Genomic DNA, 144179 nt, shown 5'->3' with positions numbered 1-144179 from the left:
CTTCGGCCCCACAAGTTGTGCCGAACATATCCCTACCTTCTAGGCCTACCTATAACCTTCCATCCTATTAAGTCCCATGTACTCATCCAGGAGTCTCTTAAAAGTCCCTATTGAGTTTGCCTCCACCACCACTGATGGCAGCCGATTCCACTCGCCCACCACCCTCTGTGTGAAAAATTTCCCCTGTACCTACCCCCCAGCACCTTAAACCTGTGTCCTCTCATAGCAGCCATTTCCACCCTGGGAAAAAGCCTCTGAGAGTCCACCCGATCTATGCGCCTCAACATCTTATATGCCTCTATTAGGTCTCCTCTCATCCTACGTCTCTCCAAGGAGAAAAGACTGAGCTCCCTCAGCCTATCCTCATAAATCATGCCACTCAATCCAGGCAACATCCTTGTAAATCTCCTCTGCACCCTTTCAATCATTTCCACATCCTTCCTGTAATGAGGCGACCATGTGTTGACCATTTGAGGCATGTGTTTGGATTTCTATGGATGACATGACTTAAATGACTGAACAAACCTGCCCAGTCGCTATTGACTAGAATACCCACTACACGCTTGTTCATGATATTAATTTGCTATTTTAAATGGAAACATTGATCAATTTAGAAAAAAAACTGACTGAACATTAAATAACAAAATAGAATCTATTAAAGTAGCAAAGCAGTTTCATTCGCACATGTTAAACAGCCGTATATTCGGATCACACTGCTTAATTTCTAGCCCTGTTCCCTGTAAATTACTAGAAATAACATTATTCTGATAGATATCAGCCGGCAAAGCTCCAAGCAATTAACTGCAAATTGTTTGAGCTTGCAGTAATAGAGCAGCTACAAGCTTTTAGTCAGAAACCTGGAAGGTGCTGGCAAATCACCATCCGCACTGATAGTAAAATTCAAACAAAATCCCACTAAATTTAATATGTGTTGTAAAATAGAACAGATACTCTGGAGAAGGTCAGAATGATCTAATAAGGATGTAGCTGACACTTTAAAAAAAAAACAAATTAAATGTTGTTCTTTTTGATCTATGCCACTCGGAAATTAACTCTGTATCCATTTTTCTTTTTGCGACAAAGTTCACTTTGTTAAAGTTGAACTTGATGCCAGGGACATTTTCTATGGATTATTTGAATCCAGTTTAGACAATTGAAGTTATAAAAAAGGGTTGAAAATACTCGGTTTGGATGAAAGATCATTGAGCTGAAAAGTTAACTGTTTCTCTCACCATGCATATCAGAGTGCTATTTTTAAAAATTCATTCATGGGACATGGGTGTTGCTGGCTGGCCAGCATTTATTGATGTGGAGATGCCGCCGTTGGACTGGGGTAAGCACAGTAAGAAGTCTCACAACACCAGGTTAAAGTCCAACAGGTTTATTTGGTAGCAAATACCATAAGCTTTCGGAGCACAGCTCCTTCGTCAGATGGAGTGGATATCTGTTCTCCAACAGTGCACAGCATTTATTGCCCATTCCTAGTTGCCTTGGAGAAGGTGGTGGTGAGCTGCCTCCTTGAGTGACTGATACAAGTGAATGGCTTTCTAGGCCATTTCAGAGGGCAATTGAGAGTCAACCACATTGCTGTGGCTCTGGAGCCAATGTAGGCCAGACTGGGTAAGAACGGCAGATTTCCTTCCCTAAAGGACATTAGTGAACCAGTTGGGTTTTTTCTGACAATCGACAATGGTTTCATGATTATCAGTAGATTCTTAATTCCAGATTATTTTTATTGAATTCTAATTCCACTACCTGTCGTGGTGGGATTCAAACCTGGGTCTCCAGAACATTAGCTATATGTTGTAAAGTAATACATCGCGATTTAATTAGCCACATGATGTGCTGTGACATCACCAGAGGCATTCACGGATTTATCTCCTTTTCCATCTTAGATTGTGATGGAGCAACACCTATCTCAATAAACCCTGACTGGCTGGTTAAGTAACCCATGATGTGGTAACCAATTCCCTTGCCCTTGGTGCCTACAAATTAGGGCACCGAAAAACATAACAGTAAGAGATAAGACAGGCGATGAGGATGGGATGCAATTCACCTCTCAGGAATTTGTGGATTACTTTATGAACAAAGTATACAACACATAAGGACTGCCCCATACCATCCGTCCACTAATGGATTGGTGGAGAGGCTAGTACAGGCACTGAAACATGCTATCAAAGCGTCAAAAGATGAAGGTTTGCTATCCAGGAGAGTAGACAGCTTTCTTACCAGGACACACTGTTTCCAGCATTTCAGATTTCCAGTATCTGCAGTAATTTCTTTCTTTTTTTGCTGATTAGATTATTGATTTGACATTTGAACATGTGGCTTAACAATGCTCGACTCTACAGTCACCAGATTAAATCTGCCCTTAAATAAAAATAAAACAAACAAGCCAATTGACTCCTTTTCTGGCAGCAGAAACTCGAGAGGGTCCAGAAAACCATCAGGTCGTAATGTTTCTGATGATGTGAGATTACCTCTTCCAGTTGATCTAGCATTGATTCAAAATGCCAGTTTGCCCCAGTGAAGTTGTAATGTTCGCCTTGTATTGCTTCAAGTGTGTTTAAGTGATACCAAATGTGCAATGTAATGCATCACTAATTTTAATATCTAATCAAGTCAAACTATCCTGTTCCTGCTGATTGTTTCTTCTAGGATTTAATTATGTGCATCCTTATCTGTAGACAGGCCATCGTGCTTGGAAAACAGAAATCCCTTCATATGCAAAGGTGTTATAAAAGCTTGGATTTAAGAATACTCTTCATCGCAAGTGACATTGTTTTACCTTATGCGTTTTAACTATAAATAGACTCTTGGCAGATGTTTGATATTAGTTTGTATCTCTAGCTTGTTCGGTGTAAAGAGAAGCCAATAATAAAACTTCAAATAAAAAATATTTAAATGTCCTCTTTAATTAAATCCAACCTCCGCTGAATCAAATAAATCACTCCCCACTTTTCCTCTTCTCTCAGGTGGAATTTTAAAACCAGGCCCCATCTACAAGTTCCTGTGGTTGAGGTGGATGTCCAGGAAGTTTTCCCAGTGATCCTGGACAAAATTCCGACCTCTGAACCATTTGCCTCATTTGCTGTGGATGTGATGAGTTACCATATCAATGTCACTTCACCATTTCTACTTTCCTTTTCACCTCGCTACACCCCTGGCCTCACTGAGGAGGAGACACCCTCAGGCCAATGAACATATCCTCCTGCTGCAGGACAAATCCAATTGGACTGATAGGAAGGGCATGATTTAACTTTTTTTAAGGAGAGTTGAAAGCCTTGAGATAAGCAGGATGGTGGTGGGGGGGTGGGGGGGTGGGGGGGGGGGGGGAGTGTTATTTTGATTAAAGGGTGGAAACTGGCTTAATTGGTGTCATGCTACTAAGACTGTTTTGGTTTGAATCTAGTTGCTGATTAGCATAATTTGAACTTGCCAAAGTGAACCTCTGAAAGTTAAGCACTCGAATGTTGATTTTTAATGGAGCAGTATTTCTGCATATCCACCCACCCATTTCCATCGAAGATGTGAAGTGTGCTGGTTGACACACAGCAGTAGGTTTCAGGATGGTTGAGGGACCAAGGGAAAGGACGCACAAGTTCTTAGATATGTCTCTGGAGATCCTGCTGGAGGAGGTCCAGAGAAGGAGGAACATCCTGTAGCTGAGTGTGGACAAGCTCTGTTCTCCTGACCCTCTTGCCTACAACAACTTGTGCTGCTCTTCCCAGCCTCAGAACCACCTCCCATTCCTCCTGCAACCCAAGAAGGACCAATAGCAAGACGAATGACCGTAGAAACATAAAATCTAGAAGCAGGAGGAGGCCATTCGGCCCTTCAAGCCTGCTCCACCATTCATTTTGATCATGGGTGATCATCAAATTCAATATCCTGATTCCCCCAAGCAGTCCCTTTCTCCTGGTGAGGCGGAGTGGTACATCATTTACACTTTTTAGGTGAAAACTTTCAGAATAAGTAATGACTGTGTTGGTGGTATCTTGGCAAAGTCTCCCAGAAAGACCTCTGACTTTCGTAAGTCCTGATCAAACCTCCAGCAGCAAGTAAAAAGTGATACAAGTTAAAATAGCGATCAAAATCTTCAGCAACAATTTGTTGCTCCTGTTCAGCTGATTGTTGTTAGGAGATGGTATTGGATCAAGTGCTGTCCTCTGAAATGCAATGCAGCCTCTTTTGAGAAAACTTAAGTGATGAGCAATCCCTCTTACTAATCCACTGGATGGCTTCTTCTAACACAGGCTTGAGCTCCTTTACAAAGCTTTGCACTAAATATGGGCTAAAGAAGTGTTTCAGCTTAAGACCCTCACCGTAACCATATGAAGATCCTTTAGCGCAATGTAACCAAGGAACATTGTCCATTAATCTTTCGATTTTTGGTTGTCATGACATTACAGTAAAACATTTATTTTTGACACAAACAATAAGGATAAGTGATTAATTCAGTTGTAAAAGACTTGTGTGCAAAATAAAACATTTGGCCTCTTTCAAAGTAATAAAACACAAGTTAAAAAAGAGCAGAGATGACAGGAATCGATGAAAAGCAGTTCAGACTCTGTTATTTTCACTTCAGCCACGAGATGGCCTCACAGACACAAAAGCAACCTGTCTTCTGTGTAATGTGCGTTTGACAGATATTTTTGGCTTGTAAATATTAATGCTATTAATAGATGAACAGAAAATGCAGCAAGACTAATGAAGTCTGTGACATGAACATATTCACTCGGTCAACCAACTGTAAAGTCCCATCACTGTTTGCTAATATCCTGTGAATATCATAGTGCCGTGTTCCATTTACTCAAGGCATATTCCAAAAGAAGGATCTGTACTGACAGCTTATTCTTGTCAGCTAAATGGATAGTCACCAAATCACCCAAAGGAGCTTGCATCAATTTGACTTAAAACTTTTGATATTTTTCAATAGTGGAATTATCCTGTTATAGATCTACTGATAGTTTTCAATAGCCCTTCTAGATGATTTCTCTAGATCTGTAAATCTTCCCTTTCATGTGTCATCTTAGAGGCTTTAATAACTATTGGATAATATATTACTGACAGTCAACTGTAAGATTATAATTGAACTGAGTGGCTGCAATAATATCATAATACCACGAGAGCAAAGGTGGATGAACTAAATCTAAACATCATTTTGAGATGAAATTACAGCCTCAACCCCACATATTGTCCTTCATTTGGACCAATATAAGTCTCCCGTATTTTTAAAATCTTTCTACAGTATTTGCCAATGGGTTAGGAATGGCTTTGCCGACATTCATTCACAGCAATCAGAATTCCCTTTGTGAATGATGTTGAACAGTTTGCATTCATGTCACTGTGTATTTGGTTGACTTTGCTGTAAGGTTTCCTCTCAATGCAGCAAAGAACTTCCACTTGATGGAGTGAGGCATCCCTTCAGCTTTTGTCTTTGTTAATCTGACAGGTTTAATCCAGCTGATAGGGTGCAATGTGCTCCAAGTCAAGGATAGGTCCTTTCTTCACTTTGATTCAACTTCATACTTCAACCTTTATGATTTTCCCATGCTGCACTGTGTGTATACCTATATAAGCTGCACCTCTCCTGGCTTTTTACTGTTGGCAGCTTCTACACACCTCTACAGTTTCTTCAAAAAGTTACATTACTGACCTTATTATTGAGTTCTTGATGTTTGATTTAAATTACTCAATGGGTGGCACGGTAGCACAGTGGTTAGCACTGCTGCTTCACAGCTCCAGGGACCTGGATTCGATTCCCGGCTTGGGTCACTGTCTGTGTGGAGTTTGCACATTCTCCTCATGTCTGCGTGGGTTTCCTCCGGGTGCTCCGGTTTCCTCCCACAGTCCAAAGATATGCGGGTTAGGTTGATTGGCCATGCTAAAATTGCCCCTTAGTGTCCTGGGATGAGTAGATTAGAGGGATTAGCGGGTAAAATATGTAGGGATATGGGGGTAGGGCCTGGGTGGGATTGTGGTCGTTGCAGACTCGATGGGCCGAATGGCCTCTTTCTGTACTGTAGGGTTTCTATGATTACTCCTCAAGGTGGTAATGGTGCCTTCCAACTGTTTTATTCAAAAATGAATGAAAGGTGAGTGAAATAGATTAATTCTTACTACTTTCAATGCATTTCAGCATCAAGGAATGCTGGGATCCTTTCAGGACTTTGGAGAAAACTTCAAAACCTTGCATTCAAACATGTTTCTCAAAACAATCATTTTCCCAAACATTGCATGACAGAAAAATACTGGAAACACTCAGCAGGACAGGTAGCATCTGTGGGAGAGAGAGAGAGCGTTAACATTTCAGCTCAATGGCTTGTGTCGCCCCAGGGAGGGGGACATGCAGGAAAGAAGCCCACCCTCCAGTTTGATTTGCTGGCAGCTCTAAAGTCTCAGCAGCATCAAAGCTCAGTAGTGGATGTTGTTGGAACTGCAGGAAGGAGAGTGATGACTGTTGCAGAAAGGTAAGTCCCGGGTCTTTAGGGTGGGGTAGGAACCAAGAGCCCAGGGAGAGAGGAGGAGGGGGAGAGAAGGGGAGGGGGGGAAGGAAGGGGAGGGCTGGATTTTGGAGGGCAGGCAACCATGAAGGTGAGTGACATCTTGGGGAAGGGGGTGCCACCAATACACATAGGGCACTCTCCAATTGAGTCCACCCCACCCCGTCTTCCTTCTCCTTCCCTCCTTCCTTCCAGTCCTTTCATCTAGGCCTCAAAACCGGCCTGCCAACTCCTGCCTATATGAACTTTTCACAATAACTACTTGTGACTAATAAATTAACTTTAACTTTTATTCTGGCATTGGCAATGTATTATCCCAGGCTCGCTGAAGCCATTAAGCCATGTTGACCCTTAATTATTCATTTCTATATGGGGGGAAAGGGGAGGGAATGGGGTGACAATTTTGGGCTGAGTGTTATGGGGGTCAGCTTGAGAGTTGCTGCTTTTATACCAGTCTTATATTTCTCCTCATAACATGACATAAACTGGGGAGGCATCAATTATCCATGGTACAGGAGTGAAGGTCACACAAGGAACATGTGAACAACATGGAATTCCTAACTTCAGAAATATATTAAGGCTGTTGATCATTCTTTCTCCTGGGCTGGCCACGCATACTGGTTACAGATGGTTATGTGCAGTGTAATGGTTAGTCAGAAGACCTAAATATCACTGCTGATTGGCCCCATGCTGTTTATAGTAAGGACAATGGCAGCACAGTGGTTAGTACTGCTGCCTCACAGCGTCAAGAACCCGGGTCCAATTCAGGCCTCGGGTGACTGTGTGGATTTTGCATGTTCTCCCTGTGTCTGCATGGGTTTCCTCTGGGTGCTTCTGTTTCCTCCCACAGTCACAAAGATGTGCAGGTTAGGTGAATGGGCCATACTAAATTGCTCCTCAGTGTCAGGGGGATTAGCAGGCTAAATACGTGGGGTTACGGGGATAGGGCTTGTTATTGGTGCAGGCTCGATGGGCTGACAATCTCTCCATTGCAATGATTTTCACTGTTTAGCGAACAGGCATTGGGAGTGCTATGATTCAACTCAATTCTCAATAAACACTGTTTATCGAGACACAGAAGTACTTATGTTTGATTACAGTGATCTGACTGGATGAATGTTGCAGTTCCAAGCTTGACTGATGATTGAAGATTGGGACATTTCATATTGGAAGATATGAGTGACTCCAGCAACATCTAAATAGTGAAATGTTAATGTTAAAATTTGGGGGCAACAAATTTGAGAACTGCAACAGACCCAGAAATTATGATCAATAAATCTAAAGTCATTATATTCAAATTAAAAAGCAAATTTAAAGCGTTACACAGAATACATAAGAATTTGCTGAACAAATTAAAACTCTCATTAATAATGAGTACCTTTGCAATCTGGTTTTGGTCAATTCGTTTACTTTGGGATTTCTTGGGTTCAGTATAATATTGATGTCGGTGATATAAAATATATAACAGAACTGCTCTAAACACAAATGTTCATCTCCCAACAGAGGCATGGGCATGTAAACCAGACTGACACTAGAATGCAATAATGAGAGAAGGCAATGTCAGATGAGATCCTTTACCAACCTGCTACCACTGTCCTCTGAAGTGTCAGTAAATAATCTTATGCCATTGCCCAGAAGCAAATGTAGGGGAGCTGCTATTTACCCCTTAACCAAAATCACTAAAACAAATTATCTAGTCATTATCTTATTGCTGTAACTGGGACCTTTTGCGTGTAAATTGACTGTGCATTTTCCACAGCACAACAGTACAAAACCACTTAATAGGCTGTAAAATATTTTGTGACGACCTGAGATTGTGAATGGTATAGGATTCGCCTTTCTTACATGTTGAATATAGTGGTTGAAGCTGTGATTACAGTTGTGAATGCTCTTTGTATTGAAATGGGGAATAAGAGACAGCGAACACATTGAGAGAATTGATCTCATTTTTCAATTAGCCTGGCTACCCTTGTCCCTCAAAGTCGTACATCTGGTCATCTATTATTACTTAACTAAAAGACTGAAGAAGGACTTAAAAAAACCTCCCTTTGTTTGCTTCAAATTTCATTCAGAAGATAGCTTAATGATATTATCATGTTGTAGAGGGTTCAAACGCAGCCTGTTGGGGTTTGAATGCACAGTTGGAAACACCAAGAAATCAATCTTGCAGCATTACCTGCTCTTTGACTTCATGTGAAGTGACATTTTACTTTCCGCTTGCGAGTGCAGTTGTGAATAACTTTTCTACTACAGCTGATCCCAGGTGGGATGCATAATTCAAAATATATTACTGCAACAGCACTTTGCATCATGATGCTCTCCATTATGTCCCTCACTGCTGGGACTGTTTTTAAGGTGAAGTCTGACCATAATGAAGTCAGTAGGCACGCCAAGATGTTACTCCTCATGTACTGAAATGTTATGAGTTCAAAGGAGGATATCTCCTCAGCACAGCTTCCCAGAGGACAGAATATTGAGCAGATGTTATTTTAAATATGATCGCAGACCTCCCATGGCATTGCTTAATGTGAAGCACGATATATAGTGGATGTTTAGCAGGGGTTGTGGTGAAGGGCAATGAAATAAATGCATGGATAGTGAATAGAACTTTGACTCCATTTGAGCCAATCAACAATCAAAAAAAAATGGACAGATATTTTGCCTCAGACATACCTAAACTGTGACACCTGATATACACAAGTTGCCATATATTTTCAGAAGGATAAAACAGTTTGGACCAGAATTCTTATTGCCCTGTTTTACTGGTGTTCTATTTTAAATCGTACAACGCCAGTTCAGAGCGGTATTCTAATTTCCTTGTTTTACTGTTTTATCCCTTCTGGGATTGCTGGTGGATCTCCCATCATATTTTTCTTGGAAAGGAGCACTTTGTAATACACAATTAATCATTCCACTGCTAAGTTGGATCTGTGTCCCTTATTGTTAGGTTAAACAAAACCTCAATCAATATTTATTGACAGATTGGAAATACCTGTTGGCTTCCAACTTCAAGCCAATTAGTGCTGTCCCATTCCTTTTTGTTCGGCACCAATCTCAAAATATGGTATTTGCTGAGTGATGTCTGCATTGTGACTTCTGGAGTGCAGTGTCACATATCAAGCACAAGATGTTATAACGGCATATACCAGCAGATCTCAAATGATAATTTACATAGGTTCTACTTTATATCTTCACAATTTTCCCTTGGTGAATAGCATGAATGAGTGCAAGGATTCATGGACTGATTAACAGTTTGCAAGGTGAATATCCGTTCCATGGTCAAAATCATCTTTGTACCAGCTAACGGGGCAGTTTGTTCTGTATGGCAGGGGTGTTTCATGAGTTCCTACAACTCATTTGGTGAGGACAACCATCCAAGCACACACTGGACACCTGTATCCTGCTGTCCATCAATCCAGAATTCAGAAACAGAGCTCTGATCCTGTTGGGTGGGACTATCTCTGCAGCAAGGTTCAAACCGAATGCTACCACTAAGCCAAAGACTCACCGTTAAGCGGGTGATGAGGGAGTGATTGTAATCTTCACAAATAATTTAGATCACAGTTTAAAGGGGAGCACCCAGAGACTATGGAATAAGTTTTCTTTCCATTGTATTGTTTTCATTGCCACTTACCACTAACAATTCTCTGTCTGTAACATGGGAGAATCTTTTATATTAACTCAGGAAATTGATTTTCACAGAAAATGCCAGATAATATATTAAACCTGAGAAAATATTGAAATTTACATTTTTTTCTTTGCTGGATGGGTGGCATGGTGGCATAGTGGTTAGCTCTGCTGCTTTAGAGCGCCAGGGACCCGGGTTTGATTCCCAGATTGGGTCACTGTCTGTGGAGTTTCCACATTCTCCCCGTGCCTCCATGGGTTTCCTTCGGGTGCTTCAGTTTCCTCCCACAATCCGAAAGATGTGCTGGTTAGGCCATGCTAAATTCTCCCTCAGAGTAACAGAACAGGCGCCGGAGTGTGGCGACTAGGAGATTTTCACAGTAACTTCATCACAGTGTTAATGTAAGCCTACTTGTGACACTAATAAATAAACTTTAAAAAAACTAAAAATATGTCTGCAATAATTCTTTCAAATGATTCTACTTTATTTGTTATTGCTAAGTTTTATAAAGTGCAGTAAGATTGGAGTTTTAGGAGAAAGCCATATTCTATCAAATGTAATCAAAATTGGCAAAACACACTTTATTGTATGGTTCACTAAAGACGCAACATACTTATTGGGGAAATATTTGTCGAGCCTACTTTTGTTTCATAGGGAAGATTGCTTCATCATACAACAGGGGTGCAAGATATGACTATTTATAATTTCAAAATGATTGGCATGGGGCAGCACAGTGGCATGGTGGTTCGCGTTGCTGCCTCACAGCGCCAGGGACCCGGGTTCAATTCTGGCCTCGGGTGACTGTCTATGTGGAGATTGCATGTTCTCCCCGTGTCTGTGTGGGTTTCCTCCGGGTGCTCTGGTTTCCTGCCACGGTCCAATGATGTGTGAGTTAGGTTGTTTGGGCATGCTAAATTGCCCCTTAGTGTCAGGGGGATTAGCAAAGTAAATATGAGGGATTACGGGAATAGGGCCTGGATGGGATTGTGGTTAGTGCAGACTCGATGGGCCAAATGGCGGCCTCCTGTACTGCAGGGATTCTATGATGGCATACTGTTTGTTTATGAAGGGAAATAATTTTGCAAATTCTTTCACACGATGGCCTTGTCCTTTTATATTCTTTGAAAGTAAATGCGTGTATTTACTTTTGCATAGTTAGAAGTAACAGACTTTTTGTGCCAATGATCAACACCTAGAAATGTTGCTGTATGTTCTGTGTGCTCATATTGTCAATGCAAGAAGCACTTAGCCCTGAATGACGATGTGTACGGCACAGTGCGTATCTGAACAATGATCCCATGACATTTACTGGCATTTTATCAAAAGCTTGACTGGAGTCTCAAGGTTTTTGCTACCTGAAAATAATTTCCTCAAAGTTTTTTGGTGCATGATGAATTGACAATTTAATGGCCAAAGAAACCATTTGCAGCAGCATATTCATACTCTGTGAATCTGGGAATTTAGCAATTCGCTTCACAATGGCTATTAGTCAGGTCTGAAAGGGAGTATGCTAAAATAGCCTTGTCCGTCTGTCCTTGCATGTCCTACCGTGATGACAAAAAGCATACAGTAACACAGAGAATGACTAACATCTGTTAAAATGTCTCTCGATAATAAGTTACCATTCACTATGCAGAGACTCTGATATAGGAAGAGCAAATTTATGGATAATTCCACATGTCCTATTTTAACACCTAGCACTGAATTTGGCCACTGACTTGCTGAACCTGCCATAAGATGAACTCTGAGTCAGGAATCCGTAGAACCCTTTGCTGAGTCCATCAGGAAGGATTTGAGCATCAGAGGAGTGACATTCCCAGGTAGTGGAGACAAGCAGGTCAAAGCCTCCCTTGTACATGTTCAACATCACTGTCCTCTGCTTGGATCCGCTGTTGGTACACAGGCTGATCGACATCCGTGACAAGTTTGCACTGACCTTAGGTGCCAAAGATAAATAGTGACAGCAGTAAAGCCATGTTCTTTGGGAACTGGGTTGACTGATTCTTTGCTCCCTTCACCATCAGGTCAGATTGGCTGACGTTTCTAGGGATATGGTTCGGAGGGAACAGGGCATGTGTTAGAAACCGGAAGGAGTGAGTAGTGAAGCAAAAACTGGACATGTGGGCATGACACTTCTACTCTGTTGTGGGTAAGAACCTGGGCAACAGGTATGAGACACTGTGTTACTCTACATGTCAAAAGTCTGGCCCTGACTCCTGCGATGTGGTCATTATTTGAGCCATCTTCTGCTTTATCAGGAGGTCCAAAATAGACTGAGTTTGCAAGGACATGATGTATAAACCTCTAGAAAGGGGGAAAAATGTGCCCAACATTTCCCTAACCCTGATGGTCACCTGTATGCGTGGCTGCAGCACAAGATGTGCTTAGATCCTCGATATGCAAACACCAAGTGTCACTACATACTGAGGTCCTAGCTGTCCCAGGTGTAATGAAGGATGGGTCTGGCCATGCTGCTGTGGAATGCTCCAAGTACTTGAACTGTGCCGTATCACCTGTACCCCGTGGAAAATGCTACACCGAGAAACATCTTTGACCATAAGGCGATCAGGCAGTGTTCTGCAGGTAACATCCTAGAGACCATGCTGGAAAAGGAGATGGTGGATCATGTTGGATGAGTCCCTGAGCAGACTTAAAGCTAATTTGCAGAATGCCTCATTGCCAAACTTTCAAACAAGCAGCAAGACGTAGCTTGGCTGGTGATGAGAAAAGCCCTCCCCGTCAGATCCTTCCTGTCTACCCGGAGGCTCGCCCCATCATGTTGCCCTTGAGGTGGCTGTGGTGGGGGGAGAGACCATGGTCCACTTCCTTGTGAATGTGCCTTTGGGAAGAAGGCCTGGAGAGAGATAAGGTGGTTTTTGTTGAGGTTCATCCGAGCAGCTCTGTGAAGCAGGACTCTGTGCTCTATGGGCTGTTTCCAGGGACGCACTCCGAGACAAACATCAGCTATTGCTGGAGGATCATCAACTCAGCAAAAGACGCCCTTTGGTCAGTTCGGCGCTTGTTGGTCTTCCCATGCAAAGAGTTGTCCCCGACAAGTGAGTGCTGCAGATTAGCACATTCCAAAGCCCAGGACTAGGTGCTGAGGGATGCACTAAAGCTTGGGACAGCTGCTGCAGAGATGCAATAGGAAATAGTCATTAGGTAAGACCTTTTAGCCATAGTGCACTGAAGGGATGGGAATTGTATAGAACCCCCTTGGGCTGAAAGACTCACATTGAATGTATATGGTAAATATTATATTTTTTACAATTGTATTCAAACACCATAAGAGTGCAGCATGATCTATGTGGAAAACTTAAATAGCATTGCATCTTTTGTAATGACTATTTTGAAATGAGTGTAGTGTTCTTTTGATTGTATTGGAGCGGCTCAAAATGCAACATGATCTATGTAGAAAACTGGAATATTTTTGCATTTTCTGTGATGGCCACTTTGAAATGTTTGTAATGTTCTTTCAGATATTTCATAAATAAAGTATATTTTTGGAAAGAAAAGAGAAACACACAAGGCGATCAGGCAGTGGAACCCAGAAGAGTGAGGGCTGGGACATCATTGCCACCTTCCTGGAGACAGCCAATCAAAAAGCTTTAGCTGGGAGTGCCATCGATGGTGGGTGGGAACCGGCAGGATCAGCTGGAGCACAATTCTCAGGTGGAAGAAGGGGGAGAGAAATTCACATGACAGAGGTGTGTCTAAATGTTGGAACTGGCAGACAAATCCTAATGCCCAGAACCATCATGTGCATCTGTCTGCAGAGGACATGTTTCCACTTCCTGAAACTTGTATGTCATTGAAAGGTAGCTCTATATTCATTCCTTTGCACTCCAATATCCAACTGTGCTCTCGTCTCCTTTAAGGAACCAGCTGGAGACGGAGCAGAGGTACCATGCACCTTTTACAAACTGCTTCTTGCCCCAGAAAAAGACTGGTTAATTGATGCCATAACAGCCTTTATTAGCTTCCCACCATTACTAGGCATGTTACCATTCAAGCACGTAGGCCATCCCTGTGAAAATCTGCTGGAAGCGGCATGGTGGCACAATGGTTAGCACTGCTCCCTCATAGTGCTAGGAGCCTGGGTTCAATTCAAGCCTTGGGTGACTGTCTGTGTGGAGTCTGCACATTCCCCCTGTGTCTGCTTGGGTTTCCTCCAGGTGCTCTGGTTTCCTCCCACAGTCCAAAGATGTGGAGGTTAAGTGGATTGGCAGTGCTAAATTGTCTCTTAGTGTCCCAGGATATATAGGTCAGGGAAAATACATGGGGTTATGGGGATAGGGCCTGGGTAAGAGTCGGTGCGTGCAGACTCGATGAGCCGAATGGCCTCCTTCTGCACTGTACAGAATCAGGGAATTAGCCTGTCACACTTCTAAAAGATTTTTTTGGGCATTTCATGTCTCTTAAATCCACCTCCAATCTGCCAGGAGAAATCCTCCCAAAATGTATAACCCTGTTGGGCTACAGATGGCTTCAAATTAAAACTTAGTGAGGTGGGGGCAAAAAAGTTGCATTGCCAATTCTGTATGTACTTGAGTGCCACTCATTCTCATCCATTTAATGAAGAAACCTCCCAATAAAGTAATATCAAACTGGTATTAGCAAATCACTTATGAGTTCACAGTAATTGCATATTTTTAAAGGGGCATTACTAAATGACATTCGTTCCAGTATTTTAAGTGCCTAATGTGCATCATTAAACTCTGCTGTCGATATGCAGGGCAATAAAATATCATACTGACCTTTCTTTGATCTCGCTGTCTATTTTCCCCAGCTTCCCATTTGCACTGGAATTTATATAATAAGCTCTATTGTTTTTGTATCATAATGCTTTCAGCTTTTAAACAATGGCCTAAACAGCATGTGAATAAAACCAATTAATACACAAACACAAATGACCCTGAAATCAATCTTCAGGGACATGCAAAACAAAGCTTTACATTAATGCAATTTACTCATGCTGGTAAGTGAATTAATCTAAAATAAGCCTGCTAATAGTTAGGTGTAAAAGGTAATAAATTCAGAGAGACATTTCATGGCAATATCAGCTGAGCAATAAGAAATGGTCTGTGATGAAATTCTTTAAAAATTGGCATTAATCCAATTAGTTCACATATAATTAGGTCTCTAGGGATTAGTTGCTGTGATAATTAATGTTGTGAGTTTTAAAATGTTGCATGTGACCGAATTTTGATTAAATAATCAGTAACCCACGGCAAAAGTAGATGCTCGCGTTATCAGCTTTTGTACATGTGCATTTATATTCAATCTGATGCTTCTGGATCATCCCAAGCTTTGATCATGTTTTTTTAAAACATTGTCAGATTGAAAGGATAACATAGGGACTTTAAGTACTGGTTTGTATATGTGAAATGTACAAAATAGCCAACATGACCACTTTGGGAATATTTTCTTTTATTTGTTCTTGGGATGTGGGTATCAGTGGCTGGGCCATCATTTGTTGCCCATTCCCAGCATTATTATGTTATAAACTGTCCACAGTGAAGGAATCATGTTTTACATTACTTAGGGGCATGGGTTGGAAATGAGAGGGGGAAAGTTTAAAAGATGTAAGGGGCATGTTTTTCACACAGAGGGTGGTGAATGCCTGGATCGCACTACCGGCCGATTCATAAGAACATAAGAACATAAGAAATAGGAGCAGGAGTAGGCCATCTAGCCCCTCGAGCCTGCCCCGCCATTCAATAAGATCATGGCTGATCTGACGTGGATCAGTACCACTTACCCGCCTGATCCCCATAACCCTTAATTCCCTTACCGATCAGGAATCCATCCATCCGCGCTTTAAACATATTCAGCGAGGTAGCCTCCACCACCTCAGTGGGCAGAGAATTCCAGAGATTCATCACCCTCTGGGAGAAGAAGTTCCTCCTCAACTCTGTCTTAAACCGACCCCCCTTTATTTTGAGGCTGTGTCCTCTAGTTTCAACTTCCTTACTAAGTGGAAAGAATCTCTCCGCCTCCACCCTATCCAGCCCCCGCATTATCTTATAAGTCTCCATAAGATCCCCCCTCATCCTTCTAAACTCCAACGAGTACAAACCCAATCTCCTCAGCCTCTCCTCATAATCCAAACCCCTCATCTCCGGTATCAACCTGGTGAACCTTCTCTGCACTCCCTCCAATGCCAATATATCCTTCCTCATATAAGGGGACCAATACTGCACACAGTATTCCAGCTGCGGCCTCACCAATGCCCTGTACAGGTGCATCAAGACATCCCTGCTTTTATATTCTATCCCCCTCGCAATATAGGCCAACATCCCATTTGCCTTCTTGATCACCTGTTGTACCTGCAGACTGGGCTTTTGCGTCTCATGCACAAGGACCCCCAGGTCCCTTTGCACGGTAGCATGTTTTAATTTGTTTCCATTGAGATAGTAATCCCATTTGTTATTATTTCCTCCAAAGTGTATAACCTCGCATTTATCAACGTTATACTCCATTTGCCATATCCTCGCCCACTCACTCAGCCTGTCCAAATCTCTCTGCAGATCTTCTCCGTCCTCCACACGATTCACTTTTCCACTTATCTTTGTGTCGTCTGCAAACTTCGTTACCCTACACTCCGTCCCCTCCTCCAGATCATCTATATAAATGGTAAACAGTTGCGGCCCGAGTACTGATCCCTGCGGCACGCCACTAGTTACCTTCCTCCAACCGGAAAAACACCCATTTATTCCGACTCTTTGCTTCCTGTCGGATAGCCAGTCCCCAATCCACTTTAACACACTACCCCCAACTCCGTGTGCCCTAATCTTCTTCAGCAGCCTTTTATGGGGCACCTTATCAAACGCCTTTTGGAAATCCAAAAACACCGCATCCACCGGTTCTCCTCCATCAACCGCCCTAGTCACATCTTCATAAAAATCCAACATGTTCGTCAAGCACGACTTTCCCCTCATGAATCCATGCTGCGTCTGATTGATCGAACCATTTCTATCCAGATGCCCTGCTATCTCCTCTTTAATAATGGATTCCAGCATTTTCCCTACTACAGACGTTAAGCTGACCGGCCTATAGTTACCCGCCTTTTGTCTCCTTCCTTTTTTAAACAGCGGCGTAACATTAGCCGTTTTCCAATCAACCGGCACTACCCCAGAATGCAACGAGTTTTGATAAATAATCACTAACGCATCCACTATTACCTCTGACATTTCTTTCAATACCCTGGGATGCATTCCATCCGGACCCGGGGACTTGTCCACCTTCAGTCCCATTAGTCTACCCAGCACTGCCTCTCTGGTAACATTAATTGTATTAAGTATTTCTCCTGCTGCCAACCCTCTATCGTTAATATTTGGCAAACTATTTGTGTCCTCCACCGTGAAGACCGACACAAAAAACTTATTTAAAGACTCTATAACAATGTTCAAGAGGCATCTGGATAGATAGGCAGGAAATAGAGCGATATGGACCACGTCGAGGCAAGAAAATATTAGATTAGTGAGGTATCTGTGTTGGCACAGACTTGGTAGGTCGAAGGACCTGTTCCTGTGCTGTATTGTTCTTTGAAGTAACCCATGAGACTGATTTATCTGAGGCTGAAATGATGATGGTGACTGCCGTGACAGAATTGTATTGGTGACTGAGAGTTTGAATCCAGTAATGAGCATATTGATGGTTGATTCCTTCAACTGTGCAGTTTTGGACAGTAGTCGCACTTTTACCGTGTGTGGTGTGGACTGGCTTAATGGCTATTTGAAATCTCTCGATGAGACAGAGCGGCAAAAGGTCAGGGAATATAAAAGCAACGCCTGCTTCAGATCCGGACAGGACAATGCATTAACATCCTCCAGACGAGTGGTCCTCCCTTGTAAGGTTGCAGGGATCAACCCGATTATCGATACTGATGTGGTTTCTAGCAAGAGACTGCTATGGTTAAGTCGATCTGCGATGAAAATGGCTGAGATCATGCAAGATGTGAAGAATGATCGAGGTATTGTGTTTGGAAAATATGTAGATCTGCATTTTACTCATTCAGGCCCCTAGTCACCACACTCCGGCGCCTGTTCGGGTACACTGAGGGAAATTTAGCATGGCCAATGCACCTAACCAGCACGTCTTTCGGACTGTGGGAGGGAGGAAACCGGAGCACCTGGTGGAAACCATTGCAGACACGGAGAGAAAGTGCAAACTCCACGCTGACCCAAGTTGGGAATCGAACCCTGGCGCTGTGAGACAGCAGTGCTAACCACTGTGCCACCCCATTTATATCCTACGTTTCTTAGATTTGGCAATCAGATTTAGTCTATCCACTGTTATACATAGTAAAGACAAAAAGACCACGGTTGGTAAGGTCATGGATAAATGTGTAGGAACAGGAATCGGAACACCAACAAAGTTCCTGACAGATAATGGTGATAAAATTGCCAATGACAAATTTCAAAATACGTACAAAAAGCTAAACATTGTAGTTATGTGCACTGCAACTGAGACCTGTTTAGTAATGGTCTTTGTGAAACAAACCTTGCGGTCATAGATGACACAATAGATTACATAAAATATTGGCTGATGAACCAGATTGGCGCATACCTTCGGGGCCAAATCCTGACTTAAGTTGATTGTGCGTTGCACATATGTGTTGGGGCAATATGGAAGTTCTGGTGCATAGACATGTGTTCCAGAAGCGTGCCAAATTTGAACTTCTGATTTGGGATTGTAAAGCTGCCGGTACTGAAGCGCTGAGCTGCAATCTCCCCCTAATTTCCGTCAGTTGCACTAATGAAAGGTGAGTTTTTGCCCTTATTTATTTGCACACTTATCTTTTGGTCTAGCTGCAATGAGTAGAGGCAACAGACATCCTTTGGGTCGGTTAATTCTTTTGTAAATGTTTTAAAAAGATTTTTAACATATATGTAATGCACAAATGAAAGAAAGATTTTTAAAATACTTTAGGAAAGTATATCCCTTAAGATGACATAGGCAAGCTTCCTGTAAGCTGATGTGAAAGGTCTCTCTGGTAGGTATTACAGAATTCAGTGCAGATTGAAAATCTGGAATCATGTTCCATCAGCTGTCAGCTGACTTCTTCACGGTAGTTCTTTTTTGAGACTTCGACGTACGTGCAGAAGAGTCAGGCTACATGTAAAATGTACGGCTTTTATATCCAAACCCTTCCTTCCCCCTTCCCTCCCTCCCTTCCACTCCTTTCCTTCCCTTCGCGCCCCACCCCCCCCGCCACATCATTTCCTCACCTTTTAGAGACAACAGAACTGTTGTATTAATATATACAAATATTTTATTGATCTTTGCGTTAGGGAAAACATATATTTTGTCAGAAATTTTGAAAAGATGAAGTAATTAAACAAAATGTCATAGTGCAACTGCTAAAGTAAAATGTTTAGTTAAACATTAACATGGTATTAAATTTTACATTATTTTCATTAATAAATGTTTGTCATTAAACTTTACAATTTTACTAATGCTTTATTTGAAACAAAATATTTAAATATGAATTTATACAAATGCGTGATTGAAAGATCAAAACAGAAGTTAAATATGAGATAATTATAAATGAAGTAGGCCAGAAGAATACTAATGATAAACACGTTTAGATTTTCCATGGCCCAAAATGTGAACTCTCCTTTGCTCAACCTCATGCAATAAGGTATCCAAATCATGGTCTGAGAAGTTCTGACTTCTCATCTTCCCAATTAAAACATATGAACGCTTTAAGTACGCCACATGTTATATCATAAAATAATGCAGATTTAAATAGTAGTTTCACAGATTTAGAACCAGTAACAAAATCTATACTCATTTGTACATTAAATAATACCCATTTCAGTCATGAAAAAATACATTTTAAATGAGCCAGTAACAATAGGATTAACTAATTAAAATACTTTTGACAGCCCATAGCTTTCCATCACTAACTGGAAGTTATGGGCCACTGTAAATTGTAGACGGCATTGGCATGGGAGGTGCACGCAAAAAATGTTTTGCAAATGGTTGGGGGGTACAGTCTATACTAGTTGGTTTTTGGAAGAAATCTAAATGTGCCTTCCATGCTATCGGATGCACTCCCTGCTCGAGGAGGGATTAATATTTGCTTTTTCTGCTCATCTGAATGCCTTGCATGTGGGCAGAAAAGCTTTCATTAAAGCTGAGGTTTTGAAGAGAATTCGGTGAGCCCTAAAGCTTCAACATACCATTTGTAATAGCAGGGAAATCCTCTTCTGTTTTCAGTGCAAAACTGCCATTTCCAAGCAGTACCTCAATGGTAGTTCCCAATCTGGCCAGGTCATAAGGGGGAATGGTTAGGGTGCTCCTACATTGCAGTAGGGCCTGCGACGATGGCTTCACTGAAGGCCAAAGGCTGCTGCTCCCATTGGGAGTTCGGGTGCTATTTTTCAATGCAGGTAAGAGTGCAGAAAATTCATCTACTTTTGGCAGCCCATAACTTTCCATTACTAATTGGAAGTTATGGGCCATTGTAAATTGCATACGACATTGGCATGGGAGGTGCACGCAAAGAACTCTTTGCAAGTGGTTCGGGAGGGGGATGGAGGGGTGGGTGGAGGAGTGGGGGGCTGGGCAGGGGGGTACATTCTATACTAGTTGGTCTATGGAAGAAATCCAAAGGAGCCTTCCAGACTATCAGATGCAATCCCTGCTCGAGGAGGGATTAATATTATCTCTACTGTTTCTGCTCATCTGAATGCCTTGCTTGGAGGCAGAAAAGCTTTCATTAAAGCTGAGGTTTTGGAGAGAATTTGGCGAGCCATACAGGACTGTATAAGGCTATCGGGGATACAATTTTGACAAGGAGATATGTTATTTTATGAAAGGGAAGGCCAGAAAGAGTGGAAAGGATTTGGCAAGGTAACAAGAGTAATGGGAAGGCAGTAATTGTACAATATGGTAATTAAATTGTTCAGCTACATTCTTTGCAGTTGATTGGTACTGACTACACATTTTCAGGTCCTGAACAGCACGTAGAAAGTGAGGAAGCACCATGCACCTCACATACACAGGCATTGGGTTATGAGGAGCAGATGACAGTAGACACAAGGTTGACAGACTATGAACAAAATAATAATGAGACAACAAAGTAATACTGAGGCACAGGATGAAGCTATTCTTTCAAAAGGGCTAAAATGGGCACAAAGGTAACATACATGCCAGAAGGCACCAGTATGTGGAGGAATGCCACCATAATAGGGAGAGTGGGTCTGCTCGTATGGGAGAAAGAGTCCAGAAAGGGACAGGAATGTAAGTAGAGGCCATAGTTTAATGAGAATGAGGCCTACAGAGCAAGCTAGCAATCTCAATAGAAGTAAAAGTCCTCAAGATCGAGAGATTTTAATAGCTGCTAATAAATTGGAAAATAAGCTAATAAAGACTGCCAAAAAGTTGGAAGAAATTTGGTGTATTTACTGAAGTACCTGGTGGGGGACAGCCAACTTTATCTCACTGGTGGATCTGTACAGGAGAGGTACTCCCACACATATGTATAAGGCCCATGCGAGATTAATAACTCAAGGCTTTGAAGAGAAATTAGGGGATCAGGATGTCGGGGTGGATTCACTTACTGCAGGAAAAGTTTGAAGATTTGTTTTGGCTATTTTGGCATCATATTCCTGAGAACAGACACCTATTGCCATAAAGGCTGCATTTTTACAAGGGGAGAAGTTTTTGAAACTGCCCTAAGAAACTGGTAATTTAGCATGAAAACTATGGAAAAGTAACAAGTATGTTTACGGATTGAATGATGCGTCAAGAGTATGGTATTTTTCCGTGAGGTCTGTCCTATTGAAAACAAGTTGCGTTCAGTCATAGGCAGACCCTTCAATGTTCTACTGGTACCATCTGGAGAAACTGGCTGGAATTTACATTATGCATGTTGATGAGTTCCCATGGAGAGTTGAATTTGAGCAAGGGATAATTGAGAAGATAGAGAAGGAATTCAAGGTAGGAAATCAGGCTCAAGGGTCTTTAAATATATAGGTTTGGACATTAAGCAAAACAATTTAGGAGTGACACTGAATCAGAAAATGTTAACCATAACTTGAAGCGTAGTGGAGGACATGCCTGTCCAGATCATCATGTGATCATCACGCGAATCCAGCTACAAAGGAAGAAACAGGACAACTGAGAAGTTTGATTAGACAGTTGAACTGGTTATGCATTCAGACTAGGCCTGATGCTAGCTATGGTGTATTGGAGCTAAGTGCCATGATGAAACATGCTTCAGATGAGGAAATTATAAGAGCAAATAAAACACTAAAAAAGTTTAATTTGAAAAGAAGAGTGCTCGAGTTCCCAGCTTTGGATGAGCCAGAAGATATGAGTGTTAGTCATTTCTAGTAATGCTTCATATGTCAATCTTCCAGATGGGTACTCTAGCACAGCAAGGTTTATCACATTCTTGGTGGGGAAAAATGAGAACTGTTGTCCATTGACTTGGGAGGCCAAGACAATAAAAAATTGCAAAAAGCAAGTGTTGAAACACTTGCACCTCCTTTAATTTAGTTGAATGTATTCACTGCTCCCAATGTGGCCTCCTCTACATAGGGGAGTCTAAATGCAGACTGGGTGACTGCTTTAAGGAATACCTTTGCGCCGTCCACAATCATGACCCCAACCTTAACTCAGCACCATGATCTTCAACTATAGTATAGTATTTGCCAGATGTTCCCCCTCAGTTCTGAGGAAGAGCCAAATAGACGCAAAACATTAATTCTCTCGCAGCACTGCTTCACCTGAAAGGAGTATTTGGGGCCTTGAATGGTGAGGAGAGAGGAGGTAAAGGGGCAATTGCAAGAGAAGGAACCATGGGAAGAAGATGGGGAGTTAGGTGGGATGGAGGTGTGGACAGGATGTAAATCTCCTAGATCTTTTACATCCACCTTGAGCAGCTGGATGATATCTTGGTTTAGCTTCTCATCTGGGAGATAGCAATTATAAAACTAAAATACCTGCCCAGAGTTGTGGTCAAATATCTGCAATGACTTTGTAAATCAGATAATTGAGTGTTACCAGTGAGCTAAGGTTGACAGCATTTTCATTAAATCCATGCTACTTGCCTACTGCAGCTGGGACCAACTGATTCAGAATAGATTGGAATCAAACTATGGGCTTTCTTGACTCTTTTTCAAATAAGCTTTTGTGGAATCTCGAAGAGTGAAAATGAAGTTGTGTATTTGATTTGATTTATTATTGTCACATGTATTAGTATACAGTGAAAAGTATTGTTTTATGCGCACTATACAGCCGAAGCATACCGTACATAGAGAAGGAAAGGAGAGGGTGCAGAATGTTACAATTGTAGTTAGGGTGTTGAGAAAGATCAACTTAATACAAGGTAGGTCCATTCAAAAATCTGGCAGCAGCAGGGAAGAAGCTGTTCTTGAGTCGGTTGGTACGTGACTTAAGACGTTTGTATCTCTTTCCTGATGGAAGAAGGTAGAAGAGAGTATGTCCGGGGCACGTGGGGTCCTTGGTTTTGCTGGCTACTTTTCCGAGGCAGTGGGAAGTATAGACAGAGTCAATGGATGGGAGGCTGGTTTGCATGATGGACTGGGCTCCATTCACTACCCTTTGTAGTTTTTTTGCGATCTTGGACTGGGCAGGAGCCATACCAAGCTGTGATACAACCAGAAAGAATGCTTTCTATGATACATCTGTAAAGGTTGATGAGAGTTGTAGCAGACATGCCTAATTTCCTCTGAGAGAGGCATTGGTGAGTTTTCTTAACAATAGCATCGGCAGGGAGGGACCAGGACAGACTGTTGGTGATCTGGACATCTAGAAACTTGAATCTCGACCATTTCCCCTTTGTCCCCGTTTACTTGGACAGGCATGTCCTCCACTACGCTTCCTGAAGTCGATGACTATCTCCTTCATTTTGTTGACATTGAGGGAGAGATTATTGTCATCACACCAGTTCACCAGATTCTCCATCTTTTTTCTGTACTCTGTCTCGTCATTGTTTTAGATCTGACCCACTACGGTGGTGTCATCAGCAAACTTGAAAATCGAGTTGGAGGAGAATTTGGCCACACAGTCATAGCTGTATAAGGAGTATAGTAAGGGGTGGAGGAGACAGCCTTGTGGGGCACCAGTGTTGAAGGACTAGAAGTGTGTAAGGTTTTGATTCAGTGGGAGTTTGAACATAAAAAGGAAATTCAGCATGAGATGTAGTTGGATACAAATTATTTTTGCTAATTAATGATATGTATGTTACTTACATATTGTTAACTGTAGACTAGATGGCCCTCGGATGGCAGTAGGCATCTTGTAGCAATTATGCTCCAAGATCTCCCTTGTATCGACTTTGTTATTCTTTGATAAAATATTCCAGAAGGGTCTGGAAAAACAGCTGGCTATTGCACACCAATTCAAATGTTTATTTGGATATAATAATGAATACTAGTGAGAGTTTGAAATTTGCAATAACTTGCTGCCCATGGGAGTTCAGGCTTAACACTATTTACATGTTTATGAAAGAGACAGAGAGATTGCTATGTGTTAAATGTGCTATGTGGAAACATCATTGCTCCTTAACAATCCAGGAACAGCATGTTTGCATTAAGAGTCAGGAGTAGTGGTGTCAGGAGTGAAGGATCTCTATGTTTAAGGAGCAATTAATCGCACTTCACAGCGTGAGGGAGCATGAGGTGTTTTTGGATTATATTTTCAATATGACACAATGATAGTTCAGGACACAGGAATCGTGTAGCGACAGCGAGATGAATGACTATACACAGGTTCAGCAGAAGGAGACTGAACTCAGAGGTGCAGGATACCTATACAATGCTGTATATTTATATATTTATGTATAAATGTTCAATAGAGGCATTGGTGAGCTTTCTTAATCATAGCATCGGCGTGGAGGGACCAGGACAGGTTGTTGGTGATCTGGACACCTAAAAACTTGAAGCTCTCGATCCTTTTTACTTCGTTCATAATCTGTGCATAATACCACAGCACCTGTCTCATCTAACCTTCCCAACTCAGGCCAGGTGAGATTCAGGCAGCACAGCATGTCCATGGCTCCAGTGGCAAACTTTAAACAGAGCGGAGCATAGGAGGATATACCCTTCTTGTTACAGCACTAGCTGCCAGAAAGAAGGCGAGTTTAAATGTCCCATTGAAAGGGAGAAGATAAGTAAGGGAGGGATTGGAATTAGGTCAGGAGGGGAGTTGGACACTGAAGGGGTGCTGGACACTGAAGGGGTGTGGGTTGGAGGCATGGAGCTGGGTTGGGTCGGGGGAGGTCAGGTCAGGGTGGGAGTCAAGGTGTTGGTTGGGCCAGTGTGGGGCTGAGTCACTTTGGCGGGTCAGGTTCAGGGGTGGGATGGGGAATTCCATACGGATGGTGAATACCATGGGGGGAGGGGAGGGGGTTGGAGGGGGAAACTTGGTCTTGGTGTTTAAAATAGTTATGCTGCAGTTAGAAGTGTTTTTTTTCCCTTTCTAACTCTTTCAGAGTAACTATGAAGGGAAAAACTGGTAAATCCATCTGAAGTTAGCGATTTCAATCGCTTTGTCCGATGGGTCCCAACCCAGTGTAATTGTCCAGGGAAGTTTGCACCTTTGGACAATTGCTGGGGTGACCCTTACCTGGGATCTTCCCAGAGCGATTCCCTGGTGCATCTTTGAGGGCACCCCCAAATCAAACACTCAACACTGGGGAGCCGTTAGAGTATAGAATGTATTGCTACACGGAGTCCATCCTATCAAAGGTAAAATTTGATCGTGATTTGAAACAAAATAAGGTACCAGTCTATGGAGAGAGACAGGAGATTAGTTTTGGAATATTTTAACAAAGACTTGGTCCAGATATCACGGGTCAAATAACCTTCTGTGTTATAAACATCTGTGGTTCTATATTAAATAACAATCTGAAAGGGGTGTATTAAGATTTCCAAGTGTACTTTCCCAAACACTGTCAATATAATATTATGTTTGATAAAATCTTAAGAAGCACAATGATGATTTTTTAAAAAGGCAATTGTTACAGCCATCTTGCCTCCGTCTGCTTCTGTTTTAGTTGTGTCGGCATCACAGACCAGTATCCATATTCAGGATAACAGAATGTGAAGACTCCCCTCTTTTTGGTTATACTCCCCTGCCTGGGTATCTCATAGTCTCTCATTGCCTTTGAGAAGTTTCTTCCTGTGAGAGAGATAACTTTCCACCAAAATACCAGTATGCATTGATCAAAATCTTTTTTATTTATAAAACCATTTCTTGAACTTGGACACAAAAGATTATGGTAAATATGAAACATAAGTTAGAGCTATGTATCATTAATCTATGCGGCAACTGCGATTTCATTACATTATTCTGCTGCAGATAGATGCAACCATTTTGTGTTTTATTGAGATCATTGCTGTACCAAAGCTTCAGGCATGCGGAATTAAACGGTTAAACCTGCAACCTCGTAGAGTCACAATTTGTCTTATTTTCCCTTTGGCAAAGTTGACGTGGGAAGAATGAAATGTGCTTAATGTTTTTGATATTCACTCAACCATAGCTTTCTCCTGGGCATAATGTCTGTCTAAACATGAACAAATTGAAAGTAATTGCTCAAATTCCTCTCCCACTAAATTTCAGTTCCACCTCTCCCACCCATAATCCCCCCCTTAATGTTGGATCTTTTCCAATTTCTCTACCTTTTAACTCAGTTTTAAAAGTCTTTTATCACTTTTTCTTGGATTGATCAGGCAATCTCTCATTCCTCTTTGGTTACTAACATCGCCTCATTAGAGTCAACATAGCAACAGCCTAGAGTGATCCATGTAAAAGAAAAGAGTTGGATGAATATTTGGTGAGGAAACTAAATGAGGTGCTATGTAGTTTGGAATGATTTATTTTTGGAGGCAGAGATAAACTTTGAACAATCTTTTATTTGGAAATGATCTGCTTTTGATAGAATACAGGATTAAATGGATTGAACTAATTTGAAAAAGTCAATGGGTCGGATCTCCCCCCCCCCCCCCCACCCCAAAAATGCCCCTTAGTGTCCCAAGATGTGTGGGTTAGATGGCTTAGCGAGATAAATGTGTGGGGTTATGGGGATGGTTTAAAGTTTATTTAAAAGTAAAAGTTTATTTATTAGTCACAAGTAAGGCTTACTGTAATGAAGTTACTGTGAAATTCCTCCAGTTGACACATTCAGGCACCTGTCAGGTCAATGCACCTAACCAGCATGTCTTTCAGACTGTGGGAGGAAACCGGAGCACCCAGAGGAAATCCATGCAGACACGGGGAGAACGTGCAAACTTCACACAGATAGTGACCCAAGCTGGGAATTGAACCCAGGTCTCTGGCGCTGTGAGGCAGCAGTGCTAACCACTGTGCCACCAGATAGGGCAGGGGTAGAATACTCTGTCGGAGAGTTGGTGCAGACTCAATTGACTGAATGGCCTCCTTCTGCATTGCTGGGATTCTACGATTTCAAGTTCAATATAAATCTTCTGAGGTTCTGAAGAAGAATCATATTATACTCAAAACATTAGCTCTTAATTACTTCCCATAAATTTACTTGTCTTTAACAAAGGCAATTTATTCATCTAAATTATTATTTGTCATCAGATGCTTTCATTAAACTGTTAGGCACTGATTTCATGTACATGGTTTAAGTGACTCAACTACATCGTAAGTGAAACTTATGAGTTAAGATTCTCAAGACTATTTAAATTAATCGTCTTCAGGTAAACATGCAGAACTTTAATATGGTTTATACACAGCAATAATTATATTTACCATAAGTCCTTCCCAATGTTGTTCTGCTATCATGAACAGTGCTTTCACCAGAAATGGTGTAATAATGCCATGTCCCTAATGTATTTTAGATTAGACTAATAATAGTTCTCCGATTTAGCAAACGAAATAATCTTGCTCTCCCACTTTGCAAACAGGATTGTAAAGGGCGGTCCAATTCCTGTGTTGTCAAAGCCAGTTTCACAAGCAGACTCTCGGGTTACGGAAGTTGTTGTGATTCATCAAGAGAAGGAGGTGGAACGCGAAAAAACAACCTGAACAATAGTAGCAGAGACACAATGATTAGCAACGCGGATTTGACTGCTGATAAGCAGGCGTGGCTTTTGGACGCCGTAAAATCGGGGAAGCTCACGTTTGGTCAGGGCATCGACGAAATTAACAAAACCCTAGTCAGGATGGACGTGCCGGCTGGAAACACCAGCTCCATGCCCCAGGTGAGCAGTGTCTCTCTTCCGTTACTGAAACCCAGCTTCGGTGGGACGGGGGGACAAAGATTTTGCCAGAGCACAACTTATAGGCTCGCCTCCTTGAAAGTTGGCATTTGGGTACTGTTGGTAAAATAAGAAATCGGTTTCGATCTTTTTGTAAACGATTCCAATCACTGTACCACTGTACTTGTTTAGACACAGTAAGAAGTTTAACAACACCAGGTTAAAGTCCAACAGGTTTATTTGGTAGCAAAAGCCACACAAGCTTTCGAAAGCTTGTGTGGCTTTTGCTACCAAATAAACCTGTTGGACTTTAACCTGGTGTTGTTAAACTTCTTACTGTGTTTACCCCAGTCCAACGCCGGCATCTCCACATCTTGTTTAGACAGGCACCAACTTGGCTTGGTAACTTGATACTTCAGGGAGTGTTTAAGCCACAGTCGAGAGTTACTGTGTGAATAAACTTCCATTTCTCAGGTTATGGGTACGGTAAGGATTGGGCCTACCAATTGCACAGAATTTGGATTGCCATTTGTCAGATCAGGTCTAGTAGTAGTGGCACAGTGGTATTGTCACTCAGCTAGTAATCCAGCGACCCTCTTGGGGACCAGGGTTCGAATCACACCATGGCAGATGTTGAAAATTGAATTCAATGAAAGTTTAAGAATGACCATTGTTGTAAAAACGAATGTTCTTGAGGGAAGGCAGCCTGCCATGCTTATCTGCTCTGGCTTACCTACATGTGATTCCAGATCCACAGCAATATGGTTGACTCTAAAGTACCCAGCAAGCTCCTCAGGGTAATCAGATCCCATACCTATCTTTTAACATTTATTTATTAGTCACAAGTAGGCTGACATTAACACGGCAATGAAGTTACTGTGAAAATCCCCTAGTCGCCACATTCTGGCACCTGTTTGGGCACACTGAGGGAGAATTTAGCATGGCCAGCACATCTTTCGGACTGTGGGAGGAAACCGGAACACCCGGAGGAAACTCACATGGGGAGAACATGCAAACCCCACACAGACGTTGACCCAAGCCAGGAATTGAACCTGGGTTTCTGGCTCTGTATGCCACCGTACCTGCCCTTCTGCAATGGATCTTTCTTGCGTCTAGGGGTATAGTGCTGTTGACTGGTTGCTTGTTTTATATGTGGTGGGCTTCGTATTGAGGTGCGCTTTGTGTATGGGTATGGCATTTAGTCTGGTTGGCATCCCTCTGCTGGTCAGTTAGTTAGTGGGCTCTGTTCTTTTTGAAAATGTTTCTCTGGGGAATGGTCAGTTTTCACTGTATCTCCTGGTGGCTACTCAACTAAGTGAGCCATCACCCACACTCTTTCTGGGTCTAATTAGGAATGTTCCTGGTCTGCATTTAAATTTGCCCTAAAACTATTGGCTAAATCAATGATGGGCTTCTCAGCTGGGGCCTTTGGCTTTGGGAAGGTGGGGGGGGGTGTGGGTGGGTGGGGGCAAGGTCTCTCCAAAATTGTTCCATGTTCCCTGGAACACATCTGCCCTCAGGTAGAGGTGCAGCTCCAGTTACATTGCCTCGTGGCCTCTCGACTGGCGGAGGCATCTCACTCGCAATCTGCTCACCTGTTTTGGAACTCCCTTTGTCCCTATTTAATATCAGAAAGAAAGTTTCTGCCATTCATACTTCATGCAACTCCTTAACCTTTTCTTTTCCTGGTTTAAAAGCTTGTATTTCTTCAGGCTCTTTGACTATGTGGGCAACTCTCTCATTATCCCTTTCACTGCTCTGGGACTTCTTTGGTCCCTGTTTAATTCGGGAATGCCCTGTGGTTCTATTTTTAATTCTGTTGATCCTTTCTGGATCTCTTAACATTCCTGGCCTAGCTTTCAGCCTTGCTACCTTACTTTCAAAGTTTACAGGTGCTAGTTCACCCCTTTGGGCCTCTGCACCTTCTCCAGCTTTCTGCTCTCCTGCAGATTTCTGCTGGCTGACGTGGGCCTCTTTTCTTTCACTGGCCATCCCCTTGCTGCTAGCCAATTCTTTTCCAAAGAAGAAATCGATTCCTGCTATTCAGTGAAGGCCACTGAAGCCCCTGGGTGTTCAGGGACATGGCTGGGCAGTGCCCATCGAGCAGTCACCACCTGGCAGTGCCAGTTGGGCACTGCCAGTGTGCCAGGGCAGTGCCAAGGAGATGGGGCCTGAATGGGGGCTATAACGGGGCGAGGCTATGACAGGGGGTCATGCAAGGGTGGAGCATGAAGGGGAGTCATGATGGGGGGGACATGTCAGAGGTCGCGATGGGGCAGCATTTCAGGGGTCAGGCAAGAAGGCCTATAGGGAATGCCCTGATGCCAGCGATCTGTGTTGTGGAGGAATGTGGGGAAACATTGGAGGGTTTGGGAATTCCCGATGTCCATGGGGGTATAGAACATAGAACATAGAACATTACAGCGCAGAACAGGCCCTTCGGCCCACGATGTTGCACCGACCAGTTAAAAAAAAACTGTGACCCTCCAACCTAAACCAATTTATTTTCGTCCATGAACCTATCTACGGATCTCTTAAACGCCCCCAAACTAGGCGCATTTACAACTGATGCTGGCAGGGCATTCCAATCCCTCACCACCCTCTGGGTAAAGAACCTACCCCTGACATCGGTTCTATAACTACCCCCCCTCAATTTAAAGCCATGCCCCCTCGTGCTGGATTTCTCCATCAGAGGAAAAAGGCTATCACTATCCACCCTATCTAAACCTCTAATCATCTTATATGTTTCAATAAGATCCCCTCTTAGCCGCCGCCTTTCCAGCGAAAACATGGAGGGAGGGGGTCTCCCAGTGCACCATTGAGTTTGGGGCACGATTTTAAAACAGTTTAACTGATTGTAATTTTGGAGACATTTAGATTACTTTGAAATAAATCCTGAAAATCACGGAATTTGTTATTTTATGCTGTGAGAAATGACCATCTCAACATAAGTCCATTAGTTGAATGTAAAATACATGACAAGCATATGGTTTAAAAATATTTGCAGAGAAAATGGACAGAATTCTCCCATCTGGGGTCTAAGTCCCACGGCGGTGGCGAGAGTATGGAATGTTTCCCACTGCAGAGACTGGCAGTACAACGCACCAAAGTGCAGAAGGAGGCCATTCAGCCCATCAACCTTGCACCAACAAAAATCCCACCCAGGCCCTATCCCCATAAACCCATGTATTTACCCTTCTAATTCCCCTGACACTAAGGGTCAATTTAGCATGGCCAGTCAATCTAACCTGCACATTGTTGGACTATGGGAGGAAACCCACGCAGACACAGGGAGAACATGCAAACTCCACACAGACAGCTACCCGAGGCTGGAATTGAACATGGGCCCCTGGAGCTGTGAGGCAGCAGTGCTAACCACTACGGAACAGTGCTGCCCATGATTACCTGATGAAATACAGTCTTTAACAAGTAAACTTTAGATGGAAAACTTCTTCCATTTTTTTTGAACAGAAATTAAAATAATTTATAAATTAAAATAAAGTGGTTGCGTGTATCCCCGCACGCACACACACACACACACAAAACCTACCCATTACATTTCAGTAGTATCTCAATGAGGGAATACGCTGCATTTTTCAAAACAATTGTATGAAGTGATACATCAGTGTTAGGGTTAGAGCATTTTGTTTTTGCTCGGGACATCCAAGGACTTGTATTCCTAGTATAACTTTGCACTATAGTGGGGAAATCTGGGTATGTCTGATTTTGTAATCATGAATTTAAATGAAAAATCTGGACTGCTATGAATCGGGCTGTTGATCATTTCAGTTGATTCTCTGATCTATAGTTCTGTCAAGGAAGGCCCCACATGCTGAGAACAGGATCTTTCAAATGTTATCCTGCTGTTTCGGCATGATGAGCACTTGCCCTGCTGCTAAGATCAATGATGCAGACTAAGCTATTAACCAAAGGAAGAAACTTTACCTATCACTTCTGTCAATCACTCCAAAGTGTTGGACAAGTATTGAAGCCCAGTTTCTGATGTTACAAAGTTATGTGTGCCAGCTATTGTGTGCAGAGCAAAACATAACAAACATCGATGAGATAAATTACCAGCTCAAATGTTTAGGTTGAGACAGAAATACTGTGCAAGTCAGTAGGAGAACTCTCTGATTTTCAACTCGTGCTGCAGGATGTTTAATGTCGAGGGCATTGGTTCCTGATCTTGTCTTTTATGTGGACCACTTAATCGTCATCAAAAGCGTTTGCAGATCACAACATACCTAAGCCATTTTAAACATTTTTCTCACATAGCCTACAGCTGACAGGAATCAATCTTGTATATCAACGGTATTAGAAACACAACTATTTCTAGTTTATGATGCCCATTCACAAATACATAGCACTCATCGCAGCACATTTACCTACAGTAGGCCTACCACTGGAAACAGGTAATGCCTATTTAATGAGAAGGCTGATGTTGTTTTGCAGATGTCAAACTGGATATCAGGTACCAGGGATGACAGTCTCAATCGTTCAATGTTAAGTTTATTCCAATATGTGACCAGTTCTGAAAATCCAGTTTTACAAAGGTGGATTGTGGGGAAAGGCATCAGAAGTGTTATTGCCTTGTCGGAAAGTTCTGGGTATACTGAAGCAACTTGAAGCCAAAGGTCAGCCAGGTAGTTCGAGAAAAATCCAACTTTGAAATGCTGTCACAGGACAGTTCCATAAGGCTGTGTCATTCTATTGAAGTCAGGCTTGGGAGGATGTCATCATCAAGGGATTTCATATCCAGTTGAACCTTATGTTGAGGACAGGGAAGTATTCGCGTAGCTATTCTCAAACTTTGCAGTTGCTCTCTAATGTTGTTTCACACTGTTTGGGAGCTGCATTTTTTGCTGTGGCCAAAAAATCTGACATTTGCAAATGAGTCGTAATTTGACTTTGTCAAGTCATTTGGCTCACATCTGTTTTCTTGATCATCGCGTCTATTTTGTCCTGCACATGAAAACTGTCACTGATTTTCCCTGAAGACTCCGATTGAGACCATCAAGTGAGCGAAAATATCTGCCATATATGCCAACATCACTGAAGCATTGTGAGAGTTCAAACTTTGAGTCAAGTAAAAGATACTCTCACTTCATCATGCAACTGGAAAAGGCGTGCGAGTACCTTTCCTCAGGAGAGCCAGCAGTCCTCAGTGTGCAGAAGTAGTGATGGTGATTACTGTCCATCCTTTCATATAGAGCTGCAAATATTCGCAAGTTCAATGCACAGGTCTTGACAAAACTAACTGTTCAACTGCTTCCTCCAAAACAGTCATGAGACCAGCAGGCATTTTCTTTGCAGCTATCTCCTCCGTACGGATGCTGCTGTGAATGGATGTTGCTAGTGGAGCCACTGCTCTTACACGCATAAAGAAACCCTCTGTGGGCCTAACATTGCACAAGCCCCATCTGTGCTGACTCCTATACATTTTGACCAATCAGTCCTACTTTTGAATTATGAAAGTGTTCAACTTGTTAAAAGCAGCCTTGTCAGTTGAGCACGTGGGCAATGATTTACAAAGGAAAAAGTCCTCATGTATCTCTCCACAGTGTTCATACCTAGGTGAGCAGGTTTGAAAGATTTGCAATGCCCGTTGATTCATCCAGTTGAAGTGCATAAAATCGATTTGCTTGTGTTCTCTATTAGCTGATCACTCATGTTGTGGGCCCTCTTATTGATTCTACATTGGACTATGTTACCCGATAATGAAATTTGCCTGAATTTTACTATCCCGCCCACCACGGGAATCGGAGCAGACGAGCAGCAGAACATGGAAAGGTCCATTGACCTCGGGTGGGATTTTACGGTTTTGGGATGCGTGAGGCTGTAAATCCCACCAATTATGTTAATCTGCTTGCTGTCCATCTCTCCCAGCATAACACCCACCATCTCCTTAGCCGCTGGCAATATCAACTCCTTCCTGAGTGAGTGCAGTTTCCCTGTCTTTGCTGTGAGTTGAGCTACCCGGAAACTTGGTTTAGTTCTTTGCCATCTATCTGCATTGCATCTTTAAATTTGAGATTTTCTGCCGTTGGTGCATGTTTATTAGTTCCTGTAATTAAAACTCCCTCATAATCTTTCCCTACTGTTTTTAAGATCCCCATGTTTCTGTTGCAGTGCTGTTTCTCAACTCAGTGCGATATTCTCCAGAGTTACCAGTTTTAACAGTTCTGTCTAGTGAGTGATGCTGATTGTACTCTGCAATGAAATCCTTGCTTAAGGTTATCTGTAGATTGAGATTTGCTGTTTGACTGCCCGGATGGATTATTTTGCATGGATTGATACTGAATTCTGTTGGCTCCTTTCATCACCATCCGCAAACTCTGGACAATGACCAGGTTTAGGGCGAAATCTGGATCCTGCATTCGCCGCCTGCAAAGTTGCCGCAAGGGCTCAAGCCAGCGAGAACATGACTTCGAATCTTCCCCTGCCCCTGCTGGTGACATCATCAAGTTAACACTCATAACAGGCGTGTACCTACTTTGCACACATTTGCTTAATATATTGAAACAACTGCCCCCCAATGTATCTTGAGGCTGCATGTGGTTTACAACAGGTTCACACAGATGTGAACCTGTTGTGAGGGTCTCCCTGGGGGTGTAAAGATAAGTATAACCCCCCCCCCCCCCAACCCCAGGCAAAGGGACATGGCCAGGCAGAGACCTGGAAAGGCCCCCTGGCACAGGTTGGCACTGCCAGGTTAGCACTGTATCACTCTGGCAGTGTCAACCTGTGCCAAGGGGTAGGCCCCATTGAGAGCCTCATGGGGGAGGGGAGAATCATTCACATTGGGTTGTGCGTCAGGAGTGGAAGAAGGTGCCAATGACTGGGGGTGGAGGGGGGCGGGGGGTGGGGGGGGGTGGTGTGGGGGGGGGAGGGGGGAAGAAGGTGCCGATGACCAGGGTGGGGAGGTGGTAGAAAAGTGCTGACTCCGATTATGGGTGGGGAGGTCTCCATGCTGGTTTGGATGGGAGGTTTACTCAGGTTCTTTGAAGATAGTAGCCTGATCTCTGCGCGGTGGGGTTTGGTTTGTGTGTTGAAGCCCTGTCCCTCACGTATGACAGCGTGAAACATGCCACCTTGATTTTTTTTGGCGGAGTGTTGTAAGATCTGGAGAGAAAACCGACCGGTTTCTCTGGAGAGAAACATCCTGGTTTTCTCCCCAGAAACAACACTCTGCCATTTTTTGGTACGATTCCGCCTGTAATTTCTTTTGGAGGTGAATTTGTTGATCAAAGCACTTGGGAATTGTGACTGCTGTGGCCGGTTCTAGACCTACTTTCGGCTCATTCTCTTTTGACCTTTCAAACAGATTTTCCCCTTCAATCAATGCCACTAAGAAATCGAGCAAAGGGTCCACGTTGGGTGGTTCGTCATCAACTTCATTGACTGAAGTCAATTTGTTAACACCAGATCCAGTGTCAATTTTAAAGTTGATATCAAAGACTTTAACCTGCACTGAAACTGAACTATAGTCCTGATTAAGACTATTTATTTCCCCTAGAAACTCCAATTTCCAGAATTGTGTGCATTTCATAAATATTCTCTTGTCTTCTTCCTCTTTATAATTGTTGGGTTTGAAATGTCCAGTCTTCCTACACTGGAAGCATTCTGCTCCTGCCCAGCAGTCGTGGTTTCAGCACTCTCTTTCTTTGTACTGCAGCATAAGCATCTCAAGGTAGGTGCTGTGGGCTTTCCTGCACTTTTGCCCATTTTGGCAGGCTTTTGACTCAGTGCAGCCACTGTCCTCGGATCTACCCAGCTATTGGAGTCATCTAGAACCTTGGTGTGACAATGGATTATAGCCTGATTTATTTATTTGTGTTCAGCCTGCCTTGCACATTGAATTGGACCCAGAGGGAGGTTGTCTTGTTAAAGAATGAGAGCTTTTCATCATGGGCCCCAATGATGACGCGGTCACAAATAAATTCATCTTTCAATGCACCGTATCAGGAAGCCAATTTAGATCAGTTAGAAATAATTTGCCTGATTCCCCTAGTCTTTGGGGTCAATAGTAAAAGCACACCCACTCAATCATAAGGTTTTATTTTGGGAAAAAATATTTGTCGAATGCTTTGGGAACAGTTTTGAAGTCATAGAAATCATAGAATCCCTACAGTGCAGGAGGAGACCATTCGGCCCATCGAGTCTGCACCGACCAAATTCCCATCCAGGCCCTACCCCCACATATTTACCCGCTAATCCCTCTAACGTACATATCTCAGGACTTTAAGGGGCAATTTTTAACCTGGCCAATCAACCTAACCCGCACATCTTTGGACTGTGGGAGGAAACCGGAACACCCGGAGGAAACCCACGCAGACACGAGGAGAATGTGCAAACTCCACACAGACAGTGACCCAAGCCAGGAATCAAACCCAGGTCCCTGGAGCTGTGAAGCAACAGTGCTAACCACTGTGCTACCGTGCCGCCCAAGTCAGTGGTGGTCTCTTCCACACCTTGGCGCAAGAGGACACTGTCAGTGACAGGTTCTACGAGATAAAGGAATGAACTAATCTGGTGCTTTTGCTCTTCAGCATGAAGGGCCAATACTGCTTGGTAACAGATGAGGTGTCTTCCATAATTCCCATTTTTGGCTTCTCCACAGGCCCTTGAGACCTTTGAATGGGTAGTGTGGGGCAGTGACTGCTCGACAGGCACTGACATCATTACAGATTTCAGTTTACCTCCTCCTTCGATTTTTTTTTTGGATTCTCCCTAATATCGGGTTTACTTGCATTTTTTTTGTCATGGTGTCCCACCACTGGCATCAAACCTTGTCTAGCTTGGCATCACCACTGCTGCTACCATGTTTCATATACTTTGTTTTATTCATTTGTGGGACATGGGCATCGCTGGCAAGGTCAGGATTTATTGCCCTTGAACTGAATGGCTTGCTAGGCTATTTCAAAGGGCAGTTGAGAGTCAACCACATTGCTGTGGCTCTGGAGTCACATGTAGGCCAGACCAGGTAAGGACGCCAGATTTCCTTCCCTAAAGGACATTAGTGAACCAGGTGGGTTTTCTGACAATCGACAATGATTTCATGGTCATCAGTAGATTCTTAACTCCAGGTATTTTTAGTTGAACTCAAATTCCACCAGCTGCCCTGACAAGATTCGAACTTGGGTCCCCAGAATATTAACTGAGTTTCTAGATTAATAGTCTAGCAATAATACCACTGGGCCATTGCCTCCCCTTGGTTGTGTGGTTGCTGGCTTCTGGTATGCACGGCCTATATTATCGAGAGCGACTGTAGTCGTACTCTGGCAGTTACTTCAAACTGGTTGATGAACATCTATGTAAAAGATAGAAACATAGAAACATAGAAAACTACAGCACAAAACAGGCCCTTCAGCCCCACAAGTTGTGCCGAACATATCCCTACCATTTAGGCCTACCTTGACAGAAGCCAGAGGGTGATGGGTTACAGAACATTATGTCTTTCTTGAGTACAGACTTTCATCCTCTCTCATGAGTGTCTAGCATATGACTGCTGATTACACTGTTACGTCATGGTCTACACCTACCATAATTATTCTATAAACCCATTACACTACATGTAAGTCCTGTAGGGTGTGATAGCATAGCTATGGCCTAGTGGTCCTAAGGAGTAAGGATTTGGTGAGCCTGAGTCAAACTCTGCCAACCCCCAAATTCCCAAAAAGTGACATTGGATGGGAATCCTGACATTGCCCTGCCCCGTTCCAGCTTGCACTGGGTTGGGAATAAATATAACTTTTACTGCATGAGAAAAGGATACTAGTTGGTTGGCATGTTGACTCCATGGCAACACCTTGATCAAACAGAATCAACCTGATAACCAAACAGCACCCTTCTCTCATGCAGTATAAATTGCTGCTCCCTTTAGATTTGGTTTTCTTGTATGTGTCCTGATCTGATACATACATGATGAAAAGTTTCAACAACATGTCTCTTCTTTTCAGCAATACTCAAATTCTATATTTTTGACTTGATTTATTATTGTCACATGTATTAGCATACAGTGAAAAGTATTGTTTCTTGAGCGCTATACAGACAAAACATACCATTCATAGAGAAGGAAACGAGAGCGTGCAGAATGTAGTGTTACAGTTATAGCTAGGGTGTAGAGAAAGACAAACTTCATGCAAGGTAAGTCCATTCAAAAGTCTGACAGCAGCAGGGAAGAAGCTGTTCTTGAGTCGGTTGGTACGTGACCTCAGACTTTTGTATCTTTTTCCCGACGGAAGAAGTGGAAGAGAGAATGTCCGGGGTGTGTATCGTCCTTAATTATGCTGGCTGCTTTACCGAGGCAGCGGGAATTGTAGACAGAGTCCAAGGCTGGTTTGCATGATGGATTGGGCTATATTCACGACCTTTTGTAGTTTCTTACAGTCTTGGGCAGAGCAGGAGCCATAGCAAGCTGTGATACGACCAGAAAGAATACTTTCTATGGTGCATCTGTAAAAGTTGGTGAGAGTTGTAGCTGATATGCCAAATTTCCTTAGTCTTCTGAGAAAGTAGAGGTATTGTTGGGTTTTCTTAACGATAGTGTCGGCATGGGGGGACCAGGACAGGTTCAGACCAGGACCAGATCTGGACACCTAAAACTTGAAGCTTTTGACCATTTCTACTTTGTCCCCGTTGATGTAGACAGGGGCATGTTCTCCATTACGCTTCCTGAAGTCGATGACAATCTCCTTCATTTTGTTGACATTGAGGGAGAGATTAATGTCGTCCTACCAGTTCATCAGATTCTCTGTCTCATTCCTGTACTCTGCCTCATCATTGTTTGAGATCCAACCCACTATGGTGGCGTCGTCAGCAAACTTGAAAATCGAGTTGGAGGGGAATTTGGCCAAACAGTCATAGATGTATAAGGAGTATAGTAGTGGGCTGAGAACACAGCCTTGTGGGGCACCAGTGTTGAGGATGATCGTGGAGGAGGTGTTGGTGCCTATCCTTACTGATTGTGGTCTGTGGATTAGGAAGTTCAGGATCAAGTCGCAGAGGGAGGAGCCAAGGAGTGACTGGATGTAATTATGGAAGTTTTCTGTCTAACGGTGAAATAACCCCATTTTTCTCAGGTATAATTGACAAGCAGATCATTATTCTTAGAGGTACAGGGTCATTCAGTGAAATGAGCTTCTCCCTGGAATGTCCATTAAATAAAACCGTGTTTATATGGGGAAGTGATGGAAGTTGTTTATCTGTTCCATTACGTAAAGTTAACTTAAAAGTGTCATTGGTTCTATAGTTTTTGGCATTGTTTCAAAATTACCTGTTAACAGTGTTGGTTTTCCATTTGGAAATAACCTAACCGTAGATAAGGTATTTATACCTTCAGTGGTTTCAGCAAAGCCTGGTGAAGTTGTTAAAACTGATAATGTGCAAGATAAATCGAGTTAAACGCAAAAATCTTTACTCCCTGTTACTCTGCTGTGGAAGTTAATGTTTCAACTACAGATCATTGAACCATAGAATCCCTGCAGTGCAGAGGGAGGCCATTTGGCCCATTGAGCCTGCACCGACAACAATCCCATCCAGTCCCTATCCTCGTAACCCAATGAATTTTCTCTGCTAATCCCCATAACAGTAAGGGGCAATTTAGCATGGCAAATGCATTTATTTAGTATTCGTGCATTCAGCATGGACTCTGAATTATTGAATGGTTTCAAGAGGGAGATGGACATATTTCTAATAAAACAAGGAAAAGAAGAATATGGAGAAAAGTTGGGAGGTGGATTTAAGACCAGGGAGAGATCAGCCATGGTCTAATTGAATGGTGGAGCAGGCTTGAAAGGCTGAATTAGCCTACTTCTACTCCTAATTCCTATGTTCTAATCCACCTAACCCGTACATCCTTTGGACTGTGGGAGGAAACTGGAGCACCTGAAAAAAGTCCATGCAGACACAGGAAGAATGTGCAATCTCCATTCAGTCACCCGAGGCTGGAATTGAACCTGGGTCCCAGACGCTGTGAGGCAGCAGTGCTAACTAGTATGCCATCGTGCCGCCCTATGTGTCCAAAGGGTGAGAAACTCAAATTGCTGATGATTCGAGGGACATTGGAGCATCAGACTGACGACTCAAATCAAAACTTATTGAAATTAAGGTGTCAGTTTTAACACTTTGGCACAAAGGAAGAGGCAGCTTCCCTTGCTTCTCACTGACTTCCAGGGCAGGATTTCACAGCCTCGCTTGCCCCAAAACCGTAAAATCCCACCCGACGTCAACGGACCTTCCCATACTCCGCCTCTCACCCACCCCGATTCCCGTGGCGGGTGGGGTGGTAAAAGTCCGGCCCCAGAGTCAGACAGAGAGTTTCAGGGGAAGAAGACCCAGAACAGATGTTGCTGAGCCAGGCAGAGAGAAATGGTCTGTCTTGGGGTTAATCACAAGGTAGAGTGCTGCTGAGGGCAGATTCACATCTTGAAGAAACAAAGTTTGTAGACAGTGAAAGAGCAAGGAGATGCCAGCGGGTGCCTTGTGACTGGAAGTCTGTTTGATTATGCTTTGAAGATTGAGTTGAAGGGACTTTGTTGAAAGGGGCACTGGGACCTTCATCTTTCTGAGGCAGGGAGGAGATGCTGTCAATGCTGGAAGGAACTTGGGACTATAAACACAAGACTCAATTTGTGTTGAGAGTGTGGCCTGGGGTTTTTGTTTGTGTTAAGAAGTAAACATAGCAAACTTTTCTATGGTTACTATAATAGTTATCGAATAAGTGATGTTTAGTTGATGTCGATGTTAGTTTGTTACATTGAAAGTCTTAAAGCGATGAATCTTATTCTGTGATTTCTTTATATCAGTCACTGGGAAATTCCTTTCTCTTTCTAAACGTTATCAGTCTCTATATGGATCGTAACAGGAGGGAGCAATGACTCGTGCTGAAATTGTATTAGTTTAACTCTCCTTTTCACCCTTTATCCTCATTCACTCTGCTAACATTTTCAATGTTCATCTTATTCACCATAGCTCAGCAACGACGAACAGATCCGGTTACTCACTGCAGTGAAGAACCGACAGCTCACCATTGATGAGGCTTGGGAAGTTGCACAAAGTGGCAAACCAACACTCCAGGAGCCAAGCAAACCCGATGCAGTAGGATAAAAGCAATTTTCCTTTATTAGTCATTAGAGGATATTGGATTTGAAGCTGGCTGACTAATCTTTGTTTACTTAAAGCACAATTATCTATTTAGTCAGACGATTGCATTGCACTACCATAAATGAGCTTAAATTTGATAATGGGTTCATTAAAATGACATAATAGAACACAGCATCATATATGTGCCAGTGAGATGTTGCTAACAAAGAATTTGTAATGAGTGTACCAAGAAAAACATATCCTATCATTATAAGAACAGCTTTTTGGGACATAAACATTAAGACTACTGTATCTCTCCAAATTTCAATTTTTTTTAATGGCAGTCCCACCTTTTATTATACTAAGCGCCATTGTGGGAATGCTTTGGGAAAGATAAACATTATAGTACAGCAGCAGAAATAGTTTATTTTTAATGGCACTTAATTTAACCTTCAACTGGGCAGCAAGTGAATGAGACATTGCATCCGATTCAATGTTGGTTTGTGTCAGATTAAATAAGTCTGTTGGCTGTTTAGGTTTTATATTTGAATACTTGGGGGTGGAAGTAGGGTAAACAATGAAGATCTCTAACACACAGTAAGAAAGATAATTATCTCAGGACCAGTTATAAAAACACACTATTGGTCAATGTTTTGCTGAAGCAAGAGACATGCTGTCAAAGTTTTTCATCTTGCACTCATCAGAGCAGATATGCAAGGCCCAGTTCTCAGAAACAGTTGTACAATTTCCACGAGAAACATGTTTTTAATGGAATGGCACTTAACCTCATACACTTTGCATATTTCCGATATATAGGTGATATGTTTACTGTACTTGATTCCGACAAATTAATGTGCTCCATCTTCCACACACATTCACCTTTGAAATGGAGCAATCAAATGAGCTCCGTTCCCTCAACATGCTAGTGAGAAGTCTGCAAGTGGGTTCTCTACTACTGCCTATTGCAAGCCTCCCTTCACTGGTCAATATACATGCTGGGATTCCTACAGTTCCCCTTGCTATAAGATTGGCCTTACTGGCAACCTTCATTATAGGGCCCATCATTTGCTCACTGTGCAAGCTTGATGCTGAAATATGGTGCATTAAAGCCATTGTGCAGGATACTAGCCAGTCTGATCAGATAATTGATCATTTTTATATCACACAATGGCTGGAATTCTCCTGCCATTTATGCACTGCTGCTGCTTTCAGTGAGGATGGAGAATTTGGTGCTCAGCCAAAACTCCATTCACTGCAGCAGGATGGGAGAATCCCGACTGCAGGCAAAGTTGGAGAATCCGGCCCAATCTTGTGAATGGGCCTCAGGATGCCACTTTCCTGAAAAATGCCCAGTGTGCCTTAGAATATCCTGGAAGGGTAAGGTGTCTGAAAACATTGAGTTGAAGATGAAGCTAACTATTTCATGCTGCAATATGCTATAGCAACATGTGTGACATTCTCCATGAAAAGCATGCTGCCATCAAGTAAGAAAGATGTTCTGCCTATCACACAAATGACTAAGGTGGTATATGAATTTCAGTGTCTGTTTAATGCCAGGTACATAGGCCATACATCCCAACGACTGGTGGACCGCATCAAATAGCACATCCCTTCAGCTGTTCACAACAGGCAAAGTAATGTCTGCACCCAACCAGCCCATGCTTACAAAACTCAAAACATAGGGCCTGATTTTACCATTTTCATTCTAAGTGCTGAATCTGGGCGTAATGCAGATCTGACTTGGAAATCTGCTTTCAGGTGCCCCCATACGCTCTCAGCCATCTCCAGTCCCATTCGCGCTATGGGCGGGGCTTAGCGCGGCTGAAACGATCGCAGCTCTGAACTGCGCATGTGTAGTTGGAAAAAAATTTGATAAAGCGCACCCGTGTCAGATTGCTCCCGGGCCGCAGAAAGCGGCTCGAGAGTGAAAAGCGGGAGTGATGGCCCCCACACACATCACTGTCCCCCTTATCCACCCCCCCACTACCCACACACATCACTGTCCCCCTTATCCACCCCCCCACTACCCACACACAACACTGTCCCCCTTATCCACCACCCCCACTACCCACACACAACACTGTCCCCCTTATCCACCACCCCCACTACCCACACACATCACTGTCCCCCTTATCCACCCCCCCACTACCCACATACATCACTGTCCCCCTTATCCACCACCCCCACTACCCAGACTGATCGCCACCTCTGCCCCCCCCTCCCCACCGATCGCCCGCAGAGTGGCAGCGGACCCCCCTGCCCCCCCACCAGAGATCCATCTGCCCCCCCCTACCAGTGAGCGATTGGGCCTCCCCCCCGCCCGACAACAATCTAGCTTCACTCCCCCCCCCCCCCACCCCCAGGGAATGGTCTGGCCTCACTCCCCGGACCCACCCCCCCCAGACAACAATCTAGCCTCACTTCCCCCGCCCCCCCCCCACCCCAGACAATGATCTAGCCTCACTCCACCCCCAGAGAATGGTCTGGCCTCACTCACACCCCCCCCCCCCACCAGACAATGATCTAGCCTCACCCCCCCCCCCCCCCCCACCCCACCCACAGAGAATGAAATGGCCTCACTACCCCCCTCTTCCGGAGGAACATCTGACCCGCCTCCTCCTCCTCCTCCCCCCCCACTGATCTGAGTCAGAGAGCCGTTGGAAGCACTGAACCCGCTCTTCAGCAGCTGGAGCGCCCGATTCAGACTTTTATTTAGCAGGTCCATTATGGCGCGGTTCCGGATTGGCAAACGCGGTGGTAAAGGGGGAAATGCTGATAGAGTTGGACGGGCAGTTCATTAATTCAATTTAAATGCATGCAAATGCATTTAAATCGTTGTTGCGCCCATTTTGGGCGCAAAGCGGATCGCCGCCATTCCTGGGTTTCGGTAAAGTGGCAATCTGCGCGGACGCGGGCGCGGATCGCGATAATGGCCTCTCACCCGACTTTACCACGTTTTTGTGCCTGAAAACGGGCGCCAGGCAATGGTAAAATCGGGCCCATAGTTTCCAGCATTAGATGTGATTTCCCAACTGGACAGCACCTGCTAAACAATCCTGATTATGTGAAGAATTACATGACAATCAATTTACTATTATCAGTTGGGCTTGCAGTGTGGCTAAACTATGTATGCTAGAAGTTATCAATACGTACAAACAGGGCCCTGCCTTTGGTAGATAGAAGAAGTAGGTCCATGAATTGCACCCTTTCCAACTGAACAGAAACTTGGGTGGGGGGTGCGGGGCAGGCATTCCATTGTTCGTTCCCCATGGTAATGCCTCAGCCAATCCGAGTTGACCTGCCTACTTTGAATTTAAATAACAGCCTGGCGGTTGACTGTTCCCTGGTGCAATATCTGTGGCATGCCCCTCGCAGTCAGAGTCCACTTGCCAACAAATCAGCCATCGCTTCTCATGTAGTATAAATTGTTGCTTCCTTTACGTTTGGTATTCTTGTGTGTCTGTCCTGCATGTCTCTTTTGTCAGCAGTATGGAAGTTCTATCCTACCAAATGATTATTGTACTGCCAACCCTGGACGTGGCAGGAAAGCACAATCCACCATGGTTGTGCTTGAAAGCATTTTTTAAAACCAGCCTTTCTAGTCAGTGACAATTTAAAATTCAGAAAGAGCTCATTTGGTCTGTTCCAATCTCAAACATATCAATGAACCCTCAAAATCTTTTTTTGATCTTTGATGTTCATCTTGAAATTTGAAAGCAAAAATTGATTTGTCTGTAACTACACCTTAATATAACAAGGGGGAATCTCAAATGTTGGCTTGGTATGTAACGTGTCAAGGGTAGATGCAATGCAAAAACACTTTGCTGTGAATCAAGATGTGACATAAAATTACGCCATGCTCGACTCTGAAAGTGCAACACTTAACACAAGATCTGTTTATCTTTAAACATGAAGTGACATGTGCCTTTAATTTGCAGTAGGATAGCATTTATTGCTGTTATGCTTTATCCAACAGTGCTCTATAGTTGCTCCTTACCTTGTTGCACTTCTCCATGACTCACATACTACATCAAGCATCATTACACAACTGATGCTCTGTGCTTTATTCCTTGATGGCACATAAAGGAGAGTGGTATCATAAAAACAGATGAAAATGTAAGGAGAAAGAACTATTCTCTGTAAACCATGGAGCCATTACAAATGGTGAACAAAATAACAATAGAGCTTTGTAGGTAGGATCTTTTGGGGTGGCATGGTGGCACAGTGGTTAGTACTGCTGTCTCACAACACCCGGGACCTGGGTTCAATTCCCAGCTTGGGTCACTGTGGAATTTGCACGTTCTCCCCGTGTCGGCGTGTGTTTCCTCCGGGTGCTCCGGTTTCTTCCCACAGTCTAAAAGACTTGCTGGTTAGGTTCATTGACCCGAACAGTCACCGAATGTGGCGACTAGTTGAATTTCACAGTAACTTCATTGCAGTGTTAATGTAAGCTTTACTTGTGACTAATAAATAAACTTTAAAACTTATTATTCTCTCAAGTTGAAATTTATTATCCTTGTGACCGGGAAATGCCCAATGGCAAAACAAGTTTTATAAAAGTACAGAAAAATGAGACCCAGCACAGGGTTTTCCTAGGAAAGTCTGATGGGGCGAGTGAACAGTTTTACTCCCAAGATGGTGCAGCAATGCTAATGTGGCAATCAAACATAACTATGAGCACCTGACCGATTGCTGAATAAAGAGACATGCTGCCGAAGCTTTGCACCTTGCATTCATCAGGACAGACACTAGAATGGCAAATTTCAAAAGGAGCAACAATTTATACTGCTCGAGAAAAGAGTTCTGATTGGTTGACAAGTCAACTCTGGTCAAGGCATTGTCATGGAGAATGAATCAGAGAACTATTGTCCCCCAACATTTCTGTTTAATTCAAAAGGGGCACATTGACCAGACATATTCCTTTTTCCTGCAGAGAACAAGTCCCTAAATATATGTAGCTTCTTCCCAACATAAGTGAGCCAAATTGAGAGCCCAACTGATAACCTTAAATTTGTTGTTAGTGTAGTGTAGCACACTCAGGATTGTTCAACAAGTGCTGCCCAATTGCAGAATCACATTTAACTTTAGTCATTATGATCTGAGAATTGTAAGCACTTGTTCTTTGAGTACAGTCAGTACTTTGCCTGTTGAGAAAAGCCAAACAGACATGCTCTAAACAATTTCACACTCTCGTTTATGCGTGATTATGCAGTAGCAACATGAGTGCCATTTTTCATTAACATGATGCTGCCATCAAACCAAATAAACTCCCCAATGGTGTCTCTAGAGGCCCTGGCCCCATCCCTGGCAGTACCAACCTGGCACTCCCTGCCCATGTCTCTCAGCACTTGGGGGCTATTCTCGCCTCTGAGCCCCCAGTGTGGTCATCATGACTAGTTTCCATTTTTGGAAACCAGTAGTGATTTCCGCCAGTGTGATGTCACGCCGGCAACGAAGAACATCTGACAACCACGGGAACAACGGTGTAAAGCCATTTAAGAATATTTAAATTCATGGTAATCAGATTCACACCCTCGCTGAATGCAAATCTGATTATGTCACCAGCAGGGGCGGGGAAGATCTCATTCTGAGATCCGATTGCTGCAAATCCCGTTATAGCCCTCTTGCTAGAGGGAGTGGCAATAACAGGATCTGCGCCCATAGTGAATGGGCCCAGAAAGTCGCTCTTGTAGTGTATTTGGATTTCCAAAAGCCATTCAGTGAAGCCACATAAAAGGTTATCAAGACAATGTCCATGATGTTGGGGGTGATATATTCGTATGAATAGAGGACTGGCTAAGAAACAGGAAACAGAGAGTCAGGAAAAATGGATAATTTCCAGCTTGGCAAACTGTAATTGGTGGAGTGCCACAGGGATCAGTGCTGGGTCTCAAATATTTAAGATCTATATTAATGACTTGGATAAAATTGCTTTGTAACCATATTTTTTGATGTTCCACAGGTTGAAACGTAAGCTGTGGGGGGGACACAAAGAGTCTTCAAAGGGACATAGATAGGTGAAGTCAGTAGGCAAATGTTGGCAGATAGAATATAATGCGGGAAAATGTGAAGTTGCCCAATTTGGCAAGAAGAATAGAAATGTTATTTAAATCAAGGGAGACTGCAGAATGCTGCTGGACTGGAAGATATGGATTTCCTTGCACATTGATCACAAAAAGTTAACATGTCGATGGACGAGTAATTAGGAAGGCAAATATTTATTGCAAGGAGGGTGGGATATACAAGTGGAGAAGATATTAGTGAGACCATACCTGGAGTACTGTGTACAGTTTTGGTTTCCTTACTTAAGGAAGGATATGCTTGCATTGAAAGCAGTTCAGAGAAGGTTCACCAGCTTGACTCCTAAGATGAAGGAGTTGTCTTATGAGGAAAAGTTGAGCAGGCTGAGTCCATACTCACTGGGGTTCAGAAGAATGAAAGATAATCTTATTGAAACAGAAAAGATTCTTAGGGATATGACAGGGCACATGCTTTGAGGATGTTTCCACTCATGGAGGGATCTAGAAGTTGGAGCCACAGTTTACAAATAAGTTGTCATCCTTTTTCATATGGAGATGTGGTGGAATTTCTTCTCTCAGTGGACTGTGAATCTTTGGCACTCCCTTCTAAATAGAGCAGTGGATGCTGGATCCTTGGCTTTATTAGACAGATTTTTGATCAGCAATGGAGTTAAGGGTTAAAGGGGAAAGGCAGGAAATTGGAGTTAAGGTCACAATCAAATCAACCATGACCTTATCAAATGGAGAAACAGGCTCATTGAACCGAATGACATACTCCAGCTCTGATTTCTTATCAGCCTGTCTCTGTCCTTCAGCAATACTCAGGTTCCACACTAATAAGCAACTATTTGTGGGCACCAGTCTCATTTCACTCTGTTGACACCAGTGGAGACCTGGAAACGTGCATTTTAGCCCCATGAGTGAATGATTGTTAAAAGCAAATTACTGCGCATGCTGGAATCTGAAACAAAAACAGAAAATGCTGGAAAATCTCAGCAGGCCTGACAGCACCTGTGGAGAGAGAACAGAGCTAATGTTTTGAGTCTGGATGACCTGTCGTCAGAGCTCGAAGAAGGGTCATCCAGACTTGAAGCGTTAGCTCTAGTCTCTCCACAGATGCTGTCAGACAAGATGATTGTTACTTGTGTTCGGGTGCTAGACCTGAATCCCAAGGTATATTATGAAGTCACACTAGACCCCAACAATTTTTTTTCTTGGCATGAATTTGAGGAAAGGATACTTTGCCTCAGGAGTAATTAACTGACAAATTAGATATTGTTTCACCAAAACAAGCTTTATTCCTAACACAGTTTAAGTATGTTGTAGGGAAAAATCCCTTGTACCAGTGCATTCAAAGAAGTCGAGTCGCAAGGCAACGTTCAAAGTGTTTTTCTTTATTGTACAATTACTGGGATCCCAGGGAGAACAGCGTAACCAGCTCTGAAACAGTGGCTTGGCCACGTTGCTCTCAATCCTTTCACATCAGCTCTGGATCTTTATAGGGATTCAAATTCGAGCGGGAACATTTGATTATGCATTTTTACAATATGTATAAAGTGGTCTGTCAGGTCAGGAAGTTCTCTGGGAGGCTTGTCAATTTGCATTTGTATGGTGTGTGTTTGTGTTAATGGGACTACCTGTTCTTGCCCCGGTGTTTTAATGTGTTTCCCATTATCCCCTCTATGTGTCCCCTTATATCTATTGACCTCATTGTTTTGTGTCTGTGTTCCCTGCTTGCGAGATTAGGTGTTAATGTCATTTTGTCCTGCTGTGTGTAGGGAGATTTAATCTAATCTTTTATTCCTTTTACCCTAGTTTGTTAAGTTTCTTTGCCTGCCTTGGCCATTTTATTCCTGTAATATTTTATTGATAGTCTGGTTATGCCATATAGCCCACTCTCGGTCTTGACTCGCAGATATCCCGATCTTCCTTGGCCAAAGGCCGGTTTAAAATGCAGCTTTGCGCTGTTGCTGGGCAGAATAAGGGTCTTTCGTTGGCTTTGAAATTTAAAGGTCTCTCAGCTGTGCAGAGGGGGTTTGAATGAATATCCATCCGGGTGTTCCCCTCTGCATTGTAGGCACGTTATGAATGGTGCCAATATGGCTTTTGGAAAATTGCCTACTTCAGTCCCTCCTCTCGTCCAGGGGGTCCCATTCATGGCTGACCCCCCATGGACGATCTTCAGAGGTACAGTGACTTGTAAAGATGTTGTCCTTGCCGTTGTTCCTCTTCCCCTGTGGCGTGGTTAAATTCTTGCATCTGGATACTGGCAGTGGGTAGCATTCTTGATGTAATATTTGCACATATCACTTTAATACAGGTTAGGCCCAGGCAGAGTGTGAACAGGATGGCTACTACTAAAATTAATCCCTTCATAATGTATGCTCCCCAAACTGTGTTAAACAGCCACCCTAACCACCCATCAGTCCCTGTTAATCCCTGTTTAAAGCTATCCAATTGCTTTTGTATCCCGGACATGGCTGCTGTTATGTTTAGTGTCTCGTCGTGTACATATGTGATGCATCTTCCTTTGATGATGGTGCATACCCCTCCTTGTCTGGCTAGCTGATAGTCTACTGCATATCTCGTTTGCTGTGTGTATAGTCTGAGTTCTGCGAGTTCTTGGTCAATTGCACCCAGTGCTTGTAGGGTGTTGTTTCCTAAAATGGTCAGTCCACATATGAAGAAATTCCTATTACTGGCGCTGATCACCCCTGCGGCGCCTCCTAGGGATAGTGTCCCCAGAAATCCATACCCCAGAGAAGACCCTAATGTGACAGGGGCCTGCCAGTCGGCGCAGAATTCTGCGCTGATGGCCCTGGTCACTATGCGTTTCTGGACATGTCCCTCGCTTGGGCACGGAACCGTGAGAGGTCTGATTGTCCCTACGGAAAAGAACCTTGGAGGACAGTCTGTGGCCATCATGTATACATTTTTGAATAAAAACACGTAACCTTCTTTAACCCGATAACATGCATTACCCTGGGGTCGTTTGACCACATGGTCCCATCTTGTGGAACCTTCCCTCCCCCGGGACTGTCCACTTGATTGTACCCCTTGGTGAGAATCAAATGGGTATGTCCCCGAGGCTGAGCTTACGTGGGTGCCGTTGCACTTGCCACACATAAGCTGCCTACCCGCGGTGACTGCAATGCATTTTTGTTGCTTGCAGTCACAAGTGAAGTGTCCTTCCCGGACCCGGCACTCCTGGAGAGCACAATGTGCCTCAGCGCACGAATCATTTTTAGGGACAAAGGCATGCACGCACCCCCATCCCTCTCCCTTAAAACATTGTGGGTAGTTCCCATGTGTCTCCTCCTGTTGGGGTCCCATCCCCCTTAGAATTCCCGGCTCAGTGAGCTCTACACACCTTCCTTGTATCCCTTGTTTAAAGTACCCAATATGTTCCTTGCAGGGTGCCCCCGATGTGTCAATAGTGAATAACTCTTGTGGGAGCCACCCTGGTGTTGCGATGAATAGGGAGTTTACTGATCGCGCTGAAGGGTAACAAGCGGTCCTATTCCCATAGATCTGGATGTGTGTTTTCAGGAATAGGTTTCCTTCCATGATTGGGGGTTCTGCTCCCCTAACCCCCATGTGTTGGAGCGTATTTACAATGGTCATGGTTATTACCAAATATGTCCCTGTTCCCATATCGTTTTTTTCTCAACAGTATTTTTACAGTTATAGTATATACAGAAAATAAACAGGCAATCAAATTAAAAGTAGTTTGTTCCGACGTCTTGATAGTAGATCTGGTCCTGGTTCCTGTGGAATTTGAATGAACGAAAATGGTATTCTTTAGTTCATTTGTCTTCATACAGCTTTAATTGGGTCCAGTGTTTCCAGACCCCCTGTCCCCTTATATCTATACTGGCACAGGTACCTCGTAAGGTCCGTGCCATCTTGGGGCAAATCCTGGTTTTGCAGGAAGTACTTTTGTTAATACCCGGCTCCCGGCCTTTGGGACCTCTGGTAATATTTCTGAGTTCTCCTCTGTATCGACCTGTGCCTGATTAAAAATTACGGACCGGCGCATCCCCTTCAATTGGGTGCTAAGGTCTCGGATGTATTGACGGATCTTATCCTTTATCGGACCCACATCTGTCCAGCCTATAATAATGTTTTCGGGTAAGTGCATTGCTCGCCCGGTCATCAGCTCGTATGGAGTCAAGCCGGTAGTTCGATTTGTGGTCGCCCTAAGACTCATCAGAACTGCAGGTAGGACTTCTGTCCAATTTCTACCTGAGGATTGCATTGCTTTTGCCATTGTTATTTTTAGAGTCCGATTCATCCTCTCCACCATCCCGGAACTTTGTGGGTGATAGGGGATGTGAAATTTCTGTTTTATTCCTAATAGTTGGCAAATGTTTTTCATAACCTTTCCTGTGAAATGTGTTCCCTGGTCCGAATCAACTTGAATTGGCATCCCCCACCGGGGAATGACTTCTGCTGCCAATATCCTGGCTACCGTTAGGGCTGTACAATTGGTTGTGGGGAATGCTTCTACCCACCTGGTGAATTGATCTACTATTACCAGGCAGTATGTTTTCCCGTGAGAGGGGGGCAATGGTCCTATGAAGTCCATTTGTATCTGTTCCCAGGGTCCCTTCGGTCTGGGTTGGTGTCCCATCTTTACCTTTATGGGCTTCCCGGGGTTGTGCTGTGCACATATAGTGCATCTGCGGCAGTATGTGGCCACATCTCGTCCCAATCCTTTCCACCACCACACTCTCCCCAGGCTCTGTATCATTGCATCCCTTGCTGTATGGGGAAGCCCGTGGTGTAGTTCCAGTAATGTGTTCTGGATACATCCTGGCGCCAATACCCGGTTATATTTTCTCCACACCCCGTCAGTCCCTTTAACTGCGCCCAGCTCCTCCCATCTATCTCGTTCTTGTTGGGGAATGTCCCCATGTAATTTCTGTATGTCAATTTCTTCTGGTTCTACCACTATCGCTGCAAGGGGCAGGCTTTTAATGTCGCTGTTTTCTAGTGCTTGCTGTGCCGCTGTGTCTGCAGCTTGGTTCCCTTTGAAATGAATCCACCCCGGGGTGTCCCTTCCGGGTTCCCGCTGGTGGGCTTTTATTTTAATTACTGCGGCCTCTGTAGCCTGTTCACTAGCTGCTAGCAGCGCCCTTATCTGCTGTTGGTGTTTAATGGGGGTACCTCCTGTAGTAATGAACCCCCTTCTCCCCCATGCGGACATGTAATCATGGATCACACCAAACGCGTATTGGCTGTCTGTATACACATTTACTGTTTTCCCTGCTGCTAATCTTAAGGCTTGGGTGAGGGCAACTAATTCTGCTACCTGAGCGGACTGATCCCCGTCGATCCTTCCTGATTCTAGGGTTTCCAGGTTCTGGTCTACTACTGCCCACCCTGTCCTTGGTGATCCTGATACATATTTGCGGGACCCATCCACATAGAAGGTCTTATCTGCTGTTGGAAGGGGTTCGTCTCTAATCTTTCCTTCCGTGTTATCTTTGTCAATTTCTCCACAGCTGTGCGCTTCCCCAATATCTAAAATCCCTTCCGCGGGATTTTCTCCCGTGTCCCTAATGATGGTGACTGACTTGTTAGGTGGTAGGAGTGTGGCCTCCCACCTTGCCCTCCTTATATTTGAGACTGTTTTGAGTTTGCCCGTGTTTAGCATCTCTACCAATGTATGTTTTGTGTGTAGCACAATATCTCCTGTCATGACAATGGGCTCACTTATCCTCACAGCCCATGCTGCACAATCTAGGGCGGCTATGCACCTGGGCATCCCGGTGACTACTGGTCCCTCAGCCGTTGAATAATACCCTACGGGTCTCTTTCTATCTCCATGAGTCTGTGCCACTACGGCAGAATAGAAGCCGTCCTGGTTGTCACAGAAGATGTGGAACTTCTTGCTTCCATCTGGCAGTCCCAGCCCTGGGGCTGAAATTAACCTAGCTTTCAACTCTGCATATGCTGTCTCTTGCTCTTGTCTCCACTCTATACTTTCCAAGGCTGGCTTCCCTCCCTTCACTAGTCTCTGAATTGGCTCCGCAATTCTTGCAAAGTCAGGGATAAAACTCCTACTGTAATTGAATAGTCCTAAAACTTTTCGGACCCCTCTTACTGTAACTGGTCGAGGCATTTCTTTAATCGCGGTTTTGCGGTCTGCGGGCATTTCTTTAATTCCCTGGGAAATTAGGTGTCCTAAGTACAGGACCTGGGGTTTTGCAATTTGTGCCTTATGTGGGCTGGCTTTCAGCCCGGCTTTTGCCAATCCTTCTAGTACTGCATACAGGGCTGCCTTGTGCCCTTTTTCTGTTTTGGACGCTATTAACACATCGTCCACATACTGGAGGACTGTATTGTCCTCATGCAATTTCACCCTACTCAGGATATCGCTCATTGTTCTGTGAAATATGGCAGGACTGTTATGAAATCCCTGTGGGAGGCGAGTCCATGTATACTGTTTCTCTCCCACAGTGAAGGCGAATTTGTTTTGGGATTCTGAGTCCAGTGGAAGGGACCAGAACCCATTTGCTATATCTAGCACCGTGAAAATTTTGTGGTCTTGTGCCAATCCGTTTAAAATAGTCGAGGGGTTTGCCACAATGGGGTGTAATTTAGGTGTTACCTTGTTCAAACCTGTGTAATCGATGGTGAGCCGGTAGCTCCCGTCAGGTTTTATAACTGGCCATGTGGTGGAAATGGTGGTACTGGTGGTTTCCCTGAGGATTCCCTTTTCTATTAAACCCTTGACTATTTCTACCACTGCCCCTTGCGCTTCTCTCTTGATAGGGTATTGTTGGTGGGGCTTGTGTTCCGGTCCTGGGACCTTTATCGGTTCTGTGTCGGTTAGTCCGGTATCTAATTTCGTCCTAGCCCAGGCTTCGGGAATGGAAGCGCAGATGGCTCCGAACCCTTCTTTTTCCTGGTCCCAATCTCGGGCCACTATGGTGGCTATCCCAACCGTCCCCAGGTGGCCAGCTAATGTCCCTATTCTGGTCTTCCGACCGTCAGGTTGTGGCCAAATTAGTTTCCCTTTCCCACAATCTATCAGCCCCTGGTATTCCCTCATTAACTCGTTCCCCATGATTGTGCCCTCATTATTCTGACAAACGTAAAATTGCATTGGAATATACTTGTGGTTGATTTCTACTAGTGTGGTTTCACTAAGATAGGCGGGTATTCTCTCTCCCCCTACCCCAGTTGTGTATTCTTCTGTTGGTCAATGGCAGGGGTAGGTTTGTAATTGATATGGCTGCCCCCGTATCTACTAACATGTGGCATTCCCTACCCCCCACCAGGGCTTCTACATATATTCTCTCCCCCTCTTTCCTGTTTTGGATGGGAGCTACGGGTTGTGAGATTTCGACCAGTGTTGGCCGAAAAGTGGAGTGGACGGACACCGGCTTTTGTCGGGATTCACTGTCTTCTTTGGGCGTGGCTACACTAATCCTCTCTTGTCTCCCATCTCCCTGGTTTGGGGTCTCTTCTAGTCACCCTAGTGGATTCCGGGAATGTGGTGCCCCCGGGGTTGGTCTATAGTTGTCTCGGGGTCTCCCATGTTTCCCCCAACATGTTGCCTCGGTGTGCCCTGCCCTGTGGCAGTGGTCACAGCGGGGCCCGCCATTCTCGGGTTTCCCTTTGAATGGTGCTTCCCTGCAGAATCTAGCCGTATGCCCTGGCTGGCCACATGTGTAGCCGCTGAACCCGGTTCTCCCCTTATCTCCGTTATGGGGGGTTCCAGTTCTCTCTCGTCTGGGCTTTGCCTGGGCAACCTTCCCTTCTTTTACCCCGCTAGCCCACTCGACTAGCTCGTCATAGTCTTGGGATGCTATCACCCCCATCTTAAGGATTTCTTGGTGTACATCTGATAGCCCGTCCTTGAATGCCTGGATAAAAGCCCTGTCTCTCCTATCCACATTGTCCTGTCCTGAACATTCCCTATATACCTGGAATAATCTCTCTCCAAATTCCGATGCACTTTCCCCCTGTCCTTGTTTAGTATTTGTGATCCTGCTCCAATTAGTGGGGGAGTTCCCTAAGACCCGTTGGATTTCGGTCTTAAATAATGTAAAGGGTGCCTGCTGGTCGTCTATCTCAGCCGTTGTAGGAACGGCCTGTGTCCACCTTCCTCCATTATAGTCCTGTGCTGCTTGGGTCGCTGGCCCTCCTGCCACCAACCTCCATTTATCCGCTGGACAGGCTGCCCTGACCAGCTGGTGTATGTCCCTTAAATGTAACTGGTGTCCTACCCAGAGTGAATCCAATTCGCCCCAAAATCCCAGGTTTGCGCTTCTGGGTTTTAACTTCCCCAGGGATGCCATAATCTGCTGCCTTTCCCCTGGGGTAAAAGGCTTATAGGTTGCTTTTGGTTGTGCTAACGTCCCTCCTCTGGTGACTGGCGCTAGATTATAATTTTTTATGTCTCCTTCTGATGCTGGAGCGGTTGTATGTTTCTGCACTGACTCGTATGAGCGCCGAGGGTCCGTTTCCTCTGATCTCTGCGTTATCTCTGCAGTGTGGCTTCTGTGTTCTAATTCCCTCACTCTCTCCTGCAATACCTTAATTTGTTCTGTCTCTTTGTGTCTCTCCTCCATTGAGGCATTTACCTTCTCAATTAGTCCAGCTAACTGGGTCACTAACATTACTCCCATTACTTTTGTTTTGTCCCATTTAACTCTGTCTACCCACTTTCTTTGATCTTCTAAAGTTTGTGATGCGTTCCACCCGTTCCGTTTCATCTTTGCAACAATCGCTTCTCTGGCTAACAGATACTTCAAAATGAGAGCTACTGCAGTTTCTCCCTTAACAACGTGGTCTGCCATTTTTCTGTCTAGCAGTCCTGCAACCCCCGTATGCTGGTTCCAACAGTAAAAGTGCCCCAACTCTCTCTCTTATCTCCTGTCACTGATACTGCTCCAGCACCGTCTTTATTGCTGTAGGGTCTCGTAGTGGGGTCCCAGTGGGTCTCTTCCCCTGTGCTCCCCCAACTATTCCTGACACCTCACGCTTGGTCTATTTTGTGTTGTCTTATTGGGATGTGTGCTGGTTTTTTTTTTAGTGGGTTTGTCGGCCCCTGTCCCCAGCCCCTTTAAATACAACGCCTCCCGCTTGGCCACCACCCCCACTAGCAGGGTTGATCCGTTACCCCAAAACCTGGTACCCTGCTATGGACTGTGGTGTTCCCTACAGACGAACAAGGTTATCAAACTCCACCCGGGTCCCTAATGGATCCTCCGTCGTCGTGTCTCTCGGTCAGGATGGATCGGGTCCCCTTTTCCTCAACACTTACACATATGTATCTGTTATCAAAGCCCCTGTTATAATTAGTAACTGTATCGACTCTGAGGTTGTTCGTCCCTTCAGAGTCTGTGTTGTTACCCGATTTACACTGTCCGTGCCTTGCACCCTGAGTGCCTGTGCCTCTTAGCGCCCGCTTCAAAACCCAACCTTAGCGTGGGAGATTTCTCCTCTTAACGTCCAGTTTAGGGTAGGGCACCTTGAGTCAAGCACTCCCTTGTCCTATTGCCTTGGCACAGACAGCGGTTTCGTCTACAATCCTGGGTTAGTTACACCAATTAGTTCTGCATGCGGTTCTTATCTTTATATTAGTCTTAATTCCTTATTCCCGTTATCAAATAGCCCAAAACCTGTTATCTTTACCTCTGGTCCTCTATTCCTATTAAAGTTACTTACCTTCTTCCACGCGGTCGTTCTGACCTGTACCTTCAATTTAAAAACTTAGGCAAGATTATACAGTTCTACAAGACAACAATATTTAACACAGACAAACCCTAACCCTTAAAGGTACCTCACTTTGAACGGAGACTTGTACTCGCCCTTGACTGCTCTGGATTTTTATCAGATTTGTTTAAATTTGATCCCGGCTTCCAGACCGTGGCCACCAGTCAGAAGTCAGATATCAAATCCTGAGCCGACTACGCCATTTGTTGTAGGGAAAAATCCCTTGTACCAGTGCATTCAAAGAAGTCGAGTCGCAAGGCAACGTTCAAAGTGCTTTTCTTTATTGTACAATTACTGGGATCCCAGGGAGAACAGCGTAACCAGCTCCGAAACAGTGGCTTGGCCATGTTGCTCTCAATCCTTTCACATCAGCTCTGGATCTTTATAGGGATCCAAATTTGAGCGGGAACATTTGATTATGCATTTTTACAATATGTATAAAGTGGTCTGTCAGGTCAGGAAGTTCTCTGGGAGGCTTGTCAATTTGCATTTGTATGGTGTGTGTTTGTGTTAATGGGACTACCTGTTCTTGCCCCGGTGTTTTAATGTGTTTCCCATTATCCCCTCTATGTGTCCCCTTATATCTATTGACCTCATTGTTTTGTGTCTGTGTTCCCTGCTTGCGAGATTAGGTGTTAATGTCATTTTGTCCTGCTGTGTGTAGGGAGATTTAATCTAATCTTTTATTCCTTTTACCCTAGTTTGTTAAGTTTCTTTGCCTGCCTTGGCCATTTTATTCCTGTAATATTTTATTGATAGTCTGGTTATGCCATATAGCCCACTCTCGGTCTTGACTCACAGATATCCCGATCTTCCTTGGCCAAAGGCCGGTTTAAAATGCAGCTTTGCGCTGTTGCTGGGCAGAATAAGGATCTTTCGTTGGCTTTGAAATTTAAAGGTGTCTCAGCTGTGCAGAGGGGGTTTGAACGAATATCCATCCGGGTGTTCCCCTTTGCATTGTAGGCACGTTATGAATGGTGCCAATATGGCTTTTGGAAAATTGCCTACTTCAAGTATAAGTCTAACAAAAGGAAGCAGTTTAACTCTTAACCATTGAACAATCTTTAAACATGGAAAGAAACTACTTTGAATTTCTAACTTATCACAATTTCAGTACCAATTAAGCAATATTTATCTTATAGATTTGAAACACACTTTAAATATAACTAGCAATCATAGACATACTTGCTGTGACTTGAGTAATAGCTGTGAAGGTTCCAGGAAGACTTTGTAGTATTTGTATTTGTAGAGAGAGAGGGAGTAGCTAGCAGGCTTCTATCTTTAAACAGCCCTTTCCAACAACTGAACACAGAAAAAAAAGCAGTTCTTCTGCTCCAAACCTAGCTCCTCCCACTTCTATTATCACTTGACTTTATATCCCTGTGTACCCAACTCATCTTCCATTATTTTAATCAAAAACAATCCTAGGTGCCCTCTTTAGTTATAAAGAAAAAATAATTAGTTTCATTCCAAGTTAACAGGGCTAAAATGAGTAATTATCCTGCTTTCCAGCATCTGCTGCATTCCCACCAGACACACTAACTGCTTTGAGAAAAAAAACACTGAACATTAAGCACTCTACGGAAAAATAAAATATATCAATAGCACGGTATTGTTACACTTGTGCATCAGGATGATCTTTTGCAAAAACCCATAGCCATATTTATTTGTGATTTGCAATTTTTTTGTGTTTAGCTGCCTGAAAATGCACAATACAACTTTTCTGTCTACAAACATAATCGATACAGAAGGCAGAAGAGAGTCCTAATGGTAAGCTGAACAATTTTTTCTACAATTAAATATCTGAGGTTGCCGTTTAATATGCTTTGCTTAAGGGGGTATGATCTTCAATGAAAGCAATTTTAAAACCTTTTTTATTCAATTGGTCAATACTTTAAGGTGAAGATGTAAATCACATTGAACTGCATTATTGGATCACATTCTCATTAAATCATTGATCACGGTGATACTCTGTTTATCAGTCCTTTCTCCCTCTATGGACAAGAAACGACCACTGGGTAGATTTTGACGTGGTGTGATTGTATAATAGAAATCTTCTCCGATAATAAGGTAGTCCATTCCCGCAAGCAGCCAACTCTGATATCTAATACATTTATCAAACAGATTCACTACACCTTTTAAGATCTGTGTATTTATCTTCAGGGTTGAAAGAGCAGGGGGAAACTTATCAACAGTTGTAAATAGTTCGTCCTGGCAACTAAATCAAAGTAATTATCCCAGGAAGGCTGCTTGGCATGTTTGGCATTGAGTTTCTGGCTGGATAACCTTTAAATCCTACTTTTGGTGTGATTTTTAAATGTTCAGAAGCAAAACAAATGAAACAGTTGTGCCATTGGTACTCATTAACTTGCGAGATGAGAAACCTTGCAACTGAAACAAATTGGACTATTTAATATTAAGATAAGTAAGTTCAGTTTTTCTAAAATTCCTTTTCATCAAGTAATTCAGCTTTTAGAAAAATGCAAATGAATGTTGGAATAGTTTTTATACAATTAATGACTGTTAGACTGATGTCCCAAGTGCTTTACAACCAGTGAAGTACTTTCAAAGTGTAGTCACTGTTCCAAGGTAGAAAACATGGGCCAGGGCTTTCTATACCCGACGTGGCAAACTGCCCAGTGGATCTCCCAGTCCTACCGGAGTCTATGAGCTTTTGTGTGTCTTGCCCGCCCTACCGTTGGAGAACCTGCCATGAAAATTCAATTTTGATGGATTCGGAAGATCCCCAACCCCTATGGACAACATGGGCACTCTCCTCCTCACAGCCAAGTCCACCCCCTTTACAGGCAACTTTCTCCCCACCCACCATCCCCCCCCCTCACCCCCCCACCCCCAACCACACATAAGGGGAACACCCCCCCCCCGCCCCCCCCCCCCCCCCCCCCCCCCCCCCCCCAAACCAGGGCTCCCCAGGGGACTGCCCTGGCACAGGCTCGCACTGTCAGATTAGCACTGCCAGTGTCAACCTGTGCCAGCAGGGGGCAGTGACAGGGCATTGCCCCAGCATGTCCTTCTCTCTCTGGGGGCTATACTTACCTTGGCGCCCCCAGCGAATCCCATCGACTGAAATCCGTTTTTAAATACCTGTTGTAACATTGATGAGGCTTGAATACTCATGTGGCAAGGGTGCCCGTTAATAATATTAAAATGTAGTCAAATGTATTTAAGGGCAGGAACTTCATTACATCTCTAGCAAGCGGTGGGAAAAATCTGGAAGCAGGATCTTGCCCCTCGTGGAATTTTGTGCCTGCACAGCCATTTACATTTGCAGTGAGTGCAAAATCATCCCCAGTGTTTCAATTGCTTCTTTTGAGACACACAGATGCTGTTGCATCCAGCAATATAAACTGTCAAGGATTCTGCAATATAAATAGAGAAGTGATTTGTGCTTTTATAGTGCCTTTTCATAATGTTATGCTGTCCCAAAGCACTTCAGAGTCAATTAAGTATATTTGAAATAGAGATACACAGCCTGGATGCAGGCCCTTCGACCCGACTCATCCATGCCAAAATGTATTCATTAATGTCGGAAATACCAATTTGGGTACAGCAAGGCCTCACAAACATAGCAATAAATGTCCGCATAAAATGGTTTTGGTGGGTGTTGGTTTCAGGGTGATGTTGGTTTGGATACTGGAAGAACTTTGCTTCACTTTTATAATCAAACCCATCCTAAAGCATTCAGAATTGCACACTGCCCAGCTCAATGCAAACCAAATCACACAGTGATCAAAGTAAATGTGCACTCAATATTAACAGCCTCTCGCTAAATAAAGGGAAAGGGGCTGGTTAGCTCAGTTGGTTGGACAGCTGGTTAGTGATGCAGAGTAACGCCAACAGTGCGGGTTCAATTCCCATACCGGCTGAGGTTATTCATGAAGGCCCCACCTTCTCAAACTTGCCCCTTGCTTGAGGTGTGGTGAGGTTAAGTCACCACTAGTCAGCTCTCCCCCTCAAAGGGGGTAGCAGTCTTTGGTCATCTAGGACTACAGCGACTTTGCTTAAAAGAGTGATTAAAATTCCAATAAGAAATAAAAGTTTAAGCACTACTTACTTGTAGACCGTGCATTTGGTTCTGCATGATTGCCCAAAAATTTCATTTCTTCAATTGCGGCCTTGTGGAGTTTGTACTTTCTCCCTATGTCCACATGGGTTTCCTCCCACAGTCCAAAGATGAGGTGAATTGGCCGTGATAAATTGCCCCTTAGTGTCCTAGGATATGTAGGTTGGAGGATTAGCCATGGTAAATGTGTGGTCTTACAGGTATAGGACGGGGGACGAGGAGTTAGGTAAGATACTCTTTGAGTGAGCTGGTACATACTTGATGGGCCGAATGGCCTCTTCTGCACTGTAGAGATTCTATGATTCTGTGTCCAGAACCAATTCTCTCTTGAAATGTTTTCCTTCTTAAGTGTCCCTCAAATATTGACCATTCCTACGGTTGCTATTGACTGGATTGTTTATCTCATTTACTAACGTTTTGTTAATGTGTATTTTCTTTCCAGATTGATTATAGTTTAAGGCTTTTGTATAACATTGAAAAGGGCATTATTAAGAAACAGTTTCCATTTAAATCTATCAAATCATGCGAACATGTTGAAGGACAGAAGATCAGCATTTCCTTTTTAGGACATCACGATTATGAACTTGAAGCTACTTCTGCTGAAGATAGAATGCAGGTAAGAGTCAAATACTTCTGCATTATCTGAACACTGAATCAATTCATACTTTTAAAACTTCTCTTTGCTTGACTGATGTAGGGAGTGATATGTTAGGCAATTTTCTCCTAGTTTGGCACAACAGGGGAAGTGCAAATGGAAATGTCAGCTGCATATATATTCTGTAATTACCTCTCTATGCAATTTCATTACTCCTTCCTTTCCTGGAGCGTCAGGCTCCATTTTAGGGTCTAGCTTGACTGGTATCTGCTGTCTTTTGATACTTCACTTTGAACCTACATACAGTGAGTGCGAACAGCCAATTTGACCACTGTTCCTGTAGGTTAAGGGGGTGGTATCAAAGCTAAGTCTAATTATCCACACACTCATTTCCCACTTTCCTTAGGAATAGAAACATTGGCTGTTTTTTTTCTCACACTCCCACTGGAGTAATGAACCCAATAATCTTCTATTTTCACCATTGCTGTGATCTGACACTTCAGTGTAAACTGGAGATCTAACTTCCATTAACTTTTTGAAGCTGAACTCTGGCAAGCCGCATGTTACATGCTATTTGTAAGTTTAGTAAATCCCTGCTTTTTTAAAGAAAAAAGACAAAAGCAATAGACTGGTTAAATTTCTTTATTTCCTGCTGTTTGAATCACTCTGCCTCACCTTGAACATTATCTGACATTTGAGAGACTTTTCAGCTCGCCTAGACTTATTTCCCAGTGCCCTGAATGTGTTTGAGCTGGTGACTTAATTTGCGACTTTGGTTACAGATCATTAAACTTCTGAACCAGATCATTAAAAATAACATTTATGAGACCCATCCGACACGTGAGAGGGACAGTTATACCCCACAGCAGGAGACAGGGGTCATAAAAGAGGGGCAATTAGAATTGCAGAAAGGCGGCCTTGCTTCAGTAAAATGGAACAGGTACAAACCACACTTTCTTGATCAATTCTATTCTTTAAAATAAAATGTTTTCCTTATTATTTCCAGGGAGATTTGTCTTGTTCTATATGTTTAATAGTGAAAGCAATTTTCTGTTTCATGCAGTGCCATATAAGAAGATAAGGATAAGAGGAGTAAGCCATATGCCATTTTGGGCCTGCTCTCCTATTCCAAAAGATGATACCTGACCACCTTAAGGAAGTTGGCCCTAGAAATAATGGATGCATTGGTGGTCACCTGCCAAGATTGTATAGACTCTGGAACAGATTGAAGGGTAGCTAATATAACCTCACAATTTAAAAAAGGGAGGTAGAGAGGAACAGGGAATTATAGACCAATCAGCTTGATGTTAGTAGTGGGGAAAATGCTTGGGTCTATACTAAAAGATTTAATAGCAGAGCACTTGGAAAACAGTGACAGGATCAGACAGAGTCAGCATGGATTTACGAAAGGGAAACCATGCTTGACAAATCTACTGGAATTCTTTGAGAATGTAACTCTAGGGGGAGCCAGTGGAAGAGGTTTATTTGGACTTCCAGAAGGCTTTCGACAAGATCCCACAGAAGAGATTAGCGTGTAAAATTAAAGCATGGGATTGGGGTAGAGTATTGAGATGGATAGAAAACTGGTTGGCAGACAGGAAACAAAGAGTAAGGATAAATGGCAGGCAGTATTAGTGGGGTACCACAGGGATCAGTGCTAGGACCCCAGCTTTTAACAATGTGTATTAATGATTTAATAAGGGAACTAAATGTAATGTCTCCAAATTTGCAGATGACACAAAACTATGTGGGAGGTTGAGCTGTGAGGAGGGTGCAGAGATGCTTTAGTGTGATGTGGACAAATTGAGTGAGTGGGCAAATGCATGGCAGATGCCGTATCATGTGGATAAATATGAGGTTATCCACTTTGGTAGCAAAAACAGAAAGGCAGATTATTATCGGAATCGCTGTAACTTGAGAGAGGGAATGTGTAATAAGACCTGGATATCCTTGTACACCAGTCGCTGAAGGTAAACATGCAGGTGCAGCAGGTGATAAAGAAGGCAAATGATATGTTGGCCTTCATTGTGAAAGGATTTCAGAACAGGAACAGGAATGTCTTGCAGCAGTTGTACAGGGTCTTGCTGAGATCACACTTGGAACAATGTTTTGGCTTATCTGAAGAAAGAAGTTCTTGCTATGGAGTAAATGCAGCAAAGGTTTACCAGACTGATTCCTGGGATTGCAGGTGTTATGCATGTTATGTATGTTGGGGCATGACTCTTTAAGAGAACGAGTCAGGTGACCCGGGGCTCGAGCTCTACCCAGGATGAAGCTTGCATGGGCAATCTTGTGCTGACTGTGCTAGGAGAAAGACGTGTAATAAACTATTTTGTTAATTTATTACTACTGACCTTGTGGTCCTTATTAGTCTTCAATATCAGACATAATAGCGGAACTGAGCTATGAGGAGAGATTGAGTCGGTTTTCAGCAGCATTGGGAGATTCCGGCCTAGTCACTCAGGAGCAGAGGGAAGAGCACTGAACTGCTGGCCTTGGATGGGGTCCAGAGAAGGTTCACAAGAATGATCCCGGAATGAAGGTTTTGTCATATAAGAAGGTTTGAGGAGTCTGGGCCTATACTCGATGGAGTTTAGAAGGATGGGGAGGAGATCTAATTGAAAATTACAGAATACTGAGAGGCCTAGATAGAGTGGATGTGGAGAGGATGTTTCCACTAGTGGGAGAGACGAGAACTCAAGGCCACAATCTCAGAGTGATGGGACACTCCTTTAAAACTGAGATGAGGAGGAATTTCTTCAGCCAGAGGGTGGTGAATCTGTGGAACTCATTGCCACAGAGGGCTGAGGAGGCCAGGTCATTGAGTGTCTTCAAAACAGAGATAGATAGGTTCTTGATCAATAGGGCATCAAGGGTTACAGGGAGAAGGCAGGAGAATGGGGATGAGAATCATATCAACCATGATTGAATGGCAGAGCAGACTCGATAGACTGAATGGCTTAATTCTGCTCCTATATCTTATGGTCTCATGGTTTTACAGTTAGGATTATAATCACCAAAGTTTAGAAGAATAAAGGGGAATCTCATAGAAACCTATACAAATTCTAACAGGACTGGATAGGGTGGATGCAGAAAGGATGTTCCCGATGGAGGGGGAGTCCAGAACCAGGGGTCTGAGGATATGGGGGAGACCATTTAGGATTGATGAGGAGAATTATTTTCACCCAGAGTGTGGTAAGCCGGTGGAATTCTCTACCACAGAAAGCAGTTGAAGCCAAAACATTGAATGTTTTCAAGAAAGACTTAGATATAGCTTTTGAAGCTAAAGGGATCAAAGGACATGGGGGAAAGCGGAAGCAGGTTACTGAGTTGAAAGATAAGCCATGATCATAATAAATGGTGCAACAGGCTCAAAGGGCTGAATGGCCTGCTTCCACTCCTATTTTCTATGTTCCTATATTTCGACTGCAACTCTACTCCCCTAACTCCGCCATCCTCTTCCACATTCTATTAACGTTAAACAGTCTATCAATTTAAGTCTTGAATATATTGAAATGTTTGAGAATCAAGGACTCTCTGGAGAATTGCAAAGATTTATAACTATCCAAGTGAAGAAATTTCTCCTCAGTGTGTCAGTGGTTCAAGGCCCACTCTATGGCTTATGTAGGACATCAAGGCTGGCACGGTGCAGTAGTACTCAAGATGTGCTTCACTGTGGAAGATGCTTTCATTAGATGAGATAGAACATAGAACATAGATAAGCTACAGCACAAACAGGCCCTTCGGCCCACAAGTTGCGCCGAACATGTCCCTACCTACTAGGCTTACCTATAACCCTCTATCTTACTAACTTCCATGAACTTATCCAAAAGTCTCTTAAAAGACCCTATCGAATCCGCCTGCACCACCACTACTGGCAGCCGATTCCACGCACCCACCACCCTCTGAGTGAAAAACCTATCCCTAACATCTCCTCTGTACCTACTCCCCAGCACCCTAAACCTGTGACCTCTTGTGGCAACCATTTCAGCCCTGGGTAAAAGCCTCTGAGAATCCACTCTATCAATACCCCTCAACATCTTATACACCTCTATCAGATCACCCCTCATCCTTCGCCTCTCCAAGGAGAAAAAAACTAGCTTTCTCAACCTATCCTCATAAGGCATGCCACCTAATCCAGGCAACATCCTTGTAAATCTCCTCTGCACCCTTTCTATGGCTTCCACATCCTTTCTGTAATGAGGCGACCAGAACTGGGCACAGTACTCCAGGTGGGGTCTGACCAGGGTCCTATACAGCTGCAGCATTATCTCCCGATTTCTAAACTCAATTCCTTTATTGATGAAGGCCAGTATTCCATACGCCTTCTTAACCACAGCCTCTACCTGCGATGTCGCTTTGAGCGTCCTATGAACCGGGACCCCAAGATCCTTCTGATCTTCCACACTGCCAAGCGTCTTACCCTTAATATTATATTCTTTCATCCTATTCGACCTGCCAAAATGAACCACCACACACTTATCTGGGTTGAAGGCCATCTGCCGCTCCTCCGCCCAGTCTTGCATCTTATCTATGTCTCGTTGCAACTGCTGACATCCCTCTACACTATCCACAACCCCACCAACCTTTGTGTCGTCAGCAAACTTGACAACCCATCCTTCCACTTCCTCATCCAGGTCATTTATAAAAATCACAAAGAGCAAGGGTCCCAGAACAGATCCCTGGGGCACTCCACTGGTGACCGACCTCCATGCTGAAAAAGACCCATCTACAACCACTCTTTGCCTTCTGCGGGCAAGCCAGTTCTGAATCCACCAAGCAATGTTCCCTTGTATCCCATGCCCCTTCACTTACTCAATGAGCCTTGCATGGGGCACCTTATCAACCGCCTTGCTGAAATCCATTTAAACTACATCTACCGCTCTTCCCTCGTCTATGTGTCTAGTTACATCTTCAAAAAATTCAATTAGGCTCGTAAGACATGATCTGCCTTGGACAAAGCCGTGTTGGATCTTAAACTGAGACCCATCTGTCTGCTTGGGTGGAAGGAAGAGATCCCAGGACACTATTTGGAAGAAGAGCAGGGCGGTTATCCCCCATATCTTGGCTAATATTTTAATCATGATGTGGAGATGCCGGCGTTGGACTGGGGTAAACACAGTAAGAGTTTTAACAACACCAGGTTAAAGTCCAACAGGTTTCTTTGGTAGCAAATGCCATTAGCTTTCGGAGCCCTGCTCCTTTGTCAGATGGAGTGGATATCTGCTCCCAAACAAGGCACACAGAGACACAAAATCAATTTACAGAATACTGATTAGAATGCGAATCTTTACAGCTAATCAAGTCTTAAAGATACAGACCATGTGAGTGGAGGGAGCATTAGGCACAGGTTAAAGAAATGTGTATTGTCTGTGAAATGTGTATTGATCGACAGTTCCGATGCGCTACAACGAAAAACCGCACCGACCTCCTCAGAAGACAAACACGGGACACGGTGGACAGAGTACCCTTCGTCGTCCAGTACTTCCCCGGAGTGGAGGCGCTGTGGCATCTCCTCCGGAGCCTTCAACATGTCATTGATGAAGATGAACACCTCACCAAGGCCATCCCCACACCCCCACTTCTTGCCTTCAAACAACCGCACAACCTCAAACAGACCATTGTCCGCAGCAAACTACCCAGCCTTCAGGAGAACAGTGAACACAACACCACACAACCCTGCCACAGCAACCTCTGCAAGATGTGCCGGATCATCGACATGGATGCCATCATCTGACTTGAGAACACCATCTACCAGGTACACAATACCTACTCTTGCAACTCGGCCAACGTTGTCTACCTGATACACTGCAGGAAAGGATGTCCCGAGGCATGGTACATTGGGGAAACCATGCAGACGCTACGACAACGGATGAATGAACACTGCTCGACAATCACCAGGCAAGACTGTTCTCTTCCTGTTGGGGAGCACTTCAGCGGTCACGGGCATTCAGTCTCTGATCTTTGGGTAAGCTTTCTCCAAGGCGGCCTTCACGACACACGACAGCGCAGAGTTGCTGAGCAGAAACTGATAGCCAAGTTCCGCATACATGAGGATGGCCTAAACCGGGATCTTGGGTTCATGTCACACTATCGGTAACCCCCACAGCTTGCCTCCTGGACTTGCAGAATCTCACTGGCTGTCCTGTCTGGAGACAATACACATTTTTTAAACCTGTGATTAATGCTCCCTCCACTCACATTGTCTGTATCTTAAAGACTTGATTAGCTGTAAAGATTCGCATTCTAATCAGTATTCTGTAAATTGATTTTGTGTCTCTGTGTGCCTTGTTTGGGAGCAGATATCCACTTCATCTGACGAAGGAGCAGGGCTCCGAAAGCTAATGGCATTTGCTACAAAATCAACCTGTTGGACTTTAACCTGGTGTTGTTAAAACTCTTACTATAATATTTTAATCCTCAGCCAAAGTCACAGCTAACACCCTGTCTATATCACATGGCTGTTTGTGGGCGTTTGCAGTGTGCAATTGGATTGCCTACTTTACAACAGAGACTACACTTCAAAAGTAATTCATTGTCTGTAAAGCACTTTTGGGTGTCTGTTGCCTATGAAAAGTGCTGTATAAATGCCAGTATTCCCTTTTTTTGATCATGGTCTGAAATGGCTGAGCTAGGGGATTTTCACAGTAACTTCATTGCAGTGTGAATGTACTTGTGACTAATAACTAAACTTTAAATAACTTATTCTGAAAAAATGAATCCCTAGGGGGCGATCTTGCCAGAATTTGGCAAAGTGTCAGGCTCAGTCAGAAAACTGGTGTGAAGCTCTCCAGTTGCACAGACCAGTTTTCTTTCTAGATTTTGAGCCTATTTAAAGAAACAAGAGTGTGGGCGTACGCCGTCACTCAGAGGGGGCTGAGATTCCTGGAGCAGACAACAGACTCCTCATAGACCAAAACACCAGCTTTAAAGGGCACCCAATCAGAAATAAAAATAAACTATCCTTCCCCCCCCCCCCCCTCCCAACCATGGAGGTATCAAGGGCTCTGAACCACCCTCATCCCCCACAATTATCGGCGGGATTTCAGTGAACACCAACCCCCCTCCTCCCCTCCTGCCACAATGATCAATGGCATTTCATCCTCCTCCCTGCTCTGTGACTGCTTTCCCTCTCCCCATAAATGAATCCCCACCCAACCCAGTCCATGAGGCTCCTACGAGGGTCCGGCCTTGGCACTGCACCCTGACTGGGAACCTGTCAATGCCAACCTTTACATTGGCAGCTGTACGTACCTTTGCACACCCAGAGGTATCCCTCAGCAGGTTTATGCTTTTAAAAACCCGTCGAGAATCTTGTGACGTCCCTTCAGCAAGGTATGATTATACTGTGAGGAGCGATCGTGTGGCGAGGGATCTAGTTAATTTATTTATTAAAATCAGGCTGACTACATCACTGACGACGGGCGGGGAAAATCAGAAATTGCAATCTTGTCGGCAGTCCCTCGCACAGAGTGTCGGGGCTCAGGATTCCACCCTTAGAATCTCCAGGCGACAGAAACAGACTCTCAGTATCTACTATCTATCTATCTATGACAGTTAATTTCCAATTTTTAACGATATACATGCTAATCACTCATTGTCCATCTTCCTAACTGAGTATAACAAGTGTAAATATATCCAAACCTTTCAAATGGTCTCTTCCTCTAGGTAACACCATTAGTTTTCCATTGCAGCTTGCCTTCTGCCTTCTCCTGTCTTTTGTAAATCTGTACAGCAAATTATGGCAAAAATCTGCAAATCAAGGATGCGTGGTGGTGCGCAGGAAGTGGATACAAAGCTTTGGTTTTCATATTATGATTTTTGCTTTTTTCTTGTATGTAATGTGGTACTCTGCAAAATTCAGATTTTCTGAAGCTCACTATCAAATGATTTTCATTCCAGTTCCACCCTTCTGGGTCTGTTAAGCAATCAGTTATGTAGCAATTGTAGCCACTAACAAATAATTCCCAATTGAACACTGTTATCTGTAGCCTTTCTCTTTTAGAAGTGCTGTTTCTATTTATATTGGCTCTTGTCGTAGCCAGTTCGAGTTAGGCTTATCTGATGATATTTAAATGTTCCCCGTAAGCTACCTCTAGACCACTTAATCATATGCGTTTTGCTTTCTTACAATCTTCCCCAAATTTTATTTGTTAAATTTTGAAGAAATTTGTAAATATTATCCCCCTACTCTTAAACTTAAGGTTCTAATGCAGACTGGAATTTATTAATAATGGCCAAAATCTTCTTTCCTCGTGTGCAGCTGGGATTTTCCAGTACTGCTAAGAGTGAATGGAGTTTTGGCTGGAATGCCAAATTTTCCATTCTTGCTCGCAACAGGTCCCGCTATGGATGAGATTGGAGAATGCTACCCAGTGTCTGGAATGCTAATTTAAAAATGAGTTCATGGTGTATGGATGTCATTGGGAAAGCCAGCATTTACTGCCCATCCCTAGCAAGTGCAGTGAGCCACTATCTTGAACTGCTATAGTCCTTGAGGAGTAGTCCAGTGGGCCGGTTAGCTCAGGTGGTTAGAACATGGTGCTGATAATGCCAAGGTCGCGGGTTCAATCCCCGTACTGGCCACGTGTTTACCCGTGACTGCGGCTTCTGGCGTCCTCGGTGGAAATCGTTTTTGGGTAGCACAGTGGTTAGCACTGCTGCTTCACAGCTCCAGGGACCTGGGTTCGATTCCCGGCTTGGGTCACTGTCTGTGTGGAGTTTGCACATTCTCCTCGTGTCTGCGTGGGTTTCCCCCGGGTGCACCGGTTTCCTCCCACAGTCCAAAAGATGTGCTGGTTAGGTGCATTGGCCGTGCTTAAAAAAAAATTGCCCCTTAGAGTCCTGAGATGCGTAGGTTAGAGGGATTAGCAGGTAAATATGTAGGGATATGGGGGTGGGGCCTGGGTGGGATTGTGGTCGGTGCAGACTCGATGGGCCAAATAGCCTCTTCTGCACTGTAGGGTTTCTATGATTCTGAGTCCACTCACAATGCTGTTTGGGGGGTTGTTCCAGGGTTCTGACGTGACAGTGAAGGAATGGAGGTATAGATCCAAGTCAGGATGGAGCATGACATGAAGGGAAACTTGCAGGTAGTGGTGTTCCCATGCAGCTACTGCTCTGGTGTTGAGGTTACGTGTTGCTGACGAAGGAGCCTTGGCAGGTTGGTGCAGTGCATCTTGTCAATGGTGCACACTACTGCTACAAAGCTGCAGTGAAAGCCAGCATTGGAGTGAATGGTTAAGGTGATGGCTGGGGTGTTCCTCAAACAGGCTGCTTTGTTTTGGATCATGTCAAGATTCTTGAGCACTGCTGGTGCTGCACTCATCCAGGCAAGTAGAGACTATTCCATTATACTCCCGATTTGTGTCTTGTAGATAGTGGACAGGCTTCCGGATGTTGAGAGGTGAGCTACTGGCCAAGGAACTCCCAGCCTCTGACTTGTTCTTGTAGAATTTATAATGTAGTATTAGATGACAGTCCAGTTCAGGTTGTGGTTAATGGTAATCCCTAGGATGTTGATAATGGAGGATTCAGAGATGGTAATGCCATTGAATGTCAAGGGGAGATGTCTAGCTTCTTTCTTGTTGGAGAGAGTCATTGCCTGGTATGGTGAGAATGTTACTTGCCACTTAACAGCCCAAGCCTGAATGTTGTCCAGGTACCCTGAGGAACTCCCATAGCAGCGTCCTGGGACTGAGATGATAGGCCTCCAGCAACCACAATCACCTTTCTTTGTGCCAGGTATGACTCTAACCAGTGGAGAGTTTTCCCCCTTGATTCACATTGATTCCAGTTTTCTTTGGGCACCTTGATGCCACACTTGGTCAAATGCTGTTTTGATGTCAGTTGCTCAAACTTTTTCTTTTAAGTGCCCAGAAAAGGATGAAATATATTTTGAATGTCTAAACTGCCATTCAGTGTTAGTTCTAATGTGCAAAAGAATAGAAGTCATCTGTTCTTTTTATTCCAGAAAATCATTTAACGTTAACACACTGCCCTCAGTAATAAATTGTATTTTACTGTGTGTGAACTATTCTAAAGCATGATTCATAACATTATGTGTGGTTGCCCATGATCAGTTTAACAGTTTCACATGAGGCTTAATGGACCATTGCCAGTTGTAAAGTGAACACTTGCTTATTGTATTTAATATTGAGCTGTCCTGAATTAATCTCGTAGAATTAGGGCAGATCCCAAATTAGCCTGAGGCAGTCAACATGATGAGGAGTCATGCAACCTACCTGAAAGACATGAATGGAATAGATCCTCTGTTTTGGGTTATCCCTTATCCATAATCTCTCTCATTGAGATTAGATTTTGGGTTAAGAGGAATGAAGGCACTACAATACAGTCCAGATGGTGCAGGAAGAGTGTGAGCATTTTAACTTTAAATAGACTGTGCGTTTGCACAGCTTTTAAGAAGGTGGGAAATGCCACCTATAGATTTTTAAATTCATTCGTAGGACATGGGCGTCACTGGTTGGCCAATATTTATTGCCCACCCCTAGTTGTCCTTGAAGGGCAATTGAGAGTCAACCACATTGCTGTGGCCCTGGAGTCACATGTAGACCAGACCAGGTAAGGATGGCAGATTTCCTTCCCTAAAGAACATTAGTGAACCAAATGGGTTTTTCCGACAATCGACAATGGTTTCATGGTCATTAGTAGATTCTTAATTCCAGATATTTTATTGAATTCAAATGCCACCAACTGCCATGGAGGGATTCGAACCCGGGTCCCCAGAACATTAACTGAGTTTCTGGATTAAGTAGTGATAATACCACTAGGCCATCACCTGCGAATGGTTATGTACACATTTTGGTGATTATAAAGAAAAACATTTTAAACATTTGTAAAAATTACTGTATCAAGAGTTTACATACAGATACCTAATTTACATTATTTCACAATCCTTGTGGGAGGGCACATTGATGCCTTAGTTGCATATGTTGGGAACTACGTATCTATAAGATTTGAATCAGGTTGGCCTAGATTGTTGGGATTCAGTTGAGCTGGGCATAAGATCTCCTGTCTAACGGGATTTCCACAAGAAAGCATCTCCAGCCAAATAACATCGCATTTCTTTGACTTTTAACCTTGAATTTAACCCTGAAAATTGTGAGGTGACAAACTTTGGAAGGAGTAGTTTGACAAGGAAGTATTCAATAAATGACATGACACTTGGTAGTTCTGTGGAATAAAGGGACCTTGGCGTGTTTGTCCATAGATCTCTGAAGATGGAAGGGCATGTTAGTAGGGTGGTGAAAAATACATATGGGACACTTACCTCTATCAATCGAGGCATAGATTACAAAAGCAGGGAAGTCATGTTGGAGTTGTATAGAATTTTGGTGAGTCCACAGCTAGAGTACTGTGTGCAATTCTGATTGTCACATTTTAGGAAGGATGTGATTGCACTGGAGAGGGTGCAGGGGAGATTCACCAGGATGCTGCCAGGGATGGAACTTTTAAGTTATGAAGAGAGGTTGGATAGTTGTTTACATTGGAGCAGATAAGACTGAGGGGCGACCTGATTGAAGTGTTCAAGATTATGAGGAGCAAGGACAGAGTGGATAGGGAGTAGCTGTTCCCCTTAGTTGAAAGGTCAGTCACAAGAGGACACAAGGTGAGGGGCAGGAGGTTTACGAGGGATGTGAGGAAATACTTTTTTATCCAGAGGTGGGGATGGTCTGGAATGTTCTGGCTGGGAAGGTGTTTGAAAAGTACCTGGATGCGCATTTGGCATGTCATAACATTCAAGGCTATGGACCAAATGCTGGGAAATGGGATTAGGTGGGAGGTCAGGTGTTTCTCTCGCATCAGTGCAGACTCAGTGGGCCGAAAGGCCTCTTCTGCATTGTCTGATTCTATGATTCTAATGGCTAATAAAATGTCTTTGCCTCTTTCACTCGGGCCCAACACAAACCACATATATTTTATATAAATTATCCTTGGATGTAACAGATTTAAAACCTGTGGCAAATGGAAAACAATGGGGCAGATTTTTTTCTCCCAAGGGTAGGAGACGAGTTCGGGACTGTTGCAGAGTTTTGAACACAGCCCTGGTTGGGCACAAGTAGTTACTCTTTGTGATGTTCTTGGGGCACCGCCTTATTTGGCCCAGAGACAGGGTGGCTATCCGATTGAGGAGGTGAAATCTTGAAGCTGGAGGCCCAAGCAGTGGTCATACGACTCCAAAGGAAAAGCCAGTTGAAATAGACGCTAAGTGGAGGTGGTCTCTCTCTCCAATTTTTTCAATTTTAAAATAATGGATCTTGCAGCCAGGCCATCACTTGTATATGTTGGGTGTGGAAGGGGAGGGTGTACTGTACATGGTGGCCTGAATGCAGGCAGGCAAGGTGGGTACTGATGGAAAGCTGCCTCCAGGTATCTAAACAGGCCTTAGAGACCTGTGAAAATTTGCAAGCTGACTGGAAAGTCCCAGACAGCCACCTTTTAATTGACCTCAATTGGTTCTTATTGAGCTGTTTTGGCTACCCACTGCATGATAGCCCTTTCGCCCTCGTCCTGCCTCTGTAATGACCTAACCCATAGGCAGGAAGAAATTTGGAGGTGGCATGCCAGTGGCGGGGCTATTTTTAGCTCCTGACCACCTATGTTTCTGACCCAAGTAAGGGCTCAAAGGTCAACCCATAGCTTCTGAGATTGTGTAACCATTAGAGCATCAGTCGAGATCAAAATGCTTGCTTTTGTTCACTTGCCCAAATTTGGTGAGTATAGAAGATTATGGGTTGATCTGATTGAGGTAGCTAAAAGGAGAAAAGGATTTGATAGGCCAGATACAGATAAAGATTGAGGGAGCATAATCTTAAAATTAGAACTAGGCCATTCAAGGGAAAAATCAGAATTTTTTTTCACTGAATGGATGGTAGGAATCTGGAATTCTCCCCTTCAAAAGTCTGTGGATGCTTGGATAGGTGGAGCTTTCAAGATTACAGTCGACATATTTTTGTTAAATGCGGAAATCGGGATTTTGAAACTTAGGCAGTTAAAGGGAGTTGTGGTACAGTTCAGGCGTGATCACATTGAGTAGTGGAACAGGACTAGGATTCAGGACTGGGATAGAGTGTCTTCCCTCTATCCCTATGTTACCTGGGAAGACATCGGGTGGAATTATCCGGCTGTTCACGTCTCGTCGCTGCTGCAAACTAGCCCGGAGAATTTAGCGCTTAGCCAAATCCGTGTTCACTGCAGCAGGACCAGAGAATCCCGCCGGTGTGACCAGCCAGAAAATTCCGGCTATATTGTTGCAGGCAAGTCAGTCTAGTTCTGAAAAGATGCCTCAAAGAAGGAAATTTACAATTCTCGCCAGCCTAAAGACCTTTTGAAACTCTCAGTGTAAACTCAGTTTGTGAGTTTATTGCCTTCATTATACAACCTAAAGAACAATTACAGATGTGGACTGAAGGTTCTCCATCTGGAAAGTTTGCAGTATCCAAATTCTATTCAACTACAATATACCGTTCAGTGGGGAGCGAGAAGTAACCCAGTTCAGTAAATCATTGTATTATGGAAATACTAAAAAAGAACTAACGTATGAGTAGTTCATTTTTGAGTCCTCGCTGGCATTTTCCAAGATTGATGTGTGATATTCTTGAAAATAAAAAGATTGCAGGGCTATGGGTAGAAGTAGAGGAATGGGACAAATTTGATAACACTTGGATGGACTGGTTGATCATCTTCTGAACCAAAGTGTTCTACACATGCTATTGTGAAGCATCACCAGGTGAAAGTCGAATAGGTTTATTTGGAATCATGAGCTTTCAGATTTCCAAAAGCTTATGATTCCAAATAAACCAGTTGGACTTTAACTTGGTGTTGTGAGACTTCTTACTGTGCCCATCCCAGTCCATCTCCACCTCATTGTGAAACATGCTAAAGTTACTCCATGCCAGTGTCTCACTTTTCTGAGCATAATACTTGGTCAAAAAATTCCTTGGTGCATAAAGATTGGTGAACAAAACTGTGTTGGGTTTGAGGTGTTCTTGGAAGCCTGTTACAGCACTCAAATCTTTCCAAACCTGTGCTTTCAGCAACCTTTTTGAGCTCCATCCGAACAGCTGTGCAGGGGCATAGTTAGCGATTTGAAGTTTGTAAACATCAGCTGATCTCGTTCAGCGCTGCCTAGGAAACCAAGCATCTGTGGCCCACTGCCCCTGGGATGCCCCTGGGATTCAAACACAGGTGTCAACCTGGTAGATATTGCTGTGCCTACCTCGCCTGTCCTTGGGATAAGCATAGGAAAACAAAATGCGTTGGCTGGATGAAACAAAATGGTGGCCAATGGCTCTCCAATTCATTCCTTCAATGCTGTTTAGATGTGTTCAAACATTTGATGAGTCCCATAAGTTTCTGTACATCCAATGCAGCTTCCTTAACCTATGTTCTATTGTTACCATCCAATAAGCCTAAAAAGGTCCTACTTTGTCAGTGCTGAATTGCAGTATTTAGTTTGTTGCCATCGAATAAGCCAAAAGCGGTTCTACTTTGTCAGTGCTGTATTGCAGTGCTTAGATTGTATCACAAGAGTTCACTAAAGCATTTACTGTCTAATTAATTCAAACGGGTCCAATTACAATTATCTAATAATTCAAATTAAGCACTAAATTCCCATTTTCCAATGTTATTTATACTGCTTAATTAAAACTGTGTGGCAATTGTAATTTGTAGTGCAGCAAAACACTTTGAATTGTCAGTTATATACTGCGTAATGTGGTGGTTAAGACGTTGATGCCAATACACCAAATGGAATTCTATTGTCCTTTTTTAAAAGAGAAAATGCTCTTCATCTTGTATATCCTTTTTTACCTTGTTTCAGATACTATGTGCAGTTGCGTAAAGGAGAACTATCTTTTCAGCGCCTCAGTCTTGGTGACGTGAGCGAGCAGTTGGGCTTAACTCCGAATGTGATTTACTTGTCAGATGGTAACGCAAGCGTACACAAGGAGGTGGGAAACAGATCCTTCACTGTGATCACAAAGAAAAACTGCTACTTGTAAGTGACTTTTATTTTGTGTGTGCCACATTGATAAACCATATTGATAAAGTCAGCGGCAATCATTTTCTGCTCAGAGCTCTCCAGAGTAACATTTTACTCCCAGCTATGTTCGATCCTACTAAAGGAGGCATTAGAGAATTTTAAAATGCATTCTACTGAATAGAAACTGGATACATTGGCCCTAATGGGACAAATGAGGGAACCAAGTGCTGCATGAGGTCAACAGACTTGTGCGCTGTCTAGCATTTTATTTTTGTATTAGTTAAGTCCTTGACCTGTTGGTTCTGTTGCTGTGTACTGAGTACAATAAAAGGTTACTGCATGGATATGGCCATATCCACTGAGGAGATGGTAATCCCTTTCTGGAAATTAGGAGTGATGGTTTTAAGATACTGTCGATAGTTTCAGTGTGCTCCCATACAGAAATGTTCAATAACTAGAACGGGTATTAGAGTACCCATCATTTCAATGAGGTTCCTGTCAAGACTAATACTTTCATTCACGAGAAATCTAATCCATTTATTGAAGTTTGAGGAATCTCGTCCCGTTTTCTCTAAGCTTCAGCCACATGTAGCGTCTATTCTTGAAGGTGCAGAGTAACTGGAGCTCCTCCCCCACTTAAACTGCACTATAAAGTTTCAGTTTGAATTGATGAAACTTGCAAAGCACTCAAACTCTCATCACCTTGTTTCAATGACAGTGTTTCAGTTAAAGTTGTCTTCATACTCTTTAAGTTCTGAAGAGAAGTCATACGCACTCGAAAAGTTAACTCTGTTTCTCTCTCTACGGATGCTGCCAGGACCGCTGAGTATTCCTAGTATTTTCTGATTTTATTCCATACTCTTCATTGCTGTTTATACTCTTTGATTCACTCCCAGCAGGGAGGTCTCAGTACAGCTTTACAAAACATTGGTTAGGCTACAGATGGAGTATTCTGTGCAGTTCTGGTCGCCACACTGTCAGAAGGACATCATTGCACTGGAGAGGGTGTAGAGGAAATTCACCAGGTTGTCTGGGATGGCAAGTTTCAGCTCTGAGAAGAGACTGGATAGGCTGAGTTTGTTTTCCCTGGAGCGGAGGAGGATGAGGGGGGATCTAATAGAGGTATACAAAATTATGAGAGGCATAGATAGGGTGGATTGTAAGAATCTTTTCCCCATGGCAGTTCCGACGCACCACAGCGAAAAACCGCACCGACGACCTCAGAAAACAAACACGGGACACGGTTGACAGAGTACCCTTCGTCGTCCAGTACTTCCCCGGAGCGTAGAAGCTACGACATCTCCTCTGGAACATTCAACATGTCATCGATGAAGACGAACATCTCGCCAAGGCCATCCCCACACCCCCACTTCTTGCCTTCAAACAGCCACACAACCTCAAACAGACCATTGTCCGCAGCAAACTACCCAGCCTTCAGGAGAACAGTGACCACGACACCACACAACCCTGCCACAGCAACCTCTGCAAGACATGCCGGATCATCGACACGGATGCCATCATCTCACGTGAGAACACCATCCACCAGGTACACGGTACATACACTTGCAACTCGGCCAACCTGGTTGTCTACCTGATACGCTGCAAGAAAGGATGTCCCGAGGCATGGTACATTGGGGAAACCATGCAGACGCCTCGACAACGGATGAATGAACACCGCTCGACAATCACCAGGCAAGACTGTTCTCTTCCTGTTGGGGAGCACTTCAGCGGTCACGGGCATTCAGCCTCTGATCTTCGGGTAAGCGTTCTCCAAGGCGGCCTTCACGACACCGCAGGGTCGCTGAACAGAAACTGATAGCCAAGTTCCGCACACATGAGGACGGCCTAAACCGGGATCTTGGGTTCATGTCACACTATCTGTAACCCCTGGACTTGCAAAATCTCACTAGCTGTCCTGTCTGGAGACAATACACATTTCTTTAACCTGTGCTTAATGCTCTCTCCACTCACATTGTCTGTACCTTTAAGACTTGATTAGCTATATTAGCATTGATTTAGCATTCCAATCATCATTCTGTAACTTGAGTTTGTGTCTCTGTATGCCCTGTTTGTGAGCACATCTCCCACTCCACCTGACGAAAGAGCAGCACGCTCCGAAAGCTCGTGGCATTTGCTACCAAATAAACCTGTTGGACTTTAACCTGGTGTTGTTAGACTTCTTACTGTGTTTACCCCAGTCCAACGCTGGCATCTCCACATCAGAGGTGTCTAAGACTAGAGAGCATAGACCTAAGGTGAGGAGTCAGTGGTTTAGAGAGGATGTGAGGAAAAAATCTCTTCATCTAGAGGGTGGTGGAAATTTGGAGCATGCTGCTTGAGAGGGGGGACGGAGGCAGATATTCTCACAACATTTAAGAAGCACCTGAACAAGCCCTTAGATCACCAATGTATAGTAGGCTGTGAACCAAATGCTGGTAAATGGGACCAGTAGAGATGGAATTTGATGGTTGGCATGGACATGGTGGACCGAAGGGCCTGTTTCTGTGCTGTATGATTCTGACTCTCTGATATTCCAGCACTAAAGATTATTCCTGATCAAAGATGCCTTACTGCAGTTCACATACTTTACCCAATGTGGCTTCAAACATTTTAGGAGACAGTGTTAGGCCACTTTGGACAGACAATTGAATAAAACTTGGATGACTGTTTAACAGCACCACCTTTTGACAAAAACTTGAAAATGACACTATCTCCAAAGGGAATATATATGAACAGTTCTTTGGAGAATTCAATTTTTAAAATATAATTCTGTGGTATAAAACTTCAGCACAAGGGGGATCCCACAGCAATATCATCCATTTAAGCTTACATGGTGTTGTTAAAACTGAACTCGGCTGTACAAGTTGTTGAGTCCATAAGCTCAATAAGTAATGATTCATGCAGTGCTAGGGATCTAGATCGCCATGATGTAATTCTACAGTGCAAATTTCTCTGGGTTCTTTCAGTGGAACATGGTGAATATTCTATATCATGGTGACACCATGAATGCCCAAATAGATGGTGTTGCCATGGGATCCCCTCTCGGCCAGCTCTCTCAAACATCTTTGTTGGTTTTCATGAGAAACTTGTCTTTGATGGAATGACACCTAACCTCCTACCTCTTGCATATTTCTGATGTGGTTGATACGTTTGCTAGGTTCAAATCCATGGCTGCATGTAATAATTTCCTTACATATCTTCCCAAGCTCAAATTCACCTTTGAAATGCAGCAGTCAAATTAACTCCCTTTCCTTGACATTCTAGTTGAGAAATCGACTAGGGAGTTCGCTGCCACAGTCTACCGCATGCCTACCTTCACTGGTCAATATACACGTTTGGATTTTTACAATTCCACACACTAAAAGATTGGCCTTCTTGGCAATCTTGTAATTAGGACATGAACCAATAGCTCGCCAGGCAAGCTTGGGCACATTGAGGACATCCTGCGAGATAATGGCTACCCTGATCAGATCATTTTGTGCTGTATAAAGCGCAAACTCATGAACGGGCCTAAGGCCCTGAAAAGTTCCAGATTACTCTGGAAGGGCAAGGTATCACAAAAATAATGAGCACCAGGTGAATCTAGCTGTTTCACGCTGCTCCTATACAGTAGAAACATGAGTGATATCCAGAGAGACAAGGTAAGCGAGAAAGGAACGAATATGGGAAATGATAAACAGACCATGACAGGAAGGGACAGATAGGACAAATCTAACAGTAAATCAGCAGACAAGGCCAGATATTACAAAGTTATTAAAAGGACAAAACTTCAGGCTTTGTATCCAAATGCGCATAGCATTTGAATCAAAACAGAAGAACTGATAAGATAAATAGAAATTAGTACGTATGATCTGAAAGTTATTACAGAGACATGGCTACGAGATGATATAGATTGGGGCCTGAATATTATAAACATAGAAATTAGGAACAGGACCATTTGGTCCTTCGAGCCTGCTCTGTTATTCAACATAATCATAGCTGATCCTATTTCTCAGCACAAAACTTCACCTCTCTCCCTATACTCCTTGACACCTTTAGTGTCTAGAAATCTATTTCCATCTTAAATATATTTAGTGATTTGGCCTCCACTGCCTTCTGTGGTAGAGAATTCCACAGGGTCACCACCCTCCGAGTGAAGAGATTTCTCCTCAGTCCTAAATGGTCTACCTTGTATCCTGAGACTGTGACCCCCCCACAGCCAAAGGAAACAACATCCCTGCATCCAGTCTGTCTAGCCCTGTCAGAATTTTATACACTTCAATGGGTCACCTCTCATTCTTCTAAATTCTAGCTAATAAAGGCCCAGTCGATCCAATCTCTCCTCGTATGACAATCTTGCCATTCCAGGAATCAGCCTGGTGAGCCTTTGCTGCATTCCCTCTATGGCAAGTTTATCTTTTCTTAGATAAGGAGACGAAAACTGCACACAATGCTCCAGGTGTGTGCTCACAAACGCCCTATACAGCTGCAGTAAGACATCCTTGCTCCTGTACTCAAGTCCTCTTGCAATGAAGGCCAACATACCATTTGCCTTCCTAATTGCTTGCTGTACCTGCATGCTTGCTGACTGGTGTACTAGCACACTCGGATCCCTTTGTACATTTCCCAGTCTCTCACCATTTAAGTAATAGTCTGCCATTCTGTTTCTCCGCCTGAAGTTGGTAACTTCATTTTTCCATGTTAAACTGCATCTGCCATGTATTTCCCTCCTCACTAAATTTTTTCAAAAGCTTTCTGAAAATCCAAATGCACCACATCCACTGGCTCACCTTTATCTTTTCTACTAGTTACGTCCTTAAAAAACTCCAGTAGATTTGCTAAACATAATTTTCCTTTCACAAATCGATGTTCATTTTGTCTAATCCTGTTGACATTCTCTTAACTGTCCTGTTATCTCATCTTTTATAATAAACTCTAACATTTTCCCTATTACTGATGTTAAGCTAACTGGTCTGTAATTCTCTGTTTTCTCCCTCCTTTTTTAAATAGCAGGATTACATTTGTCACACTCCAATCCAGAATCGACAGAATTTTGGAAGATGACAACCAATACATCCTCTGTTTCTATGGCCACTTCGTTTAGTACCCTGGGATGTAGGCAATCAGGCTCTTGTACCTTGAAGAGTGACATATAGGAAGGACAGGAAGTTGGATGGGTAGATCTGTTAATATTAGCATATTAGAGAGGGATGACCTAAGTTCGGGCAATCAGGATGTAGAGACAGTGAGGTTTGAGATGAAAAACTATAAAGGCAAGAGGACACTTGTGGGAGTGGTGTACAGGCCCCTCAATCGTGACTACGTAGTAGAACAGAGTATAAAAGAAGAGGTAATGGGAGCTTGTCAGAAGGTACTGTAATAATCGTGGGGGATTTTAATCTGCATAAAGATTGGAAGAATCAGATGGGCAAAGGAGTTCATAGAATATTTTTGGGATAGTTTCTTAGAGGACATTCTGGAGGCAACCAGAGGACAGACTATACTGGACCTGGTATTGTGCAATGAGATAGGATTAATTGATAACCTCATTGTGAATGCACATTTACGTAGCAGCGACTATAATGTGCTTGAATTTACATTCAGTTTGAGGGAGAGAAGAGTGCATCCAAGACTAGTATTTTAACTTTAAATAAAGGCAATTATGAGGGAATGAAAGATGAGCCAACTAAAGTGAACTGGAAAACATGCTTAAGGGATTGATCATTAGTGACAGACATTTAAAGGGATATTTCAGAATATACAGAATAAACACTTTCCAATGAGAAAGAAAAATTCCAACTGTGGCCATCTGTGATTAACTAAAAATATTAAAGTAGTAAATGGCGCATATGAATTTCAATGCCAGCCTGATGCTAGGTATGTAGACTGAACATCTCAAATACTGGCAGATCATACTAAATAGCATGTTCTTTCTGCTGCTCATGACAGGCAAGGTACAGACCAGCCCGTGCTTCCAAATCTCAAAACACTGAGTAAGGCAATATTGCTAAATAATCCTCAGTGTGCTAAGAATGTGTACTGACAATCAATTTAAAATTGCCTCGCAGTGTGGTGCATTTGCGTGTACCAGAAGCTACATATATTAATACACAAGATCCTGTTCTTTGCAGACAGAAAGAACACGTACACACATTGCACCTGTTTCAGCTAAACAAATTCTTAGGGCAGTGCTTTGACCAATCAGAGTCAAGCTGCTTGGTTTAAATTTAAATCAATGCTGGGCAGTGAGCTGTCAGTCATCATCAAATGGTGCGTTCTCTATGGCAACACCTGAACCAATCAGAGTCCACTTGCGAGCCAATTAGCACTCTCTTTTACAGTAGAAATGTGTTACTTCCGTTGGATTTGTATTCTTGCAAAATGTCCTGATGAGTGCAAGACGAAAAGCTTCAACAAATTGTGTCTTTTTTTCAGCAAGATTCTACTGAGTGTGTATTAGAACATTGAACAAAACTGCTGAGTGCATCAAGAACCCTGGTGCTTTTCCTGTTTCTGGTCCCTTATTCTCCCCTCCCGTTTCAAACCTCCTCTCTCAATCATGCATGATATTTTCCCCCTTTCAAGATTCACTAGTCAATTCTCCAAACAATCACAGTAAGGTCCCAGTAAAATGATGATGCTTACTGGTGGCATCTGGTTACAAATATTGTCCGATATATATGCAGTATGAATATTAAGAGCAGCAGCAATATAATGCAGTGTTAATTTGTATGCACTCTATAGATGATCCCACTGTGACTGTTAAACAAACCTGAGAGTACAAATTTTACTTTATCAGCATTGTGCAATATTGTTAACTTGACAGAAAAATATCCCATTAGTTATTTGTAACATTGTGTAGACAGTTTCAGTGACTGCCTCAGTCTGCAGGAAGATGTTCTGAAAATGACATTAAATTCACATTTGAGGGAAATATTCAATACTTATAGTGGGGGAAGGGGGCGACCTGTTCAAACACAGTCGTTCGCTGATCGGGGGACCTAACATTGAGAAGTAGGAGGGCCCACTGAGAACCATCCCCCTACCCTTTCTCCTGACCTCCTCCCCCTCCCCTAGTCAGCACTCCTTGCGGCCCCCATCCCACCCTCACTGATGGCTTGGGTTTCTCAGCCTCTGGTGGTGCTGCCACCACTTCTGTTTGATCTGACAGGCATGGGAGAGAGGATAATAGCTCTCAGGAGGAAGGATCTGATGAGAATTTAATTCCAGCAGGCCTTGTCCAACAGAAGTGATGCAGGCTCCTGCCAGTTGTTTAGCTGATGGGTAAGACCCCATAGCCGACATTAAAATTTTCCCTTGGTGTGTATTATACTCATCAGAGTGGAAATAGCAATATTTGAAACCAAAGCTAGCTTTGCTGCGAGTGAAGATCGAGCATTAATTCATTTAGGAACACAGGAAGTGAGTCTACATCCTGTTTTGCTGTACTCCTGGTTTTCATACAGTGCAGAAGGAGGCCATTCAGCCCATTGAGCCTGCACTGACAACAATCCCACCAAGGCCCTATCCCCGTAACCCTGTGTGTTTACCCTGCTAATCCCCTGACATGAATGGGCAATTTAGCACGGCCAATCAACCTAACCCACACATCTTTGGACTGTGGGAGGAAACCGGAGGAAACCCACGGAGAGAAGGTGCAAACTCCACACAGACAGTGACCCGAGGCCGGAATTGAACCCGGGTCCCTGGCACAGTGAGGCAGCAGTGCTAACCACTGTGCCACCATGTGTTTTCATTTTCTTACTTTTTTTTGTTGTGGCCCAAAATACTCAAACCCGGTACATCAACCCAGTATGTCATAAGAATTGTGTCTGCCTTCAGACACAATCCAAAATTAACCTACTATTTATATGCTGATTTAAAATTAACAATGGATCCAGCATGATTTGCCATTTGCGGAAGAGAATCCCAAATTTATAGCACCCTTTGTGAGTAGAAGTGTTCCCTAACTTTAGTTCTGACAGGCCCAGTTTTAGTCTATGTCCCTTAGTCCTCGACTTCTCAACCAGCAGAAGTAGCTTCTCTCTATCAACCCCGAGGGGAATTAGCACCCATTCTAATATTTATGGAGGAAAATAAGTCACATTAATAACTGTGCCCAGTGAAAGGGTTAACAGAGACAAATCAGAAAAGCCTACACAATGGGCCTGATTTTACCAAAACGGGCGCGAAATCGCGGTAAAGTTGGGCGTTGGGCCTTTAACGCAATCTGCACCCGAATCTGAGCAGATCGCACCTTTACCGACACCTGATTCGGGCGCAGGTCCGGCCTGCACCCGAATCGGGCAGCCCGACGATTTAAATGCATTTGCATGCAGTTAAATCGACTTAATGAACCATGCACCCAACTCTACTGCCAAATCCCACTTTACCGTCTTCTGGCCCGATCCGCGTCCGCGCTGTTACCGACCTGCAAAGTAAAAGTCTGAAGTCGCCGCTGCAGCCTCCGAAGAGTGGTGTCAGAGACTGCAACAGCTCTCTGACCCAGGTCATCCTCTGGTCGGGGGTGGGGGGGTGGTGGGAAGAGGGGAGGGGGTGTGACGTCTCATCCCGTGATGGGGGGGGGGAGGAGCTGTGGGAGGGGAGCAGGTGTGACTGATCATCCCCTGGGGGGGGGGGTGGAGAGGGGGTGTGACGTCTCTTCCCTGTGGGGGGTAGGGGTGTGGGAGGGGAGAGGGTGTGACCGATCATCCCCTGGAGGGGAGGAGGTCTGATGTCTCATCCTCTGGTCGTGGGTGTTCCGCTGCCAGTCTGCGGCCGATCCCTCCTGGCACCATCGCTGGTTCACTACCAGCCACATCCATCTCTCCCATTCTCTTGCACCTGCAGGGAAGAGTAACCTGTGGCTGGTAGTGTACCAGTGATGGTGCCAGGAGGCATCGGCCGCAGACAGGCAGTGGAACCCCCCTCCAGGGGCTGCAAAGAGGATTCCAGGCGTGGATCTATTTGACGCCAGATCCGGCACTTGGACTCAAAATGGTAAAATTCCCCCCAATGTTTAACAGCAAAATAGTGAGCAGCTAGTTCCAGATACCTGACCTTCAGATAACGAAGAGAGAAAGATACTATGCTGGGAGAAGGCCTTTAAATCATGCATTGGAAAAGGGAGTGATCCATGTTCTAATGACCAGACGCAGTTGGAATGCCTAAAGATAGGGGAAAACAATACTCAGTTGAGGCAAGTAAAAACCTCACGTCAGTTGGATATTATAATTAAGCAGGGAAAAGGTGATTGATTGATTTTAAAAACTGTACTTTCATATGATGTAATCTTTTATGATTGGATGGAGACAACTCCTGTTCTTTTTATTGGTATATATTCATTACTTGTAATCGAAGCTGAGACCTTAATTGCCTATGTATTTCTGAATTTTTCATTCTGAACGGTCTGAATGATTTCATTCAGAGTCCTGTAGCTATAGTTTTTTTTAAATAAATCATCTTGAACCACTATTACTTTGTCTGGCTACTTGAGGGGAAGAATGGTTTTAAACACAGCAAGAAAACCATTGTAACGGCCCCTACCATCCCCATCAGTTCCCATTAATATATTGAAAAACATTGATCATATCACCCCTCAATCTTCTAAATGTCAGGGAATACAACCCTCTTTGTGCAATTCTTCTCCTAGTTTTTGGCCCTTGAAGTCCTCGTATCATTCTGGTAGCTTGTACTGCCTCCAAGGCCACCATATTTTTATTAAAATGTGACGCCTTGAACTGCTCTTATATCCTAAGTGTGATCTAACTATAGCTTTGTATATCTGAAACATAACTTCTCACACTTTCTATACTAGGCCTCCAGATATCTCAAATATGCGTAAGTCACCATATAACTAGGGCACGTCATTCTGAAGCTATTTCTTTCAAGAAATGTTTATGCGACTTTGATGCACATAATAGTTCATTCATTTTTTCCTAATCTTAGATTCCGAATACCAGTCGCTGACCAGTTGCAACATACAGAAGATTTAGCCAAATGCCGGGATGAGTGGATTGATGCTATTGATAAGTGCTGTCTGCACTGGAAGCGTTTATCACAATCACAACTTCTTTTGGAAAATAACTTGCTTGATGTTTTATCAAATGTACCATCCACAAAGGAGCCTACTGATCAAACCATGTTAAAACGACCTGATTCACCTACAGACTCAAAACAGGAAGACGAAGAAGAACAAAAAGAGGATGCAGAAAAAGAGGCAGAGGGGGAAGCAAGAACAGGACTTACTTCAGCAGTTAAGAAAACCACTGTAGAATCACCTTTAGAAAGGGTTGCACAGAAAGATGCAGGAAAAGAGGCAGAGGGGGAAGCAAGAACCGGACTTACTTCAGCAGTTAAGAAAATCACTGTAGAATCACCTTTAGAAAGGGTTGCACAGAAAGATGCAGAAGAAGAGGCAGAGGAGGGAAAAGGAATGGATGTCACTTCAGCAGTTAAGAAAGCGACTGTAGAATCACCTTCAGAGAGGTTCGCTCTTCCCCTTGTCATCCCTCATCTTCCAGATCCAACTCTACCTCCCTCCCACCTACTGGCATCAGCTAGTCCTGTACCTCCTCCATTTTCATCACCAGCTAGTCCTGTGCCACCTCTACTACCGGCACCAGTTCGTCCTGCACCTCCTCCACTACCGGCACCAGCTATTCCTGCACCTCCTCCACTCCTACCGAAGAAATCGAGAAGTAGTCTGAAGAAGATGAAAGCATTCCATTGGGATGTAGTTGCCCCAGAAAAGGTCAGTAGTTTCAATAATCCCTGTTACCTCTTACTGTTGCACTGTTGTGTTTAATCCAATCAGCAGCTGTGTCGAGGGATTTGAAGACATGTTTTCAACAGTACCTTACTGTTATTGTAGTAAGGAGGGATGATATTTTGGAGGGGGCATCAAATGAAGCTTTGCAGGTAGAGCTTAAGAATAAAAAAGGGGCAGCCACATTGTTAAGTATTGATTATAGACCCCCCAGATAGTCAGGGGGATATTGATGAGCAAATATGTGCTCAGTTTGTGGAGGTGTGTAAAAACAATAAAAAAGGGTTATTATATTCGGTGATTTCAACTTTCCCGACATTAACTGGGATATACATAGTGTTGAAGGTTTCGATGGAGTGGATTTCTTGAAACCAATATGTGGAGGGTCCAACAAGGGAAGGAGCTGTGCTGGACCTGATTCTGGAGAATGAAGCTGGGCAGGGTGGTTAAGGTGGTGTTGGGGGAGCATTTTAGTGATAGCGATCACAACACGGTACAATGTAAGCTTGTCATGGACAAGGAAATAGACAAGCTGCAAAAGTAATTTTGGATTGGGGGGAAGAGCTCATTTTAGTAAAATAAGACATGATCTGGCCAAGGTAGACTGGGAGCAGTTGCTAATGGGAAAATCTGCAAAAGAGCAGTGGGGGCATTCAAAAAGGAAATGGGGAGGGTGCAAACCCAGCATGTTCCTGCTAGGGTGATAGGTAGGAATAACATGTCCAGAGAACCATGGATGACCAGAGATATTCAGGATACAATGAGAAGGCAAAAAAAGGCCTTCATAAAATACAAGGGGAGCAAATCAGTGGAGGTATAGAAAGTGCAGGATGGAGTTTAATAACACAATTAGGAATGCAAAGAGGGAATATGAGAAAGCTTTGGCTGGTAAAAGTAAGGAAAATCCCAAGATATCCTATAAGTACATCAATGGGAAGAGGATAACCAGGGAAAGCCTATTAGGGATGTCGGGAGCAAATTGTAGATGCATCCAGAGGACATTGGTAGACTGTTGAATGAATACTTCACATCTGTCTTCACCCAAGAAAATGAGGATGATGATATGGAATTCAGGGAGAGAGACTGTGAGGCTCTTGAGCAAATTGACATAGGGAAGGACAAGGTATTGAAGGTGTTGGCAGCCTTAAAAGTGGATAAATCTCCAGGTCCAGATGAATTGTGCCTAGGCTGCTGTGGGAGGCAACAGAGGAAATTGCAGGGGCTCTGACCTAGATTTTCAATTCCTCTCTGGCCACGGGGAAGGTGTCAGACCACTGGAGAACAGTTAATGTGGTTCCGCTATTTCAGAAGGGTTGTAGAGATAAACCAGGGAAATACAGACCAGTGAGTCTCATGTCAGTGGTAGGGAAACTATTAGAGAAACTTCTGAAGGATAGCATCTATCTCCACTTGGAGAGGCAAAGCTTGATCTGGGATAGACAACATGGCTTTGTCAGAGTGAGGTCACGCCTAACAAATTTGATTGAATTTTTTGAGGAGGTGACCAAGTGTGTTGACAAGGGTAGTGCAGTCAATGTAGTTTATACGGATTTCAACAAAGCCTTTAACAAAGTCCCACGTCTGAAACTTGTAAAGAAGGTAAATTCACATGGAATACAGGGTAATTTAATAACATGGATTCAAACTTGGCTCAGATGTAGAAGACAGAGGGTGATGACAGAAGGCTGCTTTCGTGATTGGAAAGCAGTGTCCAGTGGCGTACCGCAAGGATCTGTGTTCGGTCCACTATTATTTGTTATTTATATAAATGACATTGATTACTATGTGGGGGGTGGGAATTAGCAAGTTTGCAGATGACACAAAGATTGCACGGGTGGTTAACAGTGTGGTGGACTGTCTTGGGCTACAAGAAGATATAGATGGAATGGTCAAATGGGCAGATAAGTGGCAGATGGAATTTAACCCTGAAAAGTGTGGGGAGATACATTTTGGAAGGAGTAATTTGACAAGTATTCAATGAATGGTAGGACTAGGAAGTTCTGTAGAACAAAGGGACCTTGGCATGTTTGTCCACAGATCTCTGAAAACGGAAGGGCATGTTAGCAGGATGATGAAAAAGGCATAGGGGCCACTTGCCTTTATTGGTCGAGACATGGCTTTGAAAAGCAGGGACGTCATGTTGGAGTTGTATAGAATTTTGGTGAGGCCACAGCTAGAGTACTGTGTGCAGTTCTGGTCACCACATTATCTGAAGGATTTGATTGCGCTGGAGGGAGTGCAGAGGAGATTCACCAGGATGCTGCCTGGGATGGAACATTTAAGTTACGAAGAGAGGTTGCATAGGCTTGGTTTGTTTTTGTTGGAGCAGAGTAAACTGGAGGGGGCAACTGATCGAGGTGTATAAGATTATGAGAGACATGGATAGAATGGATAAGGAGCAGCTGTTCCCTTAGTCGAAAGGTCAGCCACGAGGGGACATAGGCTCAAGTTGAGGGGCAGGGGGTTGAGAGGGGATGTGAGGAAAACTTTTTTTTACCCAGAAGGTGGTGACAGTCTGGAATGAGCTGCCTGGGAGGGTGATAGAGGCGGGTTGCCGCACATCCTTTAAAAATTAACTGGATGAGCACGTGGTACAAGGCTAAGGGCCTAGTGCTGGCAGATGGGATTAGGTGGGAGTTCAGGTGTTTCTAATGTGTCGGTGTGGACTCGATGGGCCAAAGGGCCTTTTCTGCGCTGTATGATTCTATGACCTTACTCCACGAAATGAAACCATGAGGGGATGATACCACAAGATCACAGCTTTGAGTTTGTTGCACCCTGTCTGTGAATATCAGCCCGATTTATTTCAGCGTATCCCAGATTAAAGTCTGCCAGATTTATCACTGGCCTATCAGTCATTTTACTGATCCTTCCTCCAAAGTGGCCAAAAAAGAATCAACAATTGAAATGTCCTTACTAAGTTGTCACTGCAGGGGTAGGAGAGTGGAAGGGATGGTAGCCAATGGAAAAGACATCAAACTGCGAGGAATTTGTCCTGATTCTCGTGTCAGTTATGAAAAGGTTTGAAAAGGCTTTCTTATTAAAAGAAGATGTCATATTTGTTTCAGCTTTATTTTGTCACTTGGTATGGTCAACAAATGTAGGCCAGCAAACTTCTGTTTATCGGTAGTTGCATATATTTGACAGTCATTGGAATCATATTCAACTCAAAAGGTGATGTTTATGGTTGTTGGAAGCCAATCATTTCAGCCTCAAAACATCACTGCACGAGTTGCATCCAAGGCCTCAACGTCTTTATCAACAGCCCTCCCTCTGCACGAGGTCAGATGTGAGGATATTGGTTGATGGTTGCACAGTGTTCAGTTCCGTTCACAACTCTTAAGATATTGAAGCAGTACATGCCCACATGTAGCATAACCTGGGCAACATTCAGGCTTGGGCTGATGTGGGACAGGTAATATTCACAGCACATATGGTTCCAGGCAATGACCAACATCCTTGAGGGATCACCGTTGACTTAACTGGACTAGCCGCATAAATACTCTGGCTGTAAGAATCGGTATTGTGTGATGAGTGACTCAGCTCTTGATTTCTCTAAGGCTACCCACTAGCTGCAAACTGTGAATCAGGAATGTGATGGAATAGCATCAATGCCTGGATAAGTGTGGGCTGCAATCTGACACCATCCAGGACTTTAAATATTGATTCCCTCCACCAGTGGCACACTGTGGTGCACTGTAACACTTTAATGCACCTATAACATCTATAAGAAATTTGACAACCCCTCCAAAACCCACAACCTCTACCACCTAGAACGGTAAGGTCAGCACGCACACCACAACCTGCAACTTCTCCACCTAAGTCACACACCATCCTGAACTGGAAATATATAAACTTTCCTTAACTGTTGCTGGTTGGATATCCTGGAACTCCCTACCTAACAGCCCCACTGGTATACATTCATTTGATGGGGTGCAGTAGTTCAAGAAGGCAAGCCACCACCCCTTTCTCAAGAACACCGGCCTTAGCCATTGGTGTCCACATCCCAACAATGAATAAAAAAAGCCTATCAACAAATTTTCAATTTGGCAACAAATTTTCAATATAATTAAATTCCCAGATAACTAGCATACACATGAAGTCAGAAATGGCAACAGTTTATTAGATGATTCAATGTAGAGCCTGCTCATCATTGAATCCAATAATTCCACGGGCAGGTTTTACATCCAGTGAGTGGGTATGCTGGACGTATCTTTTGCCCCCACCCAGTCCTGTGGCCCAGAACGATTTAACATCCCACTTTCCAGGGCTGCCAGCTAATTGGATGGCTGGTAACTCTATGGTCTCCGTGGCTCCACCAGGGATGATGACCACTGCGGGGACTGCATTCAGTCCCCAACAACGCTCGTCACTGGGGCTGGCTGCCAGGTAACTGGGAAGGGGGGTATTGCTGGGGGCAAGTTGCCAGGCGCCTGACAACAAAGGCAAGAGGGGTGGGGGAAGTGAAGGGAGGGGGAGGTGGAGTTTGAGGAGGGCCTCCAATCAAAAGGGGGTTACCTGTAGAGGGAGCAGTCCACACTCAATATCCCCTGCCTCACCTGTCTAATAACCGAGTATTGTTACCTGCGGGATTCTGACCTAATGTCAACCTCAGCCCACTGCCCATGAAATAGCAGCAGAGATGGCAAAGTGACCTTTAAATGGCCATTAATTGACTGCATAATGGACTCAGTTGGCACAAGGGTAGGAGGGGTTGCAGGCATCTGGAAAGGTGCCCATGGCATTTACAGATTCTCAGCTATCAATGTCCAGCAGGGGAGTGTAAAATTCTGCCTTGTGTGATACAAGTCTGAGTTCACTAATATTGCTAATTTTATTATCCAGGCATCCTATCCATTGCTCCATGTGTCTGAATGTGCTGGTAACTTGCCAGAGGTGCTGTTTTCTGTCTGCATGTCAGATTCACCTCACTCTATTCTGGGACTATTAATAATTTCATTTTGATTTATTCAGCAAAGTATGACCTTTTCTTTAATTAATATTAGCAGTTTAAACTCTACATGTGGCAAAGTAGATCTCAAGGTATGGGCATTAGTTTATTCATTTCAACAGAGCTGATGAAAAATAGAACAGTGGGCACATGAACTGTCTCATTGAGATTGTGAGAATTTTCCTTTTTACAACTGATGAGAATTAATGAAGGGCTGCCTTTTCCAAAGCAGTGAGTCTCAACAGTATCTTGGAGTTCACAATAATAAATGCAAAATACTGCAGATGCTGGGAATCTGAAATGAAACCGAAAATGCTAGAAAAACTCAACAGGTAGGATAGCTTCTGTGGAGAGAGAAAAACGAGCCAGGGTTTACGACCTCGCTCGAGGGAGACTCGTAAAATCCTGCCCGAGGCCAACGGAGAATTCCATCCACCCCAATTCCGGGGTGAGCTTGCGGTGAAATTCCGGCCACAGAGTCAATGTTTTGAGTCTGGATGAGTTAAAGAGAGGGAGAAAAGTGATGTATTTTCTGCTGTTTTAGAGCAGGTAGAGCAGGTGGAGCAGTATGGAAGGTCAGTGTTAGGTGGGAGCTAGGAGAGATTTGATGAAGATATTATGGGCACAAGACAAGGAGTGTTTGAAGAAAGCCCATATTGATGGATGGTTTCAGATTCAAAAACTACCAACACGACAGCCTGATAGAACTCTGCTGTGTGCAGGATGCATCCTGAATAGTTAATATTTCTTGTAACATATCCAATGTAATTTTATATCGCAAATACATATACAAAGCAATTTTCTTGAAGAATGTGCTTTAGGATGAGCGCAAGCAAATGATCCGATGTGATGAAATTACTGTTAGTGTTGAGACGATCCATTTTCTTTTTTCAGATTCCGAAATCTATCTGGGGACAAAGCAATACGGCAAAGATACAATTACATTATCCAAGACTTGTTGAGCAGTTCTCCAGCCAAGATATCCAAACACATTCGGTCAATGACTTTCCTATCCATCAGCAGATACTTCTGAATCACAAAGTTGCCCACAACTTCAGTAAGTTTAATGTTGCAAAACAAGACCTTTTGTTTACTGTTTTCAGAACTTCTTCACGCAATGACTAAAGCAAGTCCATGCAGGACACAACCCAGATGCAATTAAGGTTAGAGTTATTGAGGGCGATTCTCCCATTCCGCTGTGCTACTTTTTTTTTTTAGCACAGTGGACAGAGAGAATCTCACAGAGGGCAATACGCAGGAATCGCCCATGCGTTCCCGCCCCAATTGAGTCTTTCAGTGCTAGATTTCCAGTGGGGGTCAGCTTTGCACCGAAAATCAGCGGGGAGACGTGGGAATGATTTCAATACTTATTTTAATGTATTTTAAATACAGTTAGTGGACCCGGGACTGAGGTTTCTGGGCCTGCTAGCATTCGCCCACCCCCCGCCAGAGTGGTTCACTCCAGTGGGGATTACAATTGCTTCCCACTAATGGGGAGTGATGGGGGGGCAATTGGGGGGCCCCCTTCAGAGGATTGGTCAGTGAGGGGGGCTGCCACCTGGGCATTGACACCCTGGCAGTGCTAGCCTGTGTTCGCTGGCATTGCCTAAGGGGCAAAGTGCCAATGCCCATGGGGTCACTTTGGGGCAGTGTCAAGGGGATGGGACATATGGGGCAGGGCCTAGGAGAGGTGGGGCCTGATAGGGTAGGGCCTGGTGGGGCAATTGTTGGGAGTGGGGAGTCCCACTGCCAGTCTGCAGACAGGATCAGTGGGGGAAGGAGAGAAGCCAGTGATCGGGACGGACTGAGGAGGGTGGGGGGGGTCGGGAATTTTGGAGGGGGTGCTGGAGGGGTTGGACACTGGAGATTGGGGTGGGCCAGGAAGGCGGGGGGGGGGTCAGGGCTGGGCTGGGGAATGGTCAGGGGGCCAGTAATCATGCCGTGTGCGGGCAGAGGGCTGGCATTGTGGGGGTTGTAGGGCTGGCCAGCGATTGAGCTGGCCAGCAATTGGGAGGCTGGCAGTGCGGGGCCATTGTGCATGCGCAGATCTCGGCACTAACAGATTGGGGCATGCTCAGTGGGGCCCGCTCAGCATGCTGATTTCAGCCTCTCCATTGGGAATTGGCCCAGCCCCCTGAATTATAAAGATATATACGCTCGTGACCTCTGCAGTGCATAGAGTGGGAGATTCTTCTTATTCTTATTCTTATCATCCTTCTGACACATGAGGTGAAATTTGCCTTCTCCTGTAATGTGAAAAAATCAGGGGCAGGGCTGCTTTGATTCTGATGGGTCATCCTTCAGGTATGAAACCATTGTGAGCCACAGGAAACCCATCGAGAAGGCAACCCCTCCCCCCCCCATTACCCATTGCCAGCCAACAGCCAGTGCAGTGAAAACAACCTCTGGGCTGTCATAAATCCACCCCATGGTGATTTGTCAGCCTGTCCTGCGTTTGTTTCACCTGCCTTCTATCCATTTCTATTCTGGTGTAAGCAACAGGCTACAAATCTGTCGCTATTCATTTCCAGGAAACAGGAAAATTAATCCTTTTATTCATCTAGCTAACCAATAGTTAGAAAGATGAAGCTATGCTGGAGGAAGATGAATTGCATTATTTGTTGTGGCTGTGGCAAACAGGCACGTGTATGCTCATGCCAATGTTTTAAAACTGTCATCTTTTCTCCAGGCCTGCCGTCTCTCCCATATTTGGTAAGAGATCCACCTGTTTTATTGTGGTCTTGTATCCTCGCTCCTGAGGATTGTGGTGCACGGCTGCGATTCGCACAATGCACAGCAACATAGAAGGTGCTACTTATCGTGTGGCTGTTCTGAAATTATGATTAAGAAGCTTATTTGGGTAAAAGAATGCAGGGGCTGACCAGTGGAGGGCATACATGCATCGGGGGATAATGTATTTTCTAGAGGGAGCCAGTGAACTGTAACACATATAATAGCACAGAATTAACCTACCTCAACTGAAACAGATTGTCACTTCTTGTAGCAAACACCATAAGGTAGAAGAATAACAAATAAAGATTAAAATACCCTATATCATATTTTTATTACCTTGAGATTGAATTCATTTTCCAGCCCTTTTTAAATCATTAAAAATTAAATGATCCATTCAAAACCTATGATTGTTTAAAATTTGTAATCTGCAATATATTTGCTGTGGAAATGGTTCTATTAGGCACTGATTAGTGTTTTTCTATTCAACAGAAATGTTCACTGATGAGTGAGTCACTTTTTTATATTAAGGCCACATTTTTGTTTCAAATGCATTTTCATCCAAGTCTAAAATTGATCATCTGCTTTTGGAATTTTATTTTTCTTATGAGATGATATCTTTTTGATCCAAGAAGCAACTAATAATGCGAAATGAAGGAAAGGTGGGGTCCCCAAGTATTGTTGAATCTACAATTGGATAAGGAACAGGGTTGGAGGTGGGTTTTGCAGGTTAGAGCTCTGCGATCTGCTTTGCTGATGATGAAAATTTGCCATTTAGAATCATAGGATCCCCACAATGCAGAAGGAGGCCATTCGTCCCATTGAGTCTGAACCGACTCTCTGACAGAGCATCTTACCCAGGCCAACACCCCGCCCTATCTCCGCAACTCCACACATTTACCCCGCTAATCCCCATAACCTAAATATCTTGGGTTTGTCATATGAGGACCGGTTGAGGAGTCTGGTTCTATACTCGATGGAGTTTAGAAGGATGGGGGGGATCTAATTGAGACTTACAGAATACTGAGAGGCCTAGATAGAGTAGACGTGTAGAGGATGTTTCCACTAGTGGGAGAGACTAGAACTCGAGGGCACAACCTCAGAGTGAAAGGATGCTCCTTTAAAACTGAGATTAGGAGGAATTTCTTCAGCCAGAGTGTGGTGAATCTGTGGAAGTCATTGTCACAGAGGGCTGTGGAAGCCAGGTCATTGAGTGTCTTTAAGACAGAGATAGATAGGTTCTTGATCAATAAAGGGATCAAGGGTTTCGGGGAGAAGGCAGGAGAATGGGATGAGAATCTTATCAACCATGATTGAATGGTGAAGCAGACTCTATGAGCTGAATGGCCTAATTCTGCTCCTATATTTTATGGTCTTGTGGACACGATGGGACAATTTAGCATGGCCAATCCACCTAATCTGCACATCTTTGGACTGTGGGAGGAAACCAGGGCACCCAGAGGAAACCCACGCAGACACAGGGAGAATGTGCACACTCCACACAGTCACCCAACGCCGGAACCGAACCTTGGTCCCCAGTACTGTGAGGCAGCAGTGCTAACTACTGTGCTAGCATGCCATGTCTCCGCGTCATGGGTTGTGGGAGTGAGAGGATAAAGCAAACCCTTAGTTTTTGGGGTACCTTTATGTCTCAAGTCCCTGGATGATCTATTCAGAAATTTGACCAGACACAGCAGAGAGAGCTTCAGGTCTGGATCCATGGATGACAAACAGGAGCTGGGTCTGTTTTTCTATCAGAAACATGCTTCTGGTGAGAAACTGATTAAAATTCAGATTTGTCAGGGGGGGGGGGAGGGGCAGGGGTGAGACTTTAATTGAAACAGAGGTGAGTTTCCTGTTGATGTAGAGTTAGTAGATGCACGAATGAAGGTGGATCAGATGAAGTGTGGGATTCATTTAGATACCTCATGGCAGCCATCACTGAGGCTGCTGGTTATCCTGAGGGAATGGTTTGTGACAAAGCCATCTACTGCACCAGGGGGGAGTAAGATGTCACGGTGAGTTGGAGGCCTGAGGGTCAGGGCAGGGCAAACCCTCACTTCATCGGTACAGATCTGAATCTAATGCTGAAGGGAGGTCCTTGACTTGGAGGAGGCCAGATCTTCATGAGGCAGGCGTACGTCTCTTGTTGAGTGTCCTCTGTCTCCACTTTTTCCTCCTCCTTTACCTCCTGCTCAGGCCCCAATGAGCTATCTCCTTCCAAGGCCTGACAGATATTAAGGTCCAGACCTGTGATGAGGGCCATGTAATGGATAGTGCAGAAGAATACCTCAATGACCGAAACCCATGCAGAAGGGTATGGTAGGACATCACCTGATTGGTCCAGGAACTGGAATTGCAATTTCAGAAGCCTGGTGAATTGCTCAATGGTTGTCCTGCTAAGAAAGTGGCATTGGTTATATTGCCTTTGTGCAGCTCTCTGGGCTCACATGAGCCAGCTCTTCAAGGGAACTTCCTTGTCCCCTCAGATCCATCCATTCACTTTGGGGGTTGGATTGAAGATCTGAGACAACCTGGACTGGTGGAGCATGAAGGAGTCATGGCAGCTGCCAGGAAAGCAAGTGCACACATGGAGGAAACTCTTATGGGTGCAGACCAGTTGGACATTGAAGGGGTTGACGCCCTTCCTGTTGATGGATCTCACTGGCTAGTCGCTGGGTGTCTTAAGGCCACTTGGATGCAATCAGTAATGCTCTGAAAGAATCCAGTGATGAAGGTGAAATCCAGTGCCCTCAGTCCCTGTGAGGCTTGCGTCCATTGTCAAGTTAATGTACTTTCCACTTCTGGCAATGAAGTGTGTCAGTGACCAGTGAGCTAATGCAGTGTTGTGCAGACATTTTGGAGGTGCTAGTAAAGCCCATAGCTGATCCCTGGTCGGAGTTTGAAGTGAAGCAGTTGAAACCAGTCACTTTGATGAACACTAGCAGGGCATAACAAGCAGCTGCAAGGTATGAGGTTTTTGGCGATGAAGGTACAGAGGAGTCTGCCTGAGGAGTCGCGCACTCCTGCGGCACTGGTTCTTGGTCATCACCAAGTTGATCCTGTGTTGAGGGTTTGGTCTCCTTTGCCCTCCTGCCCCTTTTCCTATCCTGTGCCCTCCTGATGCCTGGGGTTCTTGCGGTTGGAGGGGGGAATTGCCCATCATCACCACTGGGTCCAAAATCTGACAGAAGGCATTTGATAAAGTGCCACATCAAATGTTATTGCAGAAAATCAAAGCTAATAGTGTGAGGGGTAACATATTGGGATGGAAAGAAGATTGGCTAACAGGACTCAGAGAATAAGCATAAATGGTCTTTTCAGGTTGGCAAGATGTAATGAATGGTGTGCCATCGGGATCAACTGTTTACAATTGATTTAAATGATTTAGAGGAAGGGATTGAAGGAATGTTTGCAAAGTTTGCTGTTGACACAAATAGGTTGTTGTGTAGAGGCCATAAAGAGGCTGCAGAAAGATACAAGGGAATTTTCCGCTCCCATTTTTAGGGGGCAGGATCAGCAGCAAGAGTGGGAAATCCTGCGAGAGTTCCGAAACGCAATCTACGCTGGTGGGATTTCCCAAAGCAATTGTACTTGCACCCCACTAATAACATAACAAGAATCCCAATATTTAATACCCAGATCCCCTTTTGAATACATTCAAATGTCATTATCAGGCCTTTATGCCTAGTTATCTCTCCCCCCACCCTCACCATTAGATTCACCAACATGAATCATGACAGGTCTCTCAGGACGAGCACTTCGTGAGCAGAACTTGACAAAGGACTTCAGGTGAATGCATTGCTTAGGGGGAGAGGATCATGCTCGGGTACTGCCCCCTGGCATTGCTGCCCAGCCTGTGCTGTGGACAGGCAGTGGGTTCCTGTCTGGGATGGGGGTGGGTGCATTGTGGGGCACGGGGCATTCAAAGGGATGGGGATTTCTACTTTTAATTTTTTGTTTCGGGTCATCCTTTTAAACCGAAGTTGAACCTGTCCTGCCAGCCCGACTTTGTGGGACTCATTTTCTTTTGGCTATGTGCTGAATAATACAATGGGGAAAGCCACCCTTGGGGCTGGTGGCTTCCGCGTTGTTTTACCCGCCTGCCCACTGTGCCACTCTGCCTATGTTTCGGAAAATTCCACCCAATGATAGATTAAGTGAGTGGGCAAAGTTCTGGCAAATGGAGTATAATGTGGGAAAATGTGAAATTGCCTATTTTGGAAGGAAGAATAAAAAAGAAACTTATTATCTAAATGGTGAGAGTTTACAGAGCTCTGAGATGCAGAAGGATCTGGGTGTCCTAGTGCATGAATCACAAAGGACTAGTGTACAAGTATAGCAAGTAATTAGGAAAGCACTGGTGAAACCACATCTGGAGGATTGTGTACACTATTGGTCTCCTTATTTAAGGAAAGTTATAAGTGTATTGGAAGCAGTCAGAGAATGTTCACCAGACTAACACCCGGAATGTGTGAATTGTCTTATAAGGAGAGTTTGGACAGGCAAGGCTTGTATCTGCTGTAGTTTAAAAGATTAAGAGGCGATTTGATTGAAACATATAGGATGGAATTTTATGAGATTTCTTCGAAGTGGCCAGCTAGTCTGAAAATGGGAGAGGTCGAGATACATTGTTCAGGCATGTTTTCACGCCCAATTTTATGCCCCACCTCACCCCCCATTGGCCCCGCCTCTGGCACTGCCCCTGCAGGTCCTGCTGACTGCGCCAGAAATCCGGGCGTCATAAAATCTCACCGGTCGCGAAAACTCGTGCTAGCCGATTTTACAGCATTTTCCCATAAAATTCCACCCTTAAGATCCTGAGGTGTCTTGGCAGGGTAGATATGGAGAGGATGTTTCCTTGTGGGAGAATCTAGAACTAGGGCTCCCTGTTTAAAAATAAGGGGTTTAACAACACCAGGTTAAAGTCCAACAGGTTTATTTGGTAGCAAAAGCCACAAGCTTTTGGAGCCTTAAGCTCCTTCTTCAGGTGAGTGGGAATTCTGTTTACAAACAGGGCATATAAAGACACAAACTCAATTTACAGAATAATGGTTGGAATGCGAATACTTACAGCTAATCAAGTCTTAAAGGTACAAACAATGTGAGTGGAGAGAGCATTAAGACAGGTTAAAGAGATGTGTATTGTCTCCAGACAGGACAACCGGTGAGACCCTGCAAGTCTGGGCAAGCTGTGGGGATTACAGATAGTGTGACATGAACCCAATATCCCGGTTGAGGCCGTCCTCATGTGTGCGGAACCTGGCCATCAGTTTCTGCTCAGCGACTCTGGCGATTGTCGAGCGGTGTTCATTCATCCGTTGTCGCAGCGTCTGCATGGTTTCCCCAATGTACCATGCCTCGGGACATCCTTTCCTGCAGCATATCAGCTAGACAACGTTGGCCAAGTTGCAAGAGTACGTACCATGTACCTGGTGAATGGTGTTCTCATGTGAGATGACAGTGGATGAATGAACACCGCTCGACAATCACCAGGCAAGACTGTTCTCTTCCTGTTGGGGAGCACTTCAGCGGTCACGGGCATTCGGCCTCTGATATTCGGGTAAGCGTTCTCCAAGGCGGCCTTCACGACACACGATGGCGCAGAGTCGCTGAGCAGAAACTGATAGCCAACTTCCGCACACATGAGGACGGCCTCAACCAGGATATTGGGTTCATGTCACACTATCTGTAATCCCCACAGCTTGCCTGGACTTGCAGAGTCCCACTGGCTGTCCTGTCTGGAGACAATAGACATCTATTTAACCTGTCTTAATGCTCTCTCCACTCACATTGTTTGTACCTTTAAGACTTGATTAGCTGTAAGTATTCGCATTCCAACCATTATTCTGTAAATTGAGTTTGTGTCTTTATATGCCCTGTTTGTAAACAGAATTCCCACTCACCTGAAGAAGGAGCTTAAGACTCCAAAAGCTTGTGGCTTTTGCTACCAAATAAACCTGTTGGACTTTAACCTGGTGTTGTTAAACTTCTTACTGTGTTTACCCCAGTCCAGTGCCGGCATCGCCACATCATTAAAAATAAGGGGTCACCCATTTAATTGAAAAATAGAGATGAGGTGAATTTTTGCAGAGGCTCATGAGTCTTTCAAACTCTTTTCCTGAAGAGGCAGTGGAAGCAGAGTCTTTGAATATTTTTAAGACAGAGCTCGATAGATTCTTGGTAAGCAAGGGGGTGATAAGTTATCAGAGGTAGGCAGGATGCAAGTTTGAGGTTACTATCAGATCAACCATGATCTTATTAAATAGCAGATCAGGCTCGAGGGGCTGAATGGCCTACTGTTGCCTCTTGTTCATGTGTATATTCATACACAAGTATGACCACGTTGTGAACAGCAGAAAGCAGTAAAAGAAGGTGGTGTGTAGGAGCTGAATTAATGAAATGACTAGACGGAATGCTGGTAAACGTGGTTGGAGTTCCCACTGTGTGTGGGTTTAAAATACTGAGGTGGTCTCTAAATTAGAGTTATATTGAAGGATGAAATCAAAAACACATTGATGGATTAAAGACTGATGGTATTCCCGCTCTGTGTGATTGTTCCTGTTCCTACTTTTAGCATCAGCAAATTACCTTTGTCTAGTCAAGTTCACATTGAATACCAACCCCAGGCTCTTCAGAGGCATTTCCTTTATATTTTGGAGTAAAGTGCACAGCTGCCTCACAACAGGACACTTCACGTCTAAGATTCCACTAGTATTAACAGCTATCTTTCTATTTTATTGCTCACTTTCTTTTTCTCGAAGAGGCATGAAACATTTATATTTTTCTATATCATTTCACTGTTTAATCGCAAGGTTTATGGGGAGGGATTCTGCTCCTAAGCTTTTGCTGCTTCTCCAGTTTACAACCACTTCGAGAGGCATGTTTCCCTCTGCATCGTGGAATCCTTGTCCTTTACTCAGTGTGTCTGCACAGTAATATGGAAGAGGCCAAGAACTCAGTTGGGCTGGTGGGGAAGGGGGGGGGGGGCGGGGGGGTATGGAGTCCTTTAGTGCTGCAGTTTGCCAGGAAGAAGAGCTGGTGTGTTGTCCCCTGGACAGTATTTAGCCCTCAGCCCACATCACTAAAACATTCCAGGCAGTCCTCGGACTTACGACACAATTGATTCTTGAAAACTGTGTTGTAAGTCAATTCTGAACCAATTTCCCCAAATGAACAACATTGTAAATAAGGCATTGGTTCCTGAACCAAGGCTGGAAATCATTCACGGGGTGCCATGAGGTGTTAAATGCTCTCAACTCTTGCTCTGTCAAGTCGCTGAGGCGACTGTTGATGTCTGACAGCTTAGCAGAAGTTTCTCATTTAGCTTGGGGGATACAATGAAGCCATCGGTTATTGTCAGTCTAATGTTTTTACTTATGCGAGTCTGGGTGCATATTAAATGCAACATAAGTATATAAATGCATTAAAATTCTGACAGTTATGCCAAAAGTATTTAACATTTGTTTCCAACCTAATAGAGCCAGTTCGATCTGCCCTGTCATTTAGGTGGGTGGTGCAGAACATCAATGCCCACATGCGTGCTGGCATGGCATCGTAAAATTGAAACCGACATTGTAAAGTCGAAGTGCGGTGTTAATTTATAAAATTTGTAACTAACACATGGTAAAGTCGAGGACTGCTTGTACTGGTCATTATCACATTGCTGCTTGTGAGATCTTGCACTGATATTGTCTGCCCTACTTTCCTAAATTACAACATCAACCAAACTTTAAAAATACTTAATTGGCTGTAAAGAAATTTGGGAATCCCGAGGTTGTGAAAAGCATAATATAAATGTAATTCTTTATTTTCCTTGATTATATTGATATTTGCGTCTTACGACATCCTGCAAAGTACACCTACTGTCTTTTCTCTCTCAAGATTTCTCTTGCATGTCAATTTAAAAATATATATTTTATGCAGTAGTAACAAAATCCAAGAGGGTTAGGTGGGATTTAAAGATGAGAACATGAAGTTTGATCTTGACACTGATAAATGGGGAGTTTATGCAGGACATGGGCGAGAAATCATGGCCCTTTGGTGCTTTGCTTGTTTCTGGGCCCCTTAACTCCCCCCCCCCCCCCCCCCCCGCCCCCACTCCCCAACTTCATTAACCCCCACCACCCCCCGAGTTCATTAACCCCCACCACCCCCTTATATCCTTTGGGTCCCCAGAATCATTGTCACCGTGGGCTCAAACTGTTTAGATAGGTTCAGTGAAGCTTCTTGGTTTTCCGTTGATAAGCCCATTGAAAGCTCAGTTTACTGTATGGTACACAACTTGCTCATTCAGCTCTGCTTCTTTGAACCAGGTCCTACGCAATGCCTGGGCAGCAACATCCAAAAGGCTTTAACCTCACAAGCACCGCGACCAACAATCAATCCTCTGTACAAATTAGAATATTTGAACTAGCGGTGAGATATCCTGCTGGCCCGTGATTCCTGGTTTCACTTCCAAGTTTAAAAGTGGCAAAAACCTTCCAGTAAATTAGCACCAATCAGTTCACCTGCATTAAAGTGCACTTTCTGTCCACAGGAGTGGGTTTTGTTAACAGAAAATTTGCACTTTGCATTGAGTGATAAGCGTTTTTTCATTAAAAATAAATATATTGGCATGGACCAGTTGTGATGAACATTTCCCATTTCTGTTGGGTGGCACAGTGGTTAGCATTGCTGCCTCCCAGCGCCAGGGACCCGGGTTTGATTCCCGGCTTGGGTCACTGTCTGTGAGGAGTTTGTCACATTCTCCCTGTGTCTGCGTGGGTTTCCTCCAAGTGCTCTGGTATTCTCCTGCAGTCCAAAGATGTGCGGGTTAGGTGGATTGGCCATGATAAATTGTCCCTTAGTGTCAGGGGAAGTAGCTAGGATAAATGCATGGGGTTATGGGTGGGATTGTGTTCGGTGCAGACTCGATGGGCCAAATGGCCTCCTTCTGCACTGTAGGATTCTATGATTCTATTGGGGAAAAATAACCAGCCCTCCAAAAAGCAGTCAAATTCCCTTGGAGCCTCTCATTCGTCTGCAACAGGAAACCTAGCAGCAGCTGTCCGAGATCTGGTCTGGCGCAACATTAAACACAAATTTATGAAAAAAAGGTTCAGCCCTAGTATGAAGCAAACATAAACCGCTTGCTGAGCAAAACAAGTCAAAGCACTGCATCAATAATTTTTAAAAAGTAATTAATAAAAATGCCTATTAAGAAGTGCCAAGTAGTGGAGCCAACTAATAAAAGCTTTTTTGCCTTCTCAATAAAGAAGCAGAGCTAGGGAGAGGCAGACAAGGCTGCAAGTTTCATCCACACCATCAGAGGCCACAGAGTGTGCCCTGAAAGATCCACATGCTTCATCTCCGATTGCCCATGCCAATCTCTTTCGTGTTTTCCAGCACCCTCATTGCTTGGACTTTGTGGCTCCTGGGCCAGTTGCTCTGGACCATCCAGGGATTCAGTGAATGGATTGGAGTTTGGGGAGGGTGGGGAGTGGGGGATGTGTGTGGAGCATGCACACTGTCTGGGGCAATGGGGTCTGGAGGGGGCCAGCCCAGGACCACACACCATCGAGTGGGAGGAGGTCAGGAAGGACTTTCTAGGGGCTAGTGGGTGAGGCAACGGGGCGCATTGCTTTACCTTCAGCCAGGTTAAATCATAGAAATCATAGAAATCATAGGTCTAAAGTGAAGCTCCAACACAACAGCCCTGACATGAGTCCCAGTGCGAGATAAGAAAGGAAGGACCAGGGAATCTGGCACGTCCCAGTCACCCAATGATTGCTGCTGTTCAGAGCAAAGTCAAACATTGGCCGAGTAACCTCTCTATTGATAGGGCAGGATTTTCTGGCCTCGCTTGCCGCGAAACCGGAAATTCCCAACCGAGGTCAACGGATCTTTCCATGGTCCGCCCCTTGTCTGCTCCGATTCCCGTGGCAGGTGGGTCGGTAAAATTTGCCCCCTATTGTCTACACATTGAATTGGCTGCTTTAGACACTGAGTATCCTGACTGGAAAGCTACTTGGCCAATGAGCGCCCCCCCCCCCACCCCCCCTCAAAGGCACAGGACCCTATGATTAGCAGTGTTAGTGAGGGGGGAGATCCCAATGTGAGGGGGTGATATGGCGAGGAAATGTATGGAAGTGAGGCTCTTGACCTTCTTGGGTGTGACCATTGTTACGTCACTGACAGGTGGCGGGGAAAGTTTGTAAAACTCGTTTTCCAGCTCCCATGGGTTTTGCCCCTGCATCGTCATTTGCACCCACATCACCATTTGTGCCCATGCCACCCTCTCTCCTGGGTTCTATGCTTATGGAAGGCTGTGAGAAATGGGTTAATGGGCATCAATTTTTTAAAAATCTCAGTGTGTTATCCATTATTATTGCTTTAGCGTTTGATTGTGGATCGGTTTTTTTCACAAAGTGAAGAATCCAATCCTCGACCATAGCATGGAGGATTGACTGACCTGGGCACCATTATTGAATAGCATTGAGTGTATAACACACAAACAGGCCAGTCATCCCACCTGGTCTATATCAATATATTCATGTTCCACAGCTGCCTCCTCCCACTCTACTTCATCTAACCCTATCAGCTTACCCTTCTATTCCTTCCTCCCTGACATGATTATATTACATCCATTAAAGACATCTATGCTATGCCTGGTGGTAACGCGGTCCACATTCTGGCTCTGAGCAAATGATTATTCATTAGCTTACAGACTTGATTTATGTTAAATGTTGACTTTGTTAACCCTATAATACTTGGGCCTTTAATTGGCTAGGGAAAAAGTAAATCATCAATGTGTTTTTCCAGCCCATCATTATCCATTTTTGGCATCTTCTGTACCTTTAAATTACACAGTAAGAGCCAGATGCAATGACTTCACACACACACAATTCATTTGTGACTTGGTGGTGCATAGAAATTTCTCTAAACACAATTCAAGTGGGAGGTTTAGGTGGTAGTTTCTACATATTTTAAATCTTGCGTGAATATCAAACAACAAAAATGTCCATGCACCCTGCATGATGGCAATACTGGGGGGAAAAGAAGAGCAAGTATTAAATGTTTGGAATTATTTTGGCTGCACCAAGCATTGGACTAGATTGATTAGAGTAAAAAATAAATAAGTGTCATAATGAAATGATGCAAACCATAGCTGTTAAACTGGAAAATAAATGGAAAATAGATTTTGTAGAATTATCCTAATTAAATTGGGTTTCATCATTTTTGGACAGTCAGTGATTTTAAATAATGTTTTCTTCCATTTTTAAGACATTTTTCTGAAAAGCTTTCCTGTCAAAGTGTCTGAACTGAGGGGGAAATTGCTCATAATACACGAAGAAAATGGTGGACTATCAAATGAGCACATTTCATCTTTACGGAGGTAAGCTTTCCAAAAGAGATGTGAGAGAGGGAGCTATATGATTATAATTGCGAGTGGTGAAATGTTCTCATGCTGGTTGGAAAACAAGACTAATTATACTCTTCTTCAGTGATCCCTCACTGACGACTATGATTGTCCACTTAAGAAACTTTGTGTCAGTGGTCATGGGTTTTGTGGGACTTTGCATGGCTGACGAGCCCATTCTTGAGCCGCATCTCCAACCACACTCTTGGCAGATGTTTCCGAGAGGTAGAGTTTGTCTGTGGACTCAAGATCACTGGTATTCCTCTGATCCTTTTCCGAACCTCCTCTTGCTGTTGAATGTTCTCAAAAAGTTACGTCCCTTCAATCAGGGGGTTCCTCCAAGTAGGTCTCTTCTGAGCAAGGGTCTCCCAGGCATTGTTGTCGATGTTGCATTTCTTGAGGTAAGCCTTCAGGGTGTCTTTGATCCACTTTGTCCTCCTTGTTCGGGACCCTTCTGAGAGATGGGTGAAGAAAATTTGCTTTGGCATTCAGGACTGTGACGTCCTGTGGCCAGCCCAGCAGAGTTGGTTTGGGATGATCATGGCCTTGATGCTGATGCTCTTGACTCCTTTAAGGACACTGATGTTAGTATGTCTGTCCTCCCAATTGATGCTGAGAATCTATCACCGACAGTGTTGATGGTACTTTTCCAGGGCCTTGAGGTGGCATCTGCATGTAATCTAGGTTTCTGAATTACATAGAAGAGTTGGGAGCACAAATGTCTTGTACACGAGGATCTTCGTATCAGCACAGATATTGAGGTCATCAAAGACTCTCATCCTTAGGTGTCTGAAGGCAGCACTTGTGGATTGGATATGATATTGGATCTTCACATTGACATCAGCCTTAAATAAGAGATGGCTTCCCAGATAGGGGAAATGTTCCACATGTGGGAGGAGTTTTCCTATCAGATCCTCAAAAAGGGTTTTAATGCCTATTCCACTTAACCACCTTTTAACAATCTTCATTCTTTTAAATCCCACACTTGGAGCTCCTAATCACTGTTACTTGACTTATTTTGCCTTACTTATTTAGCCTTGCTCACAGCAGATTTTCTGTTTGTTTGTTCTTAGAATGTGAGCAACACTGACAAGCACAGTACCTAAGGACCACCCCATGGGTATATTAATGAGGGAATATGTTCAAGTTTGGGTTAGATTTTTGATTGCCAAGATCCTCTTGATCTAGTGGAGCAGACTTATGTTCTTCTGACAGTGGGAAAGTTTCTGAGGCAGAAGGTCCAATCAGAGGGCCTACAGCAAAGGACAGTCCCGGGGGAGAGGTGGACGCTGCTGAGGTAGGAAGGCGAGTGTGACATGGAGACACCCTCAGTTGACTGCAGGGAAATCAGCAAAGCAAATAAAGTGGCCCAAAAGCTGATTGGGTCACCAATACGGAAGGGAAATCCTCCACAGGATTTTTTTTGGACGTGGCTGCAGCTTTTCATCTCCGTGCGTCAGCCACATCACTGGGTTATGGAGTCTCTAAATTCAACAGTCCCCTGGCCTGCTATTGAGAGGCTGACACCAGTGAGCTGCCGAGTTCCACATTCAGGGTGTTGTCAAGGTGACAAACTCTGCTTGAAAGAAATGGTGGACTCTTTGACATGCGTGCGGATGCTGGCGAAACCTTGAGCGCAGGTGGCAGAGGGCTGGGAGTGTGGGTGGGTGGGGGGGGGGGGGGGGGGGGGGCCACGGGGTGAAACGGTGAGAGTGGAGCGAGGTTGGTGGAGGAGAAGCAAAACTGTCAGAGTGGAGAGGGGGAGGAGAAGGAGGTGCACGACCCACCCCAATAATACCACCTGTCAAATCCACTTCCCGGACACCCACAGGACAACTCCAAAGGTGGGCTGAGAATCTGCAGCGCCTAATGCGTGCGAGACACCAGGAATCCAGAATAAATCAAGTCAGGAAGACCTGACCAGAGACACAGCATGAAAAAGCCAAATTACAAGACAGTTCAGGAAAATCCAGAATGGTTAGTCACTCTGAGAGTTGAATAGTGGTTGGAAATGGCAATGGCTGCACCAGCTCTTTCTCCCACTAATCCTCGCTTCAGCTGATTAAAAAAAAAATTGTTCCTGGGATGTGGGTGTCACTGGCTGGGCCAGTAAACTTTGCCCATCTCTGAGGGCATTTAAGAATCAATCACAACACTGTGGATCTGGAGTCACATGCAGGCCAGACCAGGTAAGGATGACAGAGTTCCTTCCCTAAGTTAGCGAACCAGATGGGTTTTTATGACAATTGACAATGATTTCATGGTCACTTTTAATTCGAGATTTTTATTGAATTCAAATTTCACCATCTGTCATGGTGGCATTCGAACCTGAGTCCCCAGAGCATTACCTTGGCTTGCTGGATTACTAGTCCAGCAACAGTATCGCCACACCACTGTCTCCAATTAAGTTCCACTCATTCTAACCCACATTTACAATTAACTGTTAGTTCAAATGGCCTGTGCCTGATTGCTCAAAGCCCAATCCATATCCCTGGTAAAGTTCTGTCTGTAGATTGTTGAAGTTAAAAAGATTATTTATTAGTCATATGTAGGCTTACATTAACACTGCAATGATATTGCTGTGAAAATCCCCCAGTCGCCACACTCTGGCGTCTGTTTGGGTACATTGAGGTAGAATTTAGCATAGCCAATGCACCTAACCAGCACGTCTTTTGGACTGTGGGAGGAAACTGGAGCACCCGGAGAAAACCCACGCAGACATGGGGAGAATGTGCAAACCCAGGTCCCTGGCGCTGTGAGGCAGCAGTGCTAACCACTGTGCCACCGTGCCGCTCATGTCTCTCATTTCTTGGTCCAAATTTCTCGACTTCACTGGACATCTAGACCATGTTTCATCATGTGGACTCCATCAGAAAAAAGCAAAACGCTGTTTCAATCCATTATCGATTGATTTTTAAAAAATCTGTAACCTGTGGATATGAATCGATTGAGATCCTTCAAGCTTGGCTTCAAACTCCTGAAATCCTTTCAACAGCAAGAGGAGAGTTCAGCTTTGGACTACACTGGTTATTATCATATGTCTCTGGTTTACCATACTTTTGAAATATTTAAAGTACCTTTATCGTCTGCACTTCCCCCACCATTGCTGCAATTGAGAGGTTTCAGTCTCCTGCTGAACATGCACCTGGCTGCTAGTTTGAGTAGTTTTTCAGCTTCAGGCTGTACCTAACCACACAATACACTGGGGTCTGTCAGCCTAGATACAAAGAACAAAGAAAATTACAACACAGGGACAGGCCCTTCAGCCCCTCCAAGCCTGCACCGACCATGCTGCCTGTCTGAACTAAAATCCCCTACCCTTCTGGGGACCATATCCCTCTATTCCCATCCTATTCATGTATTTGTCAAGACGCTCCTTAAAAGTCACTATTGTATCTGCTTCCACTACCTCCCCTGGCAACGAGTTCCAGGCACCCACCATCCTCTGTATAAAAAACCTGCCTCACACATCTCCTTTAAACCTTGCACCTTAAACCTATGCCTCCTAGTAATTGACTCTTCCACCCTGGGAAAAAGCTTTTTACTATCCACTCTGTCCATGCCCCTCATAATCTTGTAGACTTCTATCAGGTCGCCCCCTCAACCTCCGTCGTTCCAGTAAGAGCAAACCAAGTTTCTCCAACTTCTCCTCATAGCTAATGCCCTCCATACCAGGCAACATCCTGGTAAATCTTTTCTGTACCCTTTCCAAAACCTCCACATCTTTCTGGTAGTGTGGCGACCAGCATTGAATACTATATTCCAAGTGCGGCCTAACTAAGGTTCTATAAAAGCTGCAACATAACTTGCTAATTTTTAAACTCAATGCCCTGGCCAATGAAGGCAATCATTCCGTATGCCTTCTTGACTACCTTTTCCAACTGCGTTGCCACTTTCAGAGCCCTCTGTACCTGTACACCCAGATCTCTCTGCCTATCAATACTCTTTTGCCATTTACTGTATATTTCCCATCAGTATTAGACCTTCCAAAATGCATTACCTCATATTTGTCTGCATTAAACTCCATCTGCCATCTCTCCGCCCAAGTCGCCAACCAATCTATATCCTGCTGTCTCCTCTGACAGTCCCCATCACACCAATCTTTGTCTTTGGAGTGGAACTTGAACCCACAGTGTCCAGATTTGGGGGTGAGAGTGCTACCAATTGAGCCACGGCTGACACTCCCTCTAACAGAAGAAAAATCATTTACTGCATTTGGATTTAATGGTCCCTTAACATTGCAACTCAGTCTGTATAACTCTTGTATCATCATTCCCATATAAATACCTCCATCGCTGCACCCTCTGACACTTTAACCTTCAAAGAAACTCTGGAGGTCATACTAATTCCAGCCTTCCTAAAGGGGCCTCTCTGACTTTAATTCTAGATTCCTTCCTCTAATCACTATCTATTTCCTATTGTCCATTTACTATCTTGTTTTTCTTGATCCTAATTTCTTTATAACTATAGACCTATATAACTTGCAACCTCCCTGCGTCCATTCACATGCCCATTTTGGCTGCCACTCCAGATCCAAGCCCACTAATCTATTTCCACTTTTGCTCTTTGTTTCAACTTACTTTCTTTTTGCCCCTCCTAGACTCTCTTCTATTATGGTACCTTCTTTATCTTCTCCACGGTCAGGTACTCTGCCTTCACAATTGCCTATCCCAACCCATCAGTACTCCTTGACCTTTCTGTTTTCTTGCCACCATCCCAGACTTGACTCCCTGTTAGATAAGTTTACAGCTTCCCTCTCTGCTTTCCTTGGCATCCTGCCATAGGCTCAATGAGGCACACAACACTGGCTTAGTAAGAGCTGCAATCCTAACTGTCCCATCCTGCTTTCCCACCCTTTGCGCCCGCCCGGGGCTAACCTTGCCAACCTATTTTGTGTCCAAGTCACTCTTGCCACTGTTAACCTTGTGGGCTCTGCCACCCACCGTCTTACCACTCTTCTCTGTTCTCCCTTCCGAATGTCCATTAATTTGTGAACAAAGTCCTTTATTTACATCCATGAATATATTACAGGTGTTTGCATTGCGATCATGGCCTCAGTGGAAACCTGGCTAAGGGGTAATGACACCTTCCCTCTTAATGAAGCTTTCCGCCTGGCATCATCTCCCACCACTTGCCTCGGCATGACTGGCACAATAGTGATGTGTCGTTTATCACCAGTCTACAACCTCCTACTCCCTGCAGCATTGTCTGCTGCTTTGAGCATCTCATCTTATTCCACCTCTTCCCCCCCCCCCGCACTTCTTTGTTAAAATCCTTATATAACACGCTCCCAGGTCCAAGAAAGAACTTTTTATCACTGAGATATTTTCACTGATTTCTCACCTCAGCTTCTGTACCCAACAAACTCACCCCTGATGATTTCAACCTTTCTCTTGACTCATCATCCCAGCAATCTCAGGATAAAAGATAAAACTCTCAATAAGCATTAGGCCCCGGTTGGCTCTGTATATTCTCATGTTATGTGAAAAAAGGATTGTACTGAGCACATAGTCTGGAAAAGATTGATCCAGTACAGAGTGCAATATCACAAAGAAATAGTGGTTAAGTACCATATGATTGTTACACATGTCTTTACACATCGTTTACACACTGACACTTAATGGTGCATGTAATGGCATTACCAAGTTTCAGTAAGAAGTTTAACAACACCAGGTTAAAGTTCAACAGGTTTATTTGGTAGCAAATGCCACTGGTAGCAAATCGCATTTGCTACCAAATAAACCTGTTGGACTTTAATCTGGTGTTGTTAAACTTCTTACTGTGTTTACCCCAGTCCAATGCTGGCATCTCCACATCATGATTACCAAGTTTCTGCAGAGGGTGCATACTTACCAGAACTGATGGGAGGCTGTTTAGCTTTGTTTGCCTGAGATCTAAGGCAAAGGTGCAAGTCCTCATTGGGGAGTTTCTCTCTGCTGACAATGCCACACTAGCATTTCATACTGAGGAACACCTTTGGTGACAAACCACCTGTAAAGAGTTTGATTTTCCCATCAGTATCAGGAAGACAAATGTCTGGTCCAGGCTGATGCTAACCTGCCATCCATCAGCATTGACAGTGTGATGCTGGAGGTTGCTAATATATCTAAGCTTCACATGGAATAATCTGTCACTCGATGCTGAAATCAGCACATGCAGCAGCTGTTATACTCGAGATGAGTAAGAGAGTGTGGAATAACAGTAACCTGACTGGGAACACCAAGCATGAGTGCTCAGCACTCCTGTGCTGTGGTGAGACCGAGACAACAAATGAGAGGCAGGAGAAAAGGCTGAACAGTTTCCACCTTCCGTACCTCAGTCATATTCTCAGCACCTCTTGGTAGGACAAAGTCACCAACACAGAGGTCATGGAGCGTGCTGATTCCATCAATATACACCCAGTGATAAGCCAATGATGTTGTACTGGCCTGACCATGTTCATCGGATGGATTACGCCTCTTTCCCAAGCACCTTCTTTATGATGAACTAGCCATTGCATCAAACCTCCTGGGCATCCCATGTATTCACTACCAGAACACCCACCTACAAGTAAGTTCCCTTGACACGGGCAACTGGGAGATGGTCGCTGTTGGTGGAGACATCTGGAGACTGAGTATTTAGAAGGACATTGGAAGAGATAAGCAGAAACAAAAGCACTCAGCTGGACAAGAACAGGGCCCAGAAAAAAGGCAGATGAATTGTGCACCACCTCAGCCCGCTGTCGTCCTCGGCAACAAGTGTAACAGAATGGAGCTCCTGAGCCACACTGGGCTTTGCTTAATGCAGAGTTTACCACCACGGTGCAAACTATTATCTCATGAGACGAAAGACTGTCACCACGATGGTATTGCAGAATGAATATGGCAATTTGTTATCTGTTTGCAATATTCCATCTTTTATCTTCACAGGGCAAGGAGAAATCAGTCAATCATCATATACCCAAGGACAAATTATCACCCACAGTCATTGGCATCTGCAGGCACTGTCACAGTTATACAATTTGAAAGCCCGTCGATACTGCTAATCACGAGGAAGCACAAGTGAAGCATTAAATACTGAGTAGGAAGTGTTAAAAGTGGTGATGATTGATGAATCAACTGATACTTCTTGCTTAGCACCTCTGGATAATAGAGGATTATGGACTTTTTTGAACTTTGTTCAAGTACAGATTGTTGTAGAAGGAAGAGCACTGAGGAATCACTAGACTCCTTGCATTGATGTATCATTGAACTCCCGCAGCGCAGTCAGCACATCGAGCCTGCACCGACAACAATCCCACCCAGGCCCTATCCCCTTGCCCCCACATATTAGAAACATAGAAACATAGAAAACTACAGCACAAAACAGGCCCTTCGGCCCCACAAGTTGTGCCGAACATATCCCTACCTTTTAGGCCTACCTATAACCCTCGATCCTATTAAGTCCCATGTACTCATCCAGGAGTCTCTTAAAAGACCCTATTATAGAAACATATTTTTGAACAGCAAAATTGAAAATGGAGTTCGAGCAGAATTTGGCCACACAGTCGTAAGTGGAATTGAATCCACAACCATCTGACTTCTCCACACCCGCTACGGCATGTTTGGCAATGTCAGAGGTGGCCCGCCATTGGCAGCAGCAGGATATTTCTATCCTACCACTGTCACAGGCTTTCCTATTGTTCGCACCCTTCGTCGCTGAGAAGGGAAGATCCCGTTGGCAGGAGTGACTAGAAAATCCTGCCCAATGATTCAGCAATTGTAATCTTTGACAATTACCTTGTTGAATTACTAAGGACAAATAATGAGCATTGGACCTCCTAGTTGATTTGATTTAGTTGAATTGGTAAATTGTTTATTTTAAAATAGGAGTATAAATCGAGAGTGGTATAGTGGTAATGTCACTCATCCTGAGGTCCAGGCTAATGCTCTGGGGATAAAGGTTCAAATCCCATCTCAGCAGCTGGTTGAATTTACATTGAAAATAGGAGTATAAATAGAAACAGTTGGGCGTGGGGCTGTAACTCTACTGAGCTGTTTGAACAATAAGGTTGCAAAAGATAAAAGACAAGCTTCTGAATCATTCTTCTACCATATAATATTATTGGAATTCCAACAGGAACAAGTGTGACCAATTAACAGGTGACTGAAAAAAAATCATCTATCTGAGGAACGATCATATAAAATCAGTGCAAATGTTTCCCTTCACAAGGAGGATACTCTTCATTCTGGAAAATAATGCCATATAAATAGGCTTATCTGGTTCATTAAGGATATTTTAACCGCAAGAAAGGCAGGTTTACTGAAGTTGGAATTGGGGTAGGCAATTAGTCTGCACCGAATTGGCCAAGTAGCACTTCAACTGTTATAATGAGGCTGCAAGATGCATTGTTTTATACCTTTTTGAATCGAATAGTGGGCACCCAGATTTCTGTCCCTGAAGCATACAATCTTGCTTCACTTTTCTCCGCCACTGAAGCCTCCAATTTCCACCCACTCGAGTTTCAGCAGGTACTCCCTCCACACCAGGATCAATTGCCCCCTCATTCCCCAAGATTGATCCCACCCTCCCATGGATAAACATTGGCCCCCAACCCCCGCCACCTCCCTTGCCCACCTAGGAATCAGCACCCTCAGAGCATGAACCTCCCTTGTCCTGCATCCGCCTCTGGACATCTCCTCACCAGACTGAAAGCCGAGCCTGTCTAGCATGCTTGTGCTGAAAGGGGAGCCTGTGGATGAATCACAGACACTTTACCAATCATCCCACTCCTGACAGATCAGTTAAATTAAAGTCTAATCCATCCATTGCTGTACATTAAATCAGTCATGGGTGTTTCAATCTGAGGGTGGTGTTGGAGGATTTTAGACATTACATTGCTCTGATTCATTGATTTAATTTTAATTAGTTAGTATAATTAACAAAATTTTAGCCATTAAATTCCAGAATTTTAATGTAACGTTGATGTAAAACGCATTACTTGCATTCTTATGTTGAACTGGAAAGTTATATTCATTTAATGTTAAGAGTGAACAAAAGGAGACTCCAACAAATTTGTTTTGAATTTTTAAAATGTCAATGTCTGAGTCATCTTCGGCTCTCAGTAGAGGGTGTGATTCACTTTGTGAGGTATGTTCTAATAGCAGTGCTCTGACAGAGTTGGTCTACCTCCTATGCAGGCTCAACAGAGCAGCTGTAGGTTTGCAAGTAAACATTTAATTTCACTGGCTCCTCTCCCAGAATGCTCACATGCAGACCAACCTTGAGGGCAAAGCTTGCGCACATCATACCTAACTCCCTCATTTCCCATGAAAGGATTTTTATTAAAACTAATACAATCCTGGTCACCCTGGAGGAATATTGTATCTACCCTTAAACCTGCCAAGAATGCATCCAATGCTTCTTCAGGTCCTAAGTGGCTTTATACACAATCTGTCTGGTACATTATTAAATTCCAGCCCAGACTCCTTTTGCTTTGCATGAACTGGAGTCATCAACTACGGCATTAGGAGTTTGCTTTGACCCTGTCAGCCAACCATCAGGCCAATCCCTTTCCTAAAATATGTGGGACATGTTCACGTTGTGAGTTGAACCAGCAGGCATAGCTTTAACATGTAAGAATCTGAACTTAGTGTTCTGGTAGCTGTGTGATTCCCCAGAGTTACCTTCAGGCCAGGTGCATACTACACATGCTACAGGAATGTATACGTTTCTGATTGCTACAAGCACCTTGGGGAATCTCCCTAATTTGCAAAACCCCTCAGTGGCCTCTGCCATTTTCCTGTGAGTGTTGCTTCAAATTTAAAATAATCTTCTGCCCTGCCGTACAGGACATGTCACCTACCTATGCTGCTGCTTGGCTGATTGCCAAAAATCCCCATATCAATGCCTGAAATGAGCCACCTCCGTAAGTATTTAAGGTTGTTGTAATCTTCATTTGTACAATGAATGCTGACTGATGATCAATGTGTCACATCCTCCCTAAGTAGATCATGGAAATTAGAATTATGTTCAATGTAACTTGTGTTTGAAATTCCATGATCTTTGCAATAGTTTTACTAATTTTTGTTGAAAGAAACTTACAAAAACTTCATTATGAAAGGTATATACTCTCCTAACATTTCTTGGGTAGTTTCTAAGTATTTGGATACATTTGGATAACTACAAAGGGTTGTGAACGTAGCCCAGTCCGTCATGCAAACCAGCCTTCGATCCATTGACTCTGTCTACACTTCCTGCTGTCTTGGAAAAGCTGCCAGCATAATCAAGGACCCCATGCACTCCAGACATACTCTCTTCCACCTTCTTCCATTGGGGAAAAAGATACAAAAGTCTGAGATAGCGTACCAATTGACTCGAGCACAGCTTATTCCCTTCTGCCATCAGACTTTTGAATGGACCTACCATGTATTAAACGGATCTTTCTCTACATCCGAGCTATGACTGTAACACTATATTTAGCACCTTCTCCTTTCCTTCTCTCCTATTAACTCTATGAAAGGTGTGTTTTTTCTGTATAGCGTGCAAGAAACACGGTATCCTAATACATGTGACAATAATAAATCGGATCAAAATATGCCATTGTGGTATAATGTATTATAATCTAAAAAGCTGGTTGCTGAAAGATTGAACTAGAACAATCTTTGCACACTTGTAAGCACTTATTCACAGAGATACACACTGCAAAAATGCACTTCCTAACCAAAAAAAAATCAAAGTTTCAGTCTGTTCTGGCACCAGAATATAAGATAGTGATGAGGATACGTTTTTCTCTGAGGGTGATAAGACTTTGGAACTCCCTTCCTTAAAAGGCAGTGGAAGCAGAATCTTTGAATATTTTCAAAGCAGAGGTAGATAGATTCTTGGCTAACAATGGCGTCAAAGAGTCTTCATCCTTTCACACATTATATTCACTTTCCCTTTCTATATTCTTATGTAATCTCCATGTTGATGAAGCACTGAAGTTGGTGAGGGCAAATAATATACTCTGGGTGGGGGACCTCAATGTTCAACACCAAGAGTGGCTCAGTAGCATCAGTACTGACCAAGCTGGCTGAGTCCTAACAGACATAGCTGCTAGACTGGGTCTGGAGTAGGTGGTGAGGGAACCAACAAGAAAGAAAAATCTACTTGACCTCATCCTCACCAATCTGCCTGCTACAGGTGTATCCATCCATGGCAGTATTGGTAGGAATTACCACTGCACAGACCTTGTTGAGACAAAGTCCCATCTTCACATTGTGTTCTGTGACACTGCCTCCGTGCTAAATGGGATAGATTTCAAGCAGATCTAGCAATACTAAACAAGGCATTTATGAGGTGCAATGGGCCATCAGCAGCAGCAGCAACTGTATACAACTATAATCTGTAACCTTATGGCCCGGCATATCCCCTAATCTACCAATACCATCAAGTCTGGGATCAATCTTGGCTCAGTGAAGAGGCTCCACAAATATCCCCATCCTCGGTGATGGAATGCTCAGCACATTGCTGAAGCATTTGCATCTATCTTCAGTCAGAAGTGCCGAGTGGATGACACATCTCCACCTCCTTCTGAGGACATCAGCATCACTGGTGCCAGTCTTCAGCCAATATGATTCACTCCACTTGATATCAAGGAGCGATTGAAGGCAGTGGATACTGCAAAGGCTGTAAACACTGACAACATTTCGACAATAGTACTGAAGACATGTGCAGCAGAACTAGCCGTGCCCCTAGCCAAGCTCTTCCAGTACAGAAACAACACTGGAATATACCCAGCAGTATGGAAAATTGCCCAGGTATGTCCTGTCCACAAAAAGCAGTTACTGCCCCATCAGTCTACTCTCAATCATCAGTGAAATGTTGGAAGGAGTCATCAACAGTGCTATCAAGTGACACTCACTCACCAGTAGCCTGCTCAGTGACTCTCAGTTTGGGTTCCATCAGGTCCAATCTTGACCTCCTCATAACCTTGGTTCAAACATGGACAAAAGAGCTGAATTCCAGAGGTGAGGCGAGAGTGACATCCCTTAACATCAAGGCAGCATTTGACCGAGATGTGGCATCAAGGAGCCCCAGCAAAAATGGAGTCAGTGGGAATCAGGGGGGAAAACTCTGCACTGGTTGTTGGCAGTCAATCATCTCAGTCCTGGGATATTGCTGCAGGAGCTCCTTGGTCGTGTCCTAGGCTCAACCATCTTCCGGTGATTCATCAGTGACCTTCCCTCCACCATAATGTCAGAATTAGGGATGTTTGCAGATTATTACACAATGTTCAACAACATTTGCAAATCCTCAGCTATTGAAATTGTCCATGTCCATAGGTAGTAAGACCAAGACAGTGTTCATGCTTGGGATGATAAGTGTTAAGTAACATTTATACCACATAAGTGCCAGATAATAACCATCTCCTACAAGAGACAATCTAACCATCTTCCTTTGACAATCAATGGCATTACCATCGCTGAATCCCCCACTATCAGCACCTAGGGGTTACCATTGACCAGCAACTGAACTGAGCCAGTCATATAAATATTGTGACTACAAGAGCAAGTCAGAGACTGGAAACTCTGTGGAAACTCACTCACCTCTTGACTCCCCAAAGCCAGCCCACCATCTACAAGACACAAATCAGGGTTGTAATGGAATACTCTCCACTTACCTGGATGAGTGTAGCTCCAACAACACTCAAGCAGCTCGAAATCATCCAGAACAAAGCAGGGCTGCTAGCTTGACACCCCATCCATCACTTGCAACATTCACTCCCTCCACCACCAATGCATATTGGCAGCAGTGTGCAACCTCTACAAGATGCACTGGACGAACTCACCTAGGCTCCTTTGACAACACTTTCCAAAACCATGACCTCTACCACCTAGAAAGACAAGGGCAAAAGATGTATGGTAGCATCATGGGAGCAAGTTCTCCTCCAAATCTCTCACCATTCTGACTTCATAGAATCATAGAATCCTACAGTGCAGAAGGAGGCCATTCAGCCCATCGAGTCTGCACTGACTACAATCCCACCCCGACCCTATCCCCATAACCCCATGTATTTACCTTAGCTAGTCCCCCTGACACTAAGGGGTAATTCAGCATTGCCAATCCACCGAAACCGCACACCTTTGGACTGTGGGTGGAAACCAAAGCACCGGAGGAAACCCACGCAGACACGGAAAACTTGCAAACTCCACACAGACAGTGACCCAAGCCGGGAATCAAATTGGGTCCCTGGCGCTGTGAGGCAGCAGTGATAACCACTGTGCCATCATGCTGACCTCTTGGGAGTTGGGACTATATTCCCTCCCTAACAGCACTGTGGATGTTCCTACAACACACAAATTGAAACAGTTCAAGAAGGCAGCTCACCACCACCTGCTCCAGAGCAATTAGGCCTGGGCAATAAATGCTGGCCTTGCCAGTGATGCCCACATCCCATGAACAAGGTTAAAAACATTGTCCTCTCATCCATTGATCCTGATTGTAAATAACTGAGACCCCAGCACTGATCCTCATTGTACACTGCTGGTTACAGCCTGCCAATCCAAAAATAACCCATTTATTCCTATTCTGTGTTTTCTGTCCCTTCCATCCCCGTCCCCGCCCAACTGAAAATCTGACCTCTGGGTGGACATTTTTAAAGCTTGGGTTTGTCGAGCCAGGGAATCTCCTGACTCAGTGAATCCGACCCGGGAACAAAAATCTGGACCTATATCTGAGTACCTCATTAAAAATATGCATGTCAAGCCAAAGCGTGCAAAGGCATTTATCCAAACATGCAGTATCTGAACAATTAAAGAATAGCGTGTGACTGCAAGAGTTAAATATGAAGAGAAATGCAAGTGCTCATTCACCCTGCTGTGCCAGTTTTCCAGCCTCATTGGCTCAATAGTGGCTGTAGTTTATCTTTCTGCAATAAATGTTTTTGTAAACCGATTCCACGGGGATCAATGTGTGTAGAATAGCAGGACCTATTCCTCTGTTGGTTCTCAGCTTTTCTGCAAGTACAAGTTGTTTACTGTGCACCTGGGGCAAGAATTTTCAACATGTATGAGCCAGCGGACCCAAATGTGTATGAAGTGTGAACAAAAGGCAACAAAAGTAGTTGTGAGGTTAGTACCAGATTTCGAGGTTGATGCCAGCGATAAGCAGCACAGTGAAATCTTCCCTGGTGATTTAGCAAGTTGGAAAGCATTTGGAAGGGAGGCAAGAAATAATAGCTTTGAGGCAAAGTTAAAACTGCAGATTTGTGCAGACAAAGTGAGATATGGGTCTTGGGTGGGAGGCGGGGGGGGGGGGGGTGGAGGTGGGGGAAGGTCTTACCTTAATCATCCTGGTGAGATCACTAAACTACTTTTGGTGCTGCAGGCAGGTTCTGGAGAATATATTGATCCATATGTCATTTCATCTATTGACATTGTTGGATTACCGATCTCCGGAAAAAAGGTGTTCTTTTTATTTGAACCTACCTCACGAACATTTCCACAGCTGCATCGGAAAAACCAAGGAACGTCATTCAGCAGCTCCGCGATGTTGCTTCTCGCTTTTATTTCATATAAAAGAGCGCTGGTCTTTCTGCCATTAAGCTGTGGTAGAATTTCAAGAACCTAATTTCTTCACTCTGAATTGGGGAGCTGCCCTATGGGGACTTTGCACATTGAAAGCTTACTTCCACCTTGTAATTGAGAAATGATCCAGAAATTGGAACTTCTTTATTTGGCCTTGTTGTAATATGGTTTTAAGGGAAATCAGCATGATCTCGCTAGAAGGGAAATGTCTCATGTGATCCAGTCACAGTTCCACTTTTGCTTTGAGCAGCGCACCTGCACAGCTCTGATGTCTTCAAGCTTTGTACCTATGTGTAACGGTTCCCATGTGTCTAGACTCCATAAATGAACCACAGTGTTTACCCAATCCTTTCTGAGAGATTGGTGCCTTGTGTCCTGTACAATAAATAAACCCAAGGTCATATCTCATTAAAGTTAATGAGTAACTTAGTAAATCCCCAAGTTAAAACTGACTGCTGCTGGGCATTTAATTCATGCACAGTTCTAAATAGCACTGAATATATTTGTGGAGTCTGTGTACAGTTAATAACACAATCACTAAAGCAGTAACTGTCACATAATTACATCAATTTGTCAGGTTTAAGATATGCAGAGAATTGAAGTCAATAAAGTAACTCAAATTAGTTGGGGAGCAAAGTGCTAATGACAGAAAGATTTATCAGCAAAGCGTGTGGGATTTTATTGTGTGGTTATAAAGATCAGTTGAATTATTGAATCAAATATTTTCCTGGCACTATATTTTACTGATAATTTGTTCAATTAAATCTAAATTTGTTGTGATAGTCCTATTCATATTCCAATATGGCATTATAGAGTTTCTGAGAAATGGATTTCACGCAATACAGCTAGCTCTTTATAAGAAAATGTTGTTGTGAATAAAGTATGGACAAAACATGTATTGTATACTTTAGAATATAGAATCGTAGGGCTGGATTTTATGCTGCAGGCGAGCTCACTTCCGTTTAGCCAGCTTATCCCACTTTAAATTTTTGGATGATGGCCCTTTAATTAATATGAGGATAGACTTCCATCTGCCTCCAAGAGGGCCTCCCGCCTCGGAGAGCTGCCAGTTCTGCAGACTGGCAGGGTCCAGCAGGAGCGACAACCATTGCTGGTCCTGTGGGTAGTCCAAGGAGGTACTGTTCATTCCGGCAAGTCCAAGATCTCAAATAGATGATGCTGGATTCACTCAGCAGGTCTGGCAGCATCTGTGGAGAGAGAAACACGGTCAATGTTTTGAGTCCATTGACCCTTCAACAAAAGTCTGAGATTTCAAAGGGACCGGGCTGATGGGCTCCATTGACAGGGGGGAGGTGGGGGGGGAGACAAAATTGTGAGGGTGGTAGTGGCAGTGGCAGTGGGCTGCCCCCCCCCCCCCATCACATTTCACTCACAAGCTGTCTGCAGGGTTAAACTGGCCAGGCTGAACATTGCGCACAGGCCTTTCCTGCCACCCAGTTAATCAGAGTGGTGGTGTGATGACTCCCTTAATTGGGCATTAATCGTCCACTTAAGGATCTCAGTTGGGCCAGAGGGTGACCCAGCCAACATTTTCCCTGCCACCCGTATAATTGCGGCATTGTAGGAGGACTAGAATCATAGAATCCCTACAGTGCAGAAGAAAGCCACTTGGTCTATCAAGCCTGCACCGACTCTCCAAAAACAATCCCACCCAGATCCTATCCCCGTAACCCCACATATTTACCCACTAATCCACCTAACCTACACATTTTGGGACACTGAGGGGCAATTTAGCCTGGCCAATCCACCTAACCTGCACATTTTTGGAGTGTGGGCAGAAACCGGAGCACCCAGAGAAAACCCACACAGACACGGGGAGGATGTGCAAATTTCATACTGTCACTCAGGCCAGAATCGAACCACTGGTGGTAGCTAGGCCATCAATGGCACTGTGCCTTAACTTCCAGTTCCACCCGCCTGTCTCACTGCCTGTGGGGAGCCTGTAATATTCAGCCCATATAGTCATAGAATAATTACAGTACAGAAGGAGGCCTTTCAGTCCTTTGTGTTTGTGCCAGTTCTCTGCAAGAACAACTCAGTTAGTCAACTTGCACCACCCTTTTCTCATAGCCCTGAAAATCTTTGGTTTTCAGGTAAGTATCCAATTCCCAGGAAAGCCATGATTGAATCTGTCCCCACTGCACACTCAGGCAATGCATTCCAAATCCTAACCACTTGCTGGACAAAAATATTTTTCCTCATCCTGCCTTTAGTTTCTTTGACATTCACCTTACATTGGTGGCCTTTTGATTCTCAACCCTTCTGCCATTGAGAACAGTTTCTCTCTATCCACCCTGTCTAGATCCCTTGTGATTTTGAAGAATCCACTAAGCATAAAGTAGCACATTTTGGCTAGCTGTGGAGCATTTTCCAGATAAGGATGAACAATACAGTTCTTGACCTGGAAGGAAACATGCATCAGGACAGACGATGGAATGAATTTAAAATTTAAATAATCAATTCATGTCTGTGGCAGGAATTTGGACCTCTACCCATTCAGGATGGCATAATGCATGTTAAAGATAAGTTAACAGATGACTAGATGTGAAGACAAGACCTATATTGTGTCATATTAGTCACTCACTCATTAAAAAAATTATTTTCAACATTTCTGCAACAAGAACATATTGTACAAAAGATTTAAGTGCATTATCTTTGACTAAGAAATACTTATGACTCTTTGTGTTACTTTGTTACTTCTGCCTATCCCTAATGCATGAGTCACTGACTTTTTTGAACGAATTCAGAAAGCTTCCCTCTAATAAGTGTCAATATGTTTGTGTATTTCTATATATTAATGACCATGTTTTGCATGTACTGCAAAAACTGATGGTTCAAATTCCAGCACCCATCAATGAAGTAGATAATTTTTATCTACCTACAATGCAGTATGCAGAATTTGATTTGTGCCACGAATATAAATCCAATCCCTACCCTGAGGATTGGATGTTGGTGCAGCCCTGTTTCTAGCTGATCAAATAATAGAGGTGTAGTTGTGATTTTATGGCCACCCTCCACCTACAAACCTACCGGTGAGGGCCTGTAAAACTCTGCTCAACTGTGTGTTGGTATATATTTGAGAATATCTTCAGTGTGCACAAATTGGTTTTCTGTGTGAAGGCTCCAACACGGGTTCATTATTTGCTTCTGAAAAAGCCTCATTCCCAAGTGGTTTGTGTTTTCTTTACATTCAGTGAATTGTAGCAAATCGCCTGTTAATTGAATTGACGATGGATATCAAGGGAAGTTCATCCATTTAATAAGCAGAGAGAGATGTAGGAAGTGAATTACTGATCAAACTATAACCGTAAGCTGTGGCTTTAAACGAGAGCATCATGTAAAATGGAACAAACAGATTTTATGTAAATTATATTATCAACCAATGTACTAAGCTGAATATTCCCAAGAAAGTTCAAATGCTATTAATTGATCAGTGGCACTGCACATGTCTAACAATGTAAAAGGTTTAACTCGGACTGTTGTGCTCACTCTCTGTCATTCTTTTTTTTCCCTCTTTTTGTTATGTCACCATTTTGTTTGTATCTTCTCATATTACATGGGTGCAGCAGAGTGGCACAGTGGTTAGCATTGTTACCGCACAGCACCACGGACCCAAGATTGATTCCTGGCTTGGATTACTGTCTGTGTGGAGTTTGCACGTCCTCCCCATGTCCGTGTGGGTTTCCTCCGGGTGCTCCGGTTTCCTCCCACAGTCCAAAATCGTGCTGGTTAGGTGGATTGGCCATGCTAAATTCTCCCTCAGTGTACCCGAACAGGTGCCGGGGTGTGGCGACTAGGGGATTTTTACAGTAACTTCATTGCAGTGTTAATGTAAGCCTACTCGTGACAAGTAAATGTGAGGGATATTTTCAGCCGCTGAGAATCCACCATTTAATTTTGTCCAGTTAACGCTGGCAGCTCTGGCTGCTGATTTTGATCCGTGTTTTTGATGCTAGGTGTAATACAAAGCAATGCATGCAGAGTGGCCAAACTGAGTGGTTGTAAGAATGGAAACTCAGAAAATAATTTGAGGGCAAATTATGTATTTGCTCACTGTAGAAATTTGGAAGTGATTCGATGTGCCTGCAACAACAGAGGATTTATTAAACACATATAATATATACAACATAAGGGTCATACAGAACCTGTAGCAATTTGGAGGTGACTCGATGTGGCTCCAACAAAGGATTTATTGAACTAATATAAAATATACAAGATAAGTGTTTGACAGAAGATATGCACAGGTTTCCTCTCCTCCTCCCTGGCTCCACCTGAGGATCTTCCCCATACCAGGATCCATGCCCTCATTCCCGATCAGCCCGGCGTCTCCATATGGTCTGGAAATGGTCACCCCCTTAAAGGGACCACATTATTACACTCACAAATTAAATAACAAAAATTCAGGAGTGTCGGATGTGGCTGAAACAAACAGATAGCTATACTATAAACAGCACTGTAATGGTTCAGTAAACATTGCTTCATTTTAATGAGATGAGATAGGGCACTGACACACTATGTTAGTTGCTGAAATAAGTTGCATTTCTGATTTAATAGCAGTCTTCACACACGTACAGCAATCAAAGAGGCAATGTTCTTCTGTTTGAATTCTGATGGAACAGTGGCTATGCTATTTTGGGGTTGAAACCGGCTAGAAACCAATAACAGAATTGGCCTAGTTCTACCACAGATGCGTTTTGCTTCTATTTTGTGTTGTGTCTCCAGGTGGAATTCTCCCAAAAACTGGATTGATATTTGTGGCGTGAATCAAATTCTGCACACTGTCCAGTGGGTTGCAAGTACATTAAAAATGATCTTCTTCATTGATGGGTGCTGGAATTTGACTCATCGGTTTTTACAGTATATTGCAGTACATGCAAAATATGCTCATAACGGCGACAGTAACGGAATGATCTGTGTCGGTCTCTCAGGCGCGCTCCACACCACAAACCTCCCACACAATCACTCTTTTGGAGAGGGGGAATCTTGTGCCAGTATTGGAGGGATGGGTCCTAAATACGCTGGTGAAGCCAGTTTCAGAGCACTCGGTCACCGTTTCACACGGGTGCCCCAATCTCACAGTGCACTGGGAGACCTTCTCCCTCCTCCCACAGACATCAGCAACCCCCCCTATTGGTGGCATGTTCCCCCACCCCCTCCCTGACATAGGTCACTGGCATCGGGGCCCTCCCAATGGGTGCCCCTGGCTGACTCCTGACATGCCCCTCCCATCATGAGCCCCAACATGCTCCACCTCTACATAGTTACCACCTCCCCCACCCCCCCACCCCCCCCCACTCAGGCCCCACCCTTTGGCACTGCCCATGGCAGACTGTCAGGGTGCCAGGTGACCATTGGGAGCTTCAATGGCCTCTGAGCCCCCCCCGTACAGGTTGAGTATCAACCTATAAACCTTTCCAACGCATGCCAGTGTCAGACGATAAGAGCGGGCGAGGTTCCTGGTCAGCCATATGATAGAAATAAATTGGAGCTTCTATTATCACCATCCGTAGTTGCAGGATATAACATGCATGTAAAAGTCTATATTGCCACAGCAACTCGGACATCTTGGCACGGAGATGCTTGGATGGCTGGTGTGATTAACATGGTACCAACAGCTTCCCAATTCCGGCTGGAGTGGAATGGGGACCTCCTTCCTTACCCTACTCAAGGTGGAGATTGTGGCACTGTGGGTGAGACTTGCCTCTAAGTAGAAAACTGAAGAACTTGCTGTTCAGATATTACAGACAAGTGACTCATCCTCTGTCATTCTCAGGTTGACAAAATCGCATTGCAGAACCTCATTGGGAGATAAATCAAATAGTCCCCTTTGTGGAAGCAGTTATTCTAATCCATCATGCCCATATTAGTTTAAATGTACAGTGCCCCAAGATTTAATTTAATTCAAATTAATGGAACAGGCAAGATTTGTCTTTGAACTGCAGGTGAAACATTGCAGGAGAGAAGTATTGCCAGCTTTTTGGAGATTATGTGAATGTTTTCTGATTTTCTAGTTTGGTATATTGTACTCTGGCAGTCCAGAGAGATTTGTTCTAATGTACTCGCTGCTGTTGTGAGTTCTTTTTAAGTGGACTCAGCTAACAAAGATGGAGATAGATGTTTACTCAGTTATAAGAGATATTCAGGAGATAACTTTATATACAGGTTTTGTTGGGCCTTTTTTTTTCCAGCTGTGCTACAGAAACCTTGCAGCCACACATTGCTCAAAATTAAATGAAACCCCACTGAATCTAGTTTTTATAACTCAGCTCTCCCTCTGCTGGCCATTGTTTCCGCTAAATATAATTGAAATCATATCTTACCCGATGCCATCAACATCAATCTTTATTTTTGCCATTTAACCTAGCATCTTTTGAACTGAAGCCAAGGTCTTAGAAAATCCAGCACTCCTCCCTGGTGAAGTATTTGAGCAACTACTTTGATCCTCCACAAAGTTTTTGGTGTGTCAATCTAACTGTGTAGCTGATTTTAATATCAGTCTCTACAAAGTTGTAGTTCTGCTCCATGAAAGCTCTGCAGAGTGTAACTGGAATCTGGAGTTGCAATCCCTTGGATATTTTAGGTGCAATTGGATAAATGTGCAAAAAACAAACTTTTAATAATAAGTTTATATGTATGTATTTTGCCTCCGGCATTCCCAAAGTAAGGTTAATGAGAAGAACATATCTAATCATGTGTACAATGAACAGAACAGGCGCTCAATAATATATTTTTAAACTTTTAAGTTTTATTTATTAGTGTCACAAGTAGGCTTACATTAACACTGCAATTAAATTACTGTGAAAATCCCCAAGTCGCCACACACTGGCGGCTGTTCGGGCACACTGTGGGAGAATGTATTCTGGCCAATACACCTAACCCGCACATCTTTTGGACTGTGGGAGGAAACCGGAGCACCTGGAGGAAGCCCACGCAGACACGGAGAGAACGTGCAGACTCTGCACAGACAGTGATCGAAGCTGGGTCCCTGACTCTGTGAGGCAACAGTGCGAACCAATGTACCACCATACCGCCCATCCTGAATGTAACAATTGGACATTTGCAAAGGAATTTTCACAAGTTCATTTTATTAATTGACTTGTACTTGTGTTGTGGAATGAATTGTTATATTGATCCACCTATTACTTGCAATAGAGTAACGTTATATGCAAAAAAGGAGATTGTTTACTGAGCCACTGTCCTATGTAAGTTTAAAACAGGATCATATTTAGGGTCAAAAAAGACAATATGACAGTGCATTCCATTTTTAACAAACCTCCAAATTCTGTTGTTTTGATGCCAGATTGGTTTTAGTCCCTTGCCACATCTCCTCCCCGTGCCTTCCATTTGCCCTTTGTGTAATTCAAACATGTTGATCTCTCTCCTACCTCCCCCCACACACCTCAGTCCCGTCCCTTAGTCCTTTGTCCTGACTACCATGGGACATTAATAATTTCTAATATGCTTTGAGGCATAGACCACTTTTAGAAGTGATGTCAAGAATGTGAATAGGCCAGTACCATAAGGCTCTTTTTGCAAGGAGAAGTTGCAACTTAGTCAGGGCGCATGGTGGCACATTGGTTAGCACTGCCTTCTCACAGCGCCAGGGATCCGGGTTCGATTCCTGGCTTGGGTCACTGTTTGTGCGGAGTCTGCATGTTTTCCCCGTGTCTGCGTAGGTTTCCTCCGGGTGCTCTGGTTTCCTCCCACAGTCTGAACGATGTGCTGGTTAGGTGCATTGGCCATGCTAAACTTTCCCTCAGTGTACCCGAAAAGGTGCCGGACTGTGGTGGCTAGAGGATTTTCACAGTAGCTTCATTGCAGTGTTAATGTAAGCCTATTTGTGACACTAATAAATTAACTTAAACTTTAAACTGGTGCATGTTTAAAGTTTATTTATTAGTGTCACAAGTAGGCTTACATTAACACTGCAATGAAGTTACTGTGAAAATCCCTTAGTTGCCACATTCCGATGCCTGTTCAGGCACGCTGAGGGAGAATTTAGCATGACCAATACACCTAATCAGCACATCTTTCAGACTGTGGGAGAAAAACGGAGGACCCAGTGGAAACCCATGCAGATTAGAACATGCAGATTCTGCACAGGCAGTGACCAAAGCCGGGAATCGAACCCAGGTCCCTGGTGCTGTGAGGCAGCAGTGCTCACTGTGCCATCGTGCAGCCCTAGGGAGCATAATATAGAAAAGAACTTACTATGGGAAGAAGTGGGCACTGCATTCCATGGAGCGGACTGATTGAGGTAGCTTCATGCTGGGGGGAGATCTGCAATAAAAAAGAACTGGCCTACAACTATTCTGGATCACACTTACAATGAGGAAGGGTCATAGTAGATTCAAAACATCAATTTTGTTTCTCTCCCCATGGATGCTGCCAGTTTTTTCAGCATTTTCCATTTTTATTTCAGATTTCCAACATCCGCTGTATTTTGCTTTTCCATTTAATCAGTAGCTATTTTGCTCTTTGCACCTCCCATAGTACATTACAAAAAATGACTTTTAGAAATGCAGTCATTGGTATAAAGACAAAGCGCATAGATTCTGAGAGGATGATACAGGAGTGCAGAGTCGACACATAAAAAAGGTCTTTAAGACGCAAAAGCACAAGGTAAACTAGAGTAACATTTATTTGTCATTAGGAAAGGAAGTGGTATTCTCTTGAATGCACATCATTTCCAACTTAATGAAAATTGAAACAAACTGATGTTTTTCGCATCTTCGTTATGTAAGCTATTAGCTTAGAAATTGCAGCAAAGATTGCCTACTATCTGGAGTCGTTGTATTTGATTTCTTAAATATTTGAGAAAAATTGTGTCCGCTGTTCCATTTGCAGAGATTCTGTCGAGGAACAGTTCTTTGTGGCAGAATAGGCCTGTTGAGATAGGCTTGATTTATATTATCTCAAGATTGTTTTTCACATGTTCTGTCAGGCTTGTCTATTGCATAGTACATAACCTGATGTCCGTTAAGTGGAAACTTTTTTTCCCAGTTGTAAGTAAGCTGCTATTGTTTTTTTTCTGTATCGAGCACAGTATCTGAAGTCTAGAAGTGAGCCGGGGACAGAGCAGGGGATGGTGTGGAGTTAGATTTTTCTTTTGTTCAACGAGGATCGGTGAACCAATAATTTGAGGGTAAGATACACAGATCATATTCTGCATTGGTGCTTCCAGTCTCTACTGGCACCACATGTCCTTCATATAGCATTAAATCTCAGCAACTTTTCAGTCTGTGTATGAGGCTGCGCCATCTGCATTGCTTACTAGGTTTGCTTGCACTGGCTAATGTGCCAGTGGTGGACAAGTCACACATAGCCACTAGACTCTACCTTTCCATTAGTATAGCTTTGTCCTTGTGTCTTTGTAGTAGGGTTTCTGTGGTGCAAGCTTTGCATTAGTCCAAGATGTCTTCCTGGAATGCTTCCATTGAGTAAGTTGCTGCCATGAGCATGAATATTCTGTCCATTAGCTGAGTTGCCATGAAGTCACAGTGACATGCCTTGTCTCTGCATCTACTTATGAATTGATCAATGGTCCTTTCCATGAAAGCACATGAATTCCAGATGATGTATTCTGAAGTTGAACTTCCAGCGTGATGAATCTTCAGGCATTGACCCAGAGGCAGACTTTCACTTGCCTAGGCATGGGGCCCCAACCAACTGGAGGGACCCGTGCTGGCCGGTGTCTGTGAGGGTGCCAATTAGAGCCTGATAGCTCAGATAAACGCAAAATACTGCGGATGCTCTGACAAAGGGACATCTGGACTTGAAACGTTGGCTCTATTCTCTCTCCACAGATGCTGTTAGACCTGCTAAGATTTTCCAGCATTTTCTTGATAGCTCCAAATTTGCTGATAGACTCATTTATATTTCTTGAGCATATCAGCAGGCAATGCAGAGCAATATCAGGCTCTGATTGGATGAGTCTGCTTAGGGCGGAGAAACAACATCACTGAGGTGACTTCTTTCTCAAAGACTATTTCCTCGGGTGGATGGAGCTATTACAAGGGGGCATAACTATAGGGTTCATGGTGGGAGATATAGGAAGGATATCAGAGGTAGGTTCTTTACGCAGAGAGTGGTTGGGGTGTGGAATGGACTGCCTGCAGTGATAGTGGAGTCAGACACTTTAGGAACATTTAAGCGGTTATTGGATAGGCACATGGAGCACACCAGGATGATAGGGAGTGGGATAGCTTGATCTTGGTTTCAGATAAAGCTCGGCACAACATCGTGGGCCGAAGGGCCTGTTCTGTGCTGTACTGTTCTATGTTCTATGTTCTATGATAAGCCTTTTTCCACGGTGATGTTAAATAACAGTTGTGTATTAAAAGTTTATTTATTAGTCACATTAGGCTTACATTCAAACTGTAATGAAGTTACTGTGAAAATCCCCTAGTCGCCAAACTCCAACACCTGTTTTGGTACACTGAAGGAGAATTGAGCATGGCCAATCCATCTAACCTGCACATCTTTAGACTGTGGGAGGAAACCGGAGCACTCAGAGGAAACCCATGTAGACACAGGGAGAATGTGCAAACTCCTCACTGACAGTGACTAGTGGCGTGCCGCAGGGATCGGTACTGGGGCCTCAACTGTTTACTATTTACATAGATGATCTGGAGGAGAGGACTGAGTGTAGGGTAACAAAGTTTGCTGATGACACGAAGATAAGTGGGAAAGTGAATTGTGTGGAGGAAGCGGAAGGTCTGCAGAGAGATTTGAATAGGCTGAGTGAGTGGGCGAGGATCTGGCAGATGGAGTATAACGTTGGCAAATGCGAGGTTATTCACTTTGGAAGAAATAATAGCAAATTGGATTATTATTTAAATGGAAAAAAATTACAACATGCTACTGTGCAAAGGGACCTGGGGGTCCTTGTGCATGAGTCGCAAAAACTCAGTCTGCAAGTACAACAGGGTGATCAAGAAGGCAAATGGGATGTTGGTATTTATCGCGAGGGGGATAGAATATAAAAGCAGAGAAGTCTTGCTGCATCTGTACAAGGCATTGGTGAGGCCGCAGCTGGAATACTGTGTGTAGTTTTGGTCCCCTTACTTGCAAAAGGATATATTGGCGTTGGAAGGAGCGCAGAGAATGTTCACCAGGTTGATACTGGAGATGAGGGATGTAGATTATGAGGAGAGATTGAGCAGATTAGATTTGTACTCGTTGGAGTTTAGAAGGCTGAGGGGTGATCTTATAGAGGCATATAAGATAATGAAGGGGCTGGATAGGGTAGAAGTGGAGAGATTCTTTCCACTTAGAAAGGAAACCAGAACAAGAGGGCACAGCCTCGAAATAAAGGGGGGTCAGTTTAGGACAGAGTTGAGGAGGAACTTCTTCTCTCAGAGGGTGGTGAATGTCTGGAATTCTCTGCCCACTGAAGTGGTGGAGGCTACCTCGTTGAATATGTTTAAGTCACGGATAGATGGATTTCTGATCGGTAGGGGAATTAAGGGTTATGGGGAGCAGGCGGGTAAGTGGAACTGATTCACTTCAGATCAGCCATGATCTTATTGAATGGCGGGGCAGGCTCGAGGGGCGAAATGGCCTACTCCTGCTCCTATTTCTTATGTTCTTATATTCTTATGACCCAAGCTGGGAATCGAACCCGGGTCCCTGGCGCTGTGAGGCAACAGTGCTAACCACTGTGCCACCATGCCACCTAACGTTGGAATCTAAAGCAATTGTTTAGTCTGGGCTTTGTATTAAAAACAGACAACGTGAGGTAAATCCCACCGAGTAAAGACTTAGGACAGAGAAGTCGCAGCAGCAGAATGAGTTCAGCCTGCCCTGCTCATGGGCCTGTACAGGCAGAAGACCGTGGGGTGTTGGTTTAAAGAGCTCACCAGCAACCGAGGAGCCCTTTCTCCAGGTGATATGGAAGTAAATGTGCTGCTTGCTCTTACCACCCCGGGTCGCCGCTGTCAAATTGTCCCCGATACCAAAATCCATTTCCAAATCCCTCCAAGGCATCAGGGCCAGAAGATCTGAGCATTCCCTGGGAAAGGGCTACTCCATGGGAGCCAGGACCTTATTATGGCAATCTAGGACAATGGTTTGCAACCAGTGTGGGATCCTTGCTGCGGGGGGAATGCTAGGTTTGGAGGCGGTCCTCATTTCAAAAGCTTGTTCCAGGAGAATGTGTCAGTAATTTTGTGTTGTTTCCCTTGGGAGAGACCTTAGAATTTGTTTTCCAGAGAATGTGTCAGTAGCCAGAGATTCTTCCCAGAGAATGTGTTAGCATTTACATATTGTTTGAAACCAGTGTGCCAGTGTTTGGAAATTATCCCTGGAGAATGTGTCAGTGTATATAAGAGATTGTCCCATGGTAATTTGTCAGTATTTAGAGGTTTTTTTTCCCTCAGGAGAAAGTAAAGATTGTTTCCAGAAAAATGTTCAGTCTTTTGAGAATGTTACCCGGAGTATTTTGCAATATATAGAGGATTTTCATTGAATCGCTATATTGCATAAGAGACCATTCGGCCAATCCAGTCTAAACTGACTAACTGACAGTGTATCTTACCCAGGCCCTCTCCCCTGCTTTATCCCTGTACCCTCAAACATTTTCCATGGCTATGGCTAATCTATCTAACCTACACATCTTGGGACACTAAGGGGCAATTTAGCATGGCCAATCCACCTAACCTGCACATATTTTGCTGTGGGATGAAACCGGAGCACCTGGAGGAAGCCCACTTAGACATGGGGAGAATGAACAAACTCCACACAGTCTCCCAAGGCTGGAATCGAGCCCGGGTTCTGGTGCTGTAAGGCAGCAGTGCTAACTGCTGTTACACTTGGGAAATGCTCAGGAACTTGAGTTTCTTACCAAAGGAATGAGCCAATGCTCAGACATTGTTGTCCTGAGATGTATTAGTGAATAGAAAAATCTCCCCACAGACTACATCAGTATTTACAAGTCGCTTCCAGAAGGATGCATCAGTATTTACAGCTTTCTATCCAGAGTTTTTTTTTAGTTCTTTGTTCCCCAGGGTACCGTGTCAGTATTCAGAGCCTGTTCCTTGGAGAATGTGTCAGGCTTCCCAGATTTTAGCCCAGATAATGTGTTAGTATTCAGAAGTTGTTCCCCAGAATATTTTTCATCATTTAGCAATTATTCCTCCAGAAAATGTTTCGAATATGTCTAGGGATAATGTGTCATTTCGAGCTTGTTACCAGAGAACGTATAATTATTTACAATTTTATTCCAGGATACTGTCAATATTTCCAGATTGCTACCTGGAGTCATCTCATTGGGTCTCACACAACATCAAGGATTTGTTCTAAACTTGGTTATTTTAATATGCAGCATGGTCAGAGACATTGGGCAGGATTTTACAGCCACTGGCTTCACTTGATCAAAAGTAATGGAGCAAAGTTTGTAATAGATAAATCAGGCAATTTGAAAGTTGTGTTTTTAACTGTCAATATTTCCTGAATTGTTTGCGATGTTAAATTAGATTTTCATGTTTGTTTCTTATTAATATCCCTCCAATTGAAATAAAAGTCGGTGAGAAGGAAAATGGCGATGAGTTTGTACTGCTAAAAATAAACATATTTAATTGCAATTTGGGAGCTATGTGTCAATGTATCCATGACATTTCTATCAAGAATGTAATAGTTATTGTGATGCATTCCGGATCTGTCTTTCATTTGTTTCTATTTTGTATTAAGTGTGATGCTGGGTGTTATTTTGAAGGGAAATGTATCCAATCAGGTGCTCAGCCGCCTGTAGCATTGCTCTTCAGAAACCTGTGTGAAAACTGACGACTAGGTGTTTACACTTCATTCAGGATATTTGCCTTGTTGTAGTGTTATAAACAGTAAACAGTTTGAGTAATGTCCAAGGGACACAATAAAAACAGGGGGGGGGGGGGGGGGAGGGAGGGGGGGCGGGAGGGTGGTGGGGGGGGGGGGGGAATCTTACCAGAAAATGGCAGTGTTGGTTCCAGCGAGAAAACAACCTGTTTCTCTGAACATGCTAGTATCCTTTCCATATCTTAACACACTGTCACAAAAAAACTGGGTGGGCGTGCTGCCCATCATTATAGGGGGGTGGGGTGGGGATGGTGGAGGGGGGGCTCAACACGCTGGGCAAAGTCAGGCTGCGCTGAGATTGGGGCGCTATGTTTAATGGTCGCCCTCATCAGACCAAACAATGACCTCCCACCAGCTAACCACGGAAGTCTCAGGGGTTCCCTTCCAACCCCTTCCTGTTGATTAGAGCCGGCAATCAATGCCAGTAACCACCACCCCCTCCCCCACAAACAGCTATTGCCGATGTCCCCAGTTTCCACTTCTGCTCCCACCACTATAAATAAATGAATCCACCCCCTTGCACCATGAGGCTCCCATTGGGGCTTGCACCTGGCACTGCCCCCCTGGCTCATGATGGTACCTGAGCTTGCCAAATCTCACTAACTGTCCTGGAGACACATCTCTTTAACCTGTGCTTAACTCTCTCTCCACTCACGTTGTCTGTACCTTTAAGACCTGATTACCTGTAAAGACTCGCATTCCAACCATTGTTTTGTAAATTGAGTTTGTGCCTTTATATGCCCTGTATGTGAACTGAAATCCCACTCACCTGATGAAGAAGCAGTGCTTCGAAAGCTAGTGGCTTTTGCTACCAAATAAGCCTGTTGGACTTTAACCTGGTGTTGTGAGACTTCTTACTATGATGGTACTGCCAGGTTGGGTTTCTGGGTGAACCTGTTGTAAACGGTGCTGATGTGACATCATGTTGGCACGGTTTGAAAATACGGCAGGGGTGCAATATCTGGCGAGGGGAGTCTTTAATCAGATGTAAATATATTAAAATAAATGTAAATTAGGCTTTGCCCCATTCTGGGCATGAACCTGATTACGTCACCTGTGAGGCATGGTAAAAATTTGGAATTGAGATCTCGGTGGCGTGTGTGGGAGTCTGGGAAACACGACAATGAATTTGCACCCAGCAAACTCCCACAAATGGCAATGTAACAATGTCCAGATAATCTGTTTCTTCTGATGTTAATTGAGGCATGAATATTGGGAAGGAAACTTGGCCTTCTCCAAAATAATACTATTTTGCATTCACTTAAGAGCCCTCAGTTTAACAACTCATCCAAAAGATAGAAGCTCCAAAAGTACGGCAACTGGATTAATTCTTCGAATTTGAGTTTTTGGATTTGACTCAAATGTGAGCATGTTACCACTAGTTTAACTAGTTTTTACTGTGTCATGGCTTTGACTTTCGAATGCGTCTTGTACAGTTCCTTGGCGTTAATGACATGACCCAGATATTCAAGAGAAAATTGGAAAAATTCACACTTGTCTTTTTGTACTCTTAATCCATAATCTTCTAAACTCTAGAGTGTGGCATCTAGGTTGTGGACACGTTCTTCTTTATTCTTCCTAAGACGCCATCCAGGTAATATTGGACTCTGTCTAATGCGTTTAAGATTTGATACATAGATCATTGGAACAATAGTGGCACTGAATTTGATGCCAAATGCTAATCTTTTTTTAGAAATGACCCTTTGTGTGTCACAATCTTCAAGAACTATTGTGAATCCTGATCTATGTTAATTTGTAGATAAGCTTGACTGAGGTTGATTTTACTGAAGTGTTGGCCTTCAGCAACCCAGTGAATACGTCATTAATCATGGTAAAGGGTTTTGCTCTGTACATGGGCTACACCGCTTGTATCTATGATGAAAAAAGAAAGATCTGTATGCAATTTTGGTGATTTTAAAGTCACTATTAATCCTGTACAGTATACAGAGCAATACCCATTACTCACGTTATTGGGTTCAAAGATTCCTGTTCTGACCAGGCTTTCTAATTCTACCTCGACCTTGGGTCTTTAAGTGTCTCGCCTGACTTTCTTCCTTTATCTTCAGCTTTACTGAGATATCCTTCATGCTTCCCAGCTCACTGTTGAAGACGATGGCCAGAATTTTGCCGGCACGCCTGCCCCGATTCCGGGGCTGGGCGAGACTCGGAGAACATCATTCTCCATTGGCCTGGGGTGGGATTGTACGAACCTTGGGCGGGCATGCCGGCAAAATTCTGCCCAAAGTCATGTTTCTTCAAGATTTTGGGCAGGCCTGATTTGTAATCTGTCATGAGATTTACCTCTGCCCGGTTTGATCTGACCTTTCCAGCTAAATTTTTCCCATTAGTGCTGGAAAATTTCCTTTGACAATGGGCAAGAGCCTATTGTCCATTCATCATTTGTCCATTCAATTGCACGTTTACAACAATACAGCCCCTCAGCGGAACCATTTCTCCAGTGTAGTTTTTTAGCACTATCTTGGAGGGTTTCAGAGCAATATGTCATAGTTTTTATTGATAAACAGTCTCTGGCACCAGCCAGACTGCTGCCCCAGTGTCCACCTCCATTTTCACCAACCCTCCAGTAATGGACTGACCCAATATTGGTTTGTTGCACCAGCAGTAGCTAATACACACAATGACAGTTAATCTTCCGACTGTGAATTGAGTTCCTTCTCACATCCTTTTTGTACCACATGGACATTTTTCTCCATTCAGCTTGCCATTTGTTTTATTCGGCTCTTACTTTCTGCAACTTTTGCCTGAAGCTTGTTTCTTTTTCCCACAAGTGCATACAATTCAGCCCTTTCTGTCACAATTTCTGAAGGTGATTCTGATGAGGGCGATTCTCCCATCCCGCTGTGCAGATTTTTAGTGTAGTGGGCCGGCAGATTTAAACGGCACTAGATTGGCATGATCTGTGCTGGACGGCTGGTGCCCGAGTGCGATTCACAGCGCCGGATTTCCAGTGCCGTCAGCACCGCACCAGAAATCAGCGTGGAGCTGCATAATATATGCAGCACTTAATTTAAATATAATTTAAATGGCATTAGCGAGCCTGGGACTGAAGTTCACCCCCACATCCCCCCCCCCCCCCCCCCCCCCCCGCCGGCCAAGCAGCAATTACTATAGCTCCCCATGTGAGGAGCTAGCAGCCCGACCCTGCTGGCGTGAAGGGCAATCAGGGTGCCCCGGAGGGTTGGGTGGCAGGGGTGACCCCCTGGGCATTGACACCTTGGCAATACCAGCCCAGACCCCCAGCACTGCCCAAGGACCACCAGAGGGCACCTTGGCACTTCCCACTGGGTATAGGGCAGTGCCAAGGGGGTGGGGCCTAATGGGGCGGGGCCTGATGTGGGCGGGACCTCTTGGGGTGATCAGTGAGGTTGGGGGATCCCACTGCTACTCTGCAGTCAGGATCAGTGAGGGAGACAGCGAGGCCAGCGATCGGGGGTGGTCATCGGGGTGGGGAGAAAGTTCAGGACTGTTGGGGGAGGGTGGCACTGCAGGGGGTGGGGTGGGGACTGTTAGTGGAGGGGACAAATGGGGGAGCGGTGCAGGAGATCTGGGCTGCCGGGGGATGGTGGGGTTGGGTTTGAGGCTGGCCCGGGCATGTTTACGGGGCTAGTGATTGGGCCTGGGAGGGGGGCGGGGGTGGTGAGGGGGCCAGCGATGCAGGGGTCATGGCGCTGGTCAGTGATCGAGCTGGCCAGCAATCAGGAGGCCAGTAGACAGAGGCCACTACACATGTACTGTCCCACGGCACCAAAAGCACTTGCCATTTTTTTAACTGTAGAATGGCCAGTGTGTGCACAGTGTGCCATGGATTTTTAGCACTATCTCATTTCCCTTATCCCCAAAACAAGGCAAAACCCAAGCTCAGCCTGTGTTCCTTTGTGTTTTACAACACCCCAGCTCTAAATTTCTTGTTGCTAGTTCATTTTGGGCAGAGCCCATGGCGAGCTTCTCCCCAAAATTGTTTCCTTTGGATTTTTCGCTGATTTGTTTGGTTCCTTCAATGGCTGTAACCATTGTTTGGCTCCTCTGTCGCCACCTTTCATGTAGCTTTCACGATTTTAATTATTTTTTGGGTGCCTACATATAGTGTTTGCCTTCCTCATTGCCAGTTTTTATTGGTGAATTCAAGATTAAATCTTCAGTCCTTGGAGATTCAACCAAAATGTAAAGATTTACTTTGGCGATGTTAACACTACAGGCTGCTGTGTACACTCCCTGTTTGCCCATGCTAGTGACATCACGCGATCATTCTCCTAAAGTGCTGCTATTCAGCTACAAGGCTGCTGGTGAGGAAATACTGAAAATACTGTAAATATGCAACAGGAGAAACACTGGTTGTGATTTAGTGGCCCCGTTGATTACAGGCTCAAATCCTGTAATGGCCGCTTAATCTTGAGTGGCCAAAAATGGGATTTGCACCAGTGACATCTCTGTTAGAGATCTACCCCTCCCCTCCCGCTAGTGGATCAGGTTCTCAGAAAGGGCGTGAACCTGATGCCCATAAGTTTCAATATATTAACATCTAGTTACCAGCCATAACATCTGCCCATGCTTTATCCCCCCATCCGGGCAGCATAATGTCATGCCGGCGCTAATCACAATTGATCTGAAAAATTAAAACCAGTCGTGATGATCCTGCGGAAGTAAGTATAGCCCCCGGGTGGTGAGGGACATGGCTGGGCAGTGCCCTGGCACCCTGGCACTACCCCTTGGCAGTGCAAGCCTCTAAATGTCAGCCTAGCAGTGCCAATCTAGCAGTGCCAGGTTGACATTAGCATTGCCCTCTGGTGAGCACCGTTGGAGGAGTTCCCTTATGTGTGGTGGGTGTGGGTTGGGACAGAACAAATGCCTGTGAGGGTGGGGAATGCTCCAATATTGGTGCTGTGGCAGGTGGGGGAAGGGACAGTAATGACCTGATATTGGGATTGTGATGGAGGGAATGGAGTCTTATTATCCATAGGGGGGCTTTTAAAAATGGCACCCCAATCACGGGATTCCTGACCTTGCTGGCATCATTTGGCCTCGCCACTCCAGCTAATGGAGTCAATCTCACTTCCCCATTTAAAATACAGAGTGTTGTTCAATCGGGCAAGAAAAGGCAGCTGTGAAGCCTGCGAGCTTCACATCGGTTTTCTCACTGAGCCAACACTCTGCACATTTTTGAAAGATTTCACCCATTCACTTTACAGTTTATCAATATGTTAATCAGTTTGTAAATCCCCTCTTCACACGGTTCTCAAAGGGGAAACAATCTCTACTTCTCAATGGTCATGTCAGTGTGACTCTTCTGAGTTGTGTGTTGGCACAACTCAAGTGGGGGCAAAATGATTACTAGCCTCATTGTTTACAGTGAATCAACATCCTATTTTTCAGTAACATCACTGGGAAGAAAAAACTCAGGCGCAATGTAAAACAGTCTGCCAAAGAGTCATGAGCATGTAGTGCACTACTGTCAAAGGCCAATTTTAACCTGACCAACAACTAATTGTAACAGCTCAGCTACATTAGCAGGAAGGGTTGTGTTTGCATTCATTTATTACCTTCTGTTGACAGCAAAGTGGTTGTATGAGGCAGTTCATCTGTCACAAGGTCAACAATTTCTGGCAACAAAATTGTCTAAACTACTTTTTTAGAAAAATATATTTTGTTCTTTAGAATCCAGGGTGAGGTGCTTTGCAATCCAAAAGGGAAGAAGAAGAAAAGAAGCAATTTGGTAATAAGCTTTTTATTGATGTAACATTCTTATCTCAACAAATAAAGTGGATTGGATATAACAGACATTATTGCAGCTGAGTACTCCACCTATATTTGATGTTAGCAGGTACACAACATTTTAAAGTAGACTATTACAGAGTAAAATTGAACAAATTTAACAAGCACTGGATTGTACACTTAATAGTTTTGATTCATTGTATTTTATCAGTGAAAAATTATATTAAATTTGTTTCACTTTTATTCTTATGATTTTTTTGCAGATGAAAACTTCACATAACGTGTTTGAAATTAAAGTAAATTAACGAGGATGCTGGAATCTGAAACAAAAACAGAAAATGCTGAAAGGTCTCAGCAGGTCTGACAGCATCTGTGGAGAGAGACTTCAACCCGGATAAGTGTGCGGTGATCCATTTTGGCAGGTCCAATGGGATGAAGCAGCAGTATAATATGAAGGGTACCATTCTTAGCAGTGTAGAGGATCAGAAGGACCTTGGGGTCCGGGTCCATAGGACTCTTAAATCGGCCTCGCAGGTGGAGGATGCGGTCAAGAAGGCGTACGGCGTACTGGCCATCATTAATCGAGGGATTGAGTTTAGGAGTCGGGAGATAATGCTGCAGCTTTATAGGACCCTGGTTAGACCCCACTTGGAGTACTGCGCGCAGTTCTGGTCACCTCATTACAGGAAAGATGTTGAAGCCATTGAAAGGGTGCAGAGGAGATTTACAAGGATGTTGCCTGGATTGGGGGGCATGCCTTATGAGGATAGGTTGAGGGAGCTTGGTCTCTTCTCCCTGGAGAGACGAAGGATGAGAGGTGACCTGATAGAGGTTTACAAGATGTTGAGAGGTCTGGATAGGGTAGACTCTCAGAGGCTATTTCCAAGGGCTGAAATGGTTGCTACGAGAGGACACAGGTTTAAGGTGCTGGGGGGTAGGTACAGAGGAGATGTCAGGGGTAAGTTTTTCACTCAGAGGGTGGTGGGTGGGTGGAATCGGCTGACGTCGGTGGTGGTGGAGGCAAACTCGTTGGGGTCTTTTAAGAGACTTCTGGATGAGTACATGGGATTTAATGGGATTGAGGGCTATAGATAGGCCTAGAGGTGGGGATGTGATCGGCGCAACTTGTGGGCCGAAGGGCCTGTTTGTGCTGTGGCTTTCTATGTTCTATGTTCACCTTTTGAGTCTGGATGACTCTTTGGATGAAGAGTCACACAGACTTGAAATGTTAGCTCTGTTCTCCCTCCACAGATGCTGTCAGACTTACTGAGATTTTTCAACATTTTCTGTTTTTGCTAATAGAATATACACAATGTCTGTAATTGAAACCTAGTTAGCCAGCCAGGAAACTGGTGGTTAATTAGAATTGGCATTACTAGGAATGAGAATAGACCATTCAGCTCTGCAAGCCCACTCAACCATTCAATTAGATCATAGTTGATCTGTATCACAATTTCATTTAACTACCCATGGTCCAAACCCCTATTAAAAAAAAGTAATGGACTCAACACTTGGATTTGGCACTCGAACAAATGTTCTAAACTAGTTATTACAATGAAATATGCTTCATTTTTGTGAACCCTGGGCAAACATTTAGCAATAAGATTGGATGTAGATCAAATGTAAATGAGCTTAAAAATGTTCCATTGCAAAGGAGGTGATAAAAATATGTGTTTTTTTTTAAATGGCCATGTTTTAAAATGTCTCTTTTAATTCAAGGTAAAATGGAGCATGTGGACTCTTAGTGGTTCTACCTGATATGCTTGTTGTGGGGTGGAGAAGCCGGCATTGGACTGGGGTGAGCACAGTAAGAAGTCTGGACTTTAACTTGGTGTTGTGAAACTTCTTTCTGTTAAAGTTTATTTATTAGTCACAAGTAAGGTTTACACGGCAATGAAGTTACTGTGAAATTTCCCTAGTCGCCACAGCCCGGCGCCTGTTCGGGTCAATGCACCTAACCAACATGTCTTTTAGACTGTGGGAGGAAACAAGAGCATCTGGAGGAAATCCACGCAGACATGGGGAGAACGTGCAAACTCCACACAGACAGTGACCCAAGCCGGGAATTGAACCTGGGTCCCTGGTGCTGTGAAGCAGCAGTGCTAACCACTGTGCTACCAAGCCACCCATGGGGAACAGGACCCAAAGCTATTCCTACTGAAACTCAGGTGCCAACATTCCAACCTGGACAGAAAGAGAGGAGCAGCTGGCATTGTTGTGTGCAGGCTTACAGACTCTCAGATTGACTGATTCAGAGTGGAGTTTAATGCCATCCTCTGATGTAAGCTGAGTGGGTTATTGAGTCAGGTGGCAAGGTAGGGGAAGTTAAGGGGGGTCGGGGGGGGGATACCTGTTCTGTAATTTGGTGTATTAGTTGCTATTAAATAATATTTAATCAATGCTAATTTCAGTTTGTTTGTTACTGTAAAAGTCTCAGAACATGAAACAATTTCAGCCCGTCACTGGAAAATTAAATCACTTTTTAAAAGATATTGGTCTCTACAGGCATTGCAACAAACATGTTTGTTATTAAACAAATTTTCCCTTGCGGGAAAAAAATGAAGTTGCTGAGACTTTGAGAAAATGTTGGGATGGTGGGATGGAACCAGGCTCGATAGAACCTTTGTGCCCTGCCCTTGGTTGTTTGTTTGCCTTTAAGTGGATCTCTGAAAATGGCATCGTATTTGTTCACCAGTGAGTGTAAAATGTAAAAGATGATGCTGTACCTTGTTCAGTGACAAATTATTTCCCTCAATCCAGATTAGAATATGGAAAAGTTCAAACACTTGTAGTTTCGGATCATTCATTTTCTCTGGCAATGAGCTCATATGAAGGTATTGACTCTTTATCCTGGATTTTGGTTTTATTGGGGCAGGTCACCATCCAATGCTTCATCTAAGCAGCCATTGCTTATGTTTGAATCTTTATTCCATCAACCTCCAGGGAAAAGTTCCTGTTGCAGCTTGCTGTATCTCCTTCCATGTACCTACCCAGCCACCACACCACCCTCACCCACCACTCCACCAATTCCAACTACTCTGTTACCAAGATAGCATCATTTCCACCTATCCAACAATGTCTGCTACACATCTGTTACTCACTTATGGCCGTGAGCCTTTGCTTTACTCATGCTCTTCCAGCCAGCTTCACAAAAAAACAAAGAACAGTACAGCACGGGAACATACCCCTTGGCCTACCAAGCCTGCGCTGACACATGACTCCGTTCTAAACTAAAGGCCTGTTGCCTCTCTGGTCCATATTGCTCTATTCCCTGTCTAATCATGTATCTGTCAAGATGCTTCTTAAATGTTGCTATTGTATTTGCTTCTACCATCTCCTCTGGCAGCGCATTCCAGGTACTTACCACTGCCTGTGTAAAAAAA

The 144179-nt window shown here is 44.0% G+C and overlaps 1 protein-coding gene and 1 non-coding gene across 2 annotated transcripts; both read left to right on the top strand.

The window, feature by feature from the left end:
* Nucleotides 1–28148: 28148 nt before the first annotated feature.
* On the top strand, nucleotides 28149–134814 carry LOC144486612 (uncharacterized). The gene is made up of 10 exons (XM_078204657.1): nucleotides 28149–28340; nucleotides 41310–41435; nucleotides 58868–58942; nucleotides 61699–61872; nucleotides 62634–62791; nucleotides 76694–76870; nucleotides 86783–87587; nucleotides 93448–93610; nucleotides 106549–106660; nucleotides 134460–134814. Exons 1-10 carry the CDS (start codon nucleotides 28185–28187, stop codon nucleotides 134533–134535), a joined length of 2022 nt encoding a protein of 673 aa, XP_078060783.1. The 5' UTR covers nucleotides 28149–28184; the 3' UTR covers nucleotides 134536–134814.
* Nucleotides 70364–70437, top strand: trnai-gau (transfer RNA isoleucine (anticodon GAU)). Its single transcript has one exon. It is a non-coding gene; the product is annotated as a tRNA-Ile (tRNA).
* Nucleotides 134815–144179: the final 9365 nt, after the last annotated feature.

The sequence above is a fragment of the Mustelus asterias genome, unplaced genomic scaffold (genome assembly GCF_964213995.1).
Source record: "Mustelus asterias unplaced genomic scaffold, sMusAst1.hap1.1 HAP1_SCAFFOLD_415, whole genome shotgun sequence".
NCBI classification, from domain to species: domain Eukaryota; kingdom Metazoa; phylum Chordata; class Chondrichthyes; order Carcharhiniformes; family Triakidae; genus Mustelus; species Mustelus asterias.
The sequence above is the reverse complement of the archived record's forward strand: the minus strand, read 5'-3'. Positions and strand labels throughout refer to the sequence as shown.

Coding starts and splice junctions, on each gene's coding strand:
- LOC144486612 (XM_078204657.1), top strand. CDS start 28,185: ATGATTAGCAACGCGGATTTGACTGCTGATAAGCAGGCGTGGCTTTTG. Junction 61,873..62,633: donor CTGCTGAAGATAGAATGCAG/GTAAGAGTCAAA, acceptor CTTTGGTTACAG/ATCATTAAACTTCTGAACCA. Junction 62,792..76,693: donor GCTTCAGTAAAATGGAACAG/GTACAAACCACA, acceptor ACCTTGTTTCAG/ATACTATGTGCAGTTGCGTA.